At 35.5% G+C, this 144,179-nt stretch overlaps 1 protein-coding gene across 1 annotated transcript; it reads left to right on the top strand.

Moving 5' to 3' along the window:
* Positions 1-69,015: 69,015 nt before the first annotated feature.
* On the top strand, positions 69,016-140,778 carry eIF3h (eukaryotic translation initiation factor 3 subunit h). Its single transcript, XM_090391389.1, has 7 exons — positions 69,016-69,172; positions 86,964-87,120; positions 105,310-105,477; positions 110,796-110,895; positions 128,129-128,278; positions 136,393-136,528; positions 140,463-140,778. Exons 1-7 carry the CDS (start codon positions 69,110-69,112, stop codon positions 140,688-140,690), a joined length of 1,002 nt encoding a protein of 333 aa, XP_090247515.1. The 5' UTR covers positions 69,016-69,109; the 3' UTR covers positions 140,691-140,778.
* The last annotated feature ends 3,401 nt before the right edge of the window (positions 140,779-144,179 follow it).

Genomic DNA, 144,179 nt, shown 5'->3' with positions numbered 1-144,179 from the left:
TGGCTATTATATACTCAAATAAGAAATGAAACTGAATACTTACAACCATGTTATTTGGAGGTAAAAATTATACGAGAGTATAATCTATCATAACTATCATCCATTCATCCACTTCAGTCTTCTGTTGCAATACATTTCATTTAATAAAAATAAAAATAAAAACTATTGGTAACTGTTTAAAGTACGCTATAGCACTATTTCGCTGCCAGCAATGTGAAAAATTACATTTCGCTAAGTATGTTAATAATATGTGGAGTAGTAGCAGCAGTAGTAGATCGGGTCAATTAAACTTTGTTAGTACTACTGTGCTAAGCAACACTTAATCGTGCAACTCATACAACACTGGTATATACCTGCAATTTACAGTATCCTTTCCAGTATGGATTCGACTTAGGCGTGGAGGAAAGATCTTGGAGAAGAGCTTGTTATGATCTCAGGATACTGAAATTTGGAACTGTTTTTTAACCGAAGAGAAGCCATTAAGTTCGCCAAAATGAAGTTCAAAAATTAATCACGAGGCAATTCTAGAATTTTATTTTCCAAAAGGCTTACAAACCTGACTTTATGAGATGAATGAATCATTAAAAGATAATTAAATGAATGCCAAATACCTCATTCTCCACAGAAAACCTTCCGTGTGTCTATATACACTGCTTGGAAAGAAGTCAATGGACACTCCCCATGGGCAAGGTGCATTGTGCTATGTAACGAGTCACGTGTCTGTAACCGGTATAAATTGCAGGAATATGATGCTCCCACAGTGCAACTGTGTCCGGTATAAGGGCTGCAAGAAGGGAACTGGCGGATTTTGAAAGAGGCATTGCAATAGGATGCCACGTTGAAGGCCTAGCTGTTCAACAAATTGTTGAAAAATTGGGACATCCCAGGTCAACAACCAGCGATACCATACCGAGATAAAAGCACATTGGTCAACTGCAAGTGCTACCTGCATTGAACGACCCATTACACTCACCGAACGTGATTGTAGGGTGCAAAGGATAAAAACCACCATTCGTCGGCCGACACATTGAAGGCGGAATTCCGGGCATCGAATTTTTTGTGCAGATTCTGGAACCAGAATCTGCACAAAAAACATTTAGAATCGAGGCTCACAACATAGGTTTCCATAGGTTTTCAGTGTAGGACCATGGTAGAACCAGCGAGTGTTGGCGTGGCGGATGCCGATAAATGTCTCTTCCCAGAGACGTTTACCGGCTTCAATGTATGACCCTCATCGTAGATGAGGGTCATACATTGAAGACTCTTCGGTAGATAATAATTTTCCGAAATCTCTAAGATGCAAAATGATCATCTTAGATTTAGCGATATTTTAATTCATTGGGAGCATGTGAACTGTTCGAATATTGAAACTATATTACGCAATATATATCTTAAGCTTAAAAAAAAATATATATATATATATACTGTATATATATTTACCCAAGCCCTACAGGTTTCTAAGAGACGGTAAAATGTGCTTTTAATTGATTTTTACCACTATGAATACATAAATCTGAATTTATAATTTTTTTGTTTGATAAATAAATCAAATCAAAATGTCAAGGTGAAAACATAACTGCCATGATTTTTATGCTATGGTATTTCGCATACACTATGTTGCCAAAAATTATCAGGGTGCATGTGCAAATATAAACAAAACATTAATTAACTGAAATCATTAATTTGCTATTACCTCTTTGGATGAAATTACTGCTTCTCTGCTACGTGTAAGATAATATTTCTACTAATTTCGCGTAGACATTTAGATGTGTTCTACTCTAATCTTTCTTTAAATCATGAGTAAGTTCCATTCATGAAGAGGAAGTTTCTGGTCGTGATCTAATTTTGCGTTTCAGTTCATCCAAAGTTTTTCTGTTATCCCAGCTGATGTCCAATCGGGCATCATCTCAATTGGAACATTTCAATGTGCTAGCCATTGAAATGTGAAATGTTCCAATTTTAAAATTTCAAAATTTCCATTGAAATGTTCCAACCAGGCATATGGTTGCGAAGCGCATAGCCACTAGGCTAACCGCGCCGATATGCGCGGTTAGCCTAGTCTTTCTCTCTCTCTCTCTCTCTCTCTCTCTCTCTCTCTCTCTCTCTCTCTATATATATATATATATATATATATATATATATATATATATATATATATATATATAGAGAGAGAGAGAGAGAGAGAGAGAGAGAGAGAGAGATGAGGTAATTCAGCCTTCTCACTGAGTGTTGACTGTCAGTCAGTATCGGAGGCTAACCTAGTAGTATCTTGAGATAGCTGTTACTTGTTAACTTCCACTTCTTCATTAGGTTGAAAGCTGTAGACTTAGAATGCTGACTACCAGTCCCTTCTAAAACGCTGTTATCTCTTTCCATAAATAAATTTATTACTTACGGCATACAAATTTGGAAAGACTTCTAAGGGAACTGATTTCATTTCGAGGCCACAAAATTTGCATATATGCGTAGTCACATCCATTTCCTGCAATCGGCGAGATGTTCCATAACTGTTGCTATGATAGTGAATGTTTCCAAGTTAATGCTAATTTCTGCTAATTTAAGAAATTTCTGTTAGTGTTCTTAACTTATGTTCCTTACGGTTGTAGGTGTCTTAATATCAATAATAAATTGTTAATAAAAATTAATGTTTGTAAGTTGTTATGCTATCATTTCTATGCTTTCGACAATCACAACACAACAAATGACTGAATACTTTAAGAAACCAACCTATCGTTTCTAGGTGTTATTCCACTCGACGGCTTCACAGCCTTATTTGATTCGGTCATAACTCCAAACAGCTAGCTAATCATTCGACCTTCCATATTTTCACATCAGCTATCGCTGAATTTTAAAGGTTCAGTTTCTTATATAATTCATTAACAAATGATTAAATATAGTATAAACAACGTGAACTATTGACAATGCATAAGTTACTAATCCTGTGCACTTTCAAGCCTTTTTTCTTCGCATACATTCGCAAATGGGGATAAAATGATTGAAATTTACTTAATAGTGTTTTTTTTAATCATTTCTTGTATTAACACAATTTACTTCAATAAATATTCTGTGATAACAACATTTATTTAAATTGTTTAATTTTTCAAAAATATATCGATAGGTTTTTTTTTATTTGACTGATTTTTATAATAGTATTTAGGTTTTATTTCTTGATGGAAGAGATCGATTCTACTGCTCCTCTAGATCTATCTCTGGTCTCACATCGTTGAGGTTTGGATGCTTTGAAGAATGTAGTGGTTATTACAGTTCCTTATATCAGTCATGACTGAATACAATTCCACTAGGAGCAGCGAAACGTTCTCAAAAGTTCATATTACATATTTGAAAACGTGCTTATGATCAATGATTCCATAGTTGCAACAAAATCACACAGAAACTTTACTACTGATTGCTTCTTACCTTTGCACTTTTTCCTCATTAAGTGTCATTGTGAAATTGGGAGGGAGTAGGAATGAGAACGCTGCTATTCCATCTGCATTAAACATATCATCAGCAGAATATTTCGTACAATGCAGGCTTGGGACGACCTTTCATTTCTCTTTTAAAGTTCTCTGAACTGAGAAATAGAATCCGGATGTACTGACCGGACACTATTTGGAAATATGAGCTACTTTGAAAATTGTCATCCTGAAACTACTTAATATGTAAGTAGTATATAAAACATGCAAGCGTGTATAATTAGAAGCTACCAAGTTTAAGCGTCAGGATTTTTCATTTTGTAAAAAGTTAGGGGGCATTTTTATGAGTACAAAAAGTGTGTGTGTGGGGGGGTTGAATTAAAGTAGTAAAATCTTGTACCAACCAAAATAAAAAAGAAAAATTAAAATTTGTAATGGAAATTAAAAAAAAAAACCAGTGAAAGTGCAAGATTTGACTACGTGAGCCTCGGTTACTGAACACAATATATATTCCTTTTCTTTCAAATCATTGCTAGATCATGATGGAATTCAGAGAAAGCGGGTATATTGACAGCTTGGTAAACAAATAGGATAGTGTCTCCGTTGTTTCTAACCAGCAGGATGCGGAGTCGAATACAGTGTAGCATGGATATTTGCAGAAGTCTTCGAGTAATAAGTAACTTCTGACATGGATTAATTAATCCAAATTTGGTCGTATACCCAGAAGGCACTAATCCCAGTTTCAGTGTGTTGCTGAAACTGGGATTAGTGCCTTCTGGGTATAAATTTGCAACAGCTATTCCAATTAATAAGAGTAATTCTTTACAGAAAGTCAGTATCATTAGTGTTATAGATAAAGATAATGGAAATAATTAGGAATCGAGTCAGGATGTTTTGATATGGATCACTTGTTGAGCAGGACATAGCATGCTTTTCGTCTAAGGTGGGGATCGTTTATGACAAATCCACCTACTTTTTATGAAGCAGTCATGAAAGAAATAGATCGTGATAATGACTCTGATGGGAGGTGTTTAAATTTCTGCAAGCCTATGAGACCGTTCCAAACAAGAACCTGACAATTAAAATATACCACCTAGGTATTAGTGATTACCTATTAAGGAGGCAGGATTCGCAAGTGAACGAAGTAGTATTTAGAAAGAATATTTTATTATTAGGCGTGGAACATCCCTATTAAGACCTTACTCTTAAATCATATATGATTCTGGTTCAAATATTCAGTGGAAAATTTCTCCGTTTTCTGATAACGTGAAGACAGACTATTTGTATGACCTCAGTTTTTTAATGGAATATGATCCTTAAAGTTTGGTAGAATCGACAGCAAAAAGAGAAGTTTAAACTTTAATATGGACAAATGTAAGTATGTGCCAGTTGGCAAGAAGGTGGTATTAGTTGAATATTATAATTTTAAAGAATAGAAGAGTAATAGAAAGAGTATTGGTAAGACAAACAGTAATGCTAAAAGTCGTTTTCTTCTATGAGAAAATATCATAATACCATTACATAACTTGATTCACTGAGATTTGTAATGGATATCAAGAAAACTGAAAGTAGTTAAAAAAGTATACCAGATGTATTATATCGTGATAGTTCGGACAATCATTTAAGTCGGTAAATGATTGAACTGAATTTTTAAATAGAAGATGAAGATTTACTTCAAATACCTCAGCTAGAACGGAAATATATAAGGCAAATAACAGAAATTGTTGATAGAGGACATATTGAACATCTGTTAAGAAGGGAATTAGAACGAATATAAGTTCATTTCCTTTTATTGTTAGGACTGGAAAAATGTGGAATGGGATTCCGTAAGGAAATTTAAGCAGTGAATACATGAAACTTTAGAAAAGAATTTAATAGTTCTGACCAAACATATGTTGATATTCAGATAGCAGATAAATTTCATTCCCCCAAACAACTATGATATTTTTATATCTGTTAATTGTGCATAATCATGTGATCTGTCTGCCAGTTTTAAAGTTGGGACCTACCAAATCCATATGAGACCGGATACCTCGCGTTCAGCTGAAAATTCTTTACAAAATTTTCGAAATATGGAGTTAAAATCCCTTGTTTTCTCTAGTTCGTGACAGAACTGAACCTATAATAGTCTTTCTTAGGATAGTCTGGGACTATGGAAGCATACCGCAGAGTTTCTTGTATCCTACGCTGAATTAAAACTAAGTTTATTTCCAGCCGACTGCGCTACTGGAACCAACTGAAAGACAGGAAGACAGAATAATATAATAAGATGGGAAAGAAGAAAAAGAATTTTGTTTTTATTTCATCATAAATTTTAATTCAGCTCGTATTCCTTATTTGAGACAAAAATATGAACAGCATTTTATCGAAAGGAGTTAGAATCGAATTTCTTTGTAAAAATTTAAACTTTACATTCACAAAAACAAAACGGGTTCGTCATATCCGAATGCAACAATTCACTGTGTTGCTCGTTAACATTACTTCATCGTTCACATACTACTAGGATTACTGTTATGCTTGTCGTTTCTCAAATGGAAAATGATGTCCGACACAAATCGTTTAATCACAAAAGCAGTTTTTATTTGTGTCACTGTCCTTCGGCCAACAACTCACATATTTTCCTCGTGACAGCCTGTCGCGTAGTCAGGAGACATCGACTGGCCAATCTAAATGATATGGCACAGAATTTAGAAATAAACTGATAATAAGACGACCTAATGCTATAATGAGTACTTGAAAAACAGGACATCAATTATAACATGAAAAACATTCCAGGATTGTTGGAGTCCCTGCGATATAACAATCTTGTGTGTATGTGTGTGTGTGTAAAAATGAATATTTCTACTGTCTCTAGATATGACATGTTTTTTAACGAGAAGTAGTCAGATGCTTATTTCATTTTTAAAAAGTTCTTAAAACTTGTATTCATTATTTTTCTATAACCTAAACGCATGTATCGTCCGCTGGCGACGAGGATGCAAACCTAATGTGCGTTTTTTTTTTACCTTATGCTTTGCATTTAAAGTAAAAAAATAAATAAAAATAAATTTTCATAAGAATATCTGCGGATTATTTCAGATGGAATATTTCCGTGCTGATGATAATGTGCAGCCATAGATTTCTATGTGTCTCCGGTTCGAGATTGCACTGCAGCAGAAGTGCAGTCCGGTCTAGAATAGGAGGCACACATAATTCTAGGCACTGTCCTCGGAGGTAACCTAGTCTAGCATTTTCACGTTCTTTTCCAGGAATTGTCAAACGTAATTAAACTGCATCTGTTCTTTTCCAAATGTCATCAAAAAAAAAATAAAATAAAAAAATAAAACGATGCTCGTCACTTTCTGGATTTCGGACTGAGATGAGGATGGCTTTTAGGAATTGGGTGAAAAGGTCTAAAACAAATTCTCACTTCCACGACATAATTCAAATACATTCATTTTCAGTGAAGTTAAAATCTCTCTCATTTAGCAACATTATGTTCATTTCGTTAAACGAAAACTTATTAGCTGAGGCTTTCAAAATATATCTGGGCACTGAAAGAAAGAAGTAAACACAAATTAAAATATATTGTAGTTTATTTATTTATTTATTGCTCATTTCTTCATAAAAATGTGCCGGTTGTTCTTGACATTTCTTTGACAAAATTTTATGTTCTCCACAAATCGCTCGATCACAAACATATCACTTTTTATTTGTGTCAGTGTCCTTGTGCGGACAGCTTACGTGTTTTCCTCTCGACAGCCGCATATACCTAAGACGCATAGACTGTCTAAATGATATGGCACAGATGTTTTAATCGACCCCTGGTCAAATTTGAAGGGATAAAATAAGATGTCCGCTTATCACTTTGACTAAATCACTAGACTGAAGACTTTTTTAGTTCACGGAACATGTACTAAGGGTAAGTTGGTAATTTTTATGACATGTTCTTTACTACGTCACTTAAATCTCAAGGCATGCCAGTTATAGCACTGAAAGCCTCTGATAGCTCATATGGGTGAATTAATTTAAAAGAAAAAAAAACTTAAATGTTTATGTTATATGAATCTATTCAATAAGTTAGTTTTATTCTTCACATTTGAAAACCAGTGTAGATAATAACTGAATTTCTAGGGAAAAGAAATCTAAGATGAAATCTGGATGTAAGATGAAAGACATTCTTTAGAAATGAGAGAACAGATAATAATTGATATATTGCTTGATAAGGTAGATGTGAAATTCTCACAAATAAAATAAAAAACCCGCTTATCTTTCAAAGTTTCACCACAGGAAAAAAATGCAAATCCTTTTCTGCTGTTATTCAACATGATGATTATAAAAGATAGTCTGCATTGCACACAAAAATCTTTCCATTGAAATACTTAAAAAAAAAAAAAAACTTCATTTTAAGGCAGTGTTTCATCGAGTACTTAAAAGAAGATAAATATCTTATTTCTAGTTTTAATTTCGTCTTTAATCCTCTCAAAGAAAGCGACACGGCCACCGGTTTAAGTGACTACCCGACTATGTAATCGATATCTTTACTTGGAAAACGTGACAAGAGTAATCAATAATCACTGGAAGCAGAATCACCAAGATGCTGTCTCGAAAATGTGAAAAGATCTCCATCTTATTCTAAGTCCATAAATACCGCGAATGTGTCACGCACTCTTTCATTTCAAAATTTCGCAATTTTCTTCTTCATGCTCTCTCTCTCTTTCTCTCTGTATCCTTAGTGGTATTAGAATCGCCGGAGTGAATTTTCTGCTCGAATGGCAATGCATTATTTCTCTGTCATCGATTTCCTTCAGATTACAAACAGAAGGAGAGAAATGTGATAGCGCGACAAACAGACGTAAAATCAGTCGCGTAAAGTTTACAACTGTCAAATAATCTGAATGTGTTTTTCCACCGATATTGTTGTTTGATAACATATTGATGGATTTTACCGATGTCTCTCTCTTTCTCTCTTTATTTATTTATTTTTCCTTTTAAAAGTACTTCAGATTCCTGCGATATGTATTTTCTTTGGATGCTATTTCGTATCGAGTGAGGAATCATCAGACGGACCTCATGAAATTATAGGAATTCGATTTTATCCTGAGTTGATATTATTAATAATAATATTTATATTGGTTTAATATTACTTGATTGCTATATTACGAACAGAGTTTGATTACGTTTACGGGAAATAATCTCCAGTGGCAGAAACCTCTCGAAAATTTTCTCAATGTGTATTATAAAATAAAATAAGCGAACCTCCTTGTTTAATGGAATCGCATTATTGCTTAATAAAATGCTTAAAGAAATAAAAAGGGGAAAACATTATAAAAAATCTTTCATATTTTTGTTCATCATCAAAGTATCGCTGTCACCGCACAGAAAGATTTTCCACGACTAATAACCATAATAATGGCGTTATCAAGAGCAACAGAGCGTAGCGCCCCCATTGTTGAAGTTGAAAAAAAAAAAAATCTAGCGTGCATCATAAACCAATGAAATATCAAAGGGGGTGAGAGAGGTCAGTGTTTTTACTTTGTGTTTTTATAGAATGTTATTGAAAACACATGAGTTAGGAAAAAGAAACAACATCATGGTGCTAAGTATAAATACTTATTCTAATATCACAAATATCTAATAATACATTAACCACATCGCTAAAATAATTAATACAATACCTTGTTTTGAATAAAAGTATATGCATATATTTTAAACAGTATAAAGATTTCTAGGCGAGGTGGAAAGAGGGAAGGAAGAAATTATAAAGGAACGGCACGTTGTCCGGTTACATAATTGGCAAGGTACTTACTAAACAGAATGCCGCTGTGTAATATGCAAGCAACCCGAATTTAAATAACTGAGGACCAGACCAATTCATTGCATCATTACCCACCGAATGACAAATAGGTAGTCACTCCCAGACCACGTTATGACTTGATGGTAGCCACACGAAATCCCCGAGGTGAAACAGAATTGGGCGCGGCAGAATATGAAAAGTTTGGTCAAAAAAGGGATAAAAAAATAATATTGAGTTCAATGAACGAAAATCGTTTAAAACTGTATTGACAAGGGCGGAAGTATTTTCTAACTCTGCATACCAATGAGATGTGTGCATGCAATATTAAAGCAATCTCGTTTTTCTCACAACTTTTGATTTCCTCTTTGGAAATGTCACTTTTTATTTATTTATTCCTATGAAGTTCCCTCCCTTTTCTCCCCCGTCCCTATTGGGGCGAGTTGAGCCCCTCATGGGGGGGGGGTTAAGTATTTATGACTGTAGATCCGTGTGTGTGTTCACGGGGCCGGTTTGCCTGGTTGAGGGATGAAAAACCCCAGATAAACTGGGGGGGGGGGGGACCCTGCTGTCCACGCCCAAGACCAGCTAACTTGGCTATGGCTAAGGAAGATCCTTAAGCTCCTCATGTCGGCGACGGGAATCGAACCTGGGACATTCCTTCCCCCAAGCAGATGTTTCCGAAGCGCATAGCCACTAGGCTAACGGCGCGGACCGGAAATGTCACTAAAATCGTTCGATGAAACACATCAAATCTATCTTCGCTGATTTAATGAAATATACACAAAAAATGTCTATGAAAAAATGCAGAAAAAGTGATTTTTTTGCCTCGAAATACTTTCAGTTTTCGTTATTTATTTCTTGTAATTACATAAAAAAGTTTGGTATGTTACATCCGAGTTTCCATTTTCCACTTGAGAAGTAGATGAACACCCGAAGATGTCTGTATTAATCACAGACAATAAGCAGCCCATTCGGTTCCAAGAGAAATGTAATCGCATTTCTGTGTTTAGGGTGTACAGATCCAATATTTAATGCAATAGATTCTCTTCCAAAAGTGGTTGCGTAGCTCGATTTTTTCCCCGATAGTAATAATGCTATTAAACGAAAGCTGCTTATTCAAAATGCTGTAAATTCATATCTAATTATCTAATTATTTTTCTTTTATTGTGTATTACGTAAACATCGAACCTAATAGTATTTCTGAGAAGAAATACTTATTAGAATCGATATTTTTCAGCCGATTCCAGTTAGTTGATATTATGATGCATATGTGTTTTCCTCCCTTCTAGACTAGAGTTGTTAACCCCGAACTTAGTAAACATGACCGAAAATCACACGACATACATATGAATAAATAGCATTTGGAATAAGCAACATTGTCTCTTATCTAAGAACACTGTGGAAACGGACTCTTGCGATGATGAAAGAGAAAGACCAACTATCTACCGATTTTGTTTTATTGTGTATTACGTAAACATCGAACCTAATAGTATTTCTGAGAAGAAAACTTATTAAGATCGATATTTTTCAGCCGAAAAATATCGATCCTAATAAAAAGTTAGGACTGTGTAGTTTGTCGCAACGTTACATTTCTTGTATTATAATCTTGTCGTTGACTAGAGAAAGATTAACTTTTCTAAGTTATTTTTTCACCCGCTTTCCAAGTCAGATATCTTTGGCGCAGACAAGTAGGGTTCTCCTCCGAAAAACTCGTGTTTTTAACACGACATATCAGAAAAATTCGACCGTACAACTCGCACTAATATAGGTAGCAATATGAATGTTAGAGTCGAGAATCATGTTAAGTGTTGCAAAAATAGTTCCATGGATGGGCTAAGGATTAGATAGTCCTGGAAGCCTGCTGTAGAGACCAAATACTACCTTTTCATGCCATAAGACTTTCAATAAACAAGGTGGTGATGGTAGTGGTTTTACACCAGATGATGAAAATCATCTTCGTAAACATCAATGCTTCAGCGAGATTCGAACGCACCACCTGAGAGGATTGGAGAGTAAAGAAATCCCTCCGCCAATCAGTCCGACTAGCGTTTACTCGATATTCAAGAAAGTCAAGGAAATGTGCATAAATAATTTGAAAGTGTCTTCTGACATTCATCCGATTTATCATAACTGCATTATTTATGGAGGTATATTGAAAATACAAACTGCACAATCAATTTACTAAACATCATGCGAGCTGATAATCAATTAAATTGAGCGCTGAATTGAATGACTGTCTTAGAGATTACTGAGGCTGACCCATAGGTCCGATAACTAAAACCATTACCGCTAAGTAACTGGTAGCTTATTTACTATTATGAAATTGAAACTTTTTAATGGGTTAGTTTTTTTTGTAATAGTTATCTGCTGTTACCAACACCTTCAGGAAGCAACAGTTGATTTTGATATAAAGAACTTTGATATTTTTTACTTGTGCTGCTGAATTATTCTGAAAAAAAAAGAAGCATTTTGCGATTAATTGTGCTAAGTATCAGCAGGGTTATCTGTTGAATACTGGAAAAAAAGGTTCAGACATCGAAAGATCAGAGAACCCTTAATGTGGTTAAAAGAATAGGTTGGTGTTAATGATTTGAAATTAGGGTGGTTCGTACTTCTTCAGTGCCACTAAGTGATCCCTTTTTGGTCTGATATCCAAATCCAACAATATATATATATATATATATATATATATATACAGGGTGTTCGGGATAAATTTGACAGTTTCGTAAGGAAAAAGAAAATCTTCTTTGTATCTATTAAATTTAATGAATTGACAAAAAAACATTACAGGCAGAGTTAATTACAATACTATCAACAAGATTTACTCAAAATAACCACCATTAGCATCGATCACAGCTTCAATTCTGCTTCGGAACCTCGAACAAGCTGATGCTACAGTCTCCCTGGGAAGGGCCGCAAAAACTGTTTTAATTTTATCCATTAACTTGGCTTTTGTATTACTGGAAGTGCGATTGGTGTCTTTTTCAACTGCGCCCCATACAAAATAATCCATGGGGTTAAGGTCTGGGGAGTTTGGAGGCCAAACATTTGGACTGGTGAAGTCGTAGAAATTTTCAGACAACCATTTTTGACTTTTCCCAGAGGTGTGGCAAGGGGCCGAATCCTGCTGCCATACATACGGCCTACCATTGGCTACCCTTGTTATCCAGGGCTTGACTACAGTTAGCAACTCCACGAACAAAGCCCGAATTCCAATGCCAGGGTTCTTCAACACCTGTTCCTGCAGATTTGCGAGGAATTCTGCTGTACGAACGCAATCAGATCGTCTGCAAGGGATCTTTCTTCTTGCTACATCCTCGTAATCACCATTGCAAGTCTCTAGTTCATGCCTGATTGTTTTTACTGTATTCAGGGAGCATTGGGCAGCAGTCGTAATATCCTTATTTTGATGGCGGGCACGAATCATCATGATACAAGTTATTCTCTTCCATGATTCAGGTGGGTTCCAGCTATCCATCCTTTCTGACATCTTGTATATGAATGAAGAAGGGTCCAAACTTTTAAATGAAGAGAAGTGTGTGTTAATACATGTAACTTACGGAAAAATATAATTAATTATAAATATGTCAAATTTATCCCGAACACCCTGTATATATATATATATATATATATATATATAAAAGTCATCGTCGCTTGGAACTCAGCCATGGACGCGATGCTAAGATAATGAATAACATCATTAACTGCAATAGCAGTTGCATTGATGACATGAAGAATCTATGTAAACATATTAAGAAACGAAAATATACCATAATTTGAGATATTTATGAGTGTTAGTCTCACTGTTATTTAACAAGATACCATCTTTACCATTACTGAAACAGAGCACAAACACTGTATAGGACTGTAGAAAGTATTTTACCTTAGGTATAATAAATGTTAAAGATACCAAGCTATTTTAAACCTGGTTTTACTACTCCATTTCCCAAGTAAGCAAACAGACAAACTAGTCAAGTTTGCACCTGCAAGTGTTGCAAGTCTAGCTGATCCTGCACGTAGTGCAAGTTTATCCTTAATGCAAAGCACATCTCCTGTAGGAGATGTATGATGTTTTGTATTAAAGGCAAGGGGGGCCACTACCCAGACCGGTTTTTAAGGGTAAATATTAAGATTAGTGATCAGAGCTTATTCTACTTTTACCATGAGTTGCGTTGGTCTTGCACTACCTGTAGGATCAGCTAGACTTGCAACAGTTGCAGGCGCAAACTTGACTTGTTTTTCTGTTTGCTTACATTGGAAATGGAGTAAAACTAGGTTTAAAATAGCTTGGTATCTTTAACACTGTATAGGACTGTAGTAAAATGAACTACTCGCTATATTACTAAATGAAAACAGATATTTTCAATTTTGGAGGATCGCTTTAAATTCTCGGTTCGTGGCTTGTCTGTGATTCAGGATTTAAAAGAAAATCTGAACTTGTTATCAAGAAAAAAAAAAAAAAAAAAGAAAGCCTCATGAATAAATTGGGTGAAAATCATCATTACGTTATACAGATGCTGATGTTTGTTAATGGAAAGGTACAATATATTCATTGGTAAACAGCAAAATATGTCGTAATCTCACTTGCATTGTCTAGCAATTGGGAAAGAAAGAAAACATAGAATTACTGGATGTGTCCAAATAGTCCAGGTAATTATTCCATGGACATCATGTAACGCTAACTTGTTAACTGCAAACATTCAGTCCATCTGTGTGCGTTCTAGCAATGCAAAAAATATCCCTGTTTAGTTGTGTTTTGTTTTGTTGCTGCCTTACCCTTTCTTCTCTGTCTATCTAACTTTCCGTCTCATTTTAAAAGCACGCCAAGCTTTACCACGACCAACATCCTCGGACGTGATCTGTACACTCAGTATCTGTTTCCGCCCGGTTGATTTCGTCCACGCCTAACCATCGGCTCTGAGAGCAACTGACACAGTTCGTGACTTGCCTTTGGCCTACATCGTAGAGTTGAGAGAGTTTTTATATATTTTCTTACTGTAAATGTCCTACATTGTTCCATCTTTACTTCGGTTTCCCTTATATATCTTAGGAAAGCATGTAACCTTTAATGACTGTGTGGGCAGTGCTGGTAATTCACTACAGAACTCCTATTCCTATTTGCTACATCGCCAGGCTATCACCTCACTTTTATTTTGCACGTATGCTAATTTACTCTTTTCGCCTGCATTTTTCTTCTATCCATTTTTACCTCTCGAAAAACCTAATCTTAAACTGAACAACGATTTTGTAAACTGTTAATTTCCAAAATGACTTGCTATTCACTCCTAAATACCTAATATATGAGCGTTTAGTGTCCTGATAATTCAACAAAACGGCAGAAGAAAATTCTACTCTACTTAAATTTTTGTTTTTCTCTCTTTTTTTTTTTTAAACCTTCAACAACATTATCGCCTTTGCGAAGCTGTTGCGATTCTTGCTTTAGATGCGCACATTATTTGATGCAAGAATCGCAACAGTCAGTTTTCGCTAATCGAAAAGTTGATTAGAAAAGATTTGAAATCAACTTTTTATTATCTGTTTCATAGTTATTTGCACCAAGACTCGTAATTTATTTATTCATTTGTTTTTTGTATTGTTTTGAAATTCGACTTTATCCTTAAAATAAACTATTGTAAATTTACAAAATGACAATAAAATTGAGATACTTTTTATTTCTAAAAGTATAATGTAAAATAGAATATGAAATTAAATTATAAAAGCAGATATCTTAAAGAAAATATTAGAATATTGAAATTTTAAATTATAAATCTTTAAAATCTTTAGGGAAAAGGCAAGGTCGTGAAATAGTCTTGCTGATAAAGCATTTAACAGCTATCCAAAAAATATGATATGCAAAATAAAAATAAATAAATAAAATAAAAATAAATATTTATTTGAAATGACTTCAAAATATATACAAATCAACAGAGTGTCGGAGTTAAGGATGTTTATATATGTATATCACTCCCACACAAAAAGCCACAGAGCTTATAGCAAATGAATGCAGTTGGATAGGGATAAAGTGAAAGTAATCAATTATATTCTTTTTGAAGAGTAGGAGGTTGCAGTCATTGGATAATGTTGTTCCGTTTTACAAAACCGCGGTAGATGGAATGAAAGATCAATGGGAGTAGTAGGTTCGGTGAGTCAACAATTCAACTGTAAATGGAGTTGAACAGTTATTCGTGTTATTATGAATTATTGAAATGCGCGTTAAATTCATAATTGATCTGTTCCTACCCTATTTCTACTGATGTTAGATAAAAGTTTTGTAAATCTACAATTACTATAGTCAGCAACTGAAATACGACCACCAAATAACATGAAAATTAAATTAAAAATTCCAAGAAATTATATTGTTGGTTTAATTATTTACTCAAGTGTAAGCAAATAAATTTTGTACGTGAGGTATCTTCACGACTGGGCTATTTGTATACAGAGGCTAATGACTTCACATCAATTGCCTTAACTCAGTTCTTTGATCCAGAGTATTTTACTTTTCTACTACTTGTGTATGAGAAATAAATGATTTCTGCGTTAATTCAACCTTGGTATCTTTCTGGGTCTGGCTCTTACTGATGAGACCCCCCCCCCCCAATAAAAGTCGAAACAGGTCTGGATAGTAGCCCTTCTCATAATGCATAGCATTATATACGTCCAAAAGAGAGTTTGCTTTGCATTATGGGATACTAAGACAATTCATGTGAAGTTAGTCTCTATAAGTTGCCCAGTCGTGAACATACTTCATGCTAAAACTTTGTTTGTTTACACATGGATAAAGGATTAAACCAATAATATAATTTCTCAGCATTTTTAATTTATAATATAACCAAGTGAAAAAACTTTCTACTTGAAAATCCTGTATTTTCTTATGATGAGCCAGTTTTTCGGTATACCTATATAATAGGGAATATTCATGGATTTTTACAGGTGCTCAAAAATTCAATAGTACCCTACAGTTGTCGCATTTGACTGCTGCAGATCGCTGTCGTAACAACTCGTTTCACCTCATTGCCCAGATGCTTAACTGGTTTAGGATACATTGACTTACTAGACCAATGAAGTATAGCAAAATCACTCTTCTTCCTTCTGTAACTATTCTTAAACCTTTTTTTGTGTCTTGTGACACGTTACAGTATTCTGCTGAAAGAATTACCAGACAGATAAACTGTGAGCAAGCAGGAATGTTCCTGGTCAGCAAAAATGTTGACAACGTACTGACATCTGGCATTCAGATATTCATCTCTCTCTCTCTCTCTCTCTCTCTCTCTCTCTCTCTCTCTCTCTCTCTACCAGTGTCGGGAGAATCATCACCAATAGTGATAGCGGTAGAGGCAACCAGTATCACTACTGGTCCACAGAGTTTTGCCTGCCAATGGGTTCAGTAATTTAGATATTATCACCATATACCCTATACCTGATGTTAGCGTAGAACAAAGTATGGGGATTCATCTGACCAACCACGTGACCCTTTTTTACTTGACAATTATTTAGTGTCAATATTCTTGCCCTTGTACACATAGCAGCTGACTAGAGTGGAATTGTGAAAATGTGAGATGGTCTGCTTCTAAATTCTCACAGTTTAACGCATTCTACTTTCGGTACGCTCTTTTATGTGTGCTCGTACTGACATCTGAATGATTGTGGGTAGGCCATTCGTTAAGCCACACAATTCTTGCCATCTTGCATCCCTCACATCAACAACTATTCATCTACAGGATAGCCGTTGGCTATACTGTAGATGAATGTATCCAAATACTGCTATACGTGAATACCCGAAGACGCACTTACATTTTCTTAAGAGCTATCACATGCTATCTCTCAATCAGCATTTGCCCATGTGCTTTATTATAGCCTGAAATGGACAAACGACACTCTTTGAAACATCCAGATAGAGTTCCACCCCCCCTCTCACTTTTAAATTATTCTCCAGAATCGAAAAATATTTTCTCCCACAATTAGGAAACTATGGTTTATTACGCTTTTCTCTTTGGCAATCTTTTTTCTAGCTCATATGTTTTTGTAGAATTTATAATCTCAAACTTAAAGGGAGGGCTGTGGGCAACAAATCGCGTCTAGTCTACACTAGTCTACAAAAAAATGGAACAGTAAAATATTTTAAAAAAATGAAGCAATAAAGAAAATTATTTAGGAATACATAACAATTGTGATGAATTTTGTTCGATCAGAGTATTTTAGACTGAGATCCGAGAATTAGAACAAACAATTAAATTTATTAAATACGCAACATGTTTCATCGGAGTGGCCGACTTCTTCAGGCGTGAGAGAAATAGAAAGCCAATAAAAAACACTATAAAGAAACATTGAGTCACTATAAAACTATAAATTATAAAACTATAAATTCGACTATAAACCACAGTTAACTTTGAACTGGAGCTACAGTGCTACAGTCCGTGTTAAAGTTCTATTGTTAGACACCTGTGGGAGTGTGGCTTAACGAGTGCGCCAAAATCTGACAGCAGAGCTGAATGAGTCCGGTAAATTGTAGCTGAGGTTACTGTTTATATGGAGAGGGATCTATGACAATTTCTTTAGACTCGACTATGCGGCTTTCTACCTCGTCGTGGCATATGTGAAGGTTTGAAGTTGTTGTCCAGTTTATCTCATGTTGGCGGCCTTCATTATTTGTGTTTACTGAAAACAGGACATGGCTTGAGAGGGCACTAGCTCTGGTTCTTTTATAAGCAATGTCTCTTTGGTGTTCTTCGAGACGTAGGAGGATGGATTTTTCCGTTCGGCCATTGTATAGTTTTCCGCAGTTACATGTGATTATGTACACAACTGGGAATTGTGGATGGTTGTGAGCTTGTTTGTATTTGCTTAAATGTAATCTTAGTTGGGAAGAGTAGAGAAGCACGTTTTTATGTTAAACTTTCCCAAAATTCTTATTAGTTTCTTGGAGAGCGTGCTGATGTATGGCAAGGAGATATAACTTTTGGGGTCGTCGTGTATTTCTACGTTGTTTCGTTGACGGCGGTATAGTTGTTTATTGATAGTTTTTGAAGAGCAGCCATTGTTTTTGAAGGTCCTTTTAAGATGTTGTAGTTCATTTTTTAGTTCTTCGTCATCTGACAGTACAGATCTGGCACAATGCGCTAGAGTTGAGATGATACCCATCTTCTGTGCCGGATAGTGAAGTGAGGATGCATGCAGGTATCTATCTGTGTGCGTAGGTTTTCTAAAGATGGAGAATTTTATGGAGTCAGATGTCTTAGTAAGTTTTACATCCAAAAAAGATAGAGATCCATTTTCTTCAATCTCTCTGGTTAATTTGATGTCTTGGTAGAAGTTGTTTAAGTGATTTAAAAAAGTTTGGGAAGTGAAATGATTTATATATATATATATATATATATATATATATATATATATATATATATATATATATATATATATATATATATATATATATATATAATCCTCAAGGGCTCACGCCAGTGAGTACGGGTATGGCGAACCCGAGGCACCTGAAGCTGGACCACGCCTTGCTTCATGTAAAATACACCTGTTATATTATCTGTAGACTGGTCCCTACTCTTCTTTCCCTCTGTATTTCTTTTCACCTTGCTCCTTCCCTTCAATGCTATTAGAGTATTCGAGGGCTAGGGGTGATTCTGTCCTATTTTTTTATCTCATGCACCTGCCCACCCCCCAGTTAAAAATGGTGAAGACAAATCAGAACTCTATACCGCATCGGTCGTCGCGCAGGTTACCAAGGACCGCAATGGATGTTAGGCTTCCTGGACAGCCAGTGACAAATGGGTTACAGGAGCAAGATCCACAGAACTCGAAAGTATTTACTAGGAAAAAGTGGAGCATGGCTGAAAATCGACAAGTCATGCAGTGCTTCTACAGTCCAAACCCATCAGTTTTGGGATTTCAGAAACGAATGTTCCAACTTTGGCTTGAACGACATCCAAATTCTGAAATTTCATTCGAAAGGCTGATGCAGCAACGCAGCTTCATTATCAAACACAAGGTATTTAGTGAACTTGAGCTGGAAGCACTGAAACTTCAAGCTGTAAAAGGAGACCGTACTGACCCTGAAGTGACCAAGAATATGAATGGAGCAGAACCAGATTCCAACGTGCAGAATGCTGAAAATTTTGAAAATATACAAATAGTTGAAAGGAAGCTATCCGATAAGGAACAAGAACTTGCTAGAAAAATTATCGAGCAAATGAAAAGCAACCAGGAACGAGTTAGGCTTCCAGTATTGAGACAAGTAGTACCTCAACAAAAACTGAAGGAACTCCTACAAGAGGCCAATAAAGCTGCAAGGGATATTCCTACTGGAACTATTGGGCAAACGAATCAACTTATGTACTCAATAGCCTACGTAGTAACATCTGAATTAGGATATAAGATTAGTGAACCCAAAAGCAGTAAGGCTCAGGAACCAAAATAGAAGCATCGACTGGAGAATAAAATTCTTAAACTCAGAGCAGACGTGAGCAATTTGAAAAACCTTAAGGAAAATAAGCTGAAAAACACAAAAATCCGAAATAACCTCATAAAGAGATATAATACTGGAACACGACCTATTGATGAAGTAATAGAGGAAGTGAAGCAAAAAATAGTTGCAGTTGCAGCTAAAATAAGAAGATACAGTCACGCATTGAACAGTACAAGCAAAATTCGATGTTTCGCGCAAATCAGCACCAGTTTTACAAGAAAATTGATTGCTTAAAGAAAATATAAATATAAATACCAGAGACGAAGAAAATACACTAAAATTTTGGAAAAACCTATGAGACAACCTTAAGAGGCACAATAACAAAGCAAAGTGGATTGAACAAATTACGACCGAATCTCAAGAACGAAAAATGGACCAACTGAAAATAACAACTGAATGGTTCAAAAGCAAGCTAAAAAAATAAAAAATTCGTCAACACCCGGGAAGGATGAATTACATGGCTACTGGTTGAAATATCTAACTTACACGAAAGACTTGCTGACCAACTTTATGATGTTTTAGAAGGAAAAAGCAAAGAAGAGTGGCTCACAGCAGGGAAAACGTTTTTGATCACAAAGGATAAAGAAAAAGGTCCAAACCCAGAAAATTTCCGACCAATAACCTGCCTGCCAACAACTTTTAAGCTACTCACAGGCATACTAGCTGATAAAATATACAGCTATCTTAAAGCAACTTCTCTTTTCCCAATTGAACAAAATGGTAACAGCAAAAATTCAAGAGGCACAAAAGACCAATTGCTAATTGATAAAATGATTCTTAAAAATTGCAAAAGTAGAAAAACCAACCTTCATATGGCTTAGAAAGATTATAAAAAAGCGTTTGATTGGGTGCCTCATAGTTGGATTTTAAAATGCACAGAACTATTCGGTATTAACGAAAACGTGCAAAACGTTTTGCAATCCAGCATGAAAAACTGGAAAACAACGTTGATTCTAAATAGAGAATAAATTGTAAAGGTAAACATAAAAAGGGGCATTTTTCAAGGAGATTCATTATCTTCTCTATTCTTTATATTGTCATTTATCCCCCTGACTAGAATTTTAAATAAAATTGCTCATGGTTATCAAACTGCAAAAGAGTGCAAAGATATCTCACCTTTTATAAATGGACGATCTGAAGTTGTATGCAAAATCAGAGCATGAACTCGGATCATTGCTTAACACTGTGCACATATTCAGTCAAGATATATCAATGGATTTTGGCTTAGACAAATGTGCAATTTCTGGAATAACAAGAGGAAAGTTTGAAGATCTGAACGAAATCGAGCTGCTCAATGGTGAAATAATCAAGGCAATAAAATTCGAAGATAGCTACAAATATTTGGAATTTTAGAAGCATCACAAATTCTGCACAATAAGATCAAAGAACGAACTAGAGCAGAATACATAAGACGATTAAGAAAACTCCTTAAGTCAATGCTTAATGCTGGAAATTTGATAAAAGCAATTAATACCTGGGCCATATCTGTTCTGTGATTTTCAGCAGGCATTGTTGAATGGACCCAGCTAGAGATGGAATATTTAGACCGAAAAACTCGAAAATTAATGACAATGCACCATGCCCTCAATCCTCGTAGTGACATTGATAGGCTATATCTATCACGCAAAAAGGAGGTAGAGGATTATTACAAGTGAAGCAAGTTACTGCAGAAGAAAAAAGAAATTTAAATGATTATCTGCAACAAACAACGGAAAAATTTCTAATTGAGGTAAGGAAAGAGGGTTTATTTAAACCCATGGAGACAAAATTGGAATACAAAATCAATCCAGTAAAAGTGAGAACTGAAAGATAGAAAAATAAGGCATTGCATGGAAAATACCTTCACAGCATAGAGGGCAGCGCTGACAGGAACTTGACCTGGCAATGGTTGAGAAATGGAGCACTAAAGAAAGAAACAGAATTGGAAATTTTTGCATCACAAGAATAGGCCATTAAAACAAACGTTATGAAGGCAAAAATACAAAATATTCAAGAAGACAGTAAATGCAGATTGTGCAAAGAAAAGGAAGAAACGGTAGACCACATTACAAGTGGATGCAGCAAAATCGCACAAATTGAGTACCGTAAAAGGCATGATAACGTAGCTAAGATAATCCACTGGCATTTATGTAAAAAGTATGGGTTTGAAGTATCTAAAGACTATTGGAAGCATAAAGTTCACCAAAAAGTGATTGAGAATGAAAAAGCTAAAATACTCTGGGATTTCAAAATCCAGACTGACAAAAGCTTGGAATGTAATACACCCGATATCACAGTGGTTGAAAAAAGTGAAAACAAGGGTGTTAAGTTTATCGAAATATCAGTACCAGGAGATAGTCGGATTGACGACAAAGAAAATGAAAAAATGACAAAATATCGCGATTTGCAAATCGAAGTTGAACGAATCTGGCAAAAGAAAACGAAAGTTGTTCCCATAATAATAGATGCTTTAGGCGTCATCCCTAAAAAATTGAAAACACATCTAGAAGCACTCGCGTTAGATGGATTAAAAATTGGGCAGCTGCAAAAGGCCGCTTTGTTCGGCACAGCTTTCATTTTCAGAAAGTATTTCCACAACTCATAGTCCCTTGGGTAAGGCTCGAATTAGTGGAATATAACCAGCCTTTTCTTAAGACTGAAGAAGCAAATCAAGCTTTGATGAATATTATATATATATATATATATATATTATTTAATTTGATATTATACATTGGAAGATAGGCAACAAAAAGAATATTTACGTATTATAAGTATATATATTAACAGGAAAAAAAAAAAAGATTTTCCTTTCTGATATACAACAGAAAGGAGGCAAAAGAGACATGAGTGATAGAGAGGATTTGTCTTTTTACTAAACAGTCAACATTACAGTTCAGTGTCACTCTTAGTTATCTTTCAGTTGAAGTGTATCGTCGTCAGGAATTCAGAACAGGGTACCAGTTGGATTCCACTCCTCTTTGAATTTCGCGACAGTTCTTGTTTCTTTGTAATAATCAAGTTCCAGCTTTATATAGATAGACAGATAGATAGATAGATAGATAGAGAGAGAGAGAGAGAGAGAGAGAGAGAGAGAGAGAGAGAGAGATAAACATGCGAAATATAACATCTATAGTCGATCTCTTTAGGAAGGAAGAAGGCATAATTCTGATCATTCTTGCAAGAAAATTAGGCATTAACAAAGCAAAAAATATTTATCGAGAAGTTAATGGGCCTCGTTCTGTCAGTTTTTGTGCACATATCATCACATTTCTCTCTCTCTCTCTCTCTCTGTCCCTCTCTCCCCCTCTCTTTCACACACACACACACACACACACACACACACACACACACACACAAAGAAGTAGAAATCTGGTCAGTTAACACACTAAGTGGCTTGTATTTAGGCTAAATACTTTCGTCTAGACATATAATCATCTTTGTATTTACACTACACCAACCTTGAGGTCCCTATTGGTACACGCCCTAAATAAAAGCTATTTAACATTCATAATCACACTTGCACTTTATTTTAGTAAGATACTGGAACCATCTCACATATATATCATGATTTATAATTCTTTCATTCTGTCAATTTAAGGTAAATAAGTTGATTCCCCAAAAGTCAACAACAGTCAATATTGTTAAAAGCTTGATTGATAGCCATATAAAAAGCCAGAAATACGAATGGATGGGAATAACATTTTTTGAAACTAAGAAGAATATGAGATTTTCGTTTACCGAATCCGAATTTGAACTGTATGAGGAAAACTATTCAGTGATTGATTGCCAATTTAATTTTAATTCTCTGTTTTAAAGATTTAAAGATTTATACCCTTATATTGATAAATACTTGTGTATTCCAATCGGTTTAAATTAATATTGCATATGTATTTTTTCTTCCACTTCAACTAGAGTTTAATTTCCTATTTAGAAAAATTCTAAGGTGATGCATGGATTTTTGTGATTGTCTTTCGGTGTGGGATGAATTTCAGGGGTAAAACCACAGCTCCATTCATTGAAGTCTGAAGTGATTCGAAAATTTTCTATGTTTGGTCTCTAGATTACGTACAAAAATAAAATAAAAATATTTTTAAAAAAAATAAATTCCTTACCCCAACTAATGTACTACACAACGTCATGGAATTAAACATCGATTTAATCTCTTTTATATATTTTTGGAAATTACGATATATCAAGAGCTTCTTTTCCTAAGCAAAATTAAAATAGAAATTCATATCAAAGCAAATACTGTATAGCAAATTATAGTCGCATAAATAGAACTAGTTTTAAACAAATAATTAACTGGTTCATGTTAAAGCAATAAAGTGTAAAACCATTTGTTAATGAGTTTCTTCAGCGATAATCTGAGGTCTTTTACAAACTTACAAGCTGCACACGTTTGTGTGCCTAGTTTAAAAAATATAGCATATGAAACACCTGGAAGAGCTGAAGTAGTATTTGATCTCTCTCTCTCTCTCTCAACTTCGCTGTGCAAAACGACTGTGTACATTCAGCATTGTTGATTATCCCCTCGTTTAAACGATAATATTAGCAAGTCATGTACGCTTACGCTGTCACCGATGTCTGAACTAGGCTCTGCCTGGATTTATGTATTAAATAGGTAAACATTAATGAATTTGATTTTCCAATATTTTGTGCATTGATGCAATCATAAATATAAACGTCATTCTGCGAATAGTTGGATACGATTCCCAGTAATGCATCGCATCTTTCCTCTCGCAACTAGTTTCGAGGTTGTTGAACATTCTCATTTTCCATCATTCAGCATTAGCTGGTACATGTATTCTGTTCGCATATTATAATACATACCGATTCCAATATATTTCCATACTTCTCGAGTGTTGTTCCATTTACAATGTAATCACCATCTTTTTTTTCGTTAGCTCTTTATATACACTTTGTTATTTACTCATTACCCATATATTACCACAGAGGGTATTTTTGCAATTTGGGAAAGAAAGAGCTGAATGTAGATGGAACAGGTTTACAGTAGACATTTTGTAATAAAAACTACAAAGTGATATTTATGATAGAAATTCATACTTAGCCATTCTAATCCTATTGCACATTACTGCTCTGTTAGCAACATTGTAAGCAGCAAACAACAGAGATAATCACATTGTTCAGCAGTGCGAATCACGCTGTGGAGCACACATTTCGCAATCAAAATTGATATTTCGCAATTATAAAACGCACTCCATATGATATGCAAATAACTTTTCCATTCTTATTACTAATAAAAGATGAGTGATGTTATGCTACACGTGCCACGGAGGTTAAGAAAGTAGATTTTCCAGCACATCGTGCACTGATAAAGAAATAGTCGATGGCAAAATTATATTTGCCAGAAATTAAGGTGCGATTCTTCTTTCACAATTTGTAAAGTACAAATTTTCTCTGAATTGGAGAGTATTAAATATGTGAAGGACTTCGCATCCCCCATTTCCTAATAGAAAAGCTGAATTACATCACATGAACGATATTGACATCACATCTTGATATTGATGGCATAGTTGTAAGCTATGGCAACAATATCAAGATACAAGACAAATGAAACAAAAAGTCATAAGTAAAGGTGTGCAGCACGATCTCCTTTCTGCATGTTAATGGTAAGTACTGGAAGAAATTCCTCTTCAGTTGGTAGAAATAAATGCCGCAAATGCTATATCGTGGAAACATGTTTGGCTGATTATAATGCTAACTCCAGGATAAATGTTCAAGACGAGCAGCCACTATCAAAGAAGATAGATAAATCGGAGTAGCAGTGCCCAACAACGTACCAGCTCATTAGGCTGCGTGCATGGCATAGTCCTGATCTTCATGACGACAGAAAAGTACGATCTACTTGCGTGTTCAAGCCGGTCATGTACTTAGATTCTTCCGGAGAACCCAGCCAACAAGCCACAGCCAAACGATAACGATGTGCATAGAACGCTGTCCTTTGGATGGAAAGGACAATGGGGTTTGAATACCATCATAACTTTATAAGGTATTTTCAAGTGAAAGTGAGTTAGCTGGTCTCGTGCGAAGATGACAGAGTTTGTCCTCACGGATATTCGAGATGTTCATCCGCCACAACAGGCAACCTTTCCAGAAGAACATACGCAGTTGCCAAATATTTGCCTCATGGTCTTAGCCACTTCGGCCGTTATTAAAAACAACCCAATGCAACCTCATTTCCTCATTTAAAGTTACATGACACTGATTTCTTCTGTGTTACACGTGCAAAAAAATCAACTTAAGTTGTCATACATGGATTTATATTAGAATAAGCCATTTACATAAGTGTTATCGTATTTTAGAAGCACCATTTAAAGAGTTAACGAGCTAGTTCTCTCTCTCTCTCTCTCTCTCTCTCTCTCTCTCTCTCTGAAAGGATTTAAAAATATTCAAAAAAATTCTTCTACCATGTTCCTTGATTAACATTTAACTTAAATTATGTTGTTGTTCCATACCCCGTACTCCCCTTGTACAAACAGATGATATGATAAGGTTACTATCACTTTATCCATAGTAGATCACGATGCATATAGTTCAAGTGTTATTTGACTGGTTTAAATATTTTCAGGAAGAAAAATCCTACCACCGACTCTCCATGGTTTACTTTTTGTTGTTGTTTATATGAATCTCACCCACTAAATAGTTGTAAACCTATTGCACATTAATGTTGTGGATGAACCAAGGGTTGTTTAATCCAGAAATAGTATGCTTCAGATTTAAAGAAATCGAACAAGGGAAGTTTTTAAACCACTTCAAACAGCTGTTAAACAAAATAGTGATTTCACACTGAGCGATAAATTCATTACCACTTTCTAAAAACATTTGCGGGAGTAGAAACGCGACCAAATTGCAGAAACCTATCCACATAAATTTAAAATTAAAAAATTAAATTAAAATTAAAAAATAATAAATAACAAAATAAACTAATGTTCCTTTCGTCTCAGACGGGAGGAACAATAATTCCCTTACGATGCCATGAACACCGTTCGAACTATTTTAAAAACATATAGTAGTTTATAGAACACAAACTCAGAAAAAATATAACATCTACAAATAACCAAAAGTTGTGGGTTTTATAATGAAATGAAGATAGGAAGAAGTCCTAGCGAATTGAGGGTATGACATCATTCGTAGCTTAAAATAAGTTGTTAAAATTAATGAAATATTTGTCGAAACAATATTTTTGTATTTTCCTAAAAACAAAATTGAATCTGGTTTGAATTACCAGATTCAAATTTAATCTAGTAACTAATTTTGAATTACCAAATTAATTAAAATTAAAATAAATAAAAAAATTTAACATTAATTAAAATGAATCACATATTATGCAGTTATATTGAAATATGTATGTTGCTGAATATGAAATATTTCATCTTGTGCTATTCTCACATTAGTTACTGAGTAACTTTGCTGAAATTTCTTTTATAATTAGTTAACATTCAAACTGTTATATACTTACTCTTTCGGTTATGAACAACTGCTGTTAAAATCCTCTTAGACAACGTAAATAATGTACAATATTCTGAAATAGTCTTATAAAAAACTTTAGTTAGTTTTTAATTCCGATTCTATACTCCACTTAAAAAAGAAAGTTAACATTTTGAGAAACACTTGGAGATTGCCATCATAGTATACAAATCGTTTGGCTGACATTTCTTCCCTCTAGCGGTTGTAAAATGGAAGAATGTGATATTATAAGTGAAAAATAGTTTTCAAATTTTATTCGGTCACTCTGGCGGTTGTGAGAAGAAATAATCCAAATAATAAATGCAATAAATAGTTTACAAATTTCATTCTATTTTTGCATTTTTCACTTTATGAATAATGCTGGCTGATTTTTTGTAATTTACTTTTCTGTAAAATGCCGAAGTATTAGTTTGTTTAGATTTTACGCTTTTAGCTATGAGCTTCAATATTCAATGTCGGATCATAAGAATATTGTAGCCTTAATTTACAATTTACATCGACACTTATCACTAATGACTAAGAACTTCAAAAGACTTAATGCATATATGAACTGATTTATAGAAATGATTATGCACTGTTACTGTGAGTCGGTACGATTTACGTGCTTATCGACGGGGAGATTTACCTGAATTGTTTGAATGCATTGTGCAGAATTTCATCGAACTTAAGCAATCACAGCAAGTACAATATAAGTAATAATAACAGTCACTGCTAAATATGAATTACAACCAAACGAAGAGCGGACTTTGCTATAATTTTTTCTTTAATTTTCAACCTACCTACTTGCAGTCATAAATTATATAGTGACGTAAAGGGTGTTAAAAAGCCAAGATGGGCAACTTGTTTTTTTTTCACTCGAGAAATGAAACTGACTGCGAATTAAAATTTGTGTTATGATTTTTTTTTCTAAAAAAATTACCTCAGGCAAGGTATAATTTCCAATGATTATATGCCACTAGGACACGCCTCATGGGGCGTGAGAAGTCCATGCGTGTATATGTGTGTGTGTGCGTGCGTGCGTGTATGTGTGTATGTAACGCATTTTGCTTTGCTTCCAGACCGGGCTCATATTAAAAGCAAAACTGGTTTTGGTAACTGTCTTCCCTATAGCTGCGGCACCAGAAGCCAGTTGACTTCTGTCTTTTCACGGGATTTTCCGGTAACCTTGAGCCATCACTAAAAGCATGAGAGCTGTGTTTTTACTAGCATCCTGATCACGCGAAGGCCACAAGTGTGCACGCGCAGAATATTACAGGAAAAATAAGGAAAGATCTATGCAGTATATGATTGGTTGAGTTCCACTATAAGTGTTGTTTGGATAGATCAAAGAGAGAGAGAGAGAGAGAGAGAGCCTAAAGGGTAGAAGAGAGGGCCTACAAAATGTGTGATTGAGAGAGAGAGAGAGAGAGAGAGAGAGAGCCTAGATACCAGAATTTTTTTTAATTTTCATTTCGCAATCACAAACCATTAAAACACGTAAATTTTGAAAAGTATATTAAAATTTCCCCTCTATTGATTTAGTTTTAAAATTTGATAAATTAAAACTCTAGCTGCCACATACTGAAAGCACTTAATAATGTTTTGTTAGATATTTAAAATATTACTAATGTTGCCATAATATCAGTATTATTAAAAACTATGTCAGGACGCATTATCATATGTGAAAAGTTTATCTTTTTTTACTATAGGCATATTATGTAATTATCCACTTTTTAAAATATAAAATGTCTGGGATTATATATATAAACTGGTTTCAGTTAAATAGTACACATTACCAAAAATAAATTTAAAAGGAATATAAGAAGAATTCATGATTTATTGATATTAGCCACCTATACGAATATTTGACATGATTTAATTATATTTTTCCCTAGAATGGGCGATTTAATTAGTAATTAGCAAATAATCTATAACTGCTAACGAGAGATACGAAACTAATAAGTACATAGGAAAAGATGGTTTATGTTTTCTTAATACCGATTTAATTATTTAATTGCTTGATAACGTTAAAAAATATACATATAAATAGTTATCTTATTATTATTATTATTATTATTATGTGCCGCTGGGGAAGCGACTGGGGTTCGACGAGAATCGAACCCCAGTCGTTTCCAACCAAAAAACTTCTCACTGGGATAGAAAGAACATGTTAATTATTTAACATCGCTATGCATCGTCTGAAGTTTAAATTAATAACTTGATAATTAATAATTTTTAATTAATAATTTCTTATCAAGAATAATTGATTATGGAACACTTCATTAGAATATTACATTATGTATTATCCATATTGCAAAACAACCAAAAAGCAGCTTTCATAATATACGATAAAATATCCGTATACTATTTTCTGCACATAGAATTTACTAACCCATGCGATTCTACAACATTGTGTCAGTACAATGCTATTGGCAAGGTGCCATTTTTCTGAAATTATGATTGAGATATGCTGTTGAAATTGTTATACCAGAAAAGAGAATCTTAACTTCATATAAACAGGATTATTCAGCTGTACAAAATAAAATAAAAACCATCAAACCATATGAAAACAATGGTTTTTAAAATAACAATAATTAACTTGCTGTTTGTTAAATAAATATGACTGCTAAAAATAACTTCCTGAAATAAGCAAAACACGTTAAGTACATACAAAATATAACAAAGGGATGATATTGTTCCTTCTTTTATTTAGATTTTCCATTACTAAATTTGTATTTGCTGATAATTATTTCCGGAACACTTTTTTACTTATTTATTCATGTATTACCTCTTCGGTCATCTTATTTAAAGATCAAATAGATAATAATAAATTATATAAACATGTTATTTTGCTTCACTATTCTCCCTGTTAATATCAAGGTTTATAAAGTACGTTTTTAAAATGATTATTCTCAGATATTATATAAACCTTTAAATGCTTAAAATAAATTCTTTAGAACAATAAATAATAATGATAATAATAATAATATGAAACATTATATTATTATTATCATTTCGGAAATCTGAAATTTTCCTGATCCAAAATAGACTCTAGCAGGAGAACAACCACAGTTACAAATATAATATCGTATTTTCTCGTATGCCACGCGAGCTTGATGGCTTACGCGGTACCTGTATTTCACAAGTTCAAGTTAAATTTGGAAGTCAAAATTCGGGAAAAATTTGTGATGAAATAGTTAAAATGAAGTGAGAGATTAGGAGAGCATTAGGCTTCTATTATTCGGTTTCTTTCAAATCAAACTGGCATAGAGGTTTAAATAGAGGGTGAGTTACAAAAATTTATATGAAGAAAGTTCAAGTATAAAGATTAAAGGAACGGCATTTTACATAAATAATTAAGTATATAAATGTATAAGTATAAAGGTATATAAAAAATACAAGATATCGAATTAGAATCAATGGAGTTCTTATAGTCCTAAGCTACTTTTGGAAATTGGTAGGCAGTCTGTTTCTGCCCTTCGCTGTCACCAGTAACTGATCTCACGCTACAGCTAACTTTGAAATCATTGCGTTAAAAATATGGCAAAGAATTTTTATCAACTTGTGATCATCAACCATAACTCATTTTTGTTTAAAACAGCGTGCTTTCTTACAGTTGAGTTTTTCGAGATAAGGTTAAAATCCGAGTTTATAAAAGGAAAAAATCTACTTGCCCATCTCAGACATCGAGTAAATTAGGGACTAGCGAAGAAAAAAAGGGAGGAATAACCTAGAAAAAAAAGTCCCTCTAGTCAACAACTGGAATCGACTAGAGAACTGAAGACAAAGTAAGACTAAGACTCCGAAATAATCCAAATCAGGCGTCCAATTAGACTGAATGTCAGAATAATTCCAAGTGGATTCAGAGAAGAAGCATCAACTCGGTTGGATGATCTTTTGGAGACTAGTGAGGAGAACGCATTCGAAATGCTTTGGGAAGGAGCCAAGGTTATAATACAGAATACAGCCAAGAAGTATCTCTGCCCAATTAGAAAACCGAGAAACCCATGGATATCAGATTCAGCATGAGATCTAATCGAAAGAGGGCGGTTGGACTGAAGAATATAAGAGATTAAACAGAGATTACATAAAAGGATGTTCAGTGTAGTTCGTGTCATAAAACACAAGTTTAAGCCATAATTGAATGTCATGGAAGACCGGAATGGAGCAGTACAAATAGAAGAGCTGGAAATCAAAACAGATTGAAAGAATACTGTGAGAAACTGTATAGTAGAGAGGATAAGGAAAAATTTGGAGAAGCCCCCCCCCAGAAAAATTTCGATTTTTTAACCTCCTCCAATTAGGCATGAGGTTGAAAGATCAGTTAAGCAGCTTAACAACAATAAGGTCCCGAGTGCAGATGGAATCCCACCAGAGTTCATTAAAGCCATAGGGAGTGGAGGGATAAGAGTGCATTCATTGATTAGTTACATGGATATGGAAGACAGGATCATGGCCTAGAGACTGGAAGAAGTCGGTTTCATACTACTGCCTCAGAAGGGATACGAGGGTTGTTTGAAAAGTTTGGTAATAAGTTATTTAACTTCTAAATAAGTTAAACACATTTTTTTTGGAAAAAATCACCTTTATTTCTCAGCATAGTCTCCATTGAGGTCTACACATTTGGTCCAGCGAGTTTCCAATTTTTTCATCCCATCTAAAAAGTACGATTTGCCAAATTGTGCAAAATAATCATTGACAGCCTTGATGACATCCTCGTTTGAAGAAAATTTTTTTTCCACCGAGCCAAATTTTTAAGTTTGGGAACAAAGAGAATTCACATGGGGTCAAGTCCGGAGAATACGGTGGACGTGGAACCAATTCGACCTCAATTCATGCAATTTTGCCATTGCGACGGCCGATTTTTGGGACGGTGCATTATCTTGATAAAAGAGCACTTTTTTTGCGCGGCAATCGTGGCCGTTTTTTCTTCAGTTCTTCTTTTAAACGCTTCGACAATGACGCATAATAGACTCCTGTTATTGTCTTACCCTTTTCCATGTAGTCTATCATGATAATTCCTTGGGAATCCCAAAAAACAGTGCCCATCACCTTCCCAACTGACAAAACGGTCTTCGCCTTTTTTTTGCTCTTTCACCAGGCATTGTCCACTGATTTTACTGCTGCTTGGACTTAGGTGCGTAGTGGTAAATCCAAGTTTCGTCTACAGTCATGAATCGACGCAAAAAATCCTGTGAATTGAAATTAAACATCGCCAAATACTGCGTTGAAATATCTTTTCGCATGCGTTTTTGATCGACAGTCAACAATCCCGGCACCCATCGCGTACACAGCTTTTTCATGTGCAGTCTAAGCAATCTAATGCATTTTCAATCGGCGGTCTTCCATGACGATATCATGGATTTTGCCAATCATTTCCTTTGTAGTGACCTCAGTCGGGCGTCAGGAACGCGCTTCATCTTCGATGGACACTGCACGAAACTCGTTATTCTCGTTTTTCTCCATTTTTATGAAAAATGGGAAAACGGTCATTTTAAATGTTTACCAAACGAGAACCACGCATTGCACATGGCTAAACTTTTTCCAGTGATCATGAAAAAGATGATACATGCCAACACTGGTATGAATGAATGAATGAACTGCGTCACCGTCTATTGGAAATTTTAACAATTTTCAAAAACCCTCCTATGAAGGATTACAATAACTGGGAAACTATTAGTTTAATCTCTCATGCAAGCAAGATCTTATTAAAGATAATTCTAAATAGGATTGAGGCCAAAGTTGAGGCAGAGATGCCTGAGGAACAAGAGGGTTTTAGGAAAGGTAAGGGTATACCAGAGATCAGAGGCTACCCTAAAGCTTTTCAGTGTTCAGCGTGTGAAACTGTGGGAAGTAATGAAAATAATGGGTTTTCCTAAACACAAGTTAGCTATCAGGTTGATAGCTAACTTGTATCAAGAAGCCACGCTAAGAACAGGATTTGGATTCATTGGTTGGCTTTAGGTTGAAAAGGGATTTAGGGTAAGGATGCCTACTTTCTCCTCACCTGTTTAGTAACTACGAGTATGCCGAGAACATCATACTTGTAGCATTTGATGGACTTAAGACAGGGATTAGGTTAGGTGGTAGATTGATCAGTAATCTAAGGTACGCTGATGATTCAGTATTCCTTTGTAATGACAGGGAAGAACTAGGACAAATTCTTCACAAAGTTAACGAGATTAGTAAGAACAGAGAACTTCAGTTCAATCCTAGCAAGAAAGACAAAGATTACGGTTCTCAAAGCAAATACAGACAAGGAAACCCCTGCGAAACAGTGTACCTTAATGGAGAAAGAATTGAGTACGTCAGCAAGCTTGAGTAGCTGGTAAAGACTTCCTGTTTACAAGACGTCAGAAGAAGATTAGGAATGGCTAAAACAACAGTCAGAGACTTGTCTAAAATATGTAAGAATGAATCTTTCTCAACAGGAAAAAACTTGAAGATTTTGGATGCAGCTGTTTTTACAAACAGCGACTTATGGATGTGAGAATTGGAAACTAAAGAAATCAGATAAGAAAAGAATAACTGCTTTTGAGATGTGGTGTTACAGAAGGCTGTTCAGGATATCATATACTGAAAGGCAGACAAACGGATAGAAAGGATCGGTAGAACTTTAAGGCTCCTTAAGGATATTGACAAAACATATTTGAAATACGTTGGGCACATTGAAAAGATAGGAAGACTTCTCAGAATAGTAACAGAAGGTAAAGTTCCTGGAAAAAGAGCTTTACAGGTGCTACAAACTAAACTAAGAATGAGACTTCACTAACAAATAGTTGTTGTTTTAATAAAAAGTATTATTAGTTTTTTAATTAAATTTCAAAATTAAATTTGCTTCGCCACTTGCTTATTCTTTCATTTAACATTTTTTAAACTCATTTGGCTTTGGAACTAACTCTGAAAGAACGAATTTTATTGTGGAAATGGAAAGACTCGTAACGTATGAAAATTACATCTGTCACCATAGTGCTACATTACCAGCAGAAAGACGTTATGGGTTTGATTCTACTCGTTGACGAGAGGAACATTTTTCCAACCTTTTTTTTTTTTCAGTGTTCCTAAGTTATCCGATAGCAGCACAGACAAAGGTATTTATTTATTTATTTATTTATTTATTATTACTTTATTCACATAATTGATACACAGTCAAAGCAAGATATCTTTCAAACAACAACTTGACTGGTGATACAAAGTAATTCAGATTCTGCCCAAGAATCTAAGAATAGTCTGTCAGGTAGTGTCGTGAAATATGCACTGTTCCCAGTTAGGCCGTTTTTTGTAGATCATATGTGGTCACTTTGATGTTTAATTCTTGTAAATAGTTGGATAGATTTCTTGACACCAAGTCAAGAAATTCATTGCACCAAGTGCACCGATAACTATTAAGATGACTTTAGTGTGTTTAAGCCTCAGCCGGCAAACTTCGATTGTCCAATCTCGATATTTAGTTTTTTTTTTTTTCAAATTTTTTGCTGTTAATGTTGTTATCACTGGGTACAGAGATATCAATAATCCAAACTTGTCGATGTTCGATAATTGTGATGTCAGGTCTATTGTGTTCGCGCCCATCAGTTTGAATTCTAAAGTCCCAGAGAATATTTGCGGTTTCGTGTTTCAATACTGTCTTTATTTTATGCTGCCACCAGTTATCAGAAGTAGGAAAGCCATATTTTTTGCATACATTGGCATGTATGCAAAAAATATGGCTTTCCTACTTCTGATACTTTTCCTATTCCTACTTCTTTCCCTTTTCCTACTTCTTTCTACTACTGTCTTTTCAGAAGTTTGCAAATCTCGATCATATCACCTCTCTTTCTCCTGTTTGCTAGTCTTCAATACTAGTGTCTGCAGCCTACAAATTTTCAATCTGTCGTCATAATCAATATTCCACAATCCTGATATCATTTTAACACTCTCCTTTGCACTCTCTCTCTCTCTCTCTCTCTCTCTCTCTCTCTCTCTCTCTCTCTCTCTCTCTCTCTCTCTCCACTGCATCATAATCATCAAGGAAAGCCAGAAGACCAGATCTGCACAATAGTCCAAGTGAGGTCTTATCAAGGCCTTGTAAAGAGGTATATGTCAAGTTTCGTTTCAGCGTTGCAATTATTCTCTGAGTTGTATTTACAATTTTTGCTTTGAACTTCAACTTACGGCCTGCTAAAATTCCAAGATTCATAGCCTGATCAGTTTTTTCTAGCATAATCCTGAACTTACATTTATGAACAATGAACTGGTAGCCATTTTCACATGCCTACAATTCCACCCTATTCAAATCATTCTGCAAGTACTGCGTGTCAGTAGCACTCCTGATTACCCTACCCATTTTTGCATCATTTGCAAATAGCTGCATATTGCATGTTCATCCTTCCAAATGCCATTAATATACAGATTAAATAACAGTAGACCAAGAAGCCCACTCCTTGAGGCCCACTACTGGTTACTTTGAATCTTGCAGATTCACATCCCCCATATACAACTTTTTGTCTGGTGTGTAGTTGGAGATTTAAGTTATAGAACAGGGGAGACGGTAGATGTCTAGCGGAGTAGAGTGCCCTCCCACGATGAATCCCTTTTTTTTCGAGACGTAAAGTAATAATAATAATAATAATAATAATAATAATAATAATCTAGAAGAAATATTTCATAAATTATCTGATAAAATAATTATATATTTATTTGAATTATACAACGCCTTCCTGATTATTGTATATTTTATAATTCGAAATACCAGAACCAAAACGGATTATTCAGAAGGCATTTTTTTCGAGAGGGGGGGGAGGTGATTGTGTATTCATATTCGGCTCCGATTCCAACAGGAGGTAATAGTTTAATTTTACTAACAAAAGATTTGGGTACTTTTTCATTTGTCGCCATAGATGGATCTTTGTTTTAATAATATAGTTAGGCAAACAAAATTGCCTAATATTCATATTTCAAAATATCTTTCGACGATTATGCAGTCATTTCCTTATTGATCGGTGATGTTTTTTATGTCATTTCGCACATATGAAATATTTCACAAACCTATAACAAATGTTCAACGTGTGAGGAGGGATTAAGAGAGAAAGACTCTAATATTCTTTTAAATTGATTTATTTTATTTTTATTTTTATTTATTTATTTGAACATATAGTGGTTGCACTCCTTGGGAAATACTTCATAAGAACGGCTGAATGCCAGGTCAGTCAAAGAGCACTCATGGAACTAGCTGGAGAAAGCACAAGGAAGAAATTGGTTTATCTGTGCCACACTAGTTGGTGTGAGTCTGCAAACAATCATTATTAACTAAACGTGTCTTTTTTTTTAAATATGTCCAAAAAATATCCTAAAAATCCATAAAGGATTCCAACTTAAAATGGCGCAACTTTGAAATGACTAAATATCAAATTTCATTACGTGCTATGCAGCAGGGAAGGAATGATCTTCACGTCCAGGTTGGAGAGATAAATTGGAATGACATCGTCGAAACCGACTGAGTTTACTTCCTTTTCGGGGGAATTAATATGTTTATGAGGCATTTATGATATTCAAAGTCTGCATTGTCTCTGCATTAATTGGAAGGGTAAATTTACGCCTTGCTTCGTGATAAAGGGAGGAAGAGAGAGTTTTTTTACTTTTAAAATTTGGTTAAGTTCTGATTGATTTTTTGCTTGGATAAAAATTCAAAGGACACTTAACAGTACTTAAAGTATGCTTTTTTTCCCTTCCAGAGTACTAAAGAAAGAAAAAACTAAATTCTGTATTAAATCATCGTTTCAGTCATTACGAGTTGCAGTATATAGTTATCGTTAATGCTTCGTTGGGTTTAGACAAATTACACCTCATTCATCTGTTTAGAAAAACGTGAGTTGTCGGATTACGTCGCTTTCTTTCTCACAATAGTTATTTTTTTTGTGTGTTGTGCAATGTTTTATACCGCCAAACATTGGTCTGAGATACGTGGCTTGCCGAAGTTTATTCTTTGCAAAAGTGTTAGTCTTTATATGATGAGATTGGTAATTCATTTCCTGAATTGATAATTGTGATAACTGCTGTGTGGTTTGGTGACAATTCGATTATACACCCATGTCCAAAGAAACCGCATCACCTTACATAAATATAGTTTTTAGTAGTTAAATGGTCATTTTCATTTGGTTTATCATACACATGTTTAATCTTTAATTTTTATTGAAGTTAATAAGTGGCTCAAACACTCGATTCAGTGACTATCATGGCCAGGAAACAACCCTAGATCTCAATCCTACTGAGAATTTGTGGTTGGTACCAAATGGAGACTGAAACACACAAGAAGCCGAAAACGCTTCGAGAATCCAAGAAGCCATTATGAGGGGAATGGAAAACCATGAACTGACAGTTGCATCCATCAGGAAATTCATTTTGTTAATGTCCCACTGGTGCCAAACTGTAATAAAGGCAAAAGAAAGACCCACGATGCAGCGAAAATTGAATTTTTACCTTTGAATGTTAGTAAAACTGGGTAGTTGAACTAAAGTTTGATACTGATATTTGTTTTTCCAGTGAAAATATCATTATCCACTCCATTTTGAAATATTTGCAAATTTGTTGCAATTTTCTAATTATGTCGCATCTTGTACTGAAAAGAGCCAAATATTAATCAAAAATAAACAATATTATGTTACCTTCTTCATTATTTGTGACAATTATTGTGTTATTATCCATTTTCAATTAGGCATTCAAATTTAATTAACAAAAACACACGGTTACAGCAGGTGATGCGGTTTCTATGAACATGAATGTATAATCATTCCCAATTAGATTAATCTTAATTCTGTTATTTTCCAATTCACTTGTTTCTTCTGGTAAATGCTTTATAGTTGTTTTGCAGTTTCTAAAAGAAAAAAATATATATTGGGCATTTCTTGTTGCAGAGCACTTATTTTACGTTTATGCCTATTTGGGATGTTAACCCCGCTGCATTTCCTGTGTTCAGTTTAATATTACTATTGCCTTATTGCTTTATATTGCGCACCTGATGAACACACGGAATATGCAGTCAGGTGGATGTGTATATTAGTATGATTATTTGAATACTTATCGAGGAAGGCTCGGCCATTTCACTCATTGTTTGTTGCCGTTTAGAGGAGTTTGATATCCCTTAATCAGTAACATATACTTCGCATTTACTACTACAAAAATTTGTTCCTCACTCTCCTGTCGAACCACACTTTTATTCAACTTTCAGGGAAATCCCTCAGTTTTTTCACTTCTTAACATGTATGAAAAATCCCAAAATTATATCTCTGTTATCCCTTCTTGTCTGCCTATTTTCAAAATTATTTCAACCCACAATCCCCTAATCTAAATTCATAATCAACATTCCGTAACCCTGATATCATCTCAGTTCCGGGTTCGGATGCAGACGGATCAAGGCCATATAAAGAGGAAAAATAACTTCCTTATCTCTACTTGTCCTCCTCCTTCTCAACAACTTAACAGTTGTTTCTTTGCGGCGTCTTTTTTCCCACCTTGTCAATACATCACCTGCACCAATTACCTGTTTACTTTTACAAGTATATTCCAAGTTTATTCCTCCCTCACTCTCTTAGTGTACTGTGTCACCGATATAATGCACGGCTTTGATTGAATTAATTCACTAAGGCTCAAGTCAGTATGTTATGGTCTGTAAAGTTTGTGTGTTCTTCCGACCAATTTGCCAGTTTTTCGGGATGGAAGCCCTTTAGTTTCCATGAGTAGAGTGCTCTACATTGATAGACAAATTATATAGTGACATATTATATTTTTTATATTAATATACAAATTAAACAACAGAGCCTCAAGAACAAAACTTTATGGTTTCTGTGGTGATTTTTACTCTCTTTGATTCTATTCCTTCACATACTAGTCTTTGGTATGTAACAAACAAGTCGATTTCTTGACCATAGCACCAGTTTACTGTTCATTCTCAACTATTCTAATTTATACTGAAGACTACAAATGCGATAGGATGTCAAAGATTTTTATAAGGTCTAGTAATATCACTATGAAGCTACTGCCCTTATCTAACTCAGTTGCCACTTTATTGTAAAATGTTGGCAGATTAGTTGAAGAGAAAATATTTCTCTACAACGAAGCTATATTTTTTCCCATAAAGTTCTCTATGACATTCAACCCATTTCCGATTTCCAGCATCAACTCTTTCGAGGCTGACCCCTTTAGAAATATTAACTGGTCTTTAATTTTTAACCAGACGTTTTCAATGAACCATCTTTCTACTTTTTTGACACTTTTCCAGAGTTAAAATTCAAATTAAACGATCATATCAGAGGTTCTGCCAATCCTTCCTCATCCAATTCCATTGAGGTATATACATCTAGATTTTGTTATATCTTAAAGTTTAAGAATACCAGCCCATCATCTTTTTATTCTTTTATCTGTTCCCTTACCAGATATTGATGAGGAAACAGATATTGTATCAATTCGAAGTCATCACATCCACAGTTATCAGCGCACTGTCATATTGTAACTACATCAGTGAGTTATAAAGGCATCTACAGCTGCTTCCATATCACATTATGATGTTAACAACCTGAAAAATATAAGTATATGAAACCATTATGAATAAAAAATGTGATTTATATAGTTCGCTTTTATTAAAAATCTGTATTTCTGTCCTTATCTGGAAGGAAGATTACTATCAGATAGCAACCGATGATGATGATAATGACAAACGACTCTGTTTTATGCTACCCAGAAGTCAGAGAAATATCATGAAGTGACTTGAGTGATTTTAACAATAGCATATAAGAACAGTCCGCGCGGTTAACCTAGTGGCTTCGTGCTTCGCAAAGCCACTAAGATTCTCCTCAGCCATAGGAGCTTAAGGATTTTCCTCAGCCATAGCCAAGTTAGTCGGTCTTGGGCGTGGATAGCAGGGTTTTTTCCACCAGTTTATCTGGGGTTTTCCATCCCGCAAGCAGACAAACCGGACCCGTGAACACACAGGCTACAGTCATAGGATATAGTACGGCAAGGAAGGCAACGGGAAACCACCTTGCTCTTAATCATCTCCCTAGTATGGTAACATATAGTTGCCCCCACCAGCCGTATGGCTGAGGGAATAGGATAGGATACGATAGGATAAGGTATAATAACAATTAACAGTTTGATTACTTGGATAGCGATTCCAGTTTTATACCATCTTGAGGCAGCGTGTTAGTCTCTCATAATCTGAAGATCGCGAGTTCAATCCTCACCTCAAACATGTTATCTTCTTTCCTCTACTCAGTGCTACTGCCCAACATATTATTACACGTATGTAATGACTTGGAAAAAGTTCCATGTTCTCTATTATTTCTGGTCCGGAAACCGGACCCGTGAACACACATGGATTACAGTTAGGAATACTTAAGACCTGATTCGTCAGCTATGTCGGTCCCGCGTCCGGATAAAATTAGGGAGGGGAGGGAACTGAGATGGTGCCCTATCTCCACGTAAAAGGGGTTCAGGGCCGTTATATCTCATACGAATTAAATAAACACATAAATTATTAATATTCTATTAATTATTAATAGTCTATCCATCTTAATAAGAAACGAAGCCAACATAAACGAATACAGGAATCTGATCACAGAATACTTTAACTTCTATAAGAATATTTATAATTTGTTTAGAATAAGTGTATACATTTAACAAATACCACCATAGTTAATTATTTGATATTTAGTCTCCTAATTAGTGTATTTATTTTTTATTTCGTACACGTTGTTGCTCATTGTCCTATTACTCTTTATATACTGCATTATTATGCTCTGTATGTTGATTGGCATAAAATTTTACATTTTGTAACCCAGACTAACTATTGCTGATTTATACATGTGATTTCTTTACTTGGATGTTTTTTAAAAGATTAAATCTAATCTAAGCTAATCTAAATGAATTTATTATTATTTTCTGTATATACATATCCACACGTATATAAAGCAAATAGTATGTATAGATAATAATCAACTTTGAAAGTGATCAACTTTGAAAATAATCAAACTAAAAATGTGAAACTGTTATGCAATTTTACTCAATTAATGAGTGCCTTCTTAGTATAATCTGAGCGACAAATATTCTTGACCATGTTGAGTATGTTTTCCGCCCGAAGCAAAGTATTTTTCACATTGTTTATGCCAGAGGTGTATAGAGATGGAGGTTCATTGTTGCTGGTGTTGTTCCCCTAACAAGCAAAAATCGGATCATGTGATCAGTTTTCCAGTCGTCTTCCCATCTTGTGATTAATGGTGTGGACCGTATAACTCTAGTGTTATACCATCTTGTGGTGGTATGAGGAAACATCCGATGCATACTCTCTTCACCTATTCAATCTCCCTGAACACGATATCTTTGTGAAGGGCGAAAGAAAAGATGAATTGATGCAATGTTACTTAATTTTCTGAAATATCTCTGATAATATTTTTGTGTGCGTTATGCTTTCTTTTAGAGTTCCCACAAAGGCGATGGATATTTATTACCAGGAACAGTTAAAGATGTAAGGTGGGTGAGAAAGAATGTCAAACTGAGTTCTTGAATTGTTTCAGTGATTACACAGGCTGAATGAGATGGACTATTCTAATGAAAGAGAATTTCATGTAAAACCTTCTGAGAGCAACCCTTTACTCTAATATTATCCGTTTCTGTTTTAAACTTTTTCCCACCCACTTGTACACTCGTTCTTTCACTGATACACTTTTCACCATACTGTACTAATATTTCTTCTATCATTCTGGAAGGGTGGGACCTCCCATCTCATCAGAATGTTGTGTTAACAGTAAATTGTTCAGTAAAGGTGCAATAGAAAAGGAGAACTATACACGCTTAGATGGTATTGGAAACAATGAATATAGGAACTGAGAAGACATTTGAACTTGTTTAGTTATAATAAATAAATAAAAGGGGGGAATTCGAGTCAAAGTTTCTCCGGTTGTCGTAATTGAATACGCTACTACGGAAACACTTCCCAAGTTTGTTCACATGCAAATCAGGTTTCGACATGCTGTATATAAGCTTTTAGATTCTGGTTTACCCTCATACATATACTATCGGCCACTGAATTAGAAACGTTTATTTTATACTGTGTTGGACCTCCTTTAGTACGAATTACAGCGCATGTGCGGTTTGCCATAGACGGAAGAGGACTTTGCTCCCCAACCTGTTTTTCTGCTTGTCCCATAAATTCTCAATAGGGTTTCAGATCCGGTGTTTGTGGTGGCCAGAGAAGATGGTGGAAGTCTCTCGTGTTCAGTGAACCACTGCTGAACAATTCTTGCGCGATGGACAGTGGCACTATCGTCCATGAAACAACCGTCACCTGCTGCTGGATAAAAAGTCAAGATTACAGGATGGACTCGATCGGCAACAATGTTCAGATATTACTTGGAAAACATTCCCCCATATCATGATATAACCTCCAGAACCTTGAGTTGTGTTTACAAGGCAAGCTGGGTTCATTGCTTCATGGGCTCTATATGACTTGTTCTTTCTAGTCTTCCAGTGTCCAGTCAGAGTGTTTCTGAGACCGCTATAAACGAACTTTCCGGTTCTTCGTAGAAATCAGTGACTTCGGTATGGGCATGCAACTGCCAGTACCGACCCTTTTCAATTCTCTGCGCATAGTTCGGTGAGATATGCGTCGGGAACAGACTTCATTAAATCCTTCGGTCAAGTACTGCACACACGAAGTTTCTGTTTGTCTGAAGCCTTCTCTCTCAGATGACGGCTATTTCGTTCCTTAGGACCACAGTTACGCCTCTTAGACAACAATGTGGTTATTTTTCCACCGATTAAACATTTAGGATATCTTTCCTTTTGAGAAACCAATCAACTCTGCTGTTTTCAAAATCGTAGCCAGATAGGCACCCACAATACGCCCTATGTCGTTTTTCTTCGGTAAAAAGGGCTTCTGTTTGAATTCCGTTTAGAACATCAGCCCTTATAAGGACTTTACAGGTGCATGGTAGAGTATTAATTTCACATTTTATTGTTATCACAAAAAATAAGCGTGGGTATCATCATTGTTAATTTCATCACCTTAGGTGTGCAGAAGACAGACTTTTATAGATTCGATTCTAGTGACAAACTTCTGGTCCTTAACCCTTAACTGAAGTTTGCTGATAATTTCAAAATTATCAGAATTTTGGATTAGACAATGTGTGTGTGTTTTCCTCCCAGAAGAAGGAAAATAGGATTTTTTAATGCAGTTACTCAACAAAACGAACCTGAGAATGTTCGAGCACGCACGCACGCACACATACACACATAGACACCGTATGGTCACTGCCGTACCTCACATGGTTTTGGCAATGCTGTCTTCTGATAGAATAAGTGGTAGGGTCGCAGATTCCCTTTCCACACAAAGTGTGTAGGATAAACACAAACATCCATGCCCATGGCGGGATTCGAGCCCACGAGCTCCCACCTCTTCGCTAGAAAGAGGACACGCTAACCACTCGGCCAACCAGGCCGGCTAGAATTGCTATTGAAAATTAAATATAAATGCCAGTTAGGATTAAGGACATCGTTTCCCCCTTCTTGCATAACGTGAAAATGCATTCTTCTTCGATAATAATGACAGATGACGGTGATTGCCCACCGATTTCCAAAAAAAAAAAAAAAAAAAAGTTCATAATCGGAGGTAATTATAGCGAAGGAAGTAATAAATATAATATCTACCACGTTTTGCTTTAAAATCTACCGAATTCGCAACACTTCATACTGCAATGAATTCAACCCCCCCCCCCCACTTTCCAATTTCATAGGTTTACTCCTGACTGCCTTGCTCACAACCTCTTTATATCAATTCCAGGGATGGCCTCATTAATGTAGAATTTTCTTTAAATGTGTTCCCAATCCGTATCCTTCCCCTATTTAAATTAATCCAACGGAGATGTAAATCCTTAAAATGCTTTTATATTTATCATCATTTCACTCACAGTCGGTCAGCGGCCAAACACTAACCTGACCTTTTAAGTGTGAAGATACGATTTCGCTACGGAGGTAAGGCACTGCCTATCCCAATTCCAGGCCGTTGCACTACATCATTGTTCGCCGAGCGCACTCCTCATCTGGTTAGGAAGAAAAGGGATGTTTACTACAGGTACTAGGCTACTTAGTGAAACGTCAATGTTCGTAAGTTGCTACATAAATTATTATTTGAGCTCAATGAGTAAATGATACCACCATATAAAATATTCAGATGACGGAAATACAATTTTCATTTAAGTAGAAATAATTTTAATCTTCTGTGCTTTTTCTTAAAAAATAAAAAAAAATTACTGTTTGAGAAACTAAAAAGTCTTTTTGAAAAAAAATTTAAAAAAAGCAACAAAAAATTAAATAGATAATTTGTAGCTTTATCCATATATAGAAATCTTGATGGCTAGTTATCATTCAAGTCCGATAGACGAAGTTAATCGAAATTATATCAAAAACTTTATTAGTCATTCTAACTGTTCTAATCGAATGTCTGCTTTTACTTATCAACGCAATCAACGAAAGTGTGGTGAAAGTCTATTTAGTGTAGCTTAAATTGATCGACGAGACTGAATCATGGTTATTTAAAATCTGAGAATTGTCAGGTTAGTTTACACTTGTTTTTGCTGCTTATTTTTTTCTAACTTATGATTGGTATACATTCCTATAAAATGTTACTTGGCATTAGGATTGAAATAAATAGAATTTTATACCACATTTACCATTTCATGAAGATCAATGTCCACACACACTCTCGTATTGTTGATTTAAGATCTTGATCAAATTAGAATTATTCGGGATAAATTTCAGAATCATCATATTTTCCCCATTTATATTTTCAGCCATAATATCATTGTATGTTCAGTTAGATTGAATTGTGATATCCAGTTGTGTTACAACGGAAACTACTAGAAGCGTTTGAATCCTATAAGACAGGGTTTCTCAAACTTTTCTGGCTGCGACCACTTGGGCAAAGCAAAACTCAGTGGTAATATATTTCTGTGGAAAATTAGGATAGAATTTCTTTAACATTTTTTCAGCATACTGTGGCGACACAAGTGGCTGAATTTATGCACCATTATACACTTGCATGTTGAGATTTACATGTGGCAAAATATTATGCACATTATCCTACTGAAATTAAACGAATAATGTAAAAAAAAAAAATCCTTTTGAATTAATATGATATTTAATATTAAACTATATCTGATAAGTTACAAACTAAGATTTAAAAAAAAAAACTGTATTTATTTACTAATAAAATTCTCTCGCGGCCCACGGGGAAAACCACGCTGCTGATTGGCGGGCCGCACACCACACTTTGAGATGATAAGAATGACATTAAAATACGCAACACCCGAATTACGCACTATTACAGAAACAGCAAGAAATTTCACTTACCATTGGAAAGCAATTAGTCATGGCTAATAATAAAAGAGTAATGGATGTAATTACGCAGAAAAAAATTAAAATTAGAAGATACTAATTTTTTATTATGAAGATTTTCATAATTTTAAGTTATCTTATGGCCTCTTGAGAGAAAGTTTTGCGATATAAATATACCAAAAAAATAGCAGTGGCAGCTGTGATATCGTATGACTCAAGATTGCATAACAATCAAATGACAATAAATACAATATTTGTCTAATGTGTCTTCGCCTGCATCAAATCGATTTTTATTAAATACCGTGCATTAAATCAATATTCATCACTCTCTAAAATGAGAAGCTAATCATTTGGAGAATCAGACATCATTATTGTATAATTTCTGTTTCTGTTTAATATATAATTTAGGGATGATTATAATAAATACATGATTATTATTATATTTTAATTCTCTATTAAAATTCCATCAGCATTTCCCACTATAAAAAAAATAAAATATGACCTAGGGGAGAGAGAGTGAAGAGAAAGTTTTCAGTGCCTAAAGTGCACGCGCGCGCAAACACAAACACAGTTCAGAAATACAATTAGTATTTAGCATTAGTATAATCGTTATAATACATAATTACGCCAGAATATTGATCACTTCATGTCAACAATAATTTCCTTTGTGTTTTTTCAGATCATTTTCACAAAAAAAAATTCTCATATTATCCACTAGCTGAGCAACGCTTCTTCGAGATTTTGATGAGATCCCTTCCAACATTATTAAAGATAAGACTGGCATTCTATCACCACTATTTAGTTATTCATGTAATCTCTAAATCGATAAAGACATCCGGGCATCCTAAAACAGGGAATCATTTTTTTCGGTTCATAAAAACAAAGAAAGAAAATTACTTTAATCCAGACAAGTACAGGCCGGTAACAATAATCTGTGTTTCTACTAAAACCTTAGACAAATTAGGTTATAAAAGAATGACGTGAACAGCTGGTTTAAATCATACCAGAGAATGAAAATCAGTATTATATTTGATATGATTTATGATTTATAATAATATGAATATTATCATAATTAGTTTTGAGCAAGACTGTTTCTTTATGTGACTCCCATTCACGAAAGGTTGTAAATCTGTAGCACGTTAACACCATAGGCAGGGTAAGGATTTCATTACTTTTTACTTTTTGAATTTTCATTGTTTTTAGTACGAAAACCCTGCTCTAGAAACCGAACATGAAACTTTCTTTAAACCACGTCATGTCTCCGGTGACGGTGGTCTCACGTCAGTCAATGAGATTCATCTTTCCCCTCCCACTAAAGACAATCACAAACATCCATGCCTACAACGGGCTTCGAACTCACCATCTGTGTTGGAAAACAGGTATTTTGAATGTCATACTGAAGCGAAAAGCATGTAAGAAAGTTCTTAAAACAATCAAAGTCTAGCAGCATTCAGAGGTGGACTGTAGACTCACACATACCAATATTAGTCAAGAAAAACAATGAAAGTATTGGAAAACAAGAACTAAAATTTGAAGATTCGGTAGCAAAAAAATATGGGGGGGAGGGGGGAAATTGTGATTTAGCTAAAGAGAGGCACTTAGTCAAGTTGACTACAAGAATAAAAAGTTCTTACTAGCTAGTCGGTTAAAACTAGAAGATAAATATCAAGAAAATAGGTAACTCCTCTCCACGATGTTAAAAAAGCTTTGAAGTAAAGAAAAGATTACTGTAAAAAAAGGAATCAGAGATGACAACCATGACGGGAAAACTGAAAACAAAAATATTCTAGATGTTTGAAATAATTATTTTGAAAGATTGCTAAATGAAATATAAAGTGACAGATCAGTGGTAGAAAATATTCAATAGGTATGCAATCAGGAGTTTCATACCAATATTTCAAGTAGAAAAATCCATCAGAAACCTAAAATTTAGAAGTAGATGATATTACGAGAAATATTTAAATATGGAGACATAAAAGTAGTACAATGATGGCATTCCATTATTCATAAGATTGATTTCCGAATGCTGGGAGTAGAGCTATCACTGTACCCATCTATAAAAATGAATATAATTATTAGGAAGGAATTTTCCTATTGAAAACAAAAATATTCTAGATGTTTGAAATAATTATTTTGAAAGATTGCTAAATGAAATATAAAGTGACAGATCAGTGGTAGAAAATATTCAATAGGTATGCAATCAGGAGTTTCATACCAATATTTCAAGTAGAAAAATCCATCAGAAACCTAAAATTTAGAAGTAGATGATATTACGAGAAATATTTAAATATGGAGACATAAAAGTAGTACAATGATGGCATTCCATGATTCATAAGATTGATTTCCGAATGCTGGGAGTAGAGCTATCACTGTACCCATCTATAAAAATGAATATAAAATGAATATAATTATTAGGAAGGAATTTTCCTATTGAACGCTCCAAATATAAAATTTATTCAAGTATAATTAAAATTCGGCTATGTAAAACTGTGGAAGAAAAACAAGTTCCTCTCCAAGATTTCTCGTTGTCAGGATCGGATTTTCAAGATAGTTATAAAATCATGGCAATATAACAAGGACATGTTTTTAAGTTTTATTAATCTAGAAAAGGAATATGACAAGATGCCAAGAGGAAAGATGTTCAAGACATTACAATTATATGATGTAAACTAGATATCACATTTATTACTAAGTTACAATTGAAGGAGGCAGGGAGGACAGTTTGATAAAAAAAAAAAATCAAGCGTAGGACAACGTTGCACAGTCTCCTGTTAATCATCATCTGTATGAATCCCATTATGAAAGAAAGTGGCATTAGGTCTGACATCAAAACTGGAGATATTAATCTCAGGTCTTAATTTTATGCCGATGATGTTATACGTTTAAATAAATTTAGTATAAGTCTGAAAGATTATTGAACTAAATTCAGTGATTTCTATAACAAACTTGTTATGAAAATCCGCAATAAAAAGTTGGAGATGTGAAACATGGGTACGTTGAAAGCACTAAATGAACTGACTAAATAAATTAACTTATTTATGCAAGAGCTGTATTAGAAATTAAACAGTTGATCTAACTGGAAATCACACGAGTTTTGAGAAAAAATAGGAGAGTAAACAGGGCAGAATCATATTAAAAATGAAGGATTATGAAGGATGCTAACATTTTTAGCATTCAGGAATGTGTGAGTAGGGCAAATTTTAGATGTTAAGGTTAAAGAAAATTTGAAAGGAAAGGCTAGCGAAGCAGATATTTTATGCCAGAATGATAGGAAGACAAAGAAGAAGTGTCTTAGAAGATCGAAATATAAGATCAGACTAATTTGGAGGAAAATTGTCGACAGGATATTAGTAATAATAAACTTTTCGTGTATTGCTATCATAGCATCTTATTTACTCTCTAAGGGTTAAATAATATGCCAGAAATTTCATTAAAAGCATGGTATGTTTTTATCAAATTGTATATTTATTGTATTATACTGAAATGATAAAACACATGTTATTTACTTGTAAATGTATTAACAACGCTGAATGTAAAGCCACTATAGTTTAATCGGTTTCGATGTCCTTTGGTTGGAAAGACCTGATTTCGAATCTCGTACTGAACGTAAAAAAAACTTTATCAGAGTTATTTAGTTGAAGGCGAGTTCACCAGTCTCCTACACATGTGATAGAGTTTCCCCTCCAGAAAATTTGGATTTTTTTTTTCCCGAAGAAAAACCACCCAGGAGATCATATACATTTATCATAACTAACCGTCTTATCCTAAAAGTATGGTTCCTGTGGACATATTTGGCAGGTTGTTGATCTTAAGGGTCTATGAGTATCTGGCTTGTTATTACACGTGAATGTAACGATATAAACTACCCGAGGGGAATTAAAAACAAATAAAAGCAAATGCGTACACAATTAAAAATAAAATTATAATGGAGAAAAATATGTAGGTTTTATGCCGATCTACTCACGAAAGGCAATTTGGATTAGCAAAACAAAACAAAACAAAGACAAAAAAAATTTTTTTTTTTACTATTATATCAATAGACCTACAGCATGTTAGTACTCGCTATACGAATGTGTATTAGGTACTTCGTTAATCCTGCTATAGAGATAGAGCAAGCATGGAACTTTTTCAATGAATTAAATGGCTCCATTAAGTAGGATGGTGGTGGTGGTTCACGCCGAATGATGAAAGTTCATCTTCCCCTTAAAGTGATCTTAAGCATTAATGTCATTGGATCGAACCCACGTTCTGTTCATTGCAGAGCAAAGACGATATTCGCATTGGACCAACCAAAGAGCTCGCAAAATTGCTTTTGAAAATTCTCTGAAACATCTACCCCTTTTTTTTTTTTTTTTGCTTAATATAAGTAAAAAAACAAAGGGTTCCTTTCTTTTTTTCCTATTTATTTCTTCTTTATTTCCTTTTTTTTACCCTGGAGTTCCTATTTATCAGTATAAATATCAGTTTCTTTGTCAAAAATAAAGCAATTACTCGAGATTTTTCGCTTCTTTATTTATTACCAAATTCAAATACGCTTCAGACAAACCCTAAGTGCCACCTGTAAGTCAAAGAGTAAACTATCATACATGTTTCTACTTATTTCAGGTGATACATCATTTTTATCGATTTATATACGACCACCACTGTCCTACAATATCGAGGAAACTGAAGCGGCTTGGAAAAAAAAAAAAAAAAAAGGTTTCTATAGCAATTCATGGGCAAGGGACAGATAATGTCCCTTGCCTATGGTACTTAAGTGCTGCATTCCTATCTTCTGTGGATATTATGCTCATATAAATATATTTAAATAAAAATCCACATTAACCCTTCCAATTCTTTTTGCTTAAACAGTTTCCACCTCATTTAAGCTGGTCTTGGGTGGTATTAAATTACTTACTCATATATGCATGATGGTGATCGTGAAATCAACTGATAAATTCAAAATATTTCATTTGCCAGAAAGGAAGAGTATATGAAAAATACAGAATGATCCCTGCTTATTGGAAGAACACCAGAAATTTGGTGTTCAGTGAAATCTACATTCTTCGAGAGTATTATAACATGTATTTCAATGCGATAGAGTAAGATCCCGAAAACTCTTGGACATACTACAGCAGCAAACTAAACAACTATCGACTGCTAGTTGCATTACTGGTCATCAATAAAATCACTGCATTGTACTTGACGCACTTTCCATATCTACAAAAGAACTTCACGCCGTTTCGAAAGAGCAGTATACCTTCCAAAAACAAAGAGATCAGCTACTCTTGACAATTTTACAGCCCTTATAGATATTATATGTAATTATTTTTTTATCGTTTATCCTACGCGTTCGACTCCTGGAGAAAACACATCAGAAAATCCAACACATGTCGGAATAGATATCCCTTTACACTCGTGGTTTAAAGATTCCTAAGAAAAATAAAACATGTCATACTTGTAAAATCAGCCAGCATAACAATGGCATCAGTAACCTACTGAGATCACAAGGAGTTGCTGTTTCCTCAGTCTATTTATCCTTTACACGCATGACGTTAACCAATTTATATGCATTACACACTGGCTAATTTATATGCATTACATATTAGCGTATATATAGGCATTAGACAATATATGTAAATGCAGACATCAGCCAGTGCTTCGTCGTAAGCATATTGAAAAGAGCTTATTAATAACTAAGGTCTTTCCAATCCGCCCAAATTAGTAAAATATTTTAGAAAGCTCTTACTAACAATTAAGACCTTTCCTATATGCTGACGATACCACAGTATCCGTTCATAAGAATATAAGCACAAACTTCGTAAGTATACAGCATGATGTTGATGTTATGACTAATTTTGGTGTTCTGAGTTTATTTACCCTAAACTCGATACATCTAAATTCCGATAACAAAAGTGAATGATATTCAGCAACACACAGATACACTCCATTGACATTAAGTATCTCACAATTATATTTCCAGTCCTGTACACAGTAAAAATACATATATCACGAAAGTAAAGCATTAGGATACAATGGAATCCATCTCTCTACAGATATGAACTGAAACAGATACATAGCTATCTACAAAATAAACTCTGGATAACCGTGAACAAATTCTCTAGATTATGGTTTAAATTTTCACCTACTTAAAAGGTATTGTGCAGAATTATTATGCAAAACCAAAATAGTATTGGTAATAGTGGGCGGTAGATAGCGTTGTGTGTGTGTGTGTGTGTGTCGATGGTAGTAGCGTCGTTGTGTTGTGTAGTCGGATGGTTAAGCAGAGGAAACGGTGAGTTGTGCAATGGAGTAGTGCGCCCTCTCACGACAAGTCTTTGGACTCCTTAGAGGTGTCAAGTGCTACTACTAATAATAATAATACCTTCCTGAGCTCAGTAACAGCATATGTCATCTACGTAGATTTCAAATTTAGCATATTAACAAGTAAGCATATTAACAAATAATAATAATAATATTATTATTATTATTAATAATGTTCCGTATGAATGGCAAAAAATCACTTAAGAATAAACAGAGTACATCGTATGTACAAGGATACATCGTAATGTATCCTTGTACATTACGATGACAGAACGTAGGAAAACAGCTTTGTCATTACATTAAAACATTACTTTACTGATAACTACAGAAATAACAATTTGCAAACCTGATAACAAGATCTCAATTAACAGTCTACTTCATATATAAATACGACAATCACTATGCAAAAGCTACCAGGAGTTTTTATGTTCTAGATACGTTAAACAAACTGTTATTTAGAAATGGATAGTTTTCCATCTATATAGAACAAAAATGACACCACACAAATAATAATGATGAATGACAAAGATATGCTCTACAAATTTAATAAAATCCTAATATTAAAAGGAGATAAAATAGAACACATACGCAGTATTACAGTACAATACCTTCACTTTCAAATTTGTGTGTGTGTGTGTGTGTGTGTGTGTGTGTGTGTGTGTGTGTGTGTGTGTGTGTGTGTGTGTGTGTGTGTGTGTGTGTGTGTGTGTGTGTGTGTGTGTGTGTGTGTGTGTGTGTGTGTGTGTGTGTGTGTGTGTGTGTGTGTGTGTGTGTGTGTGTGTGTGTGTGTGCAATTTTCGTAGTTCCCCTTATCGTGAGCCTCTGTATAGGCTGAAAGAAGTTCGAATATCTTGAACCGTTTTATTGGCACACTCGTTGAAAAACTAAAGAGTAGGCAGTTCATGGATTTTGAGTGAAATGAGGAATGGAAACTGCTATTATCAAGTTACAAGAACTGCAACTTGATAAGAGCAAATGTTTTACAGAATAGAAACAGCAGTATAATCTCAATAACTTAGCATCATCATTGTGGTATCCAAGGACACAAAAACAAAATAGGAAAGGAAATACATTTCGTAGAAGGAGGTATTGCATTCTTCCTCTTGCCACTAGGAAGACTAGAACAAACAGTATACGTGGAATAATTGTTGATTAGAACCCTTTCATAATGTCGGAAGAAATGTTGTTCCAACATTTCTTCCAACATTATGAAAGATATTAACATTAACTTACTTCCAACGTTAACTTTGACTTACAGAATTTAACTTACAGACATTAACTTACAGAATTTAACAGACATTAACTTTCAACATTAACTTACAGAAATTACTAATTATATGAAGAGCCAAAGGCTTCAATTCGGCGACATGTGACTTGTTTAAGTTAAGGGATATTACATCCCATATCGTTTCTTAGCCGAATCAGAAACTCAAAGAGTTTCATGCCGAATATAGTAGAAACTATATAAAGTTCGGCGATTCCAAGTGTAAGCAAATACCTGGATAGTGCAGCACCTGACCCATTTGGTAGTGCAAACTGAGGCAACTCATAGTAAGGGTGGAGCAAGCTCCAATCACTATTCTTGGTATTTACCCATAATGTGAACTTTGCTCCTAGGAACTGTATTACTAGCTGTATTACCTTCTCTCATAATAGAACAGGAATACAGCTTCTAGGAGCTAAGTTCACATTATGGGTAAATACCAAGAATAGTGATTGGAGCTTGCTCCACTCTTACTATGAGTTGCCTCAGTTTGCACTACCAAATGGGTCAGGTGCTGCACTATCGAGGTATTTTCTTACAGAAATGTTTGAAGAAATATGAGGACTGACTAGTATTATTGTGAATAGCTTGCATTGTACTATCGTTTAGAAATACTTTGGAATGTTTTCAAATGAGATCTGTAAAACTGGAAAAGCCATTCTGAGTTATAGAAATTTAATTAGCTAAGAACATCATCTCACTGATCGAAATTTGATTGCAGAAAAATAAGAATACAGATATGTAACGCTGAAATGATTCATAGAAATTTGCAATGTTTCAAGAGTTATAGATACAAGAGCAGCAGTGGTAGATACTGGGCATAAAACTTATCTATACACTGGAGTTTTATTGACTTCAAATAACCATTTGATTCTATTGCCAGGAGTAAAATGATGAATATTTTAAAATCTATGTGACGTTAGATTCAGAACTACATACCTTTATTACGAATTATTATAAAGATACCAAAGCAACTGTCAAATTTAATCAAATAAAAACAAATTCAAAATAGAAAAAAATAGTTATTCAGGGTTGCGCACTCTCACCAGATTTATTTACTATCTCTCGAAGAAATATGAAAATCCATAGCTGAAGAACCAGGTCTACATAAATGGCACGAATATCAACCATATTAAATATGCAGACGATATTATTATTATTGCAGAATCTAAAGAACAATTGGAAAATACAACAAAATGTTTCAATGAAGAGTGCAAAACTTTTGGAATGAAAATCAATCTAGTCAAACTAAAACATGAAAGAGAGAAGGAATAAATTAGGAAAAAATTAAATAAATTTAGAAAATCATATACTTGAACAAGTAAAGCAATTTATATATCTTGGCAATCTCACTACTCACAACCTGGATAGCGCAGAAACATAAAATACAGAACAAAGGATGGTCGAATATGAATAAATTAAACAAAATATGGAAAAATAACAGCAGTTCAAAAAGCCTCAAACTAAAACTCTATAAAACCATTTTATACCTACGCAACGTATGGAGCTGAGACGTGAACAATCAATCAGAAAGAAATACAGAAAATCAGAGCATTCGAAATGAAATGCTTAAGAAAAGTAAATAAGACTCACTCGTCAGAACACAAAACAAATTAGTTAAAATTAAACCACAGAGGAGATACTATAGATATAATTCATAAACAGCAATTAAGATGATCCGGGCACCTCCAGAGAATGTCCTTTCAAAGATTACCAAATATATTCTTGAATGGAATCAATGGAGGAAGACGATCAAGAGGTAGACCAAAAAGAATTTGGCTACAGCCTTTGAGGAAAAGGTCACAATTATTGACCTTCAGAGAGAGAGAGAGAGATGATGATGATGATGATGATGATGACAGAAATGGCTAGAGATAGAACCAGACGCCAAAGATTTGTTCATAGGGGACTCAATTCGTCATCTGACGCTTGAGAAAGAAGAAGGAGATACAGCAGATAAATTTAAGGAAAATGAATGGTTTTATTAGAGAATGTGGAAAGGGGAGTTTGTTAAGATTTTGGCATTTCTGCCAATGTATCGATGTCAGCACATACAAATGTCAATTATTATTATTATCTCTGAAGTAGTCATACCGATAGCTGAAACGTAGTACTGAACAGTAATGTAGTGGCCGCTGTTAGAGACGCATTTAGGAACAGAAGGATAGACTTGGATTGCTAAAAGTGATGGTGTTGGTTGAAGTGAACACCATGCTAGGATCATGTATGGTTCTAAGTTACTTATGGAAGAGTTTCGCAGTGTTACTGTTTCTTACTGTATTATAGTTTTTGTGAGGTTTTTTTTTTTTTGCAAAGTTATTGTAATTGCTTATATTGTTTTACATAGTAATGATATGTTAGAGAAAAACAACCTCCCTGAATGGGAGGTTGTTTAAAATTACTGAGAAAGTGTATTATGTTCGTAAACTACGCGTAACATTCTGGCTAGTTTGCTGAATAAAGAATCTTGGTTTTCGGGAGAAAAAAAAAATCTTTCCTACCTCCATATGATACTGACAGATAAATTTTTGCCTAATGGAAGGGATTCGAACCCATTTCCTTCTAACCAAAAAAAAGCATTTTTATTGCTAACATGATCTTAATGGTGTCTCCTTTTTTCATATATTACTATTCGTCCTCCCTCCAAGCGCAGTCTGGTATAAGGGATGGTAGGAAGATTATTTATTTTAAGTTGCACACTTTCATCAAATTATGAGCTTCGGGATGCAGTTTTTTACCGTCATTTTCCTGAAAATATTTAGGTCAGAGTTGGTTAGCTGTGAATCGTAAATCCCTTGTGGATCGTAACCAATATTGAATGACTACTAACACACTAAAAGAAAATAATACTTACCAGTGGCGACTCGTGGCTTGAAAGCTTGGGATGCTGCAACTTTCCAAATATACGTACACAAATTATGATAAAAATTAAAAAAAAAAAATTAAACATGAAACAATATTGTTTATTATCGATAAAATTAGACAGTTTAGTATAATTCAAAATTACTTAAAAATAAAATCCATTATCATAACCCCAATAATGTTCTAAAATAAAAACTATAACAAATGTTATGTCTTTAATTGTAATGTCCAAATATATAAAGAGACGGAGTGAACACGATAACCACAACGAACACTACTACTGGCGCAAACTGCATATAAACAACAGTGGAACTGCGTGATGGACAGTGCTGCATTATGCTAATAGCTCGCATCTCACTATGATGTGCGTACATGCTTGTAGCAATATGGCACTGCGGTAAACACAGTGCTGCTAGCGTCCTTCGCCCTCCTAAGTGCTACAAGATGGATTTTTATCATTTTTCACACAAAATAAGAGAATTATATAGGATTGTTGATGATAAAATTAAATTAAGTTTAAGGGGATAATAAATCGCTCATTATTTCAAAGCCGAATAAGATCTTCGACTTTGAAATAATGAGGGATTTATTATCCCCTTAAACTTAATTTACGTCGCCGAAAAACAGCCTCTTGGCTCTTTATTGATAAAATTAAATATTACAAGCAAATATAAATAAATTAATAAATATATTTATATATCGAGAAAAATTAGGGGTGCTGTAGTTCCGTAATACCTATGCACGAGTCGCCCCTGATACTTACCTTTCTGTTATATCTGCATTTTTATCTATTACACTAGATACATTCAAATGAATCTGTGCGCAGTAACATTTCAACACTCGCTCATGATCCACGAAGTCACTGCACACGAGCGACCACTTTATGTCCTCGCTAAGTTGCTCGGTTGCCTTCTCTGTCATTCGATTTCCTTGTTCTTTGTTTTGAGCTAGCTTTGACATTTATTTGTTTATTTGATTTCATTTCGATTATTTATAGTAAGCTATCGTAATTTAAAGTAATCACGAGTACATGTGAGGAAAATGAATGAATGAAAGGGAACAAGCCACTGTATGCAAATAAAGATGGAGAGTTCTCGCTTCGCAGTTATTAAGCAGTGCAGCAGCTAAATCCACATTTAATCTAAAATTCACCGTGTGAAAGAATTTTATGATCGAAACATTAAATTACAAGAAACATTTTAATCATTTTAATAACAATATGTAATAATCAAATTAGTGTCTAAAGACATTCCTGTTTCTTAGCTAGAATTTCTTATGTTAGGGGTTGGAATGATGAACTTTTGATTTTGATTTGAAGGAAATCTTTTTGTTTCTCACTAACTGTTTATACCATTATTTATAGGTATGTTATCAGGGTTTATAAAAAATCAATCTGATAAGAGAGAGAGAAATGGGAGGGGGGGGGAACTATAGTTCCTCTTGAACAGCTGAGATTGTAGTCCTTTTAAATTATAAGTGAGAGGGCTGTTCAGAAAACAGACATAGAAGGAACGAAAGAAGAAGAAATATGCCGGTTCGCGGGTATGCCATTGTCCCATACATTAGTTTTCACCAACCGTTACTCGCGTTTTCATATGTTTAGAGGGATTATCATATTCACTTTCTGTTGCTTTTGCCACTACCACATTCTAAATTACTACAATCATCATTGTGGTGACCTAGTGAATAACTTCCTATTTTGCAACCAACAGGCTGGTTTTGGGCTTGAATTCCATTTTGTGCTACTGATTTGTTTGTGAAAGCATCTTGGTGATAATGATTTTCAACGCCAGTGTGAGACCACCACGCTCTTAATTGGAGAACCAAAGGAGATTGAAAAAAAATACCACGTTTGGTCTCGAGCGTAGGTTTCGTATTATCTAACTGAGCTTATTACTACAGAGTCCAACCTTTCATGAGGAAACATGCCATAGAGAGGGAAAAAAATCATGATATGTTTCCATCCCTAATATTACACGCTGGGGAGTTAAATTAAACAAATGAATAAGTTAACATCTGTGAACATCAGAAATAACTTGACATGGAAATTACACTGAAATTAGTGCTTCATTTGAAATTTTAAAAACATTTTACAGTTTTCGTTTTTTTCACTTTGAAAATTAAAATTGTCATAAGCTGGCTGAGGAGTGTAAATGTCTGTAAATATATCTTATATTTACAGTAAAAAATCACGCTGTTTGGAGTGAGTTCTTGAAGAGTAAAGATGAACTCAGTTTCCGAAAACAGTGCAAGTGCAAAGACTACAGTTGTTGAGGAAGCACAGTTCCATCTTCTGAGTCCAGTTATTCATCTTCAAGGTGAATAACTGGACTGAAATACCGAGATGGGTTTCCCACCAAAAAGTGTTCTTCCCTTTTAAAACTGACAAATCTGTGCAGTTAATGAACATTAATACAAATAAAACCACTTAAATGAAACCAATCAACTAATGTTTAGAGATTAATGCATAAGTTTAAGTATCAAGTTTGTATAAAGTGAAAGACAAAACTTTGCTAAATACACTAATCTCATAATTTAGTGAGATGTTCAATGTCTCACTACTTTCATAGATCAGAATCCTGTGATGCATCCCAATTTAAGTTTTTGTGTGAAGATTAAAAAATCATCGGATATTATAAGAATATAGTACTTGCCGCCATGCACTTACGAGTATACGAGTTCATAGATAAAGAATGTACCTCCTGTGCAATCACTGGTTAGCAGATTGGCATAAGCCGGTGTATTATGTCTTTGCTAGTTACGTCTATGGTCCATAGTATGCTTGTTTTGAAAGATGAATAATCCTATTTCCGAAATAAACTGCACCACTTCCGCATGACCTGTGCAATGATGGATTATAAAATAATATAAAATGCTGCAATTCTCAGTCATTGATGATGAAAATTTAAACTGGAAACGTCGCTTTATGAAGAATTGAATATGGTCTATATTCATTATATCAGTATCCGTAGTGCAAAACGCAAATCCTTAAAACCTGAATTCAGTTCTAAATCTATAAAACAGCTCAACTTAGTTTAACTCAACTCAAATTAGTTTTCAAAAGTTAGATAAGCTGATGCCACTGCATCTGCTCTCTCTTGGAGATAAAAGGCATTAGAGTATTTTTAACTATATAATTTAAAAAATAAATATAATCTTCTGTTCATGTATATTAATCAAATGGGATAAGCAGCACTTTTTACAAATCAGTTTATCATTGTTTTCTTATCTTCATCGTACTAGTGTAGACGATTAGTACAATCTCTAAATGGTGTACACAGAGAAAAGTGAATGTATAACATTGAAATGCATATTCTTTGTTAATTGTTTCGTATTCGGTATTGTATATTGTAGTCAGTATAATATAATATAATATAATATGGATATTAATGTGTATTAAACTTTATACTTTTTATTTTGTAAATGACAGACCACTGTCATCACCTCACATTCCTAGTCCCATTTTTATGTCAGTTTCACTCATGAAAGAATGGAATCATGAAATACATTTCGTATAGTGTGTATATGTGGAATAAGGATTAGATAAGCTGGAAATCCTACTTAAGGAATAAATCATACACTATACATTTCGCTTTAGGCTCCAATAAGCAAAGTGATAGTGGATTGTAATAATGTGCTTCTGTATCCCTGCTGATATGGCATTTTTGTCTATTACACTAGACTGTCTAAAGAACTATTTGGAAGTTCGATTTTTGGCTACAGAGTAAAGGAGGGTTTTAGGCTTTTCTTCTGCCTCTTCCGGAGTTACTCGATCTTTGGCATGGAAAGTAGGGTGTTTTTCCACGAATCTCAAAAAACTGATCTAGTTTGTGCTCCCTATAAATAAATGCTAAACGATTAAGGGAAAGATGAAAACTCCATAGCTCAGACGTTTTCGACCCTTGGGTGGAAATATTTAAGTTCGAATCCCACCTAGGACTTAAAAAACCTTTATCAGAGTTTTTCATGTGAAGGTGAGTTAGCCAGTATCTCATATGAAGGTCGAAAAGTTTTCTCAATAAACTCGGGCTTTTTTTATCAGAAAGCAGGCAATCTAGCCATGAAAACACTTGCAATTTATATGCAAAATGTACTATAGGCAAAGGGATAATTCCTCGATCTGGAATAACGGTTTGTAAATCAAAGATACTCAAATGGTCGCTGGTGCACACATACCTACCAAAACCATGGGATGAAGAAGAAAATATGGAGAGTGACTACTGGTCTATTTTCAATGACAAAACTTAGTTGGGTGCAATGGTGTAGCTAGGGATGGGGGGGTGCAGAGAAGGGTGATTCGCCCTGGGCGACACTTTGAACCTTTTTGAACTTTCCAGTTAATTCTAAAATACAGACTCAAGAACTCAGTTCCAAATGTTGTAATACTACTACGAATTTTCCTCACAATTGCTGTAAGTGTTACTAGTTGTGAGAGAAGTTTTTCTAAATAAAATTGATTAAGAATTACCTACATTACTATGAAATAGACTTCGACAATGTCACTGACGATTTTGCTAACAGAAAAGCAAGAAAAATAACATTTTAGAATGTTGAAATTAAAGTTTTACTTCAAAAATAAACATAGTGTTTTAATTTCTTTCCTATACGTCGTTTTGATTTTTTGTAGTATTTTTGGTGTGTATTGAGAATGACGGCAAACTCAGGGACTGCCCCAGATGCAAAAGCTCTAGCTATGCCACTGATTGGTTGGGGTGTAACGGAGAGAAACTACCCACCTACTCGGTTTAGGGTATAAAAGACATAGTGAATTTAATTATTAATTTGAATTTATAACAGTCAGGTGAAGCAATGTGGTCCCCTGGAAATTTCCACGACTGTAGATCCACAGAATAAAGACTATTATATATTTCCTCTGGCTACTAACCCAAGAAATTTTTCTTTGTCTGCTTTTTTTAATTACTTAGTGATCTCTGATCCAGTAATTAGAATTTTCCAGAAACTTTTTTTTTTTAATTCTGCAAAACAGTACAATTAGAATCGTAAGAAAAATTTACTTGTCTGCCATACTTTTGTCATTTGCCTGTAAATCTTCAATTTGCCAGTAAAAATAAATTTCCCTACCAATAATGACGTAGTGAATATGATTGTTCCTATAAACAGTATTTTCAAAATTGAAGGCTGAAAGAAGATTAATTTGTTTGTTTTTAATTTCAACGCAACTGGAATCCTTAACTCCAAATGGTTTCTTTTGAGGGTTTTGTGGTTTGGGGTCATCAAAGGAGTCATCAATTCAACATTGTGTATATGATGAGTAAAAGAATCCTCTAACTATTTGATTCCACAAGGGTAGTATGTGGAGTTTTTCTTTAGCCCTAACAGACCACTTTTTTTTTTTTTTTTTTGAAGACAGGTAGGCTAGTTGTTACTGATAGTGCACTCAAGCTAGCAACGAATCAAGGTTTCTGGTAGAAAAAGTACGCCAGAAAACTGTCATCATCTCTTGGCTCTAAACCTTAACAATCATATTATTATCTGCAAGAGTGTGACTTCGATTATTTTCATTATTGCTGTTATTGCTGTATACCTCCGAGGAGTCCAAGGAATCACTGTGGGAAGGTGCACACCTCTACTACATAAAATTTACCATCGTCCCTACTTAATCGTTCAGTCATACACAATGGCACTACCACCATTATAACCAGGGCCGAAGTTATGCACAGGCGCACGAGACTCTAGTTGGGGCCACAAAATATTAGGGCCAATTTATAGGCCCCAAACAATGAGGTGGGGCCCTGGAGCACTCTAGCGCCTCGGACCCCGCCCGTCTCGGGAAAAGTGTAAGTACGATACTGATTACAACATATAATGCCAGCTACCACCACTCACCATCATTACCACCAGTGTTTTTTTTTTTTTTGTCTGTAAATTGTGTTTGCATGGCCGATTTGCCTGCATGTGAGCTGAAATACGCGAGTTTCTCTGAGAAGAATTCTTCTACATTCCCATGAGATACACTAACTCACGTTCAATTAAAAAAAAAAATCTCATATAAAGATTCCTTTCGTCAGAACGAGAACCGACTCAGGGTCTTTCCAATCGAATGACGCTATGCTCCACTGTTCTTCCAATTATACTGCACAGACGTTTTTGTGGCCTATATCTGAAATTCGAGGTTAAAATCAAAATCCCGAGTTTCCAGAAGGAAAAATCTACTTTTCAGCGATCAAGATCGATGTACTCAGAAACATCATTATTGCAATTATTTTAAATCATCATTTAGACGAACATGAATATAAATCTGTTTTATGAAATAGAATTCTATAATAAAGGCCTGTGTAGCTCAGTGAAAGTGTCGATTGCTCCCTCTGCGCTTAGTTGCTCGAAGTTAGACATAGATTCAATTCTAGTCGCCGACTAGAGGAACTTTCTCCTGAAACGTTCTAGATGCAAATATTTCGAAATTTGGTTCAAAATAAATAAATAAACAATGTAACGCCTTTTCATTCCACAAAAGAAGCATCTAGAACTCTTTAGTTCTAACTTTTGAAAATCCATAGGTAGCTTCCTCCACTTTTCACTTTCAGTAGAAATGTTGAGTTCATTTCTACTGGTTACAGTAAGTATATGATCGGCTGGTAGGCCAGTACATGGCTGTCAGCTACTGCCACCAGAATGACTGCATACTTGAAGAAACACTAAAGCAAATGTTACATTATTAATCCTAAATCGTATTATTCTGTCAAAATATGTCGCTTATATGGTCGATTTTCTGAAATGCGGGAATACAGTCTTTTATTACTATTATTACTATTATTACGGGCAACTCCAGGGAGTCATTAGACTCATCGAGGGAGGCCCCAAATCATATTCATCACAACTATTTGACATTCATACAGTATCTATCATACCTCGCCTTAAACTCATTCACTGTCACAGCATCCACCACAGACTCAGGGAGCGCATTCCACTCATTCACCACTCTAAAAGTAAAGAACCCAGCTCTATCACCTTTACTAACCACACTTTTGCCCAGTTTCCATGGATGTCCCCTAGTCCTCCCACAACCAGCCCTGTTCTCAAAAATATCTTCTGAATTAATTTTATAGAAACCCTTCAGTAATTTGAATGTCTCAATCATATCTCCCCTCCTCCGCCTATCAACCAATTTTTGCAACCCACAAATCCTCAACCTGTTCTCATACGGTTCATTCCACAGACCTGCTATCATCTTGGTCACTCGCCTCTGGATCCTCTCCACCTCATCCCCATCAAGAAGAAACCTAGGTGACCAAATCTGAGCACAGTAGTCTAGATAGGGTCTTATCAAGGCTCGATACAGAGTAACAATAACCTGCTTGTCTCTGCTTGTCAACGTATTCTTCAGAAACCAAGTGATTTGATGAGCTGTTTTGGTCACTTTTGCAATGTGTCCCCTAAATTTCAATTCCTTATCTACCAACACTCCTAAATCTCGTGCCTCATCAATTTCCTGGAGCAGAGTTCCACCAATGCAGTAAACTGCCGCCAATCTTTTCACCCCAAAATGCATAACCTTACATTTTGCCACATTAAACTGACATCCATTCTCCTTAGCCCAGACCTCCAATCTATCCAAATCATCCTGCAAAATTTTGACGTCATCTGCATTCACTATTGCCCTACCCAACTTCGCATCATCCGCAAACAAATGAACTGTTCCTCTCAGATCATTTCCTATATCATTTATGAACAAATTAAACAGCAGTGGTCCAAGAACAGATCCTTGTGGCACACCACTAGTCACAGGCTGTCTTGTGGACTCTACTCCCGAGTAAACCACTCTCTGATATCTCTCCGTCAACCACCCTCCTATCCATCTCACCAACCCTATGTCCATTCCCATATGCTGCAATTTACTGATTAGAATTCCATGTGGAATCCTGTCAAAGGCCTTGGCAAGGTCCAGTAGAATCACCGTAAACCCATTACCCTTATCCAGTTCAGCCGTCACTGTGTTATAATACGTGAGCAAGTTACTGAGGCATGACCTACCCTTCACAAAACCATGCTGTCCCCGATACAGTATCCCATTTTCTTGTATACAATCTTGTATTTTCCTCTTGACTATTTTCTCTAAGACCTTGACAATGATTCCTGATATGCTAATCGGTCGGTAATTTACAACAGCAGTCTTGGAACCACCTTTATGCAGTGGAACTATTTTCCCCTCGGGACTAACCCAGACCCGAGACTCAAATTAAACAAAATGGTCAAGGGTACTGACAATTCTTTAGCTGCTTCTCGTACAACACGAGCTGGTATACCATCCAATCCCACAGATGTATTGACATTGAGGTAATGAAATAGACTACTCACCTCCACTTCATTAACCACAATTCCCGTATAATCTACTGGTTTATTCGTGTCTGCAATGTCACCACCTGGATGATATACTTTTGCAAAGTGCTCACTCAGTAACTCAACTATCTCAACTGATTCAGTTACCTCCCTACCATCTGCATTCTTTAAAATCAATCTGCCATGTACATTTTTCCTTTTACTTGCTACATATCTAAAAAACTGTTTAGGATTCTCTTTAGCCTGCATGGCCAATGTTCTTTCGTAATCCTTTTTTGCTTTTCTTACCACACTCGTTACCCTTCTGGCCTGCGCTTTATACCGTTCATGTGCCTGCCGGTCACCCTTCTCCTTAAATTCCCTCCATAGTTGTTTCTTTTTTTTGCAACTCTAGCTTAATGGTGTTATTCATCCATTTAACCCCTACTTGATTTATTATTCGGACTCTAGGTATACAGTCAGCCATTGCTTCATGCAAGCACTTCTTAACTACCTCCCATGCACTATCAACTTCTAGTCCTTGCAGTTGTACATGCCATGGCACTGAACCAATCAAACTCCTAAGCTTGTCATACTTTCCAGCCTGATAATTCCACATGTACCCTGTCTTAATTGAAAATTCTACACCTTTAGCCACCTCCCAAGTTAAGACCCTATGATCACTCTCACCGATTGGTGGCAATGTGGTCATATTTGTTACAGCCAAATCCTCAGATGTAATTACTAGGTCAAGCATTCTCTGACCCCTAGTATTTTCCATTACATGCTGTCGCAGATAGTTATCCCTTAATAACCGCATAAAATCCAGTTCCTTCCTCCCGTGTGTCCTCTCCTCACTCCAATCAATGCGACCATAGTTGAAATCTCCCATAATAATCACCCTCCTTCCACCCATTTCTTCTATTTGCTTGTGCATACTGTCACCACCATCTTTTCCATCACCTGGTCTATAGCAGCACCCAATTGTATATTTAGTTCTGCTAGCCACAATCTCACACCAAATGGCCTCAAATGTGCTCTTTTCTCTATCCTGCAATTCAACTTCTATTCTCCTTGGCTGGAGCTCATCAGCTATCATCAGCAGTACTCCTCCCCCCATTTTATTCTCTCTATCATTCCTGAACACACTATACCCATCACATTCAATCCCACTAGTTTTATCATCTACAGTCAGCCATGTTTCACTAATACCTATAACCTGTGGTCTGGAAGTGCCAACCATGGCCAAAAACTCTTCCTTCTTGTTCCTAATACTCCTAGTATTAGTGTACATGAATTTAAGACCCCCATTAGCCCCAACCCTACCTTGATGCCTTATATTAACTATCCCACTCAGATTTGTTGTCCTTATTTGCTCTGGCATATTATATTCATTCTTACATTCAACTGCCCCCATAAGGACTGTATCTCTACTCCCCCCCCCTAACAAATCTAGTTTCCCTGAATTTGCACATCCACTACATTCAGCAACATTTTCTCAAGTCTTCTTACACCATAGCCATTCAAATGCAAGCCATCCATCTTATATAGATCCTTTCGCCCATCAAACTCACTCCACACATCCACATATTCCACACCACACATAATATTCAATTAATGTTGAAGACAAAAAAACCGTTGTCGTGATTAATCAGCAATGCAAATTAAATTGCATTGCTGATTAATCACGACAAGAGCCTTCCAGAATCAAAAGCAAATGTTTTTGGATAATTCAAGTTTTTCATCACTGATACCAAAAAAAAAAAAAAAAAAAACTAACGCGTTGGATTCCCATATAGGGACTAAGGGTGGACGTTTAAGCCCTCTCTTTTGGAGACCTAGGGAAAGTTCAATCTCCACCGGCAGGCAGTGATAGCTTGGCCAAGTCTATCACAAATTATAAGCAGCACATTTGATGAAGAGACGACTGACAAGTGTTGCAATCTCTTGGTCTCTAACCCTAACACATTATTTTACACAATATGTTGTCTGAAATAATGTGAGTTTTGCTGCCAATTTTCTTGATTTTATGGGACGAAAAACCTAAGTTTCCGGGAGAAAAACATCCGCCTGGCCATGGCAGAGATCGGCAAACTCCGGAATCGGTCGAAGAAAAGCTTACATAAAGTTCCTCTCATAGTGACTAGAATCGAACTTGGGTCATTCTTCGGGTGGCGTAGCGCAGAGGATGCAAAGGTCACTTCTATTTTCCAACTTACACAGAACGATATCATGTTAATTAAATCTCACCACAAGCATCATTAATGATGTAGAAGTGTAGGTATAAAATGTAGATGATATTACACCCATTTAAATTGTATAGCCTGTAATTCCATTGATGTCAAATAATGAAGATCGTATAAATCAAGATTTATACGATCTTCATTATTTGACAATGATGGTCTGTGCCAATATCAAGATGGTGTTAAACGACTATATATATAACATTCCATAACTCCTGTAGCTTATATCGGAAATGTACGCCTTTGGCTTTGCTCACTTCCTGTACCCTTTGAGGGTGCAGGAAGTGAGCAAAGCCAAAGTAGAATTTATCTTCATTCCTCCATCAAAGCAACACTGAGTTCAGCGACAGATCGAGGACATGCTGTTGTGGACCTCAATCGCCACTCCAGTTTGTTCCAAAGGTGTCCGATGGAGTTAAGGTCAGAACTCTATGCAGGTCAGGGCAATCGTTTAACACCTATCTCTTCATGTCATTCAATAACTCTTTCAGCTTTGTGGCATGGGGCATTGCTATCTTGATAATAACACTGGTTTGTTCCATAAATACTCCACAGTGCAGGCAGCACCTGATTATCCAGAATATCAAGGTTTATCCAGAATACTGAGCTTCCTTCATGAAACCACGGACAATGAACAGTGGTCCCATTCCAAACCAGCTGAATGTGTCCCACACTATCACTCTTCCTCCACCCCAAACTTTACTGTGGACACAACACACTGTGGTAAAAATGGTTCATCAGGCTGCCTCCATACCCACATCCTGCAATCAGACTGGAAACTGGTGAACCTTGATTCATCACCCCAGAGTACCGTTTTCCATTGGTCAATTGTTCAGTTCACACATTCTTTGCACTAGGCCAAATGAGCCGCCTTGTTTGTGTTGTGATGTTTGGCTTTTGTGCCACTCCTCTTCCGTGGATACCCAGTAAATGGAGTTCATTTCTTACCATGTCTGTAAGACTGTAACTGGCTACAATCGGCACAGATGGTCTGTGCCGATTGTAGCCAGTGTTTGCGTGGCACCCGTTTTAACACCCTACGCCGAAAATGACCTTATCAATCATTTTCGGCGGCCGTCCTGCGTGTTTTCCTACACTAGTGGTTCCTGAACGTATTCATTTGTTGATCACATTGCCAACCGTTGATTTTGGATGCTCCAGTTGAGTGGCAATGGCACCTATGAACATTTCATGTGACATCCCAGGATGACACCTGTCTCTTCTCTCTCTCGAAGTTACTGAGTTCACCTCGTGTTGTCATTCCACTGTATTCAACTGCTACGATGGAATACTGCTTCCTGCTATCTGTACATCGGTTTTTATGTTATTAACCAACCTGGAATGTTCCAGAACTACGAATAACAGGGGTGTCCGAATAATTATTGACAGATTGTGTGTGTTCTATTTTTAAAATTAATTTGAAATTTTTTTCAGAAAAAATGTTTATATTTTATTAAATGAAACGATAATCAACTTCATTACCCCTGTTATTTGTAATTTTATAGTCAAACAAAGCAGCAAATGCTAATAAGATTTTAATTTTAATAGAAAACGATAATACTAGTAATGAGTAAATAAAATCAGTTTTTTTTTTAATTTTTGTAGCTGGTTGAAAGCTATTGCAGTGCATAAAACGACTAATCTATAAATATTGTGTAGTAAATGTAGACCTAGAATGGGTGCTGCTTAAATTAATCGAACCTGAAATTAAATTTGCGTTTAATGAAGAAAAGAGCCTTCACTGGAATGAAATGTGTTAAAAGAAAGAATAATAAATATCCATCATTATTTTATACCACGCAGGTAAAAAGCATTTGGTTTTATTACATAAGCAAAGTGGACCTTAGATCCAGCATTATTTCAAAGCCGAAACTATGAAAGTTTCATACGTTGACCAGAGAGCTAGCGTGAACTCATTCCTCGGCACTCACGAGTTGCCTTAGTGTGGACTACTTAAAAGTCATAGACGCCGCGCAAGAATATATATATATATATATATATAATCTCTTTTTATTGGTCCATTTTGATGACGTTTTACTGCCCATATAGCTGTCTTGAACTAGTTGGTTCTCTTCAGAGACCAGGCAGAAACCTTAAGAGAGCGAAAACTCTCATCCAATACCAAGGAACTTGAAATGCCAGAGAAATGCTTTTCTTTTTTTTTTTTAGTTGAAGGATTAATTTCTTAAATTTATTAAAAAGTGAAATTCTCCACTTTTTTTTTGTTGTTCTTTCACACATTATTGGTCAATATTAGCATTACTTTCCTCTGTGTTATATTTCCTCAAATAAAATTGTATTTAAGATCCACCTTCCTTTGTAACATTATTATAAAAAAAAAGTTGAGGGATAAAACAATTTTGGCTTTATTTAGTCTTCACACTTGGATCAGAAGATCGCAAATGTTTCGTCTTAAGTAGTGCAAGACCATGGTGATTGCGATCTGTACTCTCGAATACGCTCATCATCATCTGTTCATTGGACATCCACAAATGCCGTATGGTCAATCCGATGCTAGGTGATGTGCCACATCGAATACTCTCACGAACGTTTTATTAGTTTCGAAGCAAAATCTTATGCCTATTGAATTTGTTAAAAATTGGTAGAGGGCGGTAGTTGTCTCTGGTGTGCGTCAATCGGAAGATTAAGGCATTTCGTTTTTTAAAAGGCTTATAATAAATTGCGATGGCAACGACAACTAATGAAACTTCTGAGTGTCCTTTTGATTATGTTCAAATAGATGGTTTGGTAAGTACTAAGTCGTGTAAATTTATAATGAAATATTGCACGACAACATGTAAGAAGCTAGAGTTACACGTGTTGATCTTGCATACATATGGTTATGTTGTAATGAAAAATTATGAATATTGAAGAAATGAAAGATATAGGTGAATTAAACGCTTCGTTTTCGATTAGGTGCACCACATGATTCGGGAATACTGTTCAAGTAACAACTCGGTTATGTTATTTGCAGCTCAGTAGAATATTAACTCATTACTAGTGAATTTATAAGTTAGGGACAATAGCAGAAAATGCTTTTGAAACCATACCTGTTATTTGAAAATACCTTTTAGAAGCCTTTCCCAGAATATATAAGAAACAGCCTATTGAAAAAAGAATTCTTATTCGCCACGCTAATCATTTATATTTTAAATTATATAAATTACAAATGTGATTATTTTGACAGTTATAAAATTTGACAACCTTAGTCTTGAAATTTATTGATTTCCTAAATATTGATAAATTAAGTAAACCACTACTCCAAAAGGGAAATTTTTCACTTTTGTTGTTCTTTCACACATCAGTGGTCAATATTTGCATTACTTTCCTCTGCGTTATATTTCCCCAAAAATATTAAATTAAGATCCCCCTTCCTTTGTAACATTATTACAAAAAAAAAAAAAAAAGTTGAAGGATAAAACCATGTTGAGGAAAAAATAATGAGTTTATTACAAAACTTTGTAACACTAACATTCCTGTACTTTTGCACTCCCTTCAGTACACATGGTATGAGATATGTTGTTCGACTGCAAGCACATTAATAAAAGAACACATGCAGTCTATGCCATTACATTTATTATTATTATTATTACAGGCAACTCCAAGGAGTCGATAGACTCATCGAGGGAGGCCCTAACATCATGTCAAGAACAACTATTTGGCATTCACACAGTATCTATCATACCTTGCCTTGAACTCATTCACTGTCATGGTACCCACAATAGACTCTGGCAGCTTATTCCACTCGTTCACCACTCTCCAAGAAAAAACCTAGCTCTAACACCCTTGCTAACTACACTCTTGCCCAGCTTCCATGTATGGCCCTAGTCCTCCCACCACGGGTCTTATGCTCAAAAATATCTTCTGAATTAATCTTATAGAAACCCTTCAGTAATTTGAATGGCTCAATCATATCACCCCTTTTCTGCCTATCAACCAATTTCTGCAGCCCACAAATCTTCAACCTGTTCTCATAAGGTTCATTCCATAGACCTGCTATCATCTTGGTCACTCGTCTCTGGATCCTCTCCACCTCCTCCCCATCAGAAAGAAACCCTGGCGCCCATATCTGGGCACAGTAGTCTAGATGAGGTCTTATCAAGGCTCGATACAATAACCTGTTTGTCTCTGCTTGTTAAAGTATTTTTCAGCAACCAAGTGATTTGATGGGCTGATTTAGCCACTTTTGCAATATGCCCTACCAATGTGATATACTGCTGCTAATCTTTTCACCCCAAAATGCACAACCTTACACTTTGCCACATTAAATTGACATCCATTCTCCTGTCCTCCAAACTATCCAAATCATCCTGCAAAATTTTGACATCCTGTGCACTCACTATTGCTCTACCCAACTTCGCATCATTAGCAAACAAATGAACACTTCCTCTTAGATCCTTTCCTATATCGTTAATGAACAAATTTAACAGTAGTGGTCCAAGAACAGAACCCTGTGCCACACCATTAGTCACAGGCCGTATTTTGAACTCTACTCCTGAATAAACCACTCTCTGATATCTCTCCATCAACCACCCTCTTATCCATATCACCAACCCTATATCCATCCCCATATGCTGCAGTTCACTGATTAAAATTCCAAGTGGTATCCTGTCAAAGGCCTTAGCAAGGTCCAGTAGAATCACTGTAAATCCATTACCCTTATCCAGATCAGCCGTCACTCTGTTATAAAACGTGAGCAAGTTACTGAGGCATGATCTACCCCTTCACAAACCCATGCTGTCCCCCATACAGTATCCCATTTTCATCTATCCAATCCTGTATTTTCCTCTTGACTATTTTCTCCAAGACCTTGACAACGATTCCTGATATGTTGAACAGTCAGTAATTTAAAACAGCAGTCTAGGAACCTCCTTTATGCAGTGGAACTATTTTCTCCTCTTTCCACCCCATCGGGACTAACCCAGACACGAGACTCAAATTAAACAAAATGGTGGACACTGACAATTCTTTAGCCACTTCTCGTACCATCCAATCCCACAGATGTATTGACATTGAGGTTTTGTAATAGACTATTCACTTCCACTTCATTCACCACAATTCCTGTATAAGCTATTGGTTCATTTATTCCTGCAATGTCACCACCTGGATGATATACTGTTGCAAAGTGCTTGCTCAGTAATTCCACTATATCAACTGATTCGGTTATTACCTCCCTACCATTCGCATTCTTTAAAATCATTCTGCCATATACATTTTTCTTTTACTTGCAACATATCGAAAAAACTGTTTGGGATTCTCTTTAGCCTGCATGGCTAAAGAGAATCCCAAATAAAGCACAGGCCAGAATATCCTTCTGGCCTGCGCTTTATACTGTTCATGTGCCTGCCAGTCACCTTTCTCCTTAAATTCCCTCCACAGTTGTTTCTTTTTTTTTTTGCAGCTCAAGGTTAATGGTGTTATTCATCCATTTAACCCCTACTTGATTTATTTTTCGGACTCTAGGTATATAGTCAGCCATTGCCTCCTGCAAGCACATCTTAACCGCCTCCCATGCACTATCAACATCCAGCCCTTGCAGTTGTGCATGCCATGGCACTGAACCAATCAAACTCCTAAGCTTGTCATACTTTCTAGCCTGATAATTCCACATGTACCTTGTCTTGTAAATTCCACACCTTTAGCCACCTCCCAAGTCAAGACCCTATGATCACTCTCACCAATTGGTGGCAACGTGGTCATATTCGTTACAGCCAAATTCTCAGATGTAATTACTAGGTCAAGCACTCTCTGACCCCTAGTATTTTCCATTACATGCTGTCGCAGATAGTTATCTCTTAATAACCGCATAAAATCCAATTCCTTCCTCCTATGTGTCCTCTCCTCCTTCCAATCAATGTTACCATAGTTGAAATCTCCCATAATAATTACCCTCCTTCCATTCATTTCTTCTATTTGCTTATGCATACTATCTCTCCCATCTATTCATCTATTCCATCACCTGGTCTATAGCAGCACCCAACTGTATATTTTGTTCTGCTAGTCTCAATCTCACACCGAATAGCCTCAAATGTGCTGTTTTCTCTATCCTGCAGTTCCACTACTATTCTCCTTGGCTGCAGCTCATCAGCTATCATCAATAACACTCTTCCCTCCATTTTATTATTCCCTGTCACTCCTGAACACACCATACCCCTCACATTCAATCCCACTAGCTATGTCATCTTCTGTCAGCCATGTTTCACTAATGCCAATAACCTGTGGCCTGGAAGTGCCAACCAAGGCCAAAACATCTTCTTTCTTGTTCCTAATACTTCTGGCATTAGTATACATGAATTTTGGAAGCCCATTTGTCCCATCCCTATTTTGATGCCTTATACTAACTATCCCATTCTGATTTGTTGTCCTTCGTACTTGTTCGGGCATATTACACACATTCATACACTACTGTCTCCCTAAAGTCTGCATATCTACTCCCCCTCCCTTTAGTAACTCTAGTTTCCCTGATTCTACACATCCACTTCCACTTAATTCAACAACACCTTTTCAAGTCTCCCTACACCAAATCCATTCAAATGTAAACTATTCATCTTATAAATCCTTTTGCCCATCGAACTCAGCAATTTTGGCCCTCCTTCTATACTCTTCACTGTCATACTGCGTCAACAGATTCGCCATCCTAGCTCTCTCTTACTCTTCTCTTTTGCTACCTCAAGTAATTCCTTCAAATCCTCTCTCATAGCCATTTTGTCTCCTTTCAAATCATTTGTTCCTGCTACTACTATCAATTCTTTCACCCCCTGCTTTTGCATTCTAATTGACTCACTTACATCCTTAACGTTCGCACCAGGTTGGTACGATATTGTCAACCTCTCATCTATCACACCTCTTACTAAAGAATCTCCGTACAACACCCACTCTTTCATTTTGTTTACACTCGCTATCATACTTTTGCCGTTTATTAGTTGGTATGCTCAGTAAGCATTTTTGCCAACGCTCCAGCTAGCCGATTTGCCCTGTGTATCGCTCCGCGTAACCATGCGATCTCACTCATTGTATCTGTCTCATCATTTTTATTATCCGTTAATTCATTCATTCGTTCTGTATTTATACCTTCATTCACACTTTCAATGCCACTCTCACAGGTATCTGGTTCTACCTCGCAAATATCACTATTTTCTACATTCTCACTTTTAACAACGATATCACTCCCACGACCTGAAACACACTTTAAATCCTCGCATTCCTTACACCTTCTGCACACATTCACTCCACTATCATTGTCTAACCAGACTCCAACCGCTCTCCTCAAAGCATACATTTCACAAACGGTACACTGAATAAAATCCTTTATATTCAAATTTTTGGACAAAGATGGCGATTTGGATGCCATTTTATTCCTTCTTATCAGCGCCATGTGCTGCTTATAATCATATCTATCAAATTACTAATTGAAATAACTCAGAAAAGACACAAAAATCACAGACACGCTAAGATACGAAAAGTAAATAAACATAAGATTCAAGCAAATTTATCAATTATTACTTAAAATAATACTTATCTGTTCAGGAGCTCTCTACAAACACTACACACCATGTAGCCCTCTAGTATTATTACGGAGTTGGTAGCGCTAGGGTATATTGAAGGAATGGGTATTCCATCATGACCCACCACACATCCGTTGAACGAGGTTCAACAGATGTCCCAACCCTTGTTCTCCAAGATGACAGAGAACTCTCACATGCGCTAAGAAACCTGTCTTAAAGACAGAGTGCCTGTTTTGAGCACGTAACTGTCATTAATGCTTTATTTGATCACGATTCCACCGATAGTTGTGGATGTACATATCATCATGTGTAAACATATGTTTCTTTGTTTAAAAAAAACTCCTTTACTCTATAACATGTATTGTTGTAGTTATTCAGTACTTTTTTTTTTTTTTTTTTTATCCCCACTTACTGTTGTTTCGGAGCAGCTGTGGCATAAAATCGTTTGTGATTGATCAGTAGCATCTTGAGTTCCTTGAAGTAAATTCATTAATCTGTTGCGATTCTCTTGTGGATTGGATTTTGGAAGCGTTTTGGAAATTGCTGAATTTCAATTTTTTTTTTTTTTTTAAATAAATAATTATACTTGATCATTAGGTTTAGTTAGTAGTGCTAAATTTAGAAATTGTAAGTTCAGAGATATATTTTATAACAACAATTACTCTATAAATTGCAGAGTATCCAATGCATATTTATAGAGTATAAGATCTGAAGGTGAAACCAAAGATCAGTGAGCCGGACATGCCAAAAGTGCTTAATGATATTAGGAAGTTATGTCTCTGATGAAAGGAGGCCTGAGTTACCAGTGCTTATCAACTAATTTGGGCTTTTCTTGCTCATTCAAGTGTCTGCCCTGGTACAACTCAGAATGTATTTCCATCTATACAAACTTTAGTGATGGTAGAGGGATTGCACCTGGTGATGCAGTAATTGTTATAGAGTTATCTCAGTTAATGGTCGGTGCGATGATAGTAGATCATATATCTGTGTCTTCTGATAATCTGACGACAGGTTAGTTCAACAGGTTAGTAAGATGAAAAGCATCTGATGCGAGATAGATGCTAACAGAACAAAATATTTAGTTAGTTACTGTATGATATGTATCAGCAAATAAACTCGGTAAGTAGAGGACAGGTAATTATTATTTATGGAGACTCATTTATTGGGTTATAGAATAATTAGTGAGGAATAATAAAGGCAGCATGTGATGTGATAAAAGTTACTAGGTAATCGAGAGTGCCGGACTTAGTGATTACATCAATGGATTTCTCTGTAAATAAGATGGCTACATTGCTGCCAGTTGGCAAGTATACAGTTGTTTAGTTTTGACTTGGGAAGTAGTGGCTGAACATATGAAATTTTCAATGAAGAGGGGTTATGTATAGAAGTAGAACTAGTGATTATGAGAAACTTAAGAGATATTGCTTGGAGTGATAACATGCCAATAAACAGAAGTTTAAAAAAAAAAAAAAAAAAGGCCTGCAAGGATAATCCAAAAGAGTTCTTTTGGTATGTGACAGGTAAAAGTAAGAATGACTGTGATAGAATAATTTTGATGAATGCAGATGGTTGGGAGGTGACTGAACTAGATGAAATAGTTGAATTATTAATTGATTACTTTGTAAGAGTGAGGGTGTATCATCCAGGTGAGTGAGATATTTCAGTAATAGATGTAAGAGAGGTTGATGTGGAAGTTGAGGTATGTAGGATATTACATAACCTTGATGAGAATATAGCTGTGGGTTTGGATGGATATCTGCTTATATATTATGAAAATGTACTAGGGAATTGGTAGTACCTTTGGCTGGGTTTGAATATCAGCTCTGGTAGAGTCACAAGGGAGTGGAAAGGAGGGGAAAATAGTTCCATTGCATAAAGGAGGTGCAAGGACAGAAGTAACAAAGTATCAACCAGTTAGCATTTCAGGAGTAGTCATTCGAGATATTTGGCAAGTTGGTTAAAGACAAAATTAAGGAATGGGGTACTTATGAGGGGAAAGCATTTAATAAGGGGTAGTCATACCTCAGTGACTTATTTTTTATGAAAGCTTCAACAGTTGAGCAGCATTCAGAGGTGAACTGTAAACCCAAATATACAACTATTATTCAAGGAAAAAAAAATAAGAGTTTGAAAATAATAACCAAACTTTGGAAACTCAGTTTAAAAATCCAAAGAATACATTGATTGATTAAGCAAGGAAGACGTAGTCAAGTTAAGTTGTTTTTAAGGATAAAAAAAATTAGAAATCCAATAGTGGACTCAAGAAGATAAATAGGTCATCGATGAACAGTAAAAGAGTAGGTGCCCACGAGAGAGAAAGAGTGAGAGAAAAAATGTAAGAAAGCTAAACTGTGTGTATAAAAGTCTTCTTTCCCCTTTTACGAATCTAGGCCTGGTGGCTAATTTTGGTCTCATCCCAGCATTTCATCAATCTGCTTGTTTCTCCAACCCTTTGGTTTGTAGTTCATCATCTTCCTGTGTATTTTATCATTGTCATTCATTCTAGATGTCCTTTCCATTTGGTTCTTTATTTATTATTATTATTTATTTATTTGTATCTTGTATATAGTAATACACTGACTTACGTGAATCCGGAGTTACGCGGTTTCTTATATGTACGTATTCTCGTCCTGCTTCACGCCTCACCACTAGTCGTATCTTTCCAGTACCAGCTGCATTCGGCCAGTGTCACAAATGTTGTGAACAAGCACTAATATGTTTCACGCAGTCTCCATTCATACACAATTTTTATAGCCTACAAACCTTGCGATTGTTTAATGTTATGTTCTTGATAAAAATTTTATCACATAAAAAATAATAATGTCATCCAAAAGAAGCAAGCCCGATTCTTCTACAGCTAGCAAGAAAAGAAAAACATTGACTTTGGAAACAAAACTCAACATAATTAAGGATTTTGAAGGCGGAATGAAAATTTGTGAGCTAGCAAAGAAGTTCGTTCTACAGGAATCCAGTAAGAACAATCATAAAAGATAAAGAAAGAATTCTCGCTGCTGTGAAAAATTCCCAATCGTTGAATTCAAGCATAATTCGTTAACGTCATGGGATTATTGGTGAGATGGAAACGATGCTTAAATTGTGGCATGATAATCAAGTGAGAGTAAAAAATTTGTCCAGTTGATCAAATGACAATATGTAGCCAAGCCAAGCTGATTTTTGAGAGGCTAAAAGTAGAAGCGGCCAAAGAACAAAATTTCATGGCCAGTTCAACCAATTTAAAAACACTTAACAGGCGCAGCATCGTGGAGAGGTGGAAAGCGCTGATAAAGAGGTTACGTCTTCTTTTCCTGAGACACTTAAGGCTATCATTGAGGAAGGTAGCTATAGCAGTCAAACCATATTTAATGTAGACGAGACCGGCTTGTTCTGGAAAAAAGGTGCCTAAGAGAACTTTCATCGCACATGAAGAAATAACATTTCCTGGCTTTAAGGCGAGGAAACGTTATTTCTTCCAAAGGCTTCCAAAGACCGGTTGACAGTAATGCTTGGTGGAAATGCAGCTGGTGATTGCAAGTTAAAACTTCTCTTAATTTATTGATCCGAAAATCCAAGAGGTCTTAAAAAAAATCTAAAGCTGGCTTGCCAGTGATTTGGAAGTCAAATTCTAAAGCTTGGGTGACAGCTTCTATTTTTGAAGACTGGTTTGGTCACCACTTCACACCTGAAGTTGAACAGTATTGCCAGTTTAAAATAATTCTGTTTAAAGTTATGCTCGTTATTGATAATGCACCTGGTCACCCTCCTGCAACTTTAATTGATTTTGATCCACATGTAAAAGTTGTTTTCTTGCCTCTAAATACAACCAGCTTACTTCAACTGATGGACCAAGGAGTTATCAAAACATTCAAAGCGTACTACACACAGCGTTCATTTGCCAGTCTGAATGAAGCTATGAGGCAAAATGAGCAACTGTCTGTTAAAGAGTTTTTGGAAACAGTTTAATGTTTTAGATGCTGTAAGGATTATCGGAGATTCTTGGGGTGAAATTTTCCAAAAAAACTTGAATGGTGTCTGGAAAAAACTTTGTCCATCCTTTTTTAAATGCAAAATGGAAATGTTGCCAGAAACTGATCAAGTTGCTGAGGCAATAGAAGAAGTTGTCAACCTTGCCAGGCAATTAGATTTAGAAGTCAACAGTGAAGATGTCAGCGAGCTGTTAGACTCACATAACAAGGAGCTTACAATCGACGAGCTCATAGAGATGCATGAAATCACTACTGAAGAGACCGAAACCTCAGATCCAGTTCTACCAGAAAAGCACATGACAATTGCAAAATTAAGAGAAGGTCTCAGCTTAATTAAGAAAGATTTACAGATTTTGGAGGACATAGATTCTAACGAGGAACGAATTGTAGCCACAAGGCAAGGAATAAAAAATCATTGGCTTGCTATGAAGAAATTTTGTGTGACAAGAAAAAGACATTGTGCCATCAGACAAATCTATTAGATTTTATGAAGACATTGAAATAACTTTTTTTTTTTATGTACAAAAAACTACAATTATGTTTATACAGTATTTCTTAAAAAATATAGGCGTTTTTGTAAACCTTTGGTCCCAATTAACTAATATTTTGTATGTTTATATATATAAATTACATGCAAAATTATACCCCGACTTACGTGCTTTTTGTTGGTCCCACCTACCACATAACTTTGGGGTTTTACTTATTTAATTTCTACTGCAATGATTCTTTTCTTATCTCTTGTTGTCCATGTTTCACAGCCATATAATAATATTGGTTTTGATAACATTATACATTCTTTGTTGGTTTACCAAGAAAAGCAGACTGTTTTGTTTATTATGGTATCAGTACACGATGATATACCTATCTATATTAGTGAAGTCGTGATCAAGTGGGCAAGCTGTTATACATTGTCCATCCTTTTTTAAATGCGAAACGGAAATGTTGCCAGAAACTGATCAAGTTGCTGAGGTAATCGAAGAAGTTGTCAACCTTGCCAGGCAATTAGATTTAGAAGTCGACAGTGAGATAAAAATTTGAATAGAGTGACTGATGCAGAGGACATAGTGGAGTTGTTCAATGAGCACTTTATTGGAGTATTTCATCCTGGAGAAGGTTTTAATACTAGAGGGATAGGGCAGGTTCAGGGTTTATAGATGGAAGAGGAGAGTGTGTTCCTGAGGTACTCTGTATACCAGTAAAGCTGTGGGACTGGATGGTATTTCACCATGGGTTTTGAGAGAACGTGCTAAAGAACGGACAGCACTGTTGATCTGGCTTTTCATTGCAAGTCTGGCTGTGGGAATGGTACCCAAGGATGGAAGGAAGGTAAGATAGTTCCGCTGCACAAGGGCGGTAGCAGACTGGAATTGTCTAATTATAGGTCAGTTTGTGTATCATCAGTAGTTAAGGTCTTGGAGAAATTAGTGAGGGACTATATACAATGTTGGACAGATGAGGGTAATGTTATCTGTGAGAATCAACATGGATTTGTTGGGCGCTCTTGCTTTAGTAATATGATTGCCTTTTATAATAAAGTGATAAGAGCAGTTGATGAGGGTAAGGCATATACTGCCATTATTTTGGATTTTGCAAAGGCGTTTGACCAGGTGCCACATGATAAGCTGATATTTAAGTTGCAGCACATGGGTTTAAATATCAGGTTAGTCAAATGGATTCAGGATTTCCACAGGGCTCAGTATTGGGATCTGTATTCTTCAACCTTTATATCAATGACATTGTCAATGGATTGCAAGGGGATATTCAGTTGTTTGTGGAAGATGTAACGCCTGGGAAGGGTTATAAGTAATAGTGCAGATGTGGCAGCCCTGCAAGAGGATTTGAATAAACTAGACAGATGGGCAAATGAATGGGGGTGTCCGTTTAATGCAGCAAAATGTAAAGTCTTGAAGTTTGGGATCCATCGATGGGAGGATGCATACTCGATTGGAGGAGCTATACTGGAGGAAGTAGGGGAGAGAAGAGATCTGGGGGGTGGTGATTGATAGAAAACTGAAATTCAGGGAGCATATTGCAAAAGTGGTGAAGGTAACCCAGAAGATTGCTGCAGTACTGAGATGGACGCTTCCATTGCATAAGATCCTGATCAGACCACACTTAGACTATTGTTCTCAAATTTGTTCCCCCATAATTTGAAGGGTATAAATTAACTGTGGAAAGGGTACAGAGGCTGATAACAAAGATGGTTTCAGGACTCTACAATGTCAGTTACGAAGCTTGACTGAGAGAATGTTTACTGCAGAGTTTGGTGGATAGAAGAAAGAGAGGTGATATGATCGAGACTTTTAAACTGTTGAAAGGCAGTTACAGGGTAGACATTGGGGAGTATTTTCACTTGGTGGAATGGCGGGAAGGAGTGATGACAAGGAGGCCATCCGTGGAAGTTACAAAAGGAGGCTGTGAGCAAGCGGGTGAGGAGTGGATTCTTTGCGTGGAGAGTGGTTAGAGCAAGAACAGTCAATGAGTTCAAGGAGTGGGATGATAAACTTTGTGTTTCCTAAGAACAACCTCTCACAATGAGTCTTTTGACTCCATGGAGACATGGATAATAATAATAATTATTATTATTATTGTTGTTGTTATTTATTTTTATTTATTTTGTTATAATGAAATACAGACCCTGGAGATTTTTTTTTTTTTTATTTGGCATCATGTAAATGCCTCCCATTTTGGCTTCACAAAGACAGGCCCTTTCTGAGGCTTGTTCCTTGATAGCTGTCAGTGTTTCTGGAGTATCCTGTTTTCTGCACAAATGTTCAACTTCGGCTGTTAGATTATCTAAGGCTTGTTCACTCAATTTTTCTTCAGATAACCCCATAGGAAGAAGTCAAGAGCTGTCAGATCTGGAGAATTTTAATGGCCAATGAATTGCCGATTTTCACGAAATTATTCACTTGTCAAAAATGTGCCTTAGGAGTTCCATGCTGATTTTCAAAATAAAATTACATAATTTTGGTTCACCTGCTGCCCTTTGTAGAAATTTTATTTCACCAGTTTTTATTCTTTTTTTTTTTCCTGCAGTTTTTATGGTCCATGATTCACTTCTGTACAGTAGAGAAGGTCTTGCTAAAACTTTATTAACTCTTATTTTTGTATGCTTTTGAACTTGGTTAGGTTTGAAAATATTATTGATCATTCCTGTTACCTTTAGAAAATTTGAAATTTTGTTGTCAATGTCAGCTTATTTTGCATATGATACAGCACATCTAAGATATTTGAAGCAGTTAATTTGTTCTAAAATCTTATTTTCAATCATGATTTTACTTCTACTGGGAATGGCCCTTTAAAAGCTATGATTTTTGTTTTGGCTGTTATTTGCATTTCAAATTTTTTTGCACTTGTGTTTAGTATATTGATTTTTGGAGTTCATCTTCACTTCTTGCTCTGATTATTTGGTCATCTGCAAACAAAAAGATATTAAGTATAGTTCAGTGATATAGTTTAAATGCTGGTTTTATATTTTTCTTCTGTTTTACTAATTCATCCATATAGATATTAAATAACAGTGGTCATGTGTTTCTTGTTCAAACCATGATCAGTTATTCACTAACTTCAAATAATTACACAGTTCATCTATTTTTCCTTGCAGCAAAGAAATTAAATGTTCTCTAGGTTTATTTCTTACTATGCTTTGCATTGTGTACATTATGCATTCATTTTTCCTTGCAGCAAAGAAATTAAATGTTCTCTAGGTTTATTTCTAACTATGCTTTGCATTGTACATTATGCACATTTATAGTAATAAAAATGTGAACATTAACTTGAAAAACTTATCATTATTCTTGCTGTTGGACAGTAAAAACTAATAAATTATATTGCATTCTGTATATTCTTCTATTACAGTGATTGCTAAATGTAGTCATTGTTGAGGATGTCACAGCTAGTATTTCTTCATCTTACATCAAATTTCTGTAAATGTGCAATGTGCCATTTCTCTTGGTGTGGAAATATTAGCTGTTATTACTTACACATTCTAGTGAATACCAACTGATTGCATACCATCTTAGGCATCAAGGTAAGCAGAAGCATATCTGCTTAGATGCTAATTGACTTGACATTGTGGTTTCACCACCACAAAACTAATCTGGGGAGGGGGGACTATGACACTACATAGTTTGCTTCAAATGAACAGAAAACATCAAATCTGGAAGAGTACTGGTGTGTTTATAGTGTTTTGGTGTTTTTTTGTTTGTGTTGGGTAGTAATTTGTTCATTTGCCTTTAAATGCTCAGGTTAGCTCTCCGAGGGCTTCGCAGCCATCAAACAAAACAAATCACTTCCCCAATACAAACAAAAAACATAGAAAAAACCAATACCACAAACACTGTGGCCAACAAAAACCAAACACCTCTGGCCTGTGACCCTCGGAGACTAGGGTACACCCGCCAATAGACTGTGCACCACCTAAAAAAACAGTCACCTCCTGTATGCACATCGTCGAGGTAATGTCACTGGGGCACTACCATGCTATTTCCCCAACTTGAAACACACCACCCACCCAACTCACCATGGCTGCCATCTCCCACAGCACATCTGCTTCAGCTCAAAATCACCCAGCTGCTTGCCTGTTGTTCTCTGAGCAAAAAAAAAAAAAAATACACCTGCCCTATGAGCCCTTTGCTGGAAGTGATGTCACAGGTATAATTGACAGATCATTTAGTAACTTCAAAAACCACACCAAAGAAAAGCACAAAAAATATAGCCCACTAAAAATCTGCATAACAGTTCCTTTTATTTTGCAAGGTGGTGCGTTATGGTTCTTAATCTTCCGCTTGGTAGCTTTGCTATAATAACATCACATTCAGTGAAGTGGATCATACCGCCTACCAGGTCATGAGACTTTTTTTACATAAAGTATCAGAGAGAGAGAGGGCCAGGGCCATAAGCTAATACCTTTTTACTAATTTGTCAATATAATTATTCTAATTTTTTCTGTGAAGTTTCTCTTTCTCTTTTTGCTGTTGATCTTTTCCTCTTTTATTCTATTTCATCTTCCAGTTTTCTTGTTGTAAGCCATGTGGTGCATGCAGTTTTTTTTTTTTTTTATCTTCAATTATATTCTTTTCAGTTCTTGTTTTCTCTTCCATTTTATTTTCCTAGACTTTTTTTCTGCTACTTTATGTATAAGTAGTGTTACATTTTTCCATTCTGTTCTTAAGTGTTTATTTGCTTCCTTGATATGCATTCTTGTTTTCTGTTTGTAGTAAGAGATTTATTTTATTTACATATTCATTACCTTTTCTATACCCAGTTTGGTGGTATTGTTATATTTCCAATTACTAAATGATGATCTGAATTGATACCGTAACCTCTAACTTCTTTATTAATTTTGCTTTATTAATTTTATTATTGTCTATCAAGTAGTCAGTTATTGATTTTTTATCTCTATCTGATCAGAGAATGTGAGATTAATCTCACATAAAATAATTTGTGAGGAAGTATGAATGAGAAAGTAGGATTTGTAAGTGTTGCTATAGACAGATCATTTTATTTTTACCAGTATATTTCATCTCCTCTCTACTGTCTCTTTTAGTCTTCTTTTCATTGTTCCTCTCAGACATACTTTTGACACCTGCTTCATTTACACATCTTTCACCATCAAGTGCCTATATAGCACACTTCCCATCATTCTACTGCAGTCATTCATCTTTTTGACTAATTTACTGCTGACACCTTCCTTCTTACACTTCTAACTACTATTCTTTTCTTTAAATGTTCTATCATACGCTCCCCAATTTGTTCCTCAACCTTACCAATTCTTTTGTGTTCATATCTTTACTAGTTTCTTTACCATTCTGCCTTCATTCTTCTACTGTTCCACTGTCTTTTGCATCTTCCTCTGTCTTATTACTCTCTGCTGCATCATTCACCACGATTATACCACATTTGCTGTTCCTGACTTTTGCTACACTTATTCACTTGTTCATTTATTTATTTAAAATATAAAATATTTTGTGAAAAACAGTTTTTAGAAAAGCTGACAGAGTACTAAAACAGGAAAATCCTTTTCTATCACTGAATGAAGATTGCATATACAGTGATCTCTGAATTATCTGATCCTCAAATAACCAAATTCTCAGTTAACTGAATGTGTTAGTATGTTGGCCGACACCTAAAACATTGCCAGCACAGTTTCCCACAGATAATCGATGGATTACTTTAATTTCAAAAGAGACATATGGCACTGTGCAATAAGTACATCTATGCTAAGTGGTCATATAACTCTAGCGCAGTAGCGAACTCAGGGTTTAATCTTGGGGGGGGGGTGCAATTGAGTAGATGATTTGCGAATACGCACTATGCATATGATCTATGATGAGCATCTGCAATGATCGCTAATTCACAAGTAATATAGAAATAGAAGACACTACACAACATAAATAAAAAAATGAATTTTAATTAGGAAAAGATTTTTGGAAATTTTTCTAGTGTTTTTTGTGTTTTTTTTTTTTCTTTGGGGGGACAGGGTTCCTTGCCCCCCCCCCCTCCCCCTCTGGGTGTGCCACTGTTCTAGCACAACCCATAGTCAGTAAGTTTCAGCTGTAGCAATGAATAGAAATTTCTTTTGTCAGGAACCGATGCTGATGTGTGCATAGTCTCACTTATTTAATTGAAAATATTTTTTAAATCATTAAATGTCAATTGAATTCACTTATGAATGCCTTTGCAGTTTGTTTTGATGCAGTTCAGTATAATTAAACCAAAATATTTGCATAAATTTCACAAACAATTGGATCCTGTTTGGCATGTTCTTATTAGGTTCAGCTTTGTATAGACTGATGTTGCATCTCTTAATTTAAATTATGTAACTAATAATAGTATACAAAAGTCAGGGGCCTGACTAATTTGGCTGAACATTCCCTTAATATATATACTGATATCTCCTCCCCTTTTGCTGAATTCTTATTTAGATTATGCAACAGCTCTAGAACCTTCTTCTGCACAACTATCTCTTCATCCAATGTGCTGTATGCCATGTTATGTACACCAGATTGATAGATTTCAGCAAAGTGAGCACATCATTATTTGAACAGATGCATCTGCTTTTGACACAAAAGTCTGCATTCAATAAAGTTATTCTTCCACATTCATTCATTCTCTCTTGCATTATAATTATAAAATTCTTTTAGGTCACCCTTAGAGCTGATTTCTTTTCATACTCTGATTTAGCTTTTAATACAATACTTGTAACTTTTCTAGCTTGCCCTTTACATATTTACTAACTTCTTTCATCCTTATTCTTACAATATTCCTCCCCATCATTTTCTTCTTTTAGATCTCTTGCTTAATAAGGTTGCATATCCATTTCTCTCCCCCTCTATTTGTTATCAGGCCCTAAAGACACATTCAGATACTGCATCTTTACAAAGCTTCCCATTCAGTAACTGATACCATGGAATCAGATGATATTCTCCTGAATTTGTCATAATTTTTCAATTTTTGTAATTGAGCATGTAACCTTTCCTAATTTGAACATCAATATACTTTGCTACTTCCTAGGTCACTACACCATGATTGCTGGCATCAGTGGATGGAAAAACAGTCACATCCTTAACTGAGACCACTTCCGATGCTGTGATCAGATCCGACATGACATTCTAATCTTGAATTCCTTCTTTCACATGTGTTTTGAAAGTTGTCTTGCAACAGCTCAATAAATTCTTCATTCTTATCATGAGTTTTCTCTATTACCCAATCAATGTTTGAATAATTTGTCATCCATAATGATTACTCATTTAATACCCATCATTGTAATTTGGTAATCCATTTCATTGTTGTCCCCAGCAACTGAACTGCCAGGTTTATGGCCACCGTATATTTCATCCTCTCAGCTTCCACTTCACACTGGATTTAAACTCGCTTCTGCATGGAACATTATTATTGTCTACATGAGTTTCTATCCTTAACTGGACTTAACATCTGTTATGTGGTAACCCCTCCTCCTCTCTCTTCTGTCCTTCCTACAAATACTATATCCTTTATCCTAGATTCCAGTTACTATATCTGACTTGAGAACCAGGTGTCACTAATGCCAACAACCTTATGATACAATGTATTCACCAAGGCAACTCAACCCTTTTCTTCCTAACACTCTGTGTTTGTTAAATTACTCTTTTATTCTCCATTGATATAGTACGAAAAACACCCTAAAGGTGTTTGTCGTACCTTTAATCTTATTAATCTGCAGGTAACTTTTTTTGGAAAGTTCCTGTATCAGCTGATGTTAGAACTTGGAAATCAATTCTCTTTAGGTATGTTTCTATTTGTTATTACATATTATATTGTGGATAAGTTTCCTAAGGTTATGTCCATGCTATTTAATAATTTTCTGTATGTTGGTAGAATGTGTTATTTATTCTTAATTCATTGTCTTTAGAGAACTGCAGTAACCAGATGGTGGCTGCAACCAGATGCACTCTACCATGGTTGCTACTCCAGAACCCAGTCAAATGAATTATTAATAAACTCCATTTACAAATATCAATAATTTCATCCTTTCCTTTGCATTTCCATGTCCATTGTCTTTTTGTGAGTTTTGTATATCTCGTTGTAACTGATATAGGCAGCTTTTCTGTCCTTTCTAGCTGTTTTAAAACTAGTGTATTCTGCCTTTTATATCTTGATATGAGATTTGAATTGAAGTGTGGGTGGTGGAAAAAACCTGAATGATTTAAATTTGAGTTTAGGCAATCTCCTGATTCTCTAGAATTAGCACATTGTAGATATTTAATATCAGCAGAATATGCAATTCTGTGTATTTAGTAGCAGTTTAGGTTAAACAACAAAAATACATAGTAGGCTAGAAAGTGCTAACTATTTAAATATTTGATATGGTAAAAATTTACTGACAGCTGACAAAGTGATTCACATGGTAGGTAACATTAGTTATTCCTTATTTACTATAAACAACTGCTAGTTCAAGATTCTAGACTTTTTTTTTTTTGTTCATGTTATGTAATAGCATTTATGCTATTACATAATAATTACATAAAATTAAAATGAAAGCAACCATTAACATTTCCTGTCTTTTAGGTTGTGCTGAAGATAATTAAACACTGCCAAGAAGAAGGAGCTGGTATTGTTGATGTTGCACAAGGAGTTTTACTTGGATTAGGTGTTGATAATCGTTTGGAAATAACAAATTGTTTCCCTTTTCCAAGGCATACTGATGATGAAGATTTTGATGAAGGTTTGGCATTATACTATAGCTAATTTACCACCATTATTGTTAAGAAGTTAAGCGACTGCTGTTAAGATTTCTTACAAACATAGTTTCTTATACTTTTATAGTTATTACTATAAAATGGGACATTACTCCAATTGTAGGCAAATGGATTACTGTGCATTTCAAGATTTTGTAGCCTGTGAAAGAGATCGCAATTTATTATTAACCAGGCATCTCCTTAGAGTCCCTACTCACCATAAATACCAACACTGTTACACACACACTGCCTGTCATACCTCTTTTGGACTATGTCCTTTGAACTTCAACTCCCTGTACTATGAGAAACTGAAAAGCCAAGGATTTAAGGATTATAGTGGACCTAGAGTTGAAGTTCAAAAGGCATTGTAAAAATCTCACCTAATCATGAGTGGCTTATTTAGGATTTATAAAGTGTTAGGAATGGATCACAAGAGAAGTAGCCTTAGAACAAAAAAGATTACCAAGCTTTTTTGGGGAAGCTGAATCAGCTATAGGCTAGATGTGAAAGTCAATTCAAGAAGAGAAAATATCTCTTGTCTTGGTAGATGTGAGCATGATGTTATCAAAAGTGAGAGAGAATTAGGCAGGATTATATATTTTGGTACATTTAAAGTTTACTAAATTATCTTCACCTCACTTGAAAATAGCTAAATATTGGTGTTTAAAGCATTAGCCATAGGAGATCTTGAAGCTTGAGTCATCTAGGTGCCACAAGCTTTTGTGAACAATGAAGAGGAATGGTGTGTACTGCCATTAGCAAAGCTGTGAATAGGATTAGACAGTAGTGAGAGTGATTGTATAGGGAAGGTGTTGGTGAGGGCATAGCACCTTAGTTACTCTGGCGTTGATGGAAAAATCAAATGAGAGGGAAGGGATCATCCACCACAATACAGTGAACATACAGAAGAAAAGCTGACAGTCCACTCTTGATTGGGTAGGAAACAGACCATAAGATGACAGTTTGGAAAGCCCATGATGCCAGATGAGCAACCACAATCAAATATTTCCACTGCTCATATCCAGCAATGACTGAGGTTAGTGAGTTCTGCTGTAGAACAAGAATGGCAGAATCCATATTGTGATGATCACTAATTAAACATTGGATGGGTGTAGTAATAAAGAAGCTGGTTGTTTATGAGCTCCATCACTTTTGAAAGTATTGAGGTGAGTGGAATGGGATAGTAGTTTGATGGCTGACTTCTATCTCCTTTATAGGAGTAGACTGGATAAAAGCTTGTATTATGTTGTTATATAAATGCTAGGTGAGTTGGAGCACTTGTAAAAGCAATATAGGATGAGTGTTAGTTCTGGAGCACAAGTCCTTAATACAACTAAAAAGATACATCTGAGCAAGGGATTTAACAATATCGAGGCCGAATTGTCCTAATGAAAGATCAAAGGAGGCATACTGAGATTGTTTTCTGAAATCAGGGGTAGATTTGTCTTGGAGTTGGAGAAGACTGATGCCTTATCTTAGATGTTGCCATTGTTCCAAGAGGGTGGGAATAGGGCAGAAGTTTTACCCAGCCTTGACAAGAAACCAGAAAGCTAGATTTGGCATTCAAGCAGGAGGCAAGCTATGTACATTTTTTTTTTAAACCTTTGAATGTATGCCACATTTTTAGCTTGGACTTCTTTAGCACATTTGTTATAAAACCAAGGCTTACATAAGGGTCTGGAATTTCGAATGGAATGGGAAATAAAAGCACTCATTCCAGCAAGAATAATTTTATTATTCTTGGGAAGGTAGAAGAATTAATCAGACAATGGATGAGTCATAGATATCTTGAAGAACATCCTAATTGCCACCATTGTAGGGCTATAGGATACGAGACAGAGATTGGTTTTGACGAAGTTGTGGTCAGTGTTTAAGAGGAAATTTAATGTCAGCTGTATATTTGGAGGACGAGGTGGTTAAAAATAGGTCCAGATTGTTGGGAGAATGATATGGATTATGTGGAATTCTGGCAGGTAAGTTAACAGTTTGTGTTTGATCATTAACCTGATTAAAAGAATTTAGCTTCTCTTCTGGCTTGGTCTGTTAGAGGTGGATTCCATTTGGAATTGTGGGCAATGAAATATCCAAGGAAGATTATCTCACTGTTCTGGTAATTACATTGTATGTGGTCCAATTTCAGAGAAAAATGATCTGAAAGGCCAGTATAGTCTCAGAATTAGGAGACCAATAAATGCAGGAAATGAAGAGGACAACAAAAATGAGACAAAATCTTCAGCCAAAGAAGCAAAGATCATATGAAAGAGATTCCCGGTCAGGTTGGCTACCTTTTAGCCTAAGATATCAGACTTAATAAAAGTGCACGTGTTCCTTTTTTTTTAATTGTGTGTGTGTAATAGAGAACCAATCCACAAGAAGGTGGTCAACGTATAGTACACTAGTACCATGGATTGGCAATAAGGAACTTGTGGTGGAATTGTTCCAGATGGCAGCAGTGGAAGGGATAGAAAAAGAGGAGAACTTTGTTCTGTGGGTTTGTGGTTGAACTGTGAGAGGATGTTGATTGGTTGTTGCACACTTTTTGATGGATTTGTAAGAGGGTGGGATGAATTATTGCTGCTTATTTTGATGAACAGCCATAGGAGTATTTATAGAAAATACAGGCTATGGAAACTGAACATCCTTGTGTGAAAGTGAGTGGAGTGTATTAGTGAGAGAGGGATCATCAATCTGTCTAACTGCTCCTTTCTTTATAGAATCTGGTATTTTTAGGCAACTCTTATGGACATCACCCTAGATGTGAGCAGTATTCAGTGTTTGGGTGGGTTTGTGATTTGCATAGGGTTTGCTGTTTGGAGAGTTAAAGTAATGCCTTGAGAGAGAGAGAGAGAGAAAACAACTTTTTGAATGCAGAGGGGGCAGTATTTGTGATTTGTTCGATCCAAGAGAGAGAGAGAGAGATTTGGGTCTAGAATCTGGTATTGTCAAGAGTAAAATTTGAAGAAAAGGGTTCCTTTTTGTGGGAAGAAATGTAGGGCTATGTTTTACTAGCATTCAAATTGACCAGGATATCTAAACCTCATTGATTAATGTTTTAAAGGTCAGATTTAAGGTTAAATCTTAAATCTGACCTTTAAGATAAGTTAAAGTTTTGTAGGTTGTGGTGATTTGTGCTTTGCAAGGTTTGTCAAATCAAAAAGAGGAATACCGTGTGCTGTCATTAGAAAAACTGTGTACCAGATTGGGAGTCAGTTGGAGTAGATTGTTTTAGAAGGCATCATGTATTATGCACTCAAGAAAGTTTAGGTTTGCTGTAGTTGCTGTAGAGGATGCCAGTTGAGGTAAAGTGATGAATAACAACTCAGTTTTGCATGTACAAGTGTTTTTAATGCAAAACATCTTTATGTGGATAGGAGTAAACTTTGAAGATGAGTGTCACAAAACAGAGTACCTGTACAAGTCTCAGAGAGAGAGAGAGAGAGAGAGGCTTCTCTCTGATGCTACATCCATTCACTTCAGTGGTGTCACAGCATACTAAGCAGATGACAGAACACTAAGGAAACAGAAAATTTCAAGGAGGGGGGGTATAATGCAGAACATCATATAACATAAAACACAGTTAAAAAGAAAACAGCAGTATTAAGAGAAAACATTGCAGAAAAATAAATACAAATTATTTAATACAAAGCAAAACAAGCAAGCAATACCGTCCTCTACATAGACAATAAATTTATGTTAAATATCATTGAGCCTGAACAGTCTGGACTTGCTGAACATGCTATCTGCAGTAAACAGTTTATTGAAACAAGACAAGAGTGCATAAAAGTTGCATTCTTCATAGAATGCCTTTATAAAGAAACTTGTGAAACTTGACTGCATTCTCCTAACTTGATTTGTGGGAGAAAGCACTTTTTAAATCTTCTAATCTTTTCTAACTTTATTTTTATAATTGTGTGTGCATGTGATTAAATGAATGTAATGACTAGAAGTTGATATGATAACTCAGTTTTGCATGTCTAAATGGTAGTTGTGCATGTACAAGCATGAAACATCTTGATATACATAGGAAAACTTGGAAGATGAGTGTCACAAAACATACAGTCCTCGTATAGTCCCATGAGCACCATGCTGCATTATAGCAGTCTGTTCTTGTACTGCTCAATCAATGAACGGAGATAGTTCCTTGCATCTCGCTATAACCCCCCCCCCCATACAGATAAGCATCATTCAGAGAATTCATGGAAAAAATAAACACACACAAAAAAAAATATGCAGGTATGCATGTTTTACATACAATTTTCAGCTTCTATTCATTAAATTTATTTAATGATGTCATATAGCCATTAAATCTGTTGCATCATTTTTTTTTTAATTAGAAAAATGTTTGACTGTATTTAGTTATCTTGCATTACATTATATTATAACAGATTATTACTTTTATGGAGAACCTTAATTTTTTTTTCAAAGAACTCTATCTGACTGTGATAGTGTGCTCCGCAAGTCCCATTTGTTCTGGCTAATGGAACACTTAATGAAGTCTAAATATTCGCAACACACACACACACACACACACAGCTGCGGGTCTATCTGTTTGGCTGAAATATGACAATTCAGACTGGCAAGGAATTTGATACACTCCAGGGTTGGGCTAAAGGCAAAAGTTTATCTTTATCTGAGCCTGGAAAAGTAGAAATCCTGTTGATAGGATGGAAAGACACTTGTATCTAAGTAATGGATATAAGTAGTTTGGCTACATCTATAATACCTTTAACATAAGGAATGGTTACATGACAGACCACCTCTGTATCACTATTTGATGAGAGGCACATAACAAGGAAACTATAATTATCATCTTGTTGACATGTTATTTTGTAAAACCATTAGTAAGGAAGATGGGCTTGATGTGATTTATTTCTTGGGAGAGCAGCAATTCAGTGGAGCAAGGTGTGCTCGATGTACTAAGGTCTTAATGAAACCAGATTTTTGACAGTTATAATGGTGTGAAAGAGGATGAATGTAAAGTCCAATATGTGTTTTCTTTCCGAATACTGAGTAGTGAAGGCTACCAGTTGGTTGACAAAATAATAGATCTAAAAAGGCAATCCAATTGTTCTCTTCTAACTCAAGAATGAACTGGATACAATGGTGAAATTTGCTGATCTTATTCATGAACTCTTGTAGGTCTGTACAGGATCCATGCTAAACTGTGAAAACATCATCAATGGGTAGTCCCTTTTACCCAAACTAGCTAATGGTTACTATGTTCTCAAGCCATCCTTATGTTACATATCTGTACCATAAGGATGGCTTTTCTGAATAGCAAGAATTTTTAGGAAAGTCTTGGGTGCACCATTCCAAACATGACAGCAGTATTCCAATTCTTGTTGGATGTGGGATTTATATAGAGTAAGTAACTATAAATTAAAGATGCCAAGAAATTTTATTCTTGGTTTAATCCTTTATCCAAGTGTAAGCAAACAAAGTTTGCACCTGAAGTTTCAGGACAGAGCAACTTGTATATAGAGACTAATGACTTCTCATCATATCCTTACAGACATGTATAATGTTATGCATTATGGGAAGGGTCACTACCCAGACTGAATGCAATCTTTATTGAGGTATCATTAGTGGCAGCCAGATCCAGAGGTGATACTAAGTTTGAAGTAATGCAGAAGTCATATTTCCAAATATGAGTAGCCAAAAGTGTCACACCTTATTATTAAAATACTCTGTATTAGAGATAGTTGTTGGAAGTTTTTCCTCTTGGTTATACTATAAATTAAAGATGCCAAGAAATTTTATTCTTTATTCTTGGCTTTATCCAAGTGTAAGCAAACAAAGTTTGTGCCTGAAGTATATTTTCAGGACAGGGCAACTTGTATATAGAGGCTAATTTCACATCACTTGCCTTAGTATCCCATAATGCAAATCACATATCCTTACGAACATGTATTGACATAGATTAAACCGAGAATAAAATTTCTAGGCTTCTTTAATTTATAGTATGATCAAGTGAAAAAACTTCCAACAACTATCTCTTATCCAGAGTATTTTAATAATAAGGTGTGACATACTCGTATATGGAAATGGGACTTATGCATTGCTTCAACCTTGGTATTACCTCTGGGTCTGGCTCCCAGTGATGCGACCTGAATAAAGGTTGAAGCCGTTCTGGATAGTGACCCTTCCCATAATGCATACCAGTATATGTATCTGTAAGGATGCATGCTTTGCATTATGGGAATTCTAAGGCAAATGATGTGAAGTCATTAGCCTCTATATATGAGTTGACCTATCCTGAAAATACTTCAGGTACAAACTTGGTTTGCTTACACTTGGATAAAGGATTATACCAAGAATAAAATTTCTTGACATCTTTAATTTATAGTATAACCAAGTGGATAAACTTTTAACAACTATCTCTGATCCAGAGTAACTGTTCATTAGGCCTGTCTGACCATGCACTCTAAACATGTCACAGAATTAAGTGGAAAGACATAAAATCTCCCTACACCTCACCACAACCTGATTTGAAAGAAAATTCAGGGAAGTTTGACCTGAATTTTAAGGGATGATGATAAGACCATCATCCCAGTCAACAAGAATGATGGATTAGCAATTCCAAGAATCTGGAAGACCCATCTGCAACCAGTATAAAATCCAGAATATGATGGCAGAACTCCAACATAAGAAAACCTTATGATAACAGGATTGTAGAGATGCATTTATAATTCCACTGTAATTTTTTTATTATCTATATATTATTATATTCCTGGGTTCAATTCTCATCATTACGAGGGGATTCCTTATAGGACTTTTGCCTTTTCAATTGAAGGTGAGTTAGCCGATCTCATATGGTGGTGGCAGGGTTTTTTCCTCCCAGAAACTTGAGTTTTTCATCCTGCACAGCCTTCAGAACATATACAATTTACAGACAAAAAATATTCTTGTTGTTGAGAGCAGTAGATGGCATTGATGATAGTAGTGTGGTAGTAGGAGAATTAAATAGAATTAAATTAAATATATATATATATTATTTAATTTTCTTTTCTAACGGAGGTCAATCTAGCGTAAATGATTAACAAATTAGTCAGATTTATCTTACTTTTGTATATCATGTAGCTTGTTGTGTTCATAAGTATGTTTTCTTGATGATAACTTTGATATAGAGGTTGAAACCTCAGGTGTTATTTTCTAAATTTTATGTAATTGATCTAACACATGTATTTTGTCTCCATAAATTCTACACAGTGAGAGCCTTGAAAATTGGAAGTCAAAGAGATCAGAATGATTTTCAAAATTGTTAGTACAGCAGAGGCAGCAAATGAATGAATTAACAAACTATGATAAAGAAATTTCAAACCACAGCAGGTCAAAAAGGTGAGATTCTAGGTTAGGCATCCTTTGACAAGGAACATCAGAAATCACAAAAGCAGTCACCTCCCTTATGGTGGAAGGAGTCATACAGGGTGCAATGTGGACAGTTAAGATGAACTGTGGTTGATTTAGTAAAAATTTTGAGATTCAGTCAGAAATATCAGATTTGGATGACTGAAGATATTGATGCATGTTATTGAAGTCACTGTTGACTGATCTTGATAAAGTAAATATGAAAGATTTTTTATGGGGTTTTTGAGTTTTTAATTTTGGAGGGAGGTTTGTTTTTTAGTATAACTGCTTTCTTACTTCTACACTATACTTTAGACTTAGTTTCATGTTTAATATTACTAAAGGTGAAGAGAAAATGAGATGGGAAACATTCATTGAGAGAAAATACTCTTGAACATATAGCCCATACAGAGAGCATCTAGTCTCCAAACCACAACATGGCCTTGACAAAGCCCTCCTGCATACCTCCCTCCAGGCATGACCTTGCAGTGAGATTGTGTGAGTTGATCACGAAATCTATTAAAAAAACACGTTACCATCTGTTTTGGTCCTGTACCCTAACTGGTGACCATCCTGCAGAACTGCTTTACTGCTGTACCCTCAGAATAGGGATGCTGGATTCCTACAGTATGTTTATCATGCCCTCAAAGGGTATCACTCATGCTACATGTCGAAAGTTGGGAAGAAGAGAAACTGAAAACCTTGCTCTAGGAACCAAACTTGGGAGTAAACACTTCAAGTCCCCAATAAGCAAAGTGGGTATTTCACTGGCCAGTGAAAGTCATCTACCCACTAGGACTAACTAGCATTTATTCCAACTAGGAAGGTATCCCTTTTCAGCAGGAATACTCATTGTTGCCAGAGACCCTTTAGTAGAAACAGATCACACTACTAGAAGGCAGGATTGAGTAGACATGAGAGACTGTATATTGTGCATCATCAGCTCATATTTCTTAAATTTTTTACAAGTTTTGTTGTTTTGTGGGATTTTTTGATGGAGGGTGTGTGTGTTTTTGCAAGTTTTAGAAATCGATTTGTTGGTTTTTTTTTGGGGGGGGGGGTTAACCACAGTGATACTAATGTTTTATCCTTTGTCTTTCATGTTAGTGGAGTATTTGTGAAACTTAACAGACCCCCTCCAAGTGCACACCCTGGCAGAGAAAGCATCAGCAGCAGGATTATTTGTTAGTTGAAAAGCAGTAAAACAGTTTCCACAGGTTCAGTCTTGTGTGCTGTCTTGCAGCCAGCCCTGTGAAAACTGCTTTACTGCTGTAGTCTCAAATCGAGGAGTTCTCACCCTTTCTTCCTGCACTGCATGCAAGAAGAAAGGGTGAGAACAGAAACCAGAAATCATTCTCTAGAGACAAGACCTGGCAATAGCAACCATATACTTGTAATGGTGGTGGTGGTGGTGTTTCACCAGGCAACAAATCATCTACCACCTAAGGTCTAGTTGGCATTCCCTTCATCTAGGGAAGGTTTGCTTTTGATGCAACACTAATCTCTGCATGCATTGTTGCTGCTGTAATGATACATAATAAAGATGATGTTCTAAAAGCGAAAATGTAAAAAAAAAAAAAAAAAATGGTTTAGACCCTTTTTCAAGAAAATGTATGTTAAAATAAACAACTGTAAATTTGTTCATTCAGGTGCTGTCCCTGATCCAGAGGTTGGTGGCCATGATTTTCCACTTATACTATCTTTTGCATCTCTCAAGATCTGGATGATATCGGAAGTTTAAATTTATATTATGATCTGGATGGTACTTTTGCCTGTCCACTGTTCTGTGTCCTTTATATAGTGATGTCTTTTTGGTCAGCTTTTTCTCTGTAGTCTTCCTATGATGTAAGCATTTTTTTTCTTGTTTTTTAACTTAGATCATGCCCTAAAAATTGCATTTTCTCTTTCTCTAGAATATACATTGGACAACCACCCACCTGCTGCATTCAAGAACAATTATACTCTTTTATTTATATTGACTTTTCTCTTAGTGTTTGTTTCTTGTTAAGTAAGCTGTTTTGGCTATTTGCATTTTATTTCTTGTTCACATTCACATTTTCCAAAAGTAATTAGACCTCTCAGATATATAAATCTATCTATTATCTATCAATCCACTACATCTTGGTCTTCATCTGGGTCTTTTTCCTGCCAGCTTAGCAGAGAACACTTGTTTTGCTAATCTTTCCTCTCCCATTCTGTTTAAATGATCATACCATCTGAGATTAACTCTACTAACACATTCCTGGATGCTAACAATGTCAAGTTCTTTCGTAATATCCCCATTTTTAATATGATATTGCCATTGATACCATCTATTCACACCCCTAATCTTTCTCAGGACCCTTATATCTGAGTGTCCACAGTTGAGCATACTTCTTACATGAGTCAAGTGTTTTATTTCTAACCTAGCTCTCAGAGATCCATAAGTTGAAATTGGTTTGAACACCGTCTTGTATGCAACTCATTTAGAGTTTTGACTAATTTCTCTCTTATTCCATATATAAATTTATTCAATTACTTCCTACCATATCGACTGTTGATTCTGTTGTCTATTTCCATATTTAATTTACCATCTTCACTAAAAATTTTGCCTGGGTAGCTGAAATGTTTTACTTATTCTATAGATTTTTCATTCACAATGCAGTTGATATTTTCAGTGTTTCTGCCTATTTTCATTATCTTTGTCTTGTTATTGCTAGTTTTCATACCATATTTATTACAACAGTTAGTCAGTTTAATAAGAGAATCTTGCAGACTTGTACTGGAACTGAGATCAACATCTCCACTTTTGATATCAGGTTTAATACCACTTTCCTTCATGTGATCCATATAGATAATAAATAACAGAGAGGATAATGTACATCCTTGTCTGACATCAGATTTAATATCAAACTATCTTCCTGTACTTCAATTCTACCTGCTGACTTACAACTCAAATAAAGACAGCATTGCTTGATACGATGTCCCATTGACACCATATAACTGTAGCATTTTGAATAGCTTTTCTCTTGGCACCTTGCCATATGCCTTTTGCAGGTGTACAAAACTTAAATACAGATCTTGTTATATTCCTACGCTTTCTCAATTATTTGTCATAAAGTGAAAATCTGATCTTGACATCCTCTATTTGGCCTGAATCCAGCTTGTGCTTCAACAAGCTTCCCTTCTACAATCCTTCTCAAATGTTTTTCAAGTATACTTGCATAAATCTTACCAGGAACACTCAGTAGGAAAATACCTTTGTAATTCTCACATTCAGTTTTAATCCTTCCCTTTTTATATATGGGTACTATGATAACTGCTCCCCCCCCCCCCAACCAGCATGAAATTCTGTCATGTTGTACCATCATTTTACATTTGGTTTAAGTCAGTAAGAATATAATTTGGTCAGCTAAATCCAAAATTGCCAGCCCATCCTTATTCGTTCAGCATCTAGGTAGATCCTAACAGGGTACACCATGAGAAGGTGTGAGGATTGGATATTAGCTCATTTGCTCTTGTCAGTTCTCCACATTCCTTTAAAGGCTATGTGGCAGTCTCCTCTCAGTTATACAGCTTTGACCCTTAAGCATCCCCTCTTACATTTTTTAATATTTAATTTGTAACAAATCTGGATCTAGTGTTTTATTTTTCTTTAATTTTTTTAAGTGCTTTTCTTATTTTTTCATTTGGAAGTCAAGGGCAATCTGTTTCATCTCATTTAAGTTTTTAGATCCTCTTTATTGTCTGAAGCTAGGTTTTTAATATTTTTCTCCAAATATTCTAGGATATATATCCTTTTGAACAGAAGATCCTCTTTATTTTTTTTCACTTTTTTATGCATACAAGTTATTTGTTCTTTTTGTTTTATTTTGTGTTTTGTAAAACTGTGTAAGTTTTCAATTTCAAAATACACTTCAATTTTCATTTTTATTTTATTTTTTTGAAGTCTTTTAAATCCTGTGGGCACTACATTTGATGTTGTCACTTTGAAATAAACTTGTTGCATTCCGTGTTGTTTAGCCTAGTTTTCATCTTTTTCAGAGTGACAACATCAAATGTTGATAGTGCCCACAGGATTTACTCCTCCCATTTCTTCATCCTTGGTCCTTCTGGATGTAATTATAGCCTCTTTCTTGTGGCTTGAAAAATCATAAGGTCAGAGTGGTCCTAACCTAATCTTTGAGTTTATTGCATTTGGGATAAAACTGTAAATTACACTTTAATTTAAAAAAAAAAACCAAAATGAAAAATTAACTTGCTTTAAATGCCAATGTGTGCATATTTGAATCTTAGATTTTTAGATCAATAAATATGGTCCACATCTTCTCACAGATCTTTTCATGTTTCTCTGCAAACTACTTCAGCAGTTTCTTCACAATCGAGGTAATTTTACCTCGATTGTAAAGCATGCATAAGGCTTGCTTATGCATGCTTTACAATCTCATAGTATTTCTCCTTACTGATTATAAATTCCAATTCACAATTGATCATGACATTAAATAGGCATTCAATATCAGCCAATTGTTTCCTTTTTCAGATTTCAAGGTTTCATGTTCACATCTGTAGATTTTTTAAGTTCACTAGCTTTGTTTTTGTTTGAATTAGATTCGCTAATATTTTTTGTGTGTGTACATCATAACTAGATAAACATAACTGTTTATCTAGTTATGATAAACCGATTCAAAAGGGTCATACTGAATTACTAAAGCTCACTTATAAGAATAAAAATTCTTCTCATTCCAGAATCACTCAGACCATAGGCACAAATTTGTCGTCTTTATAATATAATAAATTTAGTTTAATCCTTTATCCAAGTGTGAGCAAACAAAGTTTGCACCTGAAAGTATCTTCAGGACTGGGGTAAGGTGGTACAACACCAGGGCAACTCCTTGCAAAGGTGGAGCAAGCTACAAACACTCCTATCTCAATATCTCCTATAATGCAAAACACATCTCCTTGCGGATATGTCTAATGTTATGCATTAAGGGAAGGCCACTACCCAGACTAGTTTCGACCTTTATTGAGGTCTCTTCAGTGGGAGCCAGGCCCAAGTGGAGATACCAGGCAGAAGCACTAGCAGGTCATCTCTACCTATAGGAGTTGCTAAATGGTGTGCCACCCTTTTTAATAAATTACTCTGGATTTAGAGAGAGATGTTGAAAGCTTATTTTTCACTTGGTTAGAGTATAATAAATTTAGTTTAATCCTTTATCCAAGTGTGAGCAAACAAAGTTTGCACCTGAAAGTATCTTCAGGACTGGGGTAAGGTGGTGCAACACCAGGGCGACTCCTTGCAAAGGTGGAGCAAGCTACCAACACTCCTATCTCAGTATCTCCTATAATGCAAAACACATCTACTTGCGGATATGTCTAATGTTATGCATTAAGGGAACGCCACTACCCAGACTAGTTTCGACCTTTATTGAGGTCTCTTCAGTGGGAGCCAGGCCCAAGTGGAGATACCAGGCAGAAGCATTAGCAGGTCATCTCTACCTATAGCAGTTGCCAAATGGTGTGAGCAAACAAAGTTTGCTCACACTTGGATAAAGGATTAAACTAAATTTATTATACTCTAACCAAGAGAAAAATAAACTTTCAACAAAAAAATTTGTCATCATCAAATTCCTGCCATGTACCCTCAAGGGGTGTACAGGATATGATAGTACTACATGAAAAAAATTACATCATTATTAATTTCCTATCTACATTTTTCCTCCAAATCAGTCTGTTACTTGTCAAGACTCCAACATTATCAGATCTTATATTTCTATCGTCTAAGGCACTTTGTACCGTATCAATCCACCTATATCTTGGTCTTCCTCTGGGTCGTTTTGCTGCCAACCTGGCAGAGAACACTTGTTTTGCTTATCTTTCCTCTCCCATTCTGTTTAAGTGACCATACCACCGGAGATTAGCTCTGCTAACACATTCCTGGATGGTGACAATGTCAAGTTCTTTCTTAATCTTCTCATTTATAATATGATATTTCCATTGATGCCATCTGTTCACGCCCAAATCCTTCTCAGGATTCTCATATCTGCAGTCTCTAGTCTTTGGTTAAGTTTTACTTCTGACCCAGCTCTCAGATCCATAAGTTAAAACTGGTTTGAACACTGTCTTGTATACAGCTCATTTAGTGTTCCGACTAATTTCTCTCCTATTCCATATGAATTTATTCAATTGACTTCCTACCATACCAGCTTTGTTGATTCGTTTGTCTATATCCATATTTAATTTACCATCTTCACTAAAAATCGTGCCTAAGTAGCTGAAATGTTTCACTTGTTCCACAGGTTCTCCGTTAATAATGCAGTTGGCATTTTCAACAATTCTGCCTATTTTCATTGTCTTTGTCTTTTTATTGCTGACCTTCATACCATATCTATTACAACAGTTATTCAATTTAGTCAGGGAATCTTGCAGACTTCTAGCAGATTTATTTAGAAGTATAACATCATCCGCATAAAGCAAAGATCTGACATTAACATCTCCAATTTCGATATCATGTTTAATACCACTTTCCTTCATAATGTGATCCATATAGATAATGAATAACAGAGGGGATAATGTACATCCTTGTCTCACACCAGATTTAACATTAAACCATCTTCCTGTACTTCTTTCAATTCTAACTGCTGAGTTGCAACTCAAAGACTAAGTAGTGCTTGATATAATGCCACATTGACACCATATAACAGCAGTGTATTGAATAGCTTCTCTCTTGGCACCTTGTCATATGCCTTTTCCAAATCAACAAAACTTAAATACAGATCTTTGTTATATTCCCATGCTTTCTCGACTATTTGTCGTAAAGTGAAGATCTGATCCTGACAGCCTCTATTTGGCCTGAATCCAGCTTGTTCTTCACCAAGCTTTTCTTCCACAATTCTTCTCAACCATTTCTCAAGTATAGTTGCATAGATCTTACCAGGGCTCAGTAGGGAAATACCTCTATAATTCTCACATGCAGTTTTATTTCCCTTTATATATATATATGTACTATGAGAACTCTACTCCAATCATCGGGAATTCGTCCCTCTGTCCAGGCTTTCTGAACTATGCAGTGCAGCCACTGTAAGACTCTTATACCACCATACTTCAGCATTTCTGGTCGAATATCATCTACTTCTGCTGCCTTTCCACATTTCAAGCCTTTGATGGCTTTTTCTACTTCAAGTAAAAAAAAAAAAATCATCTAACGCCTTTTTATTCCTGTATACGGGAAGTAGGTGAGGCCATTTAGCCCTATCTAACTTTTGGAGACTGAGTGGGCAGTTCATTCTCCACTGGTACCAATCAGAGATAGATGGCCCAAGGCTATCACTAATTAATCGGTACACAGTGAAGAGAGACGGCTCAAATGTGCCGCCATCTTGTGGTCGCTAACACAATATATTTAATGTCTGAAATAATGTGGGTTCTACGGTCGATTTTCTTGAGTTTACGGGACGAAAAACCCGCTTGCCCATGCCAGAGATCGACTAACTCAGGAACCGGTCGAAAAAAGGCTTAAAAAAATTTCCTCTAGTCGCCGACTAGACACGAAACCAAGTCTTCCTTCCTGCACCAAAGCACCGTGGTGTGCAAACGCCACATCCACTGAGCTACACAATCTTACTACTTCAAGTATGGATATGTATTCCTGACTGCATGCCTGGTCAGTGTTTTTTTACCACTATGCTGTCATCACTGCTTGTTTCATTTAGCAGTTTTTCAAAGTAATTACTCCATACTTCAAGGATATCTTTTCCTCCTGTTTTCATGTCACCTTTATCATCTCTAACTCCTTTTACAGCACTCTTTCCTCCATTCCTAAGCTTCAACAACCTCCAGAATATTTTGTCACCTTCTTGATATTTATTTTCTATATTCTTGCCAAAGTCTTCCCATGACTTTTGTTTAGCTAGTTTTACACAGTGTTTAGCATTCTTGCATTTGTCTCTGTATTCTCTAAGAGCACAAGCTGACTTATTTGCCAGGAACTTTTGATATGCTTTCTTCTTTTCCTTCACTGCCTCTTTAACTTCATGTGTCCACCAGGAAGTTCTGATTTTTTTATCCTTACAGACAACCTCACCACATGCCTCTCTGGCTGAATCAATCAATGTTTTCTTCAGAGTTTGCCACTGAATCTCCAAGGTTTGATTCCTGTTCTCAAACTCTCATTTTTTCTTCAATAATCTTTGTGTATTTTAGTCTACAGTTCACATCTGAGAGCTGCTCAACTTTTATTCACTTTAAAACTTTCTTACATGTTATTCTTTTCAATATGAAATTCAATTTTATCTTGCTCAAGACTAAATAGTGATCACTTCCAATTTCAAATCCTCTGTACACTCTGGTGTCCTGCACCAGGGAGAAAACATCACTATCAACAATAACATAGTCAATGAGACTTTTCTTATTCCTAGCCTCTTCTCTCCATGTGAATTTTTGCACATTTTTATGTTGGAACATGGTGTTAGTGATAACCAGTCCATGTCCTGAGCAGAAATCCAACAGATATTTGCCATTATTATTAGCTCTGCTGTTTTCTCCAAATTTTCCCAAAATATTTTTGTATGTCTCACAATCATTTCCTACTCTGCTATTTAGATCCCCAACAAGGACCAACTTTTCATTTTTCATTGTGTCAGTTTGCTTTTTCTAAAGCCTCAAAAAATTCCTCTACTTCTACCTTAGTAGAACCTTCTGTGGGACCATAGGCACAAATAAGTCTCATTGTCCAGTTTCCCATTCTGATATTTGCCCACATTACTCTACTTGAGACTGACTGCCATTCAAGACGATTAGCCTCGTATTTTGTGTTTAATACTATGGCTACTCCTTCTTTTCCTTGATTGTCATTGCCTGAATATAACATTTTGTATTTATTGCTCAGAAAGATCTCACCAGTTTTGGTCTTTTTTATTTCAGTCACCCCTATTATATCGATCTGGTACTTATCTAATTCCTCAGCTAGCTCCATTTTATCATTCAGGCTTCTTACGTTGATAGTACCGATCTTTAACTCTGGTGATGTTGAATTGGGGTTTGTTTTCAGATTTGTTCCAGTAGCTGACTTTTCGCCGTTCGCCCTGGTTCCCTGGCGAAAACAACGGGGGCCCTTGTTTAACCGGGCGACGCCCCAGCCGGCATGAAATTTTGTCATGTTCTACCATCATTTTTTATTTTGGTTTAACCAATAAGAATACAATTTGGTCGGCTGAATCCCAAATTTCCAGCCCATCCTCGTTCATTCAGTATCCAGGTAGATACTTAACAGAGTGCACCATGAGAAGGTGAGGATTGGACATTAGGTCAGAAGCCCTGGTCGGTTCTCCGCATTCCTTTAAAGGCAATGTGGAGGTCTCCTCTCGGTTATACAGCTTTGACCCTTAAGCACAAATTTGTTTCATTGTCCAATTCCGCAGTTTGTTTTATTATTATTATTATTATTATGTGACACCTCCAGGGAGTCCAAAGACTCATCGAGGGAGAGTATGCCAACAACATCGAATAGTTGGAAGATCATTCGATGATCTTCCAACTACTAACCATGCTCAAACTTGCTTAACTTTTTTCGTGGGCCATTAGTAGCAGAGGGTCTACCAATCACCCAACCTTTGCTGGCAATACTTGTGCTATAAATTCATAAATTACCATGATAAAATGAGGAAATGATTGGGTAATATATTTTATTTAAAAGCCATATGTTTCATCATGAAAGCTACAGGTCATCATTAGGCAATTGAATACAAAGTAGAAAACCAACAGTGAATTATTTCAAAGGGTAAGAGTTGTGCAATGTCATACATAAAACAATGCAAATAAATAACTGAGGAAACAGTATTATCAATGATGTATGGTTAGAATAAGACTCTCCCATATCTTCGATAGTGAGAGGCAGTCATTCCGATTTAGGTTCAGATGCAGTAAGCGTGTTTCAGACCATATGATATTGTGTTTGGTATCTATTCCATGTTGTCCATGACTGGAGTTCCCACTTTTCCTATTAATTATGGAAGATTAGTGTTCTTGTATCCTTTTCTCCACTGAACATCCAGTTTGTCTGAAGTAAGAAAGGTGGCAGTCACATGGAACTTGGTAGGTGCCAAGAATAGTGAGAGGGGATTGTTTATCTTTAGAAGATGAGATATGCTAATAGTTTGGTGACAGAAATAAATATATACACTAGATTATACTTTTTAAGAGAGACAGATTGGTTCCAAAAATGTATGGGTTAGGAACTCTTCATACTGTTTTATTGTTGTTTGAGCTTGGATTATAGGAATCGAAGATATGTTCTAATAATCTATTTCCATTGTGAAATTAGTTTTTGGATAGAGATTGTTTTCTTGCTAGAAAGGCAGGTAACATATTTGATTTATGGGGTCAGATTGCAAAAACATAATCTATATAGCATACCCAAAATGAAGGCTTGAGGATGTGTGGATGAGAAAAAGGTTTCTTCTAGATAATAGTTGGTGGGAGTGAGAGTGTGGACTCCCTGTTGCAGTCCCTTCAACTTGTCCGTATATTCTGTTTTGAGAAGGAAATTAAATCAAATGAATGATTTCTGCATGAAACTGATTTCTTATGCTCTATGAATAATGAAGTGTTGTAACATCATGATTTTTTCAAGGATCATTCTTGCTCCTTTATGCCTTCAAATAGATAACTATATTCCGATATTCCAACCAGCAACACAGAAGCTTGTGTATAAAGTTTTGTATTTGTTGTTATAAATAAAAATATATTTTGTACAAAATACAGCTTATAAGCTGAATAATTTAATTTCTAAGTTAATTATTTTTTCTCCTTTCAACAGAAAAAAAAAATAATAAATTTTATTCAATTATTTCTAGTGGAATACCAGATGGAAATGATGAGACATCTTCGTCATGTGAATGTTGACCATCTTCATGTAGGATGGTATCAGAGTGCTCATTTTGGAAGCTTCTTCAACAGACCATTGTTAGATTCCCAGTATAATTATCAAAGTTCCATTGAGGAATCAGTTGTTCTAATTTATGGTAAGTATTTGTTATTGCTATGCTACATGCCACCTGAAGGTATTATTATGAACATAGTTTGGGAAGAGAAGAAATATACATAGACATTTGATATAAATATGTTTAATGCAATTCCCATTGTAAATTCTAGTTAAACTCAATTTTTTAAATTGTATCTTAGAGTTAATTTCTTTTACATGAATGTTTTTTGTCATCAAATAAAGTAGGAAGCTGAAGAGAATTGGTCTTACTTTTTTTCCATGTTTTTCTTACTCTTCATTAAAAGTATCATTCCTAACATATTTATGTAATCCCACTGAACTTTTAGAAGCAAAACAGAGAAAGCAAAGAAAAGACAAACAGTCATTAAAAGGTTTTTGGAGTAGCATTCTTGATTAGTGACACCATTTGTTATATATGGTTGAACCTAGAGTTAGTTTTGATGTATGTGTGTGTGTGTATATACTGTAGACATAGTTGCATTTTGTCATTAAAACATTCCAGTTGAAATTATTATTGGAGGCCTTCAGAGAGTCATACTCAGGGGAGGCCATATGCTGCCCACACACCAGCTGTCATGCCTTCTCTTAAACTCATTTACACTAGATACACTAACTACTCTGTGAGAGAAAAATGCAGTTCTCTTCTGTTTCTTAATGTGCACAAACTTAACGCCCTTTGTCCTTTTTGCTTACTTGCAAAAATTTCATCAACTGATATCATAAAACACCCTTTCAGAAGTTTATAGACCTCTCTTATATCATCCTTCTATTTCTCATTATCAGTATCTGCTGTCCGCATACTCTGTCTTTATAAATCTATATTCTGTAAGTCTGATATCATCTTTGCAACTCTGCTCTTTTTCCACAACCTCTTTATCTTCTTAGCATCCAGGAGATCAAATCTGTGCACATTAGTTCAAGTGGTCATATGAATTCCTTATAAAGAAGCTAAATTGCTTCCTTATCCATATGTCAATGTCTGCTTCAACATTGCAGTTGTACTGAGATGCTTTAAATGTCAGAAATATGGACATGCCCAAACTGCTGTCATGGCTCTACCACCTGTGCTCAGTGTGGTAGTAAAGAGCATGATAATCAATTTTACTCTGCAAAGAAAGCTAAATGTGTCAACTATTAGGAAAATCATCCATCTATTCTCTTGCATGTCAGCAGTTGAAGGATGAAAAAGAAATACAAAAGATTAAAAATATAACAAAATATATCATATGAGGATGCAAAAAGCAAGCTAGCTGCCACTACATCATCCCTGAAATCCTTTTATGCTGAGGTGACAAAAGAAAATATCAACAGCAGCTCAAACTTATGTCTATTCCACCATCTGATAATTGAACATGATTGTAAGTGCTTCTCTGTGGCAACTCCAAAAATGATCCCATGTGTAATGAGTACCCACTTAAGAATATTACGGAAAGGATATCATTGAAGGATAAACTGCCAGACACTCCTGTAGAAAAATTGAATGTCTGTATCCACCAAAAGTAAACTAAACTCTCCAAATGATCCTGACACATCAGATAATAAATTCAACATTTTTCCAGAGGAAGAGATGAACACTGACCATTTATACTTACCTAAATCAGTAGATAAATATAAGCCTAAAAAATAGTAGGAAAATGTCATGAGTTTCACCAAAATATTGATGATATCAGGATTCTGCTGTGGAAACACAAACCTTTATGTTTTTTCTGTCAGCAAAAAACATATTTAAAATCCAATGAGGAACCCATCTTTTAAGGAATTTCACTGTTGTTCATAAGGGAAGAAATGGAGATGTCCTGCTTCTGTTTTAGCAGCTATCCTAATGTGCAATCATAGTCTTTTCTGTGATATCGAGCTTAATATACTGTTCTCGAAGCAGTAGTAATTTGCCTGTCTGTGGGGTTTCTTATTGCAGTATGTTCCATTTATTGACCACTGCGTTATTAGTGAAACAAGATCAAACTTGATAATCTTATATTGCAACTGCCTTTAAACTTGAATGTGTGCTACATCCTGTGAGATAGTGCTAGCACAAATAGGCAATGTTGTATCATTGAGCGAATGTTCTGTGCAATCATGACCTCTACCTTCTTAACAATAGTCAATACCTTCTTTCATATGCCTACCTGCTCATATTCTGCAATAGATCTTACAATCTGCTTCCCTGCCATGTTTTCACTACTTGTGGGATGTCAAAGAAAATATCTATGCAAGCAATCATTTTCCTGTTATTAGTACTGTCTTCACAGGAACCATGTTCTTCTACCTGGATGCCCATGTGGAAAATGGAATAGTCTGGAATGCTTTTCCCATCTTGCAAAATTTAATGCTGAAGCAGTCAGTCAAACACCTATCAGTGAAGTATGTCACAGGCAGCAACAGCTGCAATTCCAAAAACATCATCTCGATTCCCACTCTATCCAAAATTGTGGTAGAATCCAGAGTGTCAAGCATTTAAAAAAGACATAAACAGAGGATGGGGTATATTTCGTAGATACCCTACCACATCAAATCTAATATCTTTTAAACATGCTCAGGCCAAAGCATGTTATGTGAAATGTTCAAGTCAACAATCTTGGATCCAATTTACATTATCAATTAATCAAAGAAGTAGTGCAAAAATTGTATGGAATAAAATTTGGAAAATGAAAGGTAGATATATAGACACACCGTTTGTGTGTCTCGGAGTGTGATGGTGTTATTGCTGAACCTAAAGCTATTGTCGATACTTTGAGGAAAATTTTGTTAGAATCTCAGCAATAGCCTCATATCTTCTTAAATTTTTAATATTGAAAGTGCAACAAGAGAAATGACATCCATCATGAGATGATGAAACATCTTCTATGGATCTCCTCATACTGTACAGCAGAATACTTTCAGGACTCTTGTTATAAGTCCATTGTCATTGTTATCCTAAAACTGAGAAAGGATCAAGCACATGAAAACAATTGAGATCTGTTGCTCTGACCATCTGTCAATGTAAGATATTGGAATAAATGGGTAATAGCAGACTTCTCTGGTATGTATTTAGAATGCAAATCTTCTCTCCAACATAAAATGTGTGTTTGATAGATATCATTTCAATGTTGGACTATTAGAGATACATTCCTGAAATAGGGATATCAGGTTTCAGTGTTATTAATTTTCTTCTATATTTATTAAAAACTTTGTCTATCCTATCTTGGCCATATCATCAAGAACAGTGTATTCCCCAGGGCTCTGTCTAAAGGATGATTCTCTTTGTTTCAAATGAACTCAATTACTGAACAACTTTCTACCACCATAGGCAATGCATTATATGTAGATGACTTCAAAATATACTGTCATTCTTGTACTATGAAGGTTATTGAAAGGCAACTTCAATAATTTGATAACAACAAGTTGATAACATCTCTTTCTAGGCTTTTAGTAATGGATTTAAGTTTTCAGCAGAAAAAAAAAAAATCTGCATACACTTCTGTCAAAAACATACTCTTCACCCAGATCCAGAATTATGAGATAGGCTAGTATTCCAGTAGCAGCAGTAGAACCCAAGTTCTTGAACTCTTCTTGACAGTGAGTTTACATTCCTTGCCCACATTCATCAACTTAGAGAAAAGTGCAAAAGAGCATTGAATATCCTTTGCAGTCTATCCTCTATAGAATGTGGAATAGATCGATGCTCATTGCTTTGCCTTTATCATTTACTTGTTTGATCAAAGCTTGATTATGGGTATGAAGTTTACAGTTCTACAAAAGAGAGAGAGAGAGCACACTCCTATGCTTGGATCATATCCATCATCAGGTTATATAAACAGTTACTAGTGCTTTTTTTTGCATTAGTTGCCTTCAAAGTCTTGTGTCAAAGCAGACAAACCCGCTGTGATGCTTTGAAGGGAACGATTGTCTTAATTATGTTCTAAAAACAAAGTCTCTTGCAGAATATCCAATAATACATTTTTGCTACATTAGGAAGTTCAATATTATACATTCAAATACCAAATGTCCCATGTGAAAGAGATCATGCAGGCTATTAGTATAAATGTTGGCAATGTTGCAAACACTAGACATTAAAACATTTCTCCAAGGCAGGTTTGCACTCCATCCTGCAACTTCTGTTTTAGCTACAGAAGTCTCATACTCCATCTACCTGAAGTTGTTTTATGTGCACATAGCAGCCCACTCCGAATTCCTGCCCATTTGTATTCATGGTTCAAGATCTAAACCATATCTTGTTTGTGTTGCTGTTTTTCCTGAACCTTATTACATCCAGTCACATCCCACTTGATTGCAGTCATACAGCAGAGTTGCATTCCATTCAACTTTTCATTTGCATGCACATAAAAGAAAACTGCTACCAAAAGTGTTACTAATTTGTTGCAGTTTTCATAGGCTATCTCTTCTCTTTTGTACAATCCACATCCATTGCTTTGTGAAGTTTTGCAAATGTACAAAATGAAGACCCATAATTTTGATTTTTGGTTGTGCTGGATTTTCAGCCACTATTATCTGCTCACAACTATATGTTTTTTTTTCTTATTTATGAGTGAAATATTGTTGTTCTATATGAAATAAAGAGCATCTTTTAATGGGGGTTTCAAAGGAGTAACTTGCATTTTCAAGTAAGCAAAGATAAGTAAGTGAAAATATTTTTAAATATAATTAGTGAAACTGCTCTGGGTTTGAATCCTGCCATGGATACCATATATATCTGCATGAAAATGGAGCTTTTAAACTTTTGCACATTACATTTTTATAGTGATAGAATGCATAATATTGGGATCCTTTTCTACTCCCCACCATGATGTTTGTGATTGTCTTTAGATAAGAGATGGACTTGATCACCCAGTGTGTGAAACTGCCTCACTTTTTGGAGGCATGAAGATAAGTTCCATGTTTGGCTTCTGGAGTAGGTGAAAATTTAAAAAAATTAATAAAATAAAATATATATTTAAAAAAAAAGGGGGGGGGGCAAAAGAAATCCTTTAGTCCATCCACAGTACAAATGTGCTATAGGTTTGCTAAAATCTTTCATCGGTGTGAACCACATTAAAAAAAACAAAAAAAAAAACTTAAACATGGTGGGGAGTAGGAAAGAATCCCAATGGTATGCATTTTATCACTATAAAAATGTAATGTGCAAAAGTTTAAAAGCTTCATTTTCAATGTATATGCTATCTATGTACCTGAATAATCTGAGTCATTTTTATATATTTCAGGTATCTTTGAAAATAAATAAAAATATGTAATTGTACTCTTTTGTGTAATCAATTTTTCATTAATTTCTGTTTCTTTTCTGCTGAGCAGAGATCTGATTAGTGAGATGTTTTATCTGTTTTAATTGGCTGTCAATTACAGATCCATTTCGAACATCTAGAGGATTCCTATCATTGAAAGTATGTCGCTTGACTAATGCAGCAATGAAGCTATATAAAGAAGGAGAATTTACCCCTGACCAGTAATGATTTTATTTAAATTTCTTAAATAACGTTTATTATAATTTCCTGATATTGTTCCTTTAAGTGATGTATAAGATACTATAGTACTGCATAATTTACATTGTTACTAGCTTCCTATTATTAACTTCCTTCAAAATTAATCTTATATGTTAAGTCTCCAGTGTTGTCAGTCTTACATTTTGCCTTTAAGATGCTACTACTATCACTTTACACAATTCTTGGTCTTTAAGATTTTTTACTTATCAGATAGCAGTTTTCCTAATCTTTCCTTTTTATTTAAGTAACTATTCCATCTTAGATTAATTGTGCTTATACGTTCTTGAAAGCTAATGATGTCAAGTTCTTTCTAATATCTCATTTTTTGTTTATATGATTCTACCAGTAATACCAACTGTTCACTCCCTGTATTTATTTATTTATCATATTTGGCAGTGTATAAGATGCACTTTTTTCTTTGAAAATAGGTCTGAAAAATAGGGTGATACTCACCCTTATACACTGATACTCAGTTTTTTATTACTTTCATTTCTGGAAATTTTCTCTGTTCTGAGTTACACGATTTCTTTCTTGCTTCCTTGCGGTGTATGAGAGTATTCCAGTTATGTAGAGTTCAGTGGATGCGCATGTGCTGTCATCGATGATCGTTTAAACTTTCCAGTTGTTGTCGCGGTTATTGTGACTGGTGATAAATTTCTGCCATTAAATTTTCTCTAAATTTCTTGGCAAATTATGGCTGAAAAACGTCGGCATTGCTACAATATTGCATAGAAGCTATGTGTGATTGCGTATGCTAAAGAACATGGAAACAGGGCTGCAGAGAGGAATTAAGGCCACCCCCAACTGAGAAAATGATAAGAATTTGGTGGAATCAGGAAGAGGAGCTAAAAAAAAGCAACTCGCAGTAAACATAAACTATGAAGTGAAACTGCAAATTGGACAGAACTGAATAGTTAGATTTTAGACCACAGAAAAGCGGGACTTTCAGTGTCTACAAAAATGATTATTCATCAAGCGAAAGCGATAGCCACACTAACAGAGTGGTCGCCAACTTTACTGGATCAACATCATGGTGTTCAAGATTCGTGAAGAGAAACCGACTATGTATGTGGACTAAAACAAAAATATCACAAAAGATGCCAGCTGAATAATGAAGAAAAAATTATTGAATTTCATCGATTCGTCATTAACGCAAGAAAACGAGAAAATTTTGAACTTGCGCAAATAGGAAACATGCACGAGGTTTTGCTGACTTTTGATATGCCCTCAAACAAAACTGTAGATTCCAAGGACACAAAAAGTGTTACTGTTAAAACTTTGGGGCACGAAAAAACTCACTACATGGTTGTTTTATCCTGCTGAGCTGATGGGACAAAATTGCTGCCATTGTTGATTTTTAAAAGGAAGACGCTACCCAAAGAAAAACTGCTTAAAGGAGTGTTTGTACATGTTCATGCAAAAGGCTGGATGGATGGAGGAGGAATGAAGTTATGAATAGATAAAATTTGATCTAGGTGCCCTGGCTATTGAAGAAGCCTGCCCTGCTAGTATGGGATCAGTTTCGTTCTCACAGAACAGAAGATGTTAAAAATAAATTCAAGAATTGAAAACTCAGTTAGCTGTACTTCCAGGAAGTCTAACTAGTTAGCTTCAACCTTTAGATGTCTATATTCATAAGCCATTTTGACTAAGAAGATTAAAAGGTGGGTACTCTTTCCTAGTTAGATTAGGTATTTGTTGAAAATAGACCTACTTATTACTTTATATTTGAAATACTGTAAATTCATTATAATGTTCAGTGATAAAGTTTTTCTCCTAAAAAATGTGTACAAAAAAGGGGGTGCATCTTATATGCTGGCAAATGCGGTATTTTTTCATTACTCTTGTCTCCTGATCTTTGATCTGTTTGAGCAGGTTATACCTTTAGTTATTTAAGCATAATTTTTAGTGAACTTTTCAAATTAAATATAGAAACAGCAAATGAAATAAGTCTGGTATAATATGAAAGCAGTTGAATAAATTGATATGGTATAAGAAAAATCAGCTATGATGGTTCCACAGTTTTAGCATATGGATCTGATCACAGAATTCATTTAGAAATAAAACATTTAAATCATGAATCAAAGACGACACATATGAGAATACTGAAGAAAATTATAAGAAAGAACAACTGGTCATGAAATATTGTGCTGTCACTGCATGTATTCCCATGGATATAAACAGGTAGTTCCTGACTTTACAAATTCATTCATTCCTAGCACAAACTTGTACAATGAAAACTTTTAAAGTGGGAATTTATTTCTGCTATTTGTTATTTATTTATTTATTAACAAATGTATTTGTTAAAAACAGGTTGTATTCCTTCCCGACAATGAAATTTGAGTATAGTAATTCTAATGTGAAATAAAGGTCAACAAAAAAATAGCTTATTTTTAAACAATGATTATTTATCCAAATTAATGAAACATAGTCTTTATTATTATAATTTGCTTGATTTTAAAGAAATCACTTATGTTATACAAATGTTTAAATGTTTATTCTTCATTTTCATTATCATGTTTCTTTTTATTAACATCACTTACTGTGCAGTATTAATAAAATGGAAGGTGAAATAAGATAACAGCAAAAATGAAGTGCAACACATCTGCTCTTTGGCAACGTAATGCCAGTTACTATACTGGCATTATGCCAGTATAGTAACTGCTTTATGTTAATCAGTGACATGCTCTTGTCTGCCAAAGGGGCTCATTTACTCAGTTTACTCAGATTAGCCTGGTAGCACATTCATTTTAAGTTTTTTTTTTTTTTTAAAAGATAAGAATGACATATAAGGACTTACAAATAGTAACACGAAGGAAGACTTGTTATGTTGTACTTACTGAAAGAATTGTGACATTGGCTAATATTAGTAATCAATTATTTCTGCTAATATTTCGTTAAGCATTAATGGCTAGCTTCTTCAGATCACTAATATAGCCATTAAAAATAGTTAATAGCATGCAGTTTACAACATGATTGATACACATAGATGATGTCGACAACAATATGACCTGAAGATAAATATTACGTTACAAAAAATATCCATTTGAAATGCTTCTGTTTCAGTAAGGTTAGCACATTTTCTTTCTTCAGCATAAATTGTTTTCTTATCAAGATTTACTCATTGAAGAAGCTCTATGCATCACTCTTTAAATAATACATTGCAAGAACTGTGATTAAGTAACATCATTTGGTTACAGCAAAGATTAGGCATAGTCATCTAGACTCAATTTTATTTCAGCAGTATGTACATTGCATTTCTTGTTATTTAGGTTGCCAAAAACAAGAAAATAGAGGAGGACCATTATAGGATCTCCTGGACCCGATTGTTGGTAGCAGTTGATTGATAGTATATTTGCTGTATGCCATCCTCAGAAAGGTCTTAACATTACTCAGAAACATTAATGGCATTCATCAAAGAATAAAGTTCACTGTTAAGAAGGAAACCAGTAATATTTTACTGTTTTTAGACTGCTCATTATTGTTATGCTTCTAATGATCTTGCATTTAAGCTTCTCTTTATGGAAAACCCTTCTTTTATAGGTTTTCTATGGGGTATGGGTGATAGAGATTGACTTCATTCATTACCGAGAATTAGCTCTAATAGACAACATTATTTGGTCTGAGAATCAGAACTTGTGAAGTTCTAAAATATAATAAAAAAATCACACCCAGATAACAATCATTATGGAATTTCTATTCTCAAAGCATTATAGACAAACTGATCATATTACTGAAATAAGAGAAAAACATGGATTTCCCTCTGTTTTTTTCAACATAGGAGGTCTAGGCTAGGTGACATTTGGAGGAACCAAATGATGCTTGCTTTGTTGGAGTTCATTTAAATTAGAGATTGTTTAGATAGCCCTTGTAAGCATTTCATCATTGATTGAATTGCTAAACATTTTATGAGAAGATAGGAACAGAAATAATTCTGTCTCTAGCATTAGAAGTAGTTATCCAGCCATCTCTTTTAATCTCATCCTCCCACCATCTTTTTGGTCTTCCTATAGCTCTTTCCATATCTGGGATACCATTCTGATATCAACTTTGTCCATTTATGAGTGTTACTTCTTGCAATATGATCTGCGCATTGCCATTTGAATATTTCAATGCCTATATAATGTCTCTTATCTTATCTGATTGTGCTTTCTAACTACTATTTTTCAGGAAATAACAACATATGCTAAAATATTAATTATATTAACTTTAATTAATACTTTCCTATATTTTGGCAATGTTACATTGCCATCGTCAGGGATCAAAACATTATGTGCACACAGATACTAACACTGGGCAAATGAGGCTGAAGAAAGGCAACCAAAGTCAGGCCTAGAGCCCTAAATGACACTCCTTAGTTGGTGAGATTGGGTGCTCTTGGCCATTGGGCTGAAGATCTGAGGATGAGTGTTTCCAAAATTTGGAGTAATCTCATGCACCCAAATTTGAGGTTTGGAAAGTTTCTCAGAGGCTGAGGCGGATTCAAGGAATAGCCTCTCATATCTTTATTTGTTGTGGTTTAATAGAGTGTGTTTCTTCCAGCATATCCTGTGGTGGATGTCTAAAACATGATCAGCAAGTCCTCAGTGGCTGTAATGGTGGGACCAGATGTAGTCCTTATGTTCAGAAATTCTGATATTGGCTGTTTGGCCATAATAGGACAGTTTGCAACTGCAGGGGACCTGGTAGATCTAAGGAATGTGGCTGGTCTTGGGTGGAACAGATAAGGGATGCCAATTTTTTATGCAGTCTATAAGTGTTGAAAGTTTATTTTCCACTTGGTTAGAGTATAATAAATTTAGTTTAATCCTTTATCCAAGTGTGAGCAAACAAAGTTTGCGCCTGAAAGTATCTTCAGGACTGGGTTAAGGTGGTACTACACCAGGGCAACTCGTTGCAAAGGTGGAGAAAGCTACCAACACTCCTATCCTAGTATCTCCCATAATGCAAAACACATCTCCTTGCGGATATGTCTAATGTTATGCATTAAGGGAAGGGTCACTACCCAGACCGGTTTCGACCTTTATTGAGGTCTCTTCAGTGGGAGCCAGGCCCAAGTCGAGATATCAGGAAGAAGCATTAGCAGGTCATCTCCACCTATAGGAATTGCCAATTGGTGTGCCACCCTTTTTTTAATAAATTACTCTGGATTTAGAGAAAGATGTTGAAAGTTTATTTTCCACTTGGTTAGAGTATAATAAATTTAGTTTAATCCTTTATCCAAGTGTGAGCAAACAAAGTTTGCGCCTGAAAGTATCTTCAGGACTGGGTTAAGGTGGTACTACACCAGGGCAACTCGTTGCAAATGCTTCTTCCTGATATCTCGACTTGGGCCTGGCTCCCACTGAAGAGACCTCAATAAAGGTCGAAACCGGTCTGGGTAGTGGCCCTTCCCTTAATGCATAACATTAGACATATCCGCAAGGAGATGTGTTTTGCATTATGGGAGATACTAGGATAGGAGTGTTGGTAGCTTGCTCCACCTTTGCAACGAGTTGCCCTGGTGTAGTACCACCTTAACCCAGTCCTGAAGATACTTTCAGGCGCAAACTTTGTTTGCTCACACTTGGATAAAGGATTAAACTAAATTTATTATACTCTAACCAAGTGGAAAATAAACTTTCAACATCTTTCTCTAAATCCAGAGTAATTTATTAAAAAAGGGTGGCACACCAATTGGCAATTCCTATAGGTGGAGATGACCTGCTAATGCTTCTTCCTGATATCTCGACTTGGGCCTGGCTCCCACTGAAGAGACCTCAATAAAGGTTGAAACCGGTCTGGGTAGTGGCCCTTCCCTTAATGCATAACATTAGACATATCCGCAAGGAGATGTGTTTTGCATTATGGGAGATACTAGGATAGGAGTGTTGGTAGCTTGCTCCACCTTTGCAACGAGTTGCCCTGGTGTAGTACCACCTTAACCCAGTCCTGAAGATACTTTCAGGCGCAAACTTTGTTTGCTCACACTTGGATAAAGGATTAAACTAAATTTATTATTACAGTCTATAAGTGGTTGTAAGGTTGCATTTCCATGGGATTTTTGTTAACTTTTTGCATGTGTCCTGGATATGTGGAATGTTGATAGATTTTTAGTAATCTTTGCTTTGAAATGGGGGGGGATGTAGTTACAGGATTTTATTTTGTGAGGGGGGGAGATTGTAGCCATTGCCTAAGTAAGTGTTGAGAATGTGATCAAGTTCAGTAGTTAGGGTAATGCTGTCAGAACTGGTAAATGTTGCCCTGTTATATAGGGTTTTTATAATCCCATATTGTTGGGGGGGGGGTGCCAGCTGGTGAATGTATCTACCTGTATGTGTGTGGGTTTTCTGTAAATGGAGAATGTCAAGGATCCATCAGGCCAGCATGTAACTAACCTGATGGATCCTTAAACAGGTTATAGATGTGTTAAGGATCCATCAGGTTGGTTACATGCCATCCTGATGGATCCTTGGTGTTCTCCATTTACAGAAAACCCACATATACAGATATATACATTCACCAGCACATTCCTCCTCCCCCTCCCAACATTATGGGATTATAAAAACCCTATATAACAGGGCAAAAACATTTCAACAAAATGTTGGCAATCTATTGTTGACACTTTAGGGAAAATTTTGCTAGAATGACAGCAATAGCCTCATATCTTCCTCAATTTTTAATATCGAAAGTGCAACAAGAGAAATGACATCCATTATGAGATGATAAATCAGACACATTAACTGGTATCGAGTGTAAAGGGCACACTATTTTAGGAAGGATAGGAGAGGAGGGGCATGCTGCTAATGATATCGGGTGACTTGAATCCAGTTAGTGTTGAGACATGATTGTAGTACTACTATTAACAGTATTTCATGTGGCAGTGAGTTTGAAGCCATCTGGTATGAGGTGGAATCAAACAAGATCAATTACATAGTGGTGTGTTGTTACAGACCTAGTGGATTGGTTGCTAGTGATGAAAAAATGCATCTCCAAATAGACAAGCGCAAAAAGAGTAATCATAAAGGGAGACTTTAATTATCCAAATATTGATTGGGTAGCAGTAAAATATGAGAAGAATGAAAATGCATTCATTGAGCTGTTGCAGGACAACTTCCTCAAACAGCATGTGACAGAAGGAATTCTAGATCAAAGAATGTTAGATTTGATTATAGTGTAAGAGGGTGTTTCAGTTAAAGATGTAACTATTCTGCCTCTGGTTGCTGACAGTGATCATGCAGTACTCACTTGTAAAGTGACTGAGTTTACGAATGTTCCATTCAGAAAAGGTTACATGCTGAACTACAAAGCAGGAAATTACGACCAACTGAGGACTATACTGAGTTCAGTGGAATGGGATCGGTTGATGGATGGGAAAGAATATCAACAGTTCATGGGAAGCATTTAAACCTATACTTAAATTATGCGATATCAGATTGTCCCGAGAGTAGGAGTCAAATGGATGTGTAATCTTATTAAACAAGAAATTCGTAAGAAAAGGATGTTGTGGAAGGAATGCCATGTGCATTATGAAAATTATAAGCAGCAGGCTAGATTAGTCACAACTGTTGTATGAAAAGAAACTGGCTCTGCATGCTGAAGACAACCCACAATAATTCTATTGATGTGCTGCAAGTAAAACAAAGAATGAATATGAAAGAATAACTCTAACTGCAGATGCCGTGAGGATTACAGATGCAGAATAGGTTGTTCAACTAATGAGTGCCCATTTTGTTAAAAGCTATCAACCTGGTGTACACAACATTGAGCTTACTGTTACCTTTTCACTGGATGAAGAAACTCAAATGTATGAGTACGAGGTATTAGAACTGCTACATAAACTGAATAAGAATTCAGCAATAAGGACTGATGTGATATCAGCACGTGTGTTAAGTGTTCAGCTGAACTGGCTATTCCTTTGCCAAGGTTGTTTAATATGAGTCTCAGAACAGGGAAGATTGTGCAGGAATGGAAAGAATGTATGGTAATTCCATTGCATAAGAGTGGTGCAAAGACCGATGTATCCAACTCTTGTCCAGTTAGTATCTCAGGAGTGGTGGTGAAGATCTTGGAAAATTTGATTAGGGCTCACATTCAGAAATTTGTTGACAGAGAATCTCTACTCTGCAATGAGCAACATGGATTTACTAAGGGAAGGTCATCTTTTAGCAACTTGCTCACATTCTATAACATTGTTACTATTGAACTAGACAAGGGGAATGAATACACCATGATACTTTTGGATTTTAGTAAGGCTTTTGATAGAATACAGCATGGTAGACTGCATAAATTGGAGAAAATGGATTTGGGTTATAAAATATTAGCATGGATGGCTGACTGACAGATATCAAAAAGTGGTATATGGGGGATGTGAGTGCAAGATTTAAGGTAACCAGTGGTGTACCACAGGGATGATGACTTGGTCTACTGTTATTCAGTCTATACATTAATGATATTTGGAAGGATTTTAATGACATACAGCTATTTGCTGATGATACAAAGATTGGTAGGGTAATCAGGAATGCTGCTGATATGCAGTACTTGCAGAATGATTTGAATGGGCTGATGAATGGATGTCAGTAAAGTAAAATCATTCACTTCGGCATGATTAGATATCTAATGTCATATTATATTGGTGGGATTATGTTTGAAGAAACTGATGAGGATTGGGATCTTGGCATGTTAGTAGATAGGACGTTGAAATTTAGGGGCCATGTAGCAAAGATTGCAAATACAACTCAAAAAATAATTGCAATGCTGAAACGAATGTTCACATGTAAAGATAAGGATGTCATTTTGCCTCTTTACAAGGCCATGATATAAGACCTCACTTGGACTGTTGTGTGCAGGTCTGGTCTTCTGGTTTCTGATGTGATTCTGATATTTTGGAGAGATTTCAAAGGAGAGTGTTAAAAATGATATCAGAATTATGGAATACTGATTTTGAAAACAGATTGAGAATTTGTAGACTGCGGAGCAAACAGGAGACAGAGGTGATATGATTGAGACTTACAAATTTCTGAAAGGGTATACAGGATGTCAATTTATGGAGGGTGGGAAAAGGACAAGAGGGCATCCTTAGAAGCTGAGAATGAATGCTGCTAAGAAGGAGGTGAGAGCTAGATTTTTTTCTCATGGGGTGGTGTATGATTGGAATGGATTGGATGTTGTGAGTGCAAGCAGTGTGAATGAATTCAAGAATAAGTGTGATAGCTGGTGTTTGTGTAGTATATGGCCTCCCTTGATGAGTCCCTGACTCCCTGGAGATCTCTCTTAATAATAAAACATCTTCCATGGATCTCCTTCTCATACTGTACAACAGAATACTTTCAGAGGAAGATTTTCAGGACTCTTGGCATAAGGCAATTGTCATTGCCATCCTAAAACCAAGAAAGGATCCAGCACATGCAAACAATTAATGATCTCTTGCTCTGACCACATGTCTTTGTAAGATATTGGAATAAATGTGTAATTGCAGACTTCTCTGGTATGTATTTAGAATGCAATAATCTTCTCTCCAACACAAAATGTTGAGCATCTCCAAGATATGTGACCAAATAAAGAACATGTCATCTACATAGCAGCCAGACAATGTGTTTATGTAGAGCAGAGTTTAGGATTTTTCTTCGAAGGTCTCCATGAAGAAGTTGGCCAGTAGTGAAGAAAGTGGAGAACCCATTGCTCTCCCCTCAGAAAGTCATTAGAAATATTTTGTCCAGTTTAGGCACCAAAAAGTTCCCTGGTCCTGATGGCATTCTTCCAGTTGTCCTTAAGATTTGCACTCCTCTTCTGTGTTGCCTCTTTATATTCTCTTATTCCACTGGTATGCTCTGGAAATTAGCCCATTCCTAAGAATAAATCTTCACCATCAAACTACTTTCCAATCTTGCTGGCCTGGTTGCCCGAGTGGTTAGCATATCCTCTCTCCAACCAACAGGTCACGGGTTCGAATCCTGCTGTGGGCATGGATGTTTGTGAATGTCGTTAGGTGGAAGATGAATTTCATCACTCAGTGTGAGACGCTGTCCCACTTATTGGAGACCTGAAATGGCTGAAAAAGTAAAAATAAATAAAAAAATTATAAAAAATATATAGTGATGCCTCGTACTTCAAACGTTCCAGAGTTCAAATGCTTGAGAACGCAAGAAATTTGATTTGCAGTTCGAACGGCATTTCTAAGTTCGAACTATAGTCCAGGAACTCAGAGTCATATAGCATTAGACAGTTTCGGCATGCCATTGGGCATGCTTCTCCCCCACTAATTTCCCTCAGTCACTTCCCTGTGCCGGTGCAGTGTCTGTCTGTCTCAGTCCGCTTTGCATTATCACTTACTTTACACAGCCAAGTCATTACACGATATGTTTGTGTAGAGAATTTTTAACTGATTTTGGCATTTTTTTTTTTATTGCCCATGGCATCCAAGAATGTAGAAAGAACAAAACCTAAAAGAAAAGTTGTAGTATCGACAATTGAGATGAAAACAGAAATTATCATGAAACATGAAAGCGGTACACGTTTGACGGATCTGGTGACGATGTTTAAAATGTCAAAGTCAATGATAAGTAGCGTTCTTAAGAATAAGGAAGCAATAAAAGCAGCAAATGTTGCTAAAGGTGTGACAACATTGACCTCCAGGAGATCACATGTTATTGAAGAGATGGAAAAACTCCTTTTAGTGTGGATAAACGAGAAACGATTACATTGTGACTTTATTACTGAGAGAATTATTTGTGAGAAAGCCAAACATCTGCATAGTGAACTTAAGAAACGCACACCTGAGATCAGTACTGAAAATACAGAGAAAGAAAGGTTACCATTAGGAAGGCGTGTTACTAAGGTGTCTAGGACCCTTCCTAGACACCTTACTAATATGCCTTCCTAATGGTAACCTTTCTTTGTATATAGAAAACCTACTCTTACAGGCAGATGCATTCACAAACTCTCCAACCACCACCACCACCACCTCTTTCAGCAATATGGCATTATTAAAACTCTCACCAATAGAGCCCACAATCTTTGTTCCAGTGAAACTGCCCTTTCAATCAAACACATACACAACACCTTCCTTTCCAATGGCTACAGTGACTACAGAATTAAAAAAATAATCAATTCCTTCCTTATTCCCTGACCATCTCTTCAGAAGGACTTCAGAAATGCCATCACCATGCCTTACATCTGTGGTACTTCAGAATAAATAGCGAGATCATTAAAAAAGCACAACCTCCATACAGCTTTTAAGCCTCACCGTAAACTTGCTACCTTTATCCATTCCACCAAAGACCAGCTCCCCTTCTCTCTCAGTGCCTGGAGTATATAGAGTACCTTGTGCCTGTAAACTGGCTTACTTCGGACAGACAGGCAGATCAGCAACTATCTGGTTAGAAGAACATAAGTCATACATCTGCAATCACGATTATGGTCAATCTGACCTTGCAGACCATGTTTTGGATACAACCTACAGGATCTCCTGGAAAAAAACCACCATGCTCCACCATAGTAAATTCAAAAAAGAAAGACTATTCTTTGAATCTGCATCTGCACTTAGGAATCAACCGAATTTTAACAAATACGGTTGCATTAAACTTCCCAAAATTTGGGAAACAATTATTATCAAAGATCCCTCTTTACATCCTAGGCCACCTGCTAATGCCCATAGAAGGCACACCACCTAGATAAGACTTTAGTTTCACTTACTATTGTATTATATTTGTGTGTGTGTTGTTACAAAAGGTTTTTTTTGTAATCCCTGATGTTATGTCTGTGACAGAAACGAAATATTTGAAGTATTAAAATCGTTTTTAATCCTTTCTCAGTGCTGATAATATTCCATTAAACCTCCTACATGAATTCTTCACAGCACTCAAGCCTCAACACACAAATTTTGGAAAGAGCATTACAACATTCTTCATTGCTTAAGGATTATCAATAAGGCATGGAAAGAAGTTTCTATTAAAACAATGATTTCTGCTTGAAAAAAACTCTGGCCAGATTGTATTTCAGTCAGTGAAGTAGTAAGCTGTGAAGAAGAGTCTGTTGTAAATGAAATTATATCTTTGGATAAAGCTATGGGATTAGAGGTGAGTGACAAGGATGTAGAGGAGTTAATAGATGATCATAAAACCGAACTCAGCACAGAACTTCAACATCTTCACGATCAACAACAAAAAGAAGTGGAAAAAGAAATTTTTTATTGGAAGAGAAGGATGCCAAAGGATGCATTTCCAATTCAAGAATTGTTCTCTGTTTGGGTTAGAACACAGGCTATTGTGGAAAAATGGCACCCTAATACGACAGTAGTGACCAGGAATATCAACTTATTCGATGACAGCGTGATGGGTTATTTTAAAAATATCAAAGAAAATCGTTAGCACCAAACAACATTAGATAGATTCTTCTCTGCAGAAAAAAGAGAACGTGAATCAGCATTCTCAACTCCAGCTAAGAAGCAGAAAGAAGACACTTAACAACGGGAGCATTATTTTCATCTTTGATTTTTATATTAAAAAAATATTCTTCACTGTTATTTTTATGTTGTAATAATTAACATTAAAAAACCTTAAATAGATAAAATAAAAAATAAAAATATTGAAATTTTTTTGGATATGGGAACGGATTATTTCGCTTTCTATTATTTCTTATGTAAAATCTTGATTCGGACTTCAAACGATATATAGTTCGAACGGGTTTCTGGAACGAATTAAATACGAACTACGAGGCACCACTGTATATATAATTGACAAAAATGGGGAGAAAAAAATCCTTAGTCCACTCACGTTACGAATGTACTATAGGTTTAGTAATAACTTTTCGTGGGTGGTAACCACAGAAATATATATATATATATATCTCTCACTGCAATCTCTTTCCAGAGTAACATAACCATAAACACCCAACTCCTGCATTGCCTTGCAGATACTCATCTAATAAATTACCACTGGTATGGATTTTGCCAGTGCTGATCAATAGCTTATATGCTCGTCATGTACCATGGAAATAATTTCCAAATCTCAAATGGTTTCTCTTTATATCTCCAAGGCTTTCAACTGGGTATGGCCTAAAAGTATTGAGTACGCTCCCATCATTTGGTCTGTCCCATGACTTCTGCAATTAGGTAGCCAGGTTTCTGTCTGGGTATGCATTGCACATGATGGTGGTTGATTGCTTGTCCTCTATCAGTAATGCTATGATTCTGCAAGGTTCTGTCCTCTCACCTACCCTCTTCCTGCTGCATATCATTGACCTGCTTCAGTTAACCGCAATCCACTACATTAACCAACAACAGTATACTACATTCCTCCTTTTCACTTTATAAATCTTGCACTATATACACACACACACTACAATAATATAGAAAGCAACAACCTTTGCAACCTCTAATTCCAATCTTCAAACTATTCTTTGATGGGGGCTCAGCTAACCTTATCAATTGCACTGTTTGCCAAACACAATTCTGCCTTATCCCCCCCCCCCAAAAAAAAGAAAAAAATTCTTGCAATCTTGCTCTTTATAAACACATTACAACTGTTGCCGCTTCAGCATCCAAAAAAATTAGGATTCCTCTTTTACTCAAAGAATTGCTTTACTTCTGAACTGCTATTACTTTGCTATAACCTTGTACAAATTGCAACACTATATATTCATCAAGAATTGCTCCCACATTTGGGGTGGTTCCCCTAATAGCCCTCTAAAAATATTCAATATAGAAGACAGCAGTCAGACAATCTGTCTGACTGCTGTCTTAAATGACTTTTCTGTTATTATTCTACCTACATTCGCACAGGTGTTTCATTTCTGTTGCATGCATCTTCTATAAATATTTCCATTATAAATATTCATTAGAATCACTATTCCCCCCCCCCCCATCCAGTTACCAAATACATTGAAACACATTCAACTGCCAGCCAACACTCTTCACAGCTCAACTCTAAACTCATAGAACAAGTCTCTCTTCCTCTTACATGACTTCTGCTGCTGCACTCTGGACCCACCTCTCTTCTTAAGTGCTTCCCAAAGAATACAGTGAACAGGTTTTAAGAGCTAAGATGAAGAAGTTCCTCCTATCTCAAAATATCCACATTACTAAAGTACTATAGGAGGAGTAATTTTGCTCCAGTGAACCCTGTGACGCTAAGAAATGGCATGATGGACAAGAACTGATTTGTCAGGTTTTGATATCTTGCATAACCTGGATGTTCGTATAAGCAGATAATTGCTATCTTTCCCATTTAACTATTATAAACTACATGAGCAAGACATTTGACAGATTCCTCTAGGATAGTGGATCAAATTAGTTGAAAGTTTTTTTCACTTGGTTCTAAATTAAATTAAAGATGCCAAGAATTTATATTCTTGTTTAATCCTTTATCAAAGCATAACAAGTAAAGTTTGCATGTGGAGTATCTTCATGACCAGGCTGCTTGGAGGCCAATGACTTCACACTAATTGCCTTAGTATCCTATAATGCAAAACACACATCCCTTCAAGTGTGTATAATGCTATGCATTATGGGAGGGGCCAATACTCAGATAGGTTTCTACCTTTCGACCTTTATTTGCAGTAAGCCTACTATGAATGACAATCTACTCACATAGCAGAATAGATGTGGGGAGCAGAATTTGATTTTAAACTGAGCAGGTTGGTATAATTCATCTTCCTGTTCTGCAAATGTCAGTCAGGTCTAGCTGAGCATGCCATAGATACCCTGCACCGAATCAAATGGAAAAATATATTGTACCCCACTGTGTAAGTATAACTGTGAGGGGACTTATTTTTGGAACCAGGAGATCTTAAAAATCAGTGCAATCTGAATTAATATAGTTATGTGAAACTACTCAGGATATAAGAAACTAATTCTTAGACCTCCTTCCCAATGGTGCTTTAGATTTAGCCATTTCCACTTGTGTTGCTTATGCACATGTTACAATTCTTATATTGCATCTGCTGATGTCTATCTAGCAGGAGATGAAATACTGGATTTATTAAACTATCATTTAATTCACTCGTAGCTGTCTTCATTTAATTTAACAAAAAAAAAGAGAAAGAATAGAAAGTAAGGATAATGATTTCACACCTGATATTGAAAGTCATCTACCACATAAATATTTCCACAAACATCCATTCCTCTCCAACCTGTAGATGGGCATATTCAAACCTTTATGTTCGAGTGTAGAGTGGTATTATCCTCTTGGCGAATCAGGCTGGCATTGATTTGGAGCATTTCATGTTGCACTCAAAATGAACTGAAAAGTAAGGTATTACCAAATGGACCATTCTTTCATGGTTATTTGGGGTGGTTTTGCATTAGCTGAACTGCATAATTCAGTCAGTCTGGTTGGAAGGTCAAAATCCATCTGATAGGAATAGCTCTCATTGTCCATCTATAAAAAGAGAAATAAAGCAGTATCAGAATTGCAGATAAATGTAATTATTGAATGTTCCTGGTGAGAAAGATTAAAGTGTACTTGAGAAAAAGTTAAAATTGTAGAAGAGAGACTTAGTGAAGAATCTGGATTCAAGCCAAATAATAGGTTTGTGAAGATCAGATTTTTTGCTTTAAGACAAACAGTTTAGAAATCATGGGAATAGAACAAGGATCTGTATTTAAAATTTCTACATCTGGAAAAGTCATATGATAAGGTTCCAAGAAAACAGTTATTCTAAACCTTACTATTATATGGTTTAAATGGGACATTATACAGAGGGATTAACATCATCATCATCAAATTCCTGGTATACACCCTCAAGGGGTGTACAGGATATGATAGTACTACATGAAAAATCTACATCATTACTAACTTTCTATCTACAATTTTCCTCCAAATCAGTCTGTTACCTGTCAAGACTTCAATATTATCAGATCTTATATTTCTGTCTTCTAAGGCACTTTTTACTGTATCAATCCACCTATATCTTGGTCTTCCTCTGGATCTTTTTCCTGGCAAAGAACACTTGGTTTGTTAATCTTTCATCTCCCATTCTGTTTAAGTGACCATACCACCTGAGATTAGTTCTGCTAACACAATCCTGGATGCTGACAATGTCAAGTTCTTTCCTAATGTCCTCGTTTTTAATATGATATTGCCATCTGTTCATGCCCCTAATCTTTCTCAGGGCTCATATCTGTGGTCTCTAGTCTTTGGTCAAGTGTTTTGCTTCTGACCCAGCTCTCAGATCCATAAGTTAAAATTGGTTTGAACACTGTCTTGTATACAGATAGTGTTTTGACTAATTTCTCTCTTATTCCATATAAATTTATTCAGTTGACTTCCTACCATACCAGCTTTGTTGATTCTGTTGTCTATTTCCATGTTTAATTTACCATCTTCACTAAAAATCATGCCTGATGATGGATTATATATATATATATATATATATATATATTTCATAATTTTTTTTTTTATATTTCAATGATGTTTTTGTAACTGTTAAAAAAAAAAATCTTGCAATGCCTGTGAGAACTTTGGTTGACATATTTTTGTCACGTTTTGAAAAACTATTTCCCAAATTGAAAATGAAAAATTGATGACAAAAAAAATTGATACTCTTGTTGCTTAACTCTATCTCATATTCTTATTTTTAAAATTTAACAGAAACTCAGCTGTTAACTTTTCATTGATCAGACAGTATTATTCATAATGTGTGATCAACATTGACTGGAGTGTGTGATCAAATCACCTGTTAACTCCAGGAGTCAACAGGTGATTTGCTTATATGGTACTCTTAACCAGAACAAAGAATTAATTTCTGATATGTGGAAGTCTCCTCTCTATAACATCATAGATCTTGGCTACACAAAACATTAACTGATGTAACTCCAACATTAACCCATTAGTTGCATTCCTGATCTATCCAGTTAATTATACTAGACAAATTATGTTTCTTGTTTTAATCAATTGCCTTAATATCCTATAATGCACAGTAAATTTCCTTTTGGACATGTATATAATGTGCATAATGGGAAGAGTCACTGCCCAGACTGGTTTCGAAGTTTATTCAGGTCTCATCAGTGGGAGTTAGACCAGTGGAGATAATTCTAAATGAGTGCAAAAGTCATATTCTTCATTTACGAGTAAAATGGACCTTTCTATGGCATTTTCCAGTTCAGTAGATAGTTTGAATTTATGAAAATGTGGTTATTAAATGCAACATGTCTGCATATTTCTATTAATATATATATTTATTTATTTATTTATTTATTTTTATTTTTCCTTCCTTAAGCTTGAAGAATCTGCGTATTTCATATGAAAATCTGTTTGAAGAAGTGCCTGTGATTATACGAAATTCACATCTTATTAATTCATTATTATGTGAATTGGCAGATCTTGTTCCAGAAGATGAAGGGAAACAATTTTTAGATATGGGAACTGCGTAAGTAACTAAACTTTTTCTCAAAACATACTGAAAATTTGCTATCTTGTCAGGCTGCAGGGAGGATTGTGGAACATGCTCCCTGCAGCCTGTACTTGTCCCCTTGTGACCTGGTTATTTCTTAAATTGAAGATAGAAATTGTTTTACATATTGTAATTGATTTCTTTCTGTAGTAAAAATATTGCTTTATTACCATGTAGTATTTTTAGCAGTACTGACATTTTTTTATGCACAGTATTTCGGGTCCTCAAAAACCAGATGCTGCTGTTTGAAACATCTTGTTTCAAATACTTCAACATCCTATAGTACATAATGCAAAGTATGAAAGAGTACCTAACATATAATAAATTTAGTTTAATCCTTTATCCAAGTGTAAGCAAACAAAGTTTGCACCTGAAGTATCTTCAGGACTGAGGCAACTCGTGGTAAAGATGGATCAAGCTCTCTCATCACTCCTTGTCTTAGTATCTCCCATAATGCAAACCACATCTATCTCCTTGCGAACATGTTTAATGCTATGCATTAAGGGAAGGGCCACTATCCTGACTGGTTTCAACCTTTATTGAGGTCCCGTCAGTGGGAGCCAGGCCCAGAGGTGGTGATACTAAGGTGTAAGCAATGGAGAAGTCATATTTACCTATACGAGTTGCCAAAAGGTGTCTCACCTTATTATTAAATTACTCTGGATTTAGAGAAAGATGTTGGAAGTTTTATCCCTTGGTTAGACTATAATAAAATTAGTTTCATCCTTTATCCAAGTGTAAGCAAACAAAGTTTGTGCCCGAAGTATCTTCTGGACTGAGGCAACCGTGGTAAAGATGGACCAAGCTCTCATCACTCCTTGTCTTAGTATCTCCCATAATGCAAAGCACATCGCCTTGTGGACATGCATAATGCTATGAAGGGAAGCACCACTACCCAGACTGGTTTCGACCTTTATTGAGGTCTTGTCAGACTTTCAGGAAATTGTCAGACATTAAGGAAAGTCTGGGAGCCAGACTTTCCTTAATGCATAGTATTATACATGTCCGCAAGGAGATGTGCTTTGCATTATGGGAGATACTAAGACAAGTAGTGATGAGAACTTGGTCCACCTTTACCATGAGTTGCCTCAGTCCTGAAGATACTTAAGGCACAAACTTTGTTTGCTTACACTTGGATAAAGGATTAAACTAAATTTATTATAGTCTAACCATTTTGAGGATGCATTTTGAACAAGTGAAAAAAACTTCTAACAGTACCTAACATGGAGACCAACTGTGATTGAAACCTTCAGCCCCTTGAGAGATTTTATTAAAATTTGATGAGAGGGATCCTTAATAATAATCTTTACAAAAAACATAAGTTAGATGAAGTAATTATTGAATTCTATCAATTTTATGTCTAACAAATGCTACTGGAAATTGTTTCTTAGCAGGCAGGCCATAGGGGATACTTTGAAGTCTCTATTTTCATACAGGTTAATAACATAATATCTTTCCCTTCAGTATGCTTTCTCCACTTCATAACAAGTTTTTCTAAGCTTTTCTGGTAAAACTTCGTATTCTTTTCAGAATATTTTCTCAACTTTACCTTTGACCTATGTCATTTTCAACATTCATACTTGAAATCCATCTTTAGTTTAGGAAATAACCAGAAATCCAGCAGAACCAAATCCAGGTTGCAAGGAGGATGTTCCACAATCGACTTTGAATGTAATCTTTGATAGCCATTAAAAAGAACAGAGTTGTGGCTTTGCTTTATCAGACTTCTGATAATTTCCTACATTGAAGACTTATCTCGAGAGGATGCATTTTGAATGATATACAGGTCAAAGCAAAGGTGAGAAAATAATTCCAAAAACAACCTAAAGAATTTTAGGTTGTTTTTGGAATTCTATGGTGGCTTTGAAAAACTTGTTATGCAATGAAGAAAGAGAGGAAGATTATGTTGAGAAATAGTGTATGAAAATAAACTAGACTTCAAACCATCTTTTTGTTTCGTAATGCCCCTGTGGGTGGGTTAGAGAAGGAGAAATAGTTGGTGATTAAAGCCAGAAGACAACAACAGAATGTAAAAATAATTAAATAATCAGAGGTACTTAAATACCTTTAAGGCCCATGACCTGCCTAGGTTGGTTTTTGTTGAAAGTTTTTCTGCTTAGTTATACTATAAATTAAAGATGCCAAGAAATTATATTTTTGGATTAATCCTTTATTCAAGTGTAAGTAAACAAAGTTTGTGCCTGAAGTAACTTCAGGACTGGGCAACTTGTATATAATTACACTTTATTGAGGTGTGGCTCCAACGGATGAGACCTCAGTAAAGATCGAAACCAGTTTATGTGGTAAGTCTTCCCATAATGCATAGCATTATACATGTCCATAAGGATATGTGCTTTTCATTATGGGATACTAAAGCAAGTGATGTGAAGCCATTAGCCTCTATATACAAGTAGCCCAGTCGAGAAGTTACTTTGCACACACACTTTGTTTGCTTACAATGCATTAATAAGTTTTCTTTCTGAAAGTTACCTAAATTTTGCATCCCTCATGTTGTCTACCAGCAGTTCTTTCAAGCATGATTTTTTGCATGTTTAGACTGACAATTCAAATTTAGAGGCACTATTAGGATCTTTTGCTGTCTTTTCAGATAGCACAATATCTGCTCAGATCCCACTAGAATGTAACAACTTTACTGCTGATCCATATGCTATAGAGTTTGTGGTGAACTACATAATATTGTATATAGCTACCAAAAAAGTAGAAAGATATATGTGTATATATATATATATATATATATATATATACACACAGATTCAGAGAGTTACTTCCCCATAGGCGATAAGTCTAAAATTGCTGAAACATGTAATGTTCTCTCAAATCCAACATGTTCTCTCTCAGTTATGGAAGCTACACTTGGATGTATTCTTCTATTGGATTCCAGCCCTGTTGAGATTAAGGAAAATGAGGTTGTATAGATACTGCAGCAAGGTCAGCTTCTTTCTCAGGCTTCCACCATCTGCCCTTTACACTGATTACAGGCTGACCATGAGACAAACTTTTATTCCACTGGCAGTCATCATGGAATAGAGATACCAGTAATCTCTATTGAATCAAGACTGGAATTAAATTGTGTAAAATTAAATAATCCATTTATGCAGGGTCCATAAAGGGGAAGTTGTTCTTACTTGGCTCTGCATTGAGGAGTGATGACATGCTTGTATTTGTGTTCTGGAGTACTGAACTAACCATCAGTCATGTTGTAATTGACTGCTGTCATTTCATCAATGTGTGCAGGAATTATTTCAGTTGTATTCATAATCTGTCCGAGTCCTATACACTCGGGCAGATTTTATGAGGCTTGCGATGCGTTTCATTTGTTTTTAAACATGTACAGAAAATTGTTTTTTCACCATATATAGACCATATTGTATATGGGAAATTTGACTTCTGTATTAATTTAACCTTGGTATCTTCTTGGATCTGGCTCCTACTGATGAGATCTCAAAGGTTGAAACCATCAAGTTATTTTTTACCTTTTAACTGCTTTGAACTTTACTGGCATGGTTCGACCATGTTGTCCTTGCACCTTAAAACCCTAAACAGAATGCTTTTCTTATTCTGTTTGAAAATAACCCATCTGTTATTTCTGGATGTGATAGTATTGAGAGAAATCCTTCATTTCTTTTTTTTAATTTATAAAAAATATACATGCTGTTAATTGTTATGGTGATTCTCTGCACCATCTTGTACAAAAATATGCCCTTGCAGAACACTAGCCATTGAATCCTGTTTCATTTACACTTTAGACAGTATATAAACAAATGCCTTTCTGGCAAATGATATAGATGAAAGACTAAGAAAAATCTGTTCTCTTCCAAAAATATTCATTTGAACTTTAGAGATGTAATCGAAAAACTAAATTTCAAAGTCTCCCATATGAGTCACATCCTTAGTAAACCTATTTAAGAATCAGTATGTGCAATTCTACTGCCCCCATCCCTCCCATCTCTAGTTTTTTACTGAGTTTCTATCAAAACTCTTGTTATAGTTAACTTTTAGCAGATACCAAAGGAATAGTTTGCTGTTATGAATTTCCTTTAAAGTAGCATTGGTGTTGTGGAGCTATGACCAGGACTCTTAGCAGTTTGGTAAGCAGCACTCTTAGTAAGTTCACTATCATGCCATTTTCTATATTAATAAGAATTTAGCATAATCGTAATATTTCTTTTCCTTTTATTAGTAAGTCATTCTTTTTCAGGCTTAAAACTTTGAAGAAAAATATTTTTTTGGTTTTGCTGAATGAACTGTTGTAGCAGATCAAAAAAGACACTGGGGATGAGTGTGTGTGGGGGGGGGGGGGTAAATCTACATATCCACTGATCTAAATATCTGTTCAAAGAATTGCTCAAGCTGTTTTGAATACATCATCATCATCATCATTAAATTCCTGCCATGTACCCTCAAGAGGTGTACAGGATATGATAGTACTACATGAAAAAAATTTAATTCCACTGCTCCCATCCCTCCCATCTATAGTTTTTTACTGAGTTTCTATCAAAACTCTTGTTATAGTTAACTTTTAGCAGATACCAAAGGAATAGTTTGCTGTTATGAATTTCCTTTAAAGTAGCATTGGTGTTATGGAGCTGTGACCAGGACTTAATTTAAGTAATGTTTTCATTGCCGAAATGAAGCTTATTAGCTCTTTATACTTAAGTAACTTAATGGTTGCACCTGTTTGGAAAACTCGTTCGCAGAGTACATAAGTTCTTTTCACTATACACTTTGGTATTAGGTCTAGCTACTCACTGATGAAGCCTCAAAAAAGGCTGAAACCGGTCTGGGTAGTGACCTCCCTCCATAATGTAATAACAGCATACATTTCCTAGGAAATGTGTTTTTACATTATGGAAAATACCTAAGAATAGCGATCTGAACTTCCTCCACCTTTGCAACGAGTTATGCCGGTATTGTACTACGTACTAGGATCACTTGCATTGGCTAACGCTAGTGTCGCCGATACTTTATAGTTTACTATATTCGGCAAGAAACTCTCTGATTCCGATCTTTGAGTTTCTTATTCGGTTTTAAAACTATGCGATATTTAATATCCCCTTAATTTAAGTAATTACATCATTATTAATTTCCTATCTACAATTTTCCTCCAAATCAGTCTGTTACTTGTCAACACTCCAATATTATCAGCTCTTATATTTCTATCGTCTAAAGCACTTTGTACCGTATCAATCCACCTATATCTTGGTCTTCCTCTCGGTCGTTTTCCTGCCAACCTGGCAGAGAACACTTGTTTTGCTAATCTTTCCTCGCCCATTCTGTTTAAGTGCCCATACCACCTGAGATTAGCTCTGCTAACGCATTCCTGGATGCTGACAATGTCAAGTTCTTTCCTAATATCCTCCTTTTTAATATAATACTGCCATTGATGCCATCTGTTCACGCCTATAATCTTTCTCAGAACTCTCATATCTGAAGTCTCTAGTCTTTGGTCAAGTGTTTTACTTCTGACCCAGCTCTCAGATCCATAAGTTAAAACTGGTTTGAACACTGTCTTGTATACAGCTAATTTAGTGTTCCGACTAATTTCTCTCTTATTCCATATGAATTTATTCAATTGACTTCCCACCATACCAGCTTTGCTGATTCTGTTGTCTATTTCTATATTTAATTTACCATCTTCAGTAAAAATCGTGCCTAAATAGCTGAAATGTTTTACTTGTTCCACAGGTTCTCCATTCACAACACAGTTGACATTTTCAATGATTCTGCCTATTTTCATTGTCTTTGTCTTTTTATTGCTGACCTTCATACCATATCTATTACAAGAGCTATTCAATTTAGTCAGAGAATCTTGCAGACTTGTAGCGGATTTATTTAGAAGTATAACATCATCTGCATAAAGCAAAGAGCTGACATTAACATCTCCAATTTCGATATCATGTTTAATACCACTTTCCTTCATAATGCGATCCATATAGATAATGAATAACAGAGGGGATAATGTACATCCTTGTCTCACACCAGATTTAACATTAAACCATCTTCCTGTACTTCCTTCAATTCTAACTGCTGACTTGCAACTCAAATAAAGACTAAGTATTGCTTGATATAATGTCCTATTGATACCATATAACTGCAGCGTATTGAATAGCTTCTCTCTTGGCACCTTGTCATATGCCTTTTCCAGATCGACAAAACTTAAATACAGATCTTTGTTATATTCCCATGCTTTCTCGACTATTTGTTACCAAGCTTTTCTTCCACAATTCTTCTCAACTGTTTCTCAAGTATACTTGCATAGATCTTGTCAGGAACACTCAGTAGGGAAATACCTCTGTAATTCTCACATGCAGTTTTATTTCCCTTTTTATATATGGGTACTATGAGAGCTCTACTCCAATCATCGGGAATTCGTCCCTCTGTCCAGGCTTTCTGAACTATGCAGTGCAGCCACTGTAAGACTCTTATACCACCATACTTCAGCATTTCTGGTCGAATATCATCTACTCCTGCTGCCTTTCCACATTTCAAGCCTTTGATGGCTTTTTCTACTTCAAGTATGGATATGTATTCCTGACTGCATGCCTGGTCAGTGTTTTTTACCACTGTGCTGTCATCACTGCTTGTTTCATTTAGCAGTTTTTCAAAGTAATTACTCCATACTTCAAGGATATCTTTTTCTCCCGTTTTCATGTCACCTTTTTCATCTCTAATTCCTTTTATAGCACTCTTTCCTCCATTCTTAAGCTTCTTCAACAACCTCCAGAATATTTTGCTACCTTCTTGATATTTATTTTCTATATTCTTGCCAAAGTCCTCCCATGACTTTTGTTTAGCTAGTTTTACACAGTGTTTAGCATTCTTGCATTTGTCTCTATATTCTCTAAGAGCACAAGCTGACTTATTTGCCAGGAACTTTTGATATGCTTTCTTCTTTTCCTTCACTGCCTCTTTAACCTCCTGTGTCCACCAGGGCGTTCTGATTTTTTTATCCTTACAAACAACCTCACTACATGCCTCTCTGGCAGAATCAATCAATGTTTTCTTCAGAGTTTGCCAATGAATCTCCAAGGTTTGATTCCTGTTCTCAAACTCTTTCATTTTTCCTTCAATAATCTTTGTGTATTTTAGTCTACAGCTCACATCTGAGAGCTGCTCAACTTTTATTCGCTTTAAAACTTTCTTACATGTTATTCTTTTCAATATGAAATTCAATTTTATCCTGCTCAAGACTAAATAGTGATCACTTCCAATTTCAAATCCTCTGTACACTCTGGTGTCCTGCACCAGGGAGAAAACATCACTATCAACAATAACATAGTCAATGAGACTTTTCTTATTCCTAGCCTCTTCTCTCCATGTGAATTTGTGCACATTTTTATGTTGGAACATGGTGTTAGTAATAACCATTCCATGTCCTGAGCAGAAATCCAACAGATATTTGCATTATTATTAGCTTTGCTCTTTTCTCCAAATTTTCCCAAAATATTTTTGTATGTCTCACAATCATTTCCTACTCTGCTATTTAGATCCCCAACAAGGACCAACTTTTCATTTTTCATTGTGTCAGTTGCTTTTTCTAAAGCCTCAAAAAATTCCCCCACTTCTACCTTAGTAGAACCTTCTGTGGGACCATAGGTACAAATAAGTCTCATTGTCCAGTTCCCCATTCTCATATTTGCCCACATTACTCTACTTGAGACTGACTGCCATTCAAGAAGATTAGCCTCGTATTTTGTGTTGAATACTATGGCTACTCCTTCTTTTCCTTGATTGTCATTGCCTGAATATAACATTTTGTTTTGAATACTGTTAGTTTAAATGGCAATACAGATTAATGGGATAATGATAATCATGACCATTACTGGCCTTTTGCATGCAATTCTTTTTAATTGTCTAATGTAATGTCTATGAAGTCATGTTGAACATTAGACATTTGAAGTAACTTCACTTTCTACTTAGTTTATAGGTGTATCCATTCCCCTTGTCGAGTTAGACAAGGGGAATGGATACACCATTGATACTTTTGGATTTTGCTAATTTGACTCACTAGTGAATTTTAAAAAAATAATGTAATATCATATACTTTAGTCTAATTCTTATTTTATTAGGTCAGTCCTAGAGAAGAATTTACAAGCTATGATGGAATGTGTAGATACAATTAGTCAAGAAACAAATAAACTTACAAACTTTCAAAGACAACTTCTCAAGCAGCAGCAGACAAAGCATCAGCATCTACAGAAAAGGGTAAAATTTATTATGATTATGATTTTACTCATTATTTGCATTATGCATTGTTCGTTTTACATAATTTTAGATTTTATTATTATTTATTTTGAATGAGTGAAAAATATTTTTCTTGCAGACTTTAACCCATGGTCCATCGATAATTTCAGATATTTTAATTCTCATTTATTGCACTTGCTACCCATTAATAGAGGTTTGCTCTCAGCCTGTGCTGATATGTAGTTTAACATACTTTGCTTATTTGGTGTTTCCTTATTGATGATATTATTTAAACCTAGCAACTTCATTATGATTACTGGCTGGTTTTTCATGCTATTGTTTAGTAGGATTTTAAAAAAAAGCATAAAATTTCCTTTAATGCCCCTCCACTTCATAAATTACATTAACCATTTCTGCTAGTAAATTTTTTATATAGGAAAATTTTCAAACTAAATAAAATGACAGGTGTTATGAAAAGATATTGACAATGCATGGGAAGTGTTTAAAAAATACTTAAATGATGTGATATCAGAATATGCCTCTAGAGTTTGAAGAATAAATACTTGGAGTGAAATTGATGTGTAATCTAATGAAGCAAAAGATTCATAAGAAAAAGATGTTGAATACCGTGTGCATAAGGATGGTGTCAGTTATGATAATTATAAGCAGAAGTGTCACAAATATTGTACAGAAAGCTAACTTAGGGTCTGAAAAGAAACTGACTCTGCAAGTTAAAGACAAACCAAAAGAATTCTATTATTATGCTGCAAATAAAAGAATGAATGAATTTGAAAGAATAACTGTACTGAATGCAGATGGTATGTGGGTGATTGATGCAGAAGTGATTGTTCAACTAATGAGTAGGCATTTTGTTAAATGCTATCAGCTTGGTATATGCAATATTGAAATCGCCACTACTTCTTCACTGTATAAGGAGAAAGTACTAGAGTTGTTGCACAAAACTGAATAAGAATTCTACAATAGGAACTGATGGGATATCAGCATGGATGCTAAAAGAGTGTTCAGCTGAACTGCCTATAATTTGAGTCTCAGAACGTTGCACAAGGATGGAGCAAAGACTGATGTATTCAACTATTGATCAATCAGTATCTCAGGAGTGATGGTGAAGATTGTGGAAAAGTTGGTTAGGACTTGCATTCAGAAATGAGTTGACAGAGAATCTCTACTTTGCAATGAACAGCATGGGTTTGCTAAGAGAAGGTCATGTTTCAGCAACCTGCTCGAGTTAGACAAGGGGAATGGATACACCATTGATACTTTTGGATTTTGCTGAGGCTTTGGACAGAATACAGCATGGTAGACTGTTGCGTAAATTGGAGAATATGGGTTTGGATTATAAAATGTTAGCGTGGTTAAGAGGATGGCTGACTAACAGATATCAAAAAGTTGTACGTGTGGGAATGGATGAGTCTGCAAGATTCAGTGTAACTAGTAGTGTGCCTCAAGGATCAGTCTTTGGTCCATCGTTATTCACTCTGTACGTTAATGAGTAAGCATTTTGCTAAATGCTATCAAAGATAGGTAGGGTAATCAAGAGTGCTGCTGATCAGTTCTTGCAAAATGATTTGAATAGGCTGGAGTTATGGGCATGTGAATATGGCTGTCAGTTCAATGTTAATAAATGTAACTCTTTGGTGTGATTAGATATCCAATGTCATATTATATTGGTGGGATTATGCTAGAAGAAACTGATCAGGCTAGGGATCTTGTGGTTTTAGTTGAAGTTCAGGGGTCATATAGCAAAAATTATAAATACAACCCAGAGAACAATGCAATGCTGAAACAAACCTTGACATGTAAAATAAGGAAGGCATTTTGCCTCTTTATAAGGCCTTCATAAGACCTAGCTTGGACTATTGCATGTAGGTCTGGTCTGGTTTCTTTGGTGATTCTGCTACAGTGGAGAAAGATTGTCAAAAATATCAGGATTGCAGAATACTGATTGTGAAAACAGATTGAGAATTTGTGGACTGCAGACACTAGCAACAGGAGACAGAGGAGTGATATGATTGAGAATCACAAACTTCTGAAAGGGCATACAGGATGTCAGTTGATGGAATTTTTCAATTTATGGAGGGTGGGGAAAGGACAAGAGGGCATCCTTGAAATCTGAGAATGAATGCTGCTAAGAAGGGATGAGGGCTAGATTTTTCTCTCATAGGGTGGTGCATGATTGGAATGGATTGCCATTGGATGTTGTGAGTGCAAGCAGTGTAAATGAATTCAAGCTGGTGTGTGTGTAGTATATGGCCTCCCCTCGATGAGTCCCTAACTCCCTGGAGGTCTCTCTTAATAATAATAATAATAATAATTTATTTCATGCTGGTTTTATTTATTTAGGAATATTGAATATAGTTAAATTTGGGCTTTAATTCACAAAATCTGAATGTCAGAATTACAGAGGTATGTCCCTACTGAGTGTTCCTGGTAAGATTTATGCAAGTATACTTGAGAAACGGTTGAGAAGAATTGTGGAAGAAAAGCTTGGTGAACAAGCTCGATTCAGGCCAAATAGAGGCTGTCAGGATCAGATCTTCACTTTACAACAAATAGTCGAGAAAGCATGGGAATATAACAAAGATCTGTATTTAAGTTTTGTCGATTTGGAAAAGGCATATGACAAGGTGCCAAGAGAGAAGCTATTCAATACACTGCTGTTATATGGTGTCAATGGGGCATTATATCAAGCACTACTTAGTCTTTATTTGAGTTGCAACTCAGCAGTTAGAATTGAAAGAAGTACAGGAAGATGGTTTATGTTAAATCTGGTGTGAGACAAGGATGTACATTATCCCCTCTGTTATTCATTATCTATGTGGATCACATTATGAAGGAAAGTGGTATTAAACATGATATCGAAATTGGAGATGTTAATGTCAGATCTTTGCTTTATGCGGATGATGTTATACTTCTAAATAAATCTGCTAGAAGTCTGCAAGATTCCCTGACTAAATTGAATAACTGTTGTAATAGATATGGTATGAAGGTCAGCAATAAAAAGACAAAGACAATGAAAATAGGCAGAATTGTTGAAAATGCCAACTGCATTATTAACGGAGAACATGTGGAACAAGTGAAACATTTCAGCTACTTAGGCACGATTTTTAGTGAAGGTGGTAAATTAAATATGGATATAGACAAACGAATCAACAAAGCTGGTATGGTAGGAAGTCAATTGAATAAATTCATATGGAATAGGAGAGAAATTAGTCGGAACACTAAATGAGCTGTATACAAGACAGTGTTCAAACCAGTTTTAATTTATGGATCTGAGAGCTGGGTCAGAAGTAAAACTTAACCAAAGACTAGAGACTGCAGATATGAGAATCCTGAGAAGGATTAGGGCGTGAACAGATGACATCAATGGCAATATCATATTATAAATGAGAATATTAAGAAAGAACTTGACATTGTCACCATCCAGGAATGTGTTAGCAGAGCTAATCTCAGGTGGTATGGTCACTTAATCAGAATGGGAGAGGAAAGATTAGCAAAACAAGTATTCTCTGCCAGGTTGGCAGGAAAATGACACAGAGGAAGACCAAGATGTAGATGGATTGATACGGTACAAAGTGCCTTAGACAATAGAAATCTAAGATCTGATAATGTTGGAGTCTTGACAAGTAACAGACTGATTTGGAGGGAAATTGTAGATAGGAGTTAGTAATGATGTAGATATTTCATGTAGTCATATCCTGTACACCCCCCCCCCCTTGTGAGGGTACACGGCAGGAATTTGATGATGATGTCAATATATATATATATATCTTAGTTAAATTTTAGTGAGAAGTTTAATTGTAAATACTTGATAAATAATTCTCCTTAAAAGGAAATATAGCAGTATTAAACATAAAAGAAAACTTAAACTTTATGAATAAATACCATTGCTTATATACAATGTATATAACAGCACTTTTTTTTTTTGTCTTCCCAGGCTCAAGAGAATGCTATGCGTGAGGCAAAAAAAGAAACGCCACTTCCAGAGGATGATATCAATAAACTCTTTAAGCCAATTCCTCCTCCACCTCGACTAGATGCTCTTCTTATATCTGGTCAGATTAATAGCTATTGCCAACAGATTTCCCAATTTTCTACTCAGAATTTAGGCAAACTCTTCATGGCAGAAGCACTTCAAAAGAAACAAGATAAAATTTCGTCTTAAGGCTACTGATAATTCATGTATATGTTTTTCTTAGAACATTTTTAAATACTTCATGTGATGGAGAAATAAAAAGATAAAAGAATCTGCATTACATTTTGTAACAACGTTTTAATTCAGAAATCCAATACCATGATTAGATTCAATATTTTTCTGGCCACTTTCATTATTGCTGTCCTATTACTATAAATAGTAATGAGACATTTATTTTATGCATTTTATTTGAATACATGTAGTCATTCAATGAAGTATATGATTTTCTTAAAAAAAAAAGTTATCCAGCCTCTCTCCACTCTTTTTTTTTTTTTTTTTTTGTCTTAAAGGGAAAAATGTTAATAACATTATTGCAGCTAACTTAATTGAAAGAATTAACCAGCAGCAATACTATCTAATGCTGACTTATTTCTCTATTTATTGACTTCAGTTCATTTAAAACTGCTGGCATTTTAGTGTTGCTACTGATATAGAAATCTGTGTATATGTATTCTATCCCCTTTGGAAGTTTATCCATTTTTCCCCCCCCATAAATGAAATACTACCCATTTTGGAACATAAATGGGAACCAGTGCTGTTAACTTTATCTTTTTCTATGGTAGAGTAAGAGATTTCAGTGGAATATGTTTTATAGAAAAAATTATTTTTTTTATGTGATATACCATGGATTTTTTATATACCTCAATTTTTTTCACCATTGATCATAATATGATAGCTGTAGGCGGGTTGGGTAAGGATTTACTATAAATTGTAAATTTAAAGATCTTCATAATTTCTATTATATAACAGTTTGCCTGATAATCCTCTAATATTATACTCTTTCATTCATAGTAGATACTTCTCTTATGGCTGTCTGCATTATACCTTTTCATATTTCAACTATAGGAAATGTTAACTCATATTCATACTACTACCAACATATACACTTTCCTGACTATTTTAAATTCATGGGTACCATAGGAATGGTTTGTTATAGTAAATTTCCTTTAAAACAACATTGTGTCTATTGAGGATATTCTTGGGAATTTTTGCTAATGATAGATTTGCTATAATAGCATTTGTTATAGTATCAGTAATAAAATATGAACATAGTTTTTGTTATTGTGATATAACATCTCCATTAGGTAGGAGATATATCTCAATAACATAAACATCCAAGTATTCTCATTTTCCCCTTGTTAAACTCACTGGCCTATTATGATCAAGTAACTCCACCTCATAAAAACCAATTAATGCTGTGATAGGGTGGTTAATCCTATTTGCTGTGTTTGTCGGTTGCATGTATTCTTTTGCCAATTACTCTCTTGGAATTGGCCAACTCACCTTTAGCTAAAAATACCTTATAAAGGATCTTAGCAGCGTCACATGCTAGATGAGATTCATACTAATGCATTGTCCAACCTAAGTGCACTGTCATTACAGAGTTAAAGTAACTCAATATAAATTAATGTCCACAAAGTTAAATATTTTGTTCAGTATATTTAACTTTGGTTTTATTTAGTAATCCAGTATTCAAGATGTGGTTGTACAAGTACTACAAATGGATGGAAATTGAGAATGAGAAGAGCTTAGCATCAGATTTGAAGATTTGCAGGCTTAGACTCTTGAAGAAATATATAAAAAGGGAGCCATTCAACTGTGAACAGTATTAGATTGATAAAGTAAAAAGTTCTTTAGAAGACAGAAATATAAGATCTGATAATGTTGGAGTTTTGACAGATAACAGATTGATTTGGAGGAAAATTGTTAATAGGAAGTTAGTAACAATGTAATGTTACATGTAGTACTATTGTAATATCCTGTACAATCCTTGAGGATACATGTCAGGAATTTGATGATGATAAAAAAGAACATTTTTTTTTGTTAGTTTAAAATTGAATTGTGAAGAGATGATAATAAGCCACATATTTAATCTCTTAGACGTAGATCTCTTGCTACAGAAGAAATGAGGAATTTTTTGAATAATTAGAAAAAAGGCTACTAACATGAAATAGAAGGAAGTATCTAATAGCAGAGTAGGAAATGAATACCAGATATCTCTATGTTCACCGGGCATCTACAGATGCCGTATGGTCACTCTGATACTCGGTGATGTTCCACACCAGGCCTCGCCATGTAGTCCTGTTGTTTGCTTTTCTGGTAGCCTCAACTCTCTGAAGATCAGTCACTTCACACACGCCATCCATCCATCTCATTGATGGTCTACCCCTGCCTCTTTTTCCAGGAACTTTACCTTCTATTACTGTTCTGAGAAGTCCTCCTTCCATCCTTTTTGTGTGTCCAAAATATTTTAACTTTCTTCTGTCAGTATCCTTAAGGAGCCTTAAAGTTCTACTAATCTTTTCTAACACCCATTCATTTGTACGCCTTTCAGTATATGATATCCTCAACAGCCTTCTGTAACACCACATCTCAAAAACAGATATCTGTTTCTTATCTGACTTCTTTAGGTTCCAAGTCTCGCATCCATAAGTCGCTGTTGGAAAAACACTGCATCTAAAATCCTCAACTTTGTTCCCATGGAGATAGATCCATCCTTCCAGATTTTAGACATTCCTAACCTTTTTCTGACATCTTCTGTACAGCAATTCTTCACATTAATAATGGATCCCAGGTACTCAAACTTGCTGACTTCCTCAATTCTTTCTCCATTAAGGTACACTTGTTTCTCAAGAGCTTCTCTGTTTGTTTTTCCTTTGAGAACCATGATCTTTGTCTTGCTAGAATTGAGTTCAAGTCCTCTGTTACCAGATATATGGATGAGAAAATTTGGAGAAAACAGAAAAACTAATAAGAATACTAAGCATGCTGAATTTGTCTTCAGGACATGGACTACTCATCATTAAGACTATGATCCAACATAAAACAAGTGCAAAAATTCATATGAAGAGAAGAACACAACAAATAAACCTCATTGTTAACAGCAATATGCTCATGCTGTTTCAGAACTTCAAGATAAAAATAATTAGAATTGAAAAGAAAAATATGTACAAAAGTTTTAAAATGAAACACAAGTATGCCATGTTATTGAAGGGGGAAAATAAACTGAAGTAGTACAAAAACTGTAATCAAAAAAAAAAAAAAAAAAAAAAAAAAAAGGAATCACAGATGATAAAAGTTGACATGAAAACTGAAGATAAAGATATTTTTGGATATCTTTAGGCTAATTAAGAGGAAAGTTATCATAATGTGAACTTTTTATGTTGTACTAGAATAATATTCTGTACATTTCTTGAAGGGTATCACTTCCACTATCATATCAGGAATTTGATAGTGGAAGTGATATCTTATGATATGAATTAAAATTATTCACATGAGCATGTGACTGGGTATTTAAGGGTCAAAGCCCTCCACATAGCCTTTAAAAGAATGCAGAGAACTTACCAGTGCTTCTGACCTAATGTCCAATCCTCACCTTCTCGTGGTGCACTCTGTTAAGTATCTACCTGGATGCTGAACGAACGAGGATGGGCTGACAATTTGGGATTTAGCCGACCA

The sequence above is a fragment of the Typopeltis vanoorti genome, chromosome 4, assembly GCF_054136105.1.
Source record: "Typopeltis vanoorti isolate ZY-2024b chromosome 4, IOZ_Tvanoo_1.0, whole genome shotgun sequence".
NCBI lineage: Eukaryota > Metazoa > Arthropoda > Arachnida > Uropygi > Thelyphonidae > Typopeltis > Typopeltis vanoorti.
This window is presented reverse-complemented; position numbering and strand designations above follow the sequence as displayed.

Coding starts and splice junctions, on each gene's coding strand:
- eIF3h (XM_090391389.1), top strand. CDS start 69,110: ATGGCAACGACAACTAATGAAACTTCTGAGTGTCCTTTTGATTATGTT. Junction 87,121..105,309: donor TGATGAAGATTTTGATGAAG/GTTTGGCATTAT, acceptor AATTATTTCTAG/TGGAATACCAGATGGAAATG. Junction 105,478..110,795: donor ATCAGTTGTTCTAATTTATG/GTAAGTATTTGT, acceptor TGTCAATTACAG/ATCCATTTCGAACATCTAGA.